Source organism: Erythrolamprus reginae, chromosome Z (assembly GCF_031021105.1).
Source record: "Erythrolamprus reginae isolate rEryReg1 chromosome Z, rEryReg1.hap1, whole genome shotgun sequence".
Classification (NCBI taxonomy): Eukaryota; Metazoa; Chordata; class Lepidosauria; order Squamata; family Dipsadidae; genus Erythrolamprus; species Erythrolamprus reginae.
Window position 1 is genome coordinate 111733525 of NC_091963.1, and position 144179 is coordinate 111877703.

The 144179-nt window shown below is 39.8% G+C and overlaps 1 protein-coding gene across 5 annotated transcripts; it reads left to right on the forward strand.

Annotated features, from left to right (window-relative positions):
- The first annotated feature begins 2647 nt into the window (after nucleotides 1-2647).
- Nucleotides 2648-105489, forward strand: TBKBP1 (TBK1 binding protein 1). Of its 5 annotated transcripts, XM_070766998.1 has the most exons (12): nucleotides 2715-3172; nucleotides 26693-26754; nucleotides 28725-29005; nucleotides 30449-30571; nucleotides 37400-37504; nucleotides 49891-50032; nucleotides 55744-55940; nucleotides 60008-60069; nucleotides 93824-93966; nucleotides 94799-95520; nucleotides 98229-98358; nucleotides 105182-105489. In XM_070766998.1, the coding sequence occupies exons 2-11, from the start codon at nucleotides 26733-26735 to the stop codon at nucleotides 98355-98357; spliced, it is 1926 nt and encodes a 641-aa protein (XP_070623099.1). In that variant the 5' UTR covers nucleotides 2715-3172; nucleotides 26693-26732; the 3' UTR covers nucleotide 98358; nucleotides 105182-105489. The 5 variants fall into 5 exon arrangements, with proteins under 5 accessions (XP_070623100.1, XP_070623099.1, XP_070623098.1 ...); XM_070766999.1 differs by lacking the exon at nucleotides 105182-105489 and having other exon boundaries at nucleotides 2648-3172; nucleotides 93851-93966; nucleotides 98229-104596; XM_070766997.1 differs by lacking the exon at nucleotides 105182-105489 and having other exon boundaries at nucleotides 98229-104596.
- Nucleotides 105490-144179: the final 38690 nt, after the last annotated feature.

Here is a 144179-nt window from a genome sequence, read left to right on the forward strand (position 1 = left end):
AATGTGAAAAGTGTCTACGTAACTTGCCTTCTTGGGTAAGAAAACAGTGCAAGGATGCATCTCTACTCCAGAAGATTTGGACCTGTGGCTGGGGTACATTCTTACTGTTTTTCTTTGAACATTTGGAGGATTATACTCAATTCAGGATTTCAATCTCAGGCCTCTACTGGCAGTACTACTGACACTGCAATCTCCCCTAATTCGTAGCCAGCATCCCTGCCCACATTATCTATAGATTATGGAATTTGAATCCACATCAGCATCAGATTAGGAAAGGAAAGAAATCTCAATCTCTCTTGTAGAAATATTGAAACGTGATATATCAATTTTACAAAAACTGGCCTGGCATGGCAGACCCTTCTGTGATGTTCTAGGACATTATACTTTTGGGGAAATTATGATAGTCATTTAAGAGACCAAAACTATGTAAAAGATGGGGATTCATGCTTAATTTCCAGCATATGAGAACTGCTTCAAGATTGGACGGATGGCCACTGCAGTGACTGAGTTAGAGAAATTAAATTCAAAACTATTATTTCCTTCCTACGCTGATTTCTTGAAACTGCATTATACTCTGTTAAAACACAATCTATTACTACATAACAGACAGCAACCTCCAAGAAATCGTTGAGATTATCCCAATCTGACTAAATAGGACTGAGTTTGATACCCTGTTTGTTTTACTATGTTGTGAGAAACCAGATGGTTTTGAACTATTCATTGTACTATATTTGTAAAAATCATGTGTAGTTATGTAACGCCAGACCTTTTTAAAATTTGTTTTGTTACGCTTTACCAAATAGTCAAAGTTCTTCCCACTATAACGTTCCATCTAAATTGGCAATTTTAAAATGGGTGAACTTCAACTCCTAGAAATGGCTGCAAGCCTGCAACTGGCTAAGGAATTTTGGGAATTGAAGTCCGCCCATATTAAAACTTTGAGAAACACTGAGGTAGGTGAAGAGTTTTGAAATCTGGCTTATTTAAATAAAATACAATGACCAGTTGTTGTCTTGGCTTTATTCTTGGTTTGTAAGGAACAGCATCAAAGATCCAAAGTGGCAATATGGCATTTTCCAGAATTTGTTTGATTGTTTCACCTTCCCAATTTAAGCATCTGTATAGTATACAGCATTAGGAAGAAAGATTATGAGTTGAAAAGAAAGGTTATGAGGATAGCTCTACAAGGAGGGGTAGGCTGCTGCCCAAAGAGGGTGAAAAGCAGTAGAGTAGCGAAAATGGAGCTCCACCCCAGAGCACCCAACTTGCACTGAAAGATGTTGAAAGAAAATGCAGGCCGTCCTGCATAAGCCACGCCCACAGTGTGGTAGTAAAGAATTTGGTAGCCCTTCACTGTATATTCATTCTGCCCTCTACAGTTTGGACAAAATTGTAATGGTGAAAGCAGAAAAAAATAATTGTGAATATGTGGCATTTCCACTATCACTACGTTAGCAGAAAAAGGTCCTGTTTTACACTGTGAAATTACTATAGTAATTAAGTCCAGAATGCCTCAAATACTGTATTCTCATGTGAATAAATGGGGAAAAAAAACACATTGCATCATTACTAGAATTTGATGTGAATGTTTCAGAAACCAATCTTTTTGCTTAAGGGAATTTAAATTTAAGTTAAGTGATTTTGCTTATCAGGAGGTCATAAAAGCTGATCACCCAGAAGGTCAAAAGCTGCAATTGTCATAAATATGAATTAGTTGCCAAGTGTGTGTGAATTTTGATCATATGACCAAAAGGAATGCTGCAACTGTTTAAGTGTGAAAAATGGTTGTAAGTAATTTTTTCCAGTGCCATTGTAACTTCAAACAGTCATTAAATGAATGATTGTAAGTCGGGGACTACCTGTACACAGTTTTAATTATTGTTGCCATGTAGATAATTTTATAACACATACCAGTAGATGGTTTTTGTATGGTTTCAGAAGCTTAAAAATGCATTTATGGTTTGCAAAATAGCTACGCTTTTGAAGTTATATATGATGCCTGATAACATGATTATGCATTGAGTTATAAGGATCCTCATGTTACGTTATCCAATAAAGTGCACAATGTTTTTATGACATAATTTGTAGACATCCTCTATTAATATTTTCTCTTAATTGAAGGGTAGTATGTGTCAGTTTTAAACATGGTAATAAAATTAAGACTTTCCTCTGTTGCATGTATTTAAATGAGCCAATTGGCCTTTGGGATATAAGTAGTTTTCATTTAAAAAAGCCTTTTTGATGTCAGGTATAAGTCCCAAGAGAAGATTTCAAGTCAAAACACACTACTTTGAGTATGGTGGCATCAGAAAGTGGACTATCATCCACAAAAATCTTGAGATAATTAGTCCCAGTGCTAGTAGATCCTGCCAAAGCAATTTGCTTAACAAAAGAATAATCCCGGAAGCTAGATCAGCATGCTTAATGTGTATGGTTTCTAAGAACTATCTGAAGAAAAGAAAACGTATTTGGATTTTTACCCTAACCAAAACTCGAGGCAAGCTTTTTTGAAAAATTCCTTAATGTTATTTGGGTTTTGCCACGGCCAGTTATATTTTAAGGGCGGGGAAGGAAAAGTGCAATTTTTGAAGGTTCTCTTTAAAAAAAATGTAGATACTGTACCTCTTGTTCTGTGACTGTTTCCTGCGTGTGTGTGTGTGTGCGCGTGTTTCTGTGTACGCGCGCGCGTGTGTATGTTATCAGGAGCAGGAAACGAGCTGGAAGAGCGAGCGAGCAAGCATAGAGGCTATTCCAGGCTACCAAAGGAAGGCGGAGGCGGAAGGGGACCATTTTAAATCATCCCCCCCCCCCGCGGCAATAGTGAGATCGCCCTTTCCCCTTTATTTTTGGCCACGGGGAGGTGTGGCAAAGCTGCCTTAGGCCACAAAAGGTGAAGCCACCACGTGGGGTGCGTTATGTTGTAGCCAGTCTGACGGCGGCACATTTTGTGGTGTGAGACGGGGGGGGGAGGGGAATAGGAGAGGGCCGCTGGAAATCGAGGAGGAATAAGAGCCCGAGGAAGCAACAGCCAAAAGAGGAAGAAAAGCACCGGAGAAGCTTCTCCCCCTCTCCCGCGCACCCATCTCCTGCAAGCACCTCCCCAAAACAGCCACTTCCATGGTCTACAGCTGCTAACGATGGATTTTCTTTGTCAAGCAAACTGGGAAGTGATGTAAGTCCAGCCCCCATCTCCTAATCGGGATCAGCCGGACGAACGGGGAGGGGGTTTCATAACGGAGCAGGGGAGCTTTTGAGGGGTCAGGGTGGTGCTGCCTCCCCGAGAATGCGCTCGCTAGGCTTCTGCCGAGGATGATGCCGTTGCCCTCCCGGGAAAGGAACGATCCACTCACATGACATGACCCCCCTCGGGGGGTTGGGGGGACATCGCCGGGTAGCAAACTGTGCGCCCCGTAGTCTTGGCCCAGCGCCTCGAGTCTCCGGGGAAAGGTGGCGGGGGGAGGGGGGATGATGCGCGATTGTTTAGGAGAGAAGCAAGCGCTTCCTCATAGTTATTTGTACCATTTCTCTTCCCGACCCCATCTATAATATTGAACCCTATTATTCTCTTCCTTGGATTTCTTTCTTTTGGGATCAGCTCTCTTCCCCTCTGCCGTCCCCCCCCCCCCAAAAAAAGGTTGAAGCCCTCCTCATCTAATATTTATGCTGACTATCCCTTGCAATGCCCCCCTAGCTAAATCAATTATTACCCCTTCCTCAATTTCATGTTACCCCTTCAACTTTGCTTATCATTTTATATCAAGTTGTTGCACCTGCCTTCCAACCCCATTTCCCCCAGAAGGGCCTGTGATGTTCCACCCCCCCACCCCCCATCTTGTCCCTACCTAATCAAAATTAATGTTGTATTTTTCTCTCTCTCTCTCTACCCAATATGTAATTGTAATTCTCCCCTTTAGACTGTGGGTTGTTCCCTGTTAATTGCTTTCCTGATCCATCACCTCTCTTTCCCTTTCCATTTACCTTTCTAATCCTTGGACCTGCCTACCTCTCTCTTAATCCAATTTTCTATATTAAATTATGTCCTACTCTAAAAAAAAAAAATCTCAATAATTTGACAGCATCCAGGGTTGTAAAGGTTGGAAATAAAGTAGGAAGAAGATAATCAGTATGGGATGGAGCACCCAACAAAGGGGACAATGTCATTAAAGATATACTAGTTGTTTTTTAATAGAAAACATAACTAAAACATCAGTGAGCTGTATAATCTATTTTCTGGCCACTTTGCCTATTACTTGCCATACTGATGGTAGGAACTGTGCTTCTACATTCCCTACTGTATTTACTGCCCTTTCCATCTGCTGTTCCTGTACTTTCCCTGTATGCCATCTGGGCTTGGTGTTTTCTCCCCCCCTCCGCCACCGTCACTTTCCATTGCCTCCTTCCCCTTTTCCTAGCATGCCTGGCTTTGTGAGCCTCCCATATATTTCTTAATGCAGACTGCACCTTCCTTCGATCTCATACAGAATTTTGGTCTGTATCTTGACACTTAATCTTGGATTTGTTCCCTGCCTACCCTTCTAATTACTCAAAGTCAGGATGGCAAACTAAGTGAGAACTCCAGTTGAGTTGCTTGAGTTCCATAATGGAAAAAAGGCAGAGGAGGAACATACTAAATAAGGATCAATTCGACCTATATTGATCTTCTTGTTGGAAGCTACGCTGCAATCCCACTAAATTCCAGGGGTGCCCTTCCCTCTATTCCACATCATGCAGCTATAGGATGGATTGTTTGTTTGATTCTTCCCATTGCTGCCATAATACTTCCACCAAGTTCCTTCTGGGTTTTTTCCCTATTTGTTACGTAACTTTTAAACCTATTCCTCATTCTACCTAATCAAATTCTACCTTATTAGGGTTCAGACTCTGATTCTGACAAAAATGCTGAGAATTTGCTGAGAGTTCTTGCTTGTCCTGAGGTATAAATGTCTGGCTTCCTTTCTATTTCGTAACCCCAGAGGCATTTGATAGCACTTGGATAAGGAGGAACCAAGTTGATTGTGGATGTTTGTTTTGAGTTCTTGCTCATTTTTTCCCTCTGAGCTATCCACATGGTTGACTTTCCTATAAGGCAATGGTGAAATAGTTGGTTCTGGAGGCCAACTTTAGATTTCGTGAATAGCAGAAGGCAAGCAAAAAATGTACTCCCTGAGACATAATAATCTTTCTGTTGATATGAATGGGACACCTATTTAAGGGCATCTGTTTTCCTTGTTCTCAGTGTTGATTATTTCACACAATATGCTTCCCTAGGTATGCCCATGTCACACCAACACTCCGCAGACTGCATTGGTTGCCTATCAGTTTCCGATCACAATTCAAAGTGTTGGTTATGACCTATAAAGCCCTTCATGACATCGGACCAGAATATCTCCGAGACCGCCTTCTGCTGCACGAATCCCAGCGACCAGTTAGGTCCCACAGAGTTGGCTTTCTCCGGGTCCCGTCGATGAAACAATGTCGTCTGGCGGGACCCAGGGGAAGAGCCTTCTCTGTGGCGGCCCCGACCCTCTGGAATCAACTCCCCCCCAGAGATTAGGACTGCCCCCACCCTCCTTGCCTTTCGCAAATTCCTCAAAACCCACTTCTGTCGTCAGGCATGGGGAAATTGATTCCCCTGGGCCATTTTCATTTTATGTATGGTCTGTATGAGATGTATGATTGTTCTTTATATTAAGGGTTTTAAATTTGTTTTAATCATTGGATTTGTATTGTGTCCTGTTATGAGCCAGTCCGAGTCTTCGGAGAGGAGCGGTATACAAATCTAATTAATAAATAATATTGTGAGGACATCTTGAAATTTTGAATGCCAAGTAGGCACCATAGTTAGAGAAGTGATAGAACTGCTCCATAGAGCTGAAATTAGGAGCATTATGAATGGATTTCCCTTTTTAAACTTTTCCTTTATAGATTTTTTTTTTGGACAACAGCTTTGTTGACCTACGAGGCAGTAATTGGTCTAAAGGCACCTGTATACTTCCATTGCTGAAGATGGACTTGTAGCTGAGACTTTTCCATTCTAGTCTATATAATCAGTAACATTTTCTGAGTTTTTGACATGATGTCTGAGGTCATCAAGGATAACTGGAACATATTAGGCAGCACTATACAAGCAAGAGAATAATTAAAAAGAACACAAGATTCTTTTATTGCACTTAATCCATTTATTAGTTACAATATATTTTGTTATATTGAAAATCAGCTTGCCTCTTCAGTGCATGTTGTTGGCAGCATGGGACACGTTATAGAGTAGTAACATCAGTTATGTACATGGTTCTTTCATGTAAACATGCTGTATAACTTTATGAACATAAGAGCAATGGGTACTTGCAGTTTAATATGGAACTCCTCAACTTAGTGCTTGGAGATGGAATGTACAACAAAGTCCTCTGGGACATTTTATCTTAAAAGAGTGCTCCTATTAAGATTACTTGCATATGCCTTTCTCCAGTACACCATCAATAGGATGAGCTTATGCAGAGTAGTTCCTTCTCTCATATTCTTTGTTTTTGGTTTTTTCCTTTCAGTAATCCTTGGTCTTCTGTAGTTATCTGTGGCCACTAAATCTCTTTATTGTAAGTTTTTAAAATAGTAAACTTGTTAAACATTATTATTAAAAAGATAAAACCTAATACAAGAAAAGAAGAACGAAGAAAATGACACTGTAAACAAGAAAAAACATAAACAAATAACTTTTCCTTCATCACAACAAATATAAACAATTTTGGTAACATCAACTTTATCAATTGTATTATTATGTTCTCTATATATGTTATGAGCTGCCCCGACTCCTCGGAGAGGGGCGGTATACAAATCCAATTAAACTAAGTAAACTTTTAAAATATGACAAATGATCTTTTCTTCCCATATCTCTTCTATTAACTATAAAACCTTATTCAGTCCTAGTTGTGAAAGTCTATTAAAGCAGATAAGAGGGATAACATCTATTTTAACTTTGATCAGGTAAATCAACTTTATATTCCTTCCTTTTACTTTTAGCAACTTTAATCCCTTAAATAATGCCCCAGAACTTGATTTCTTTCCATTTTTTTTCTTTGACCCTTCTCATAAAATCCTTCAAGAGTTTAATGAATCCCTTTTGTATACCCAGTGTAAAGCTTATCCAGGTTGCTCTTTTGATTTGTTGTTTATTTATCCCTTTTAATTATGAAAACATCAGCCAGTTTCATTTGTATATCCAGTTTAGCATCTTTTTCTATATAATTTTTGTAATCTATCATTTTTAAATCCAGTTTTAGATCTGTCTCTGTCTGGTTCAGGAAAATTTGTTCCTCTCCAATAACATCTTTTAAACACAATCTATCTTTATAAAGGCAGACACTGTTAAAATTAACTCCTGGGTCAATTCTTCCCAAATACCCTGATGCTTCCCTCTAGTATCCAATCTTCAGAGTTCAAACCTATCATTTTTAAACAAATCAAAGCAACTTTCCCATGGGAAAAGTCTTTTTAATTCAAAGTCTTATTTCAAATCCGTCTGGACCCTTAATCTGTTTATGATGTTCAAAAATCAGTGTTCTCACAATTTCTTGTTTATTCAAAAAAAGAGTGAATATTTTTTAATTAAACATTTACTTATTTATTTTTGCAAAGTGATGAAGGAAATTTACCCAGTCCTGTCATTTGCAAGGTTTCTAATGGCTAAAAAAGTAGTTAGTGAACAATTTCCAAAAGTAACTAGAAAAGGGAAGTGTGTTAACCCTGGCCTGACTATGGTTTGAATGAAGATGGCATTCCCTCGTCTCCCAGAACTCTAAAACTGCCAGATACAAGTGTTTTGTGATCTCCTTGTTGGGAGCAACTCTCTGGAACATATGTGGGAGATCTCAAGTCTTCTCTTTTTCTGGAGAGGAATCCTCATGAGCCTATCTATTCACAAATTTTTGATTCCACTGGGTTATTGGCTCCAATCTCCTCAGTGGAGCTGTTTTCAGTTCAACATTTCTTCTCCAGAAGTGATCTTTATTATACCTTTCATTGACTTCTGGAGCAAAGTTTTCCCTTTGGTTTTATTTTATGTGTACTTCTCCAATATAAGAGATTTCTACCTTTATTTTGATAGTCTTCTAATTTTCATTGCTGTTGGTGTAGGAGATTAGGATGAAGGAAGGAAGCAAAAATAGAAACGTAGCAGATTGATGGCAGAAAAAGACCTCATGGTCCATTTCGTCTGCCCTTATACTATTTCTTTTATTTTATCTTAGGATGGATATATGTTTATCCCAGGCATGCTTAAATTCAGTTACTGTGGATTTACCAACCACCTCTGCTAGAAGTTTGTGCCAAGCATCTACTATCTTTCAGTAAAATAATATTTTCTCATGATACTTCTAATATTTCCCCCAACTAAACTCAGATTGTGCCCCTTTGTTCTTGTGTTCACTTTCCTATTAAAAACACTACTCTCCTGAACCTTATTTAATCCTTTAACATATTTAAATGTTTCGATCATGTCTCCCCTTTCCCTTCTGTCCTCCAGACTATACGGATTGAGTTCGTTAAGTCTTTCCTGATACATTTTATGCTAAGACCTTCCACCATTTTTGTAGCCCGTCTTTGGACCCATTCAATTTTATCAATATATTTTTGTAGGTGGGGTCTCCAGAACTGAACACAGTATTCCAAATGTGTTCTCGCCAGCACTCTATACAGTGGGATCACAATCTCCCTCTTCTTGCTTGTTGTACCTCTTAGCTATGCAGCCAAGCATTCTACTTGCTTTCCCTACCGCCTGACTGCACTGTTCACCCATTTTGAGACTGTCAGAAATCACTACCCCTAAATACTTCTCTTCTGAAGTTTTTGCTAACACAGAACTGCCAATACAATATTCAGATTGAGGATTCCTTTTGCCCAAGTGCATTATTTTACATTTGGAAACATTAAACTGCAGTTTCCATTGCTTTGACCACTTATCTAGTAAAGCTAAAAAATTTGCCATATTACAGATGCCTCCAGGAATATCAACACTATTGGCACATTTTAGAGTCATCGGCAAATAGGCAAACCTGCCCTACCAAACCTTCTCCTATGTCACTCACAAAGATATTAAAAAGAATAGGGCCCAGAACAGACCCTTGTGGCACACCATTTGTAATCAGGCTCTGCTCAGAATACTTGCCATTAACAACAACCTTCTGATGTCTATGCTTCAGCCAGCTACAAATCCACTGAACTATCCAGGGATTAAGTCCAATCTTCACCAATTTATCTATCAGCTCTTCAGGCTTTGCTGAAGTCCAGATAGGCAATATCCACGGCACCACCTTTGTGACATAGTCAAAGAAATCAAGAGATTAGTCTGACATGATTTGCCCTCAGTAAAGCCATGCTGGTTTGGGTCCAATAAATATGCCCATGTCACACCAACTCTCTGCAGTCTGCATTGGTTGCCGATCAGTTTCCAGTCACAATTGAAAGTGTTGGTTATGACCTATAAAGCCCTTCATGGCACCGAGCCAGATTATCTCAGGGACTGCCTTCTGGTGCATGAATCCCAGTGACCAGTTAGGACCCACAGAGTGGGCCTTCTCTGGGTCCATCAACTAAACCAGTGGTCCCCAACGTTTTTTCCACCAGGGACCAGTTTCAGCAAGACAATTTTTCTATGGCCCAGTGGGGGCGGAAAGGGGCGTGGTTGGGGGTGGGATTAAGCATGGGGGTGCTGGTCCTCCCCGCCCCTCTTTCCCGCCATCGTCCTGTGGCCGGCAGAACCTGCCTCCCAAGCCCTCTTGCCCAGCGGGAGCTAAGCGCTGGAGAGAGGGGGTCAGGCTGGCCCTCCTGCCTCCCCCCAGCCAAAAACGCAAAAGCGCCCCGCGGCAGAAGCCAAAAGAGGCTTGAGCCTCTCGGTCCTTCCCGCCCCTCTGTCCCATCCATCGTCCTGTGGCCGGCAGAACCTGCCTCCCGAGGCCTCTTGCCCCGGCGGGAGGCGAAGCGCTGGAGGGAGGGGGTGGCGGCATGAGGGCCGGCAGCTGCTGACTCCACGAACCGGTGCAACATGCCCCGCGGCCCGGTACTGGTCCGCGGTCCGGTGGTTGGGGACCCCTGAACTAAACAATGGCGGGGCCCAGGGGAAGAGCCTTCTCTGTGGCGGCCCCGGCCCTCTGGAACCAACTCCCCCCAGAGATTAGAATAGCCCCCACCCTCCTTCCCTTTTGTAAGCTCCTCAAAACCCACCTCTGCCGTCAGGCACGGGGGAACTAAGATAATCTTTCCCCCTAGGCTTCTACAATTTATGCATGGTATGTTTGTATGTATGATTGGTTTTATAACAAGGGTTTTTAGCTGTTTTTAGTATTGGATTTTTACATTCTGTTTTTGTCACTCCCGAGTCCATGGAGAAGGGCGGCATACAAATCCAATAAATACATAAATAAAATAAAATAAATAAGTTATTATCTTAAATGGTTTTAAGATAATGAAGTTTAAAGAGAGCTGAAAGAAGTTCATGAAAGGAACCAACTATGACTTAGGATTTTATGTCCCATCTGTCCCAGGGCAATCTCAAACCTTTTGATTGTGTCATTATGTCCTGGATATGGAGAAAAGAAATCATTTGCAGATTACCTTTTGCAGTTGGGTAAATGGCTCATTTCAGAATATCCATATGTGGATTTAATGGGAAAACTTGAGCAGTCTAGGCTTTCTAATCTATATGGTTTGGATTGTCAAATGTGTACTTCTTATATGCCTATTTTCCATATTTAATACATAAGTGGAAGGAATGGTCTGTGAACACAATCTTTGGAAGAGTTCCTGGATTTTATCTGGATTTTTCCATCACATCATGTGGATCTTTGTGTTGGCTGCAAATCTTGGCTTTCCTTTCCTTTCATTCACTTATGCAAAATTTCTTGTACTTAGAATATCAAAAATAAACTTGAATGTACCATGTAGTAAATTATTTGACTTGTACAAAGGAGACAGGTGGCTAATTACTGGAGATTTATAGTACTTTGAGAAAGTGCTTCTTTATAAGAAAATCCCCTCTCTTGGTCAAAAGTGCTCTCTGTATATACCATGATGTATATATTATACTATAGATGCGTCTAGCAAGGCATTTATGTATTCTAACAGATGATATTCTGTCATCATTTGCTTGTCTGCAGACTCCTACATTCTACCTAAGTGTGTAACCTGGTGTTGTCATGTCTTAAACACCAGCTGTTTCCCTTTCCTCTTCCATTTTTTTTTCATCTTGTCTGGTGAAGCGTTTTTAGCTCGCATGTTATTTTAGAAACCTGAGTTGGCCTAATAAGACATGTTACCTTAAGATGGAGTAGGTGTTTTTATTTTTACTTCATTACTTTTATTGTGCTTTGCTTTGCTTTATATATTTATAAATGCAGTTTTCCTGATACATTTTTATACGTGGCTGCCATTTTCCCTGTTTCAATGTTGGAGATAAGAAATCGAAGGAGTAAGGTTTACTCTGATCCAAAGATTAATCTGAGGAAGGGGTTCAAAGCTATTCATATTGAAAGATGCAATGCACACATGCATACCAATGCATTATAGTATGTCATTTCTTTCTTCTAGGTTTAAAATAAACCATTGTTTTGCTTATATTTGTATTTTTTCCATTAATGTTTTTTTAAAACACTCCAGACATTGGTGGAAGGATTCCCCCCCCCCCCCAATCTCTCTGATTCTCAATTATATGTTCCTTACAGGTATGGGTAGGCTTTCCTTTAACTGAATGTATTTAAATACAGGTCCCTATAGTAACTGCAACACTCCTTTACAAAGCACAATTTTAAAAATAAATGATTGAATGAAAAAGGAAAATGTCATTTACCTGTAGCAGAAAGTAGCGCATGCCCATGTGCATGCATTTATGCCAATACTAGAAAATACAGTATAAGTTTTAGCTGGTGTTTTGTTTATTGAAGCTACAGCTTTTCTTCTCACCTGGAATGACCTTGAAACTGTAGCATATTGGATTAGCTGGTTGGGTGTGCAAATCTAGATAGCTTTTGACTGCCAGTTGATTTAATTTGGACAGCTTCAGTTTTTTACAATTTCCGTAATTCTTTTCCATTACTACTTCACTTCTATTGCCATCTGCAGATGCAACCAAAATAGCTCTGTGCAATGTAGCTTTAGACAAGTTACCTGAGCTGAAACCTGGAGGCAGACACAGATGCACACACAGACACACACACACACACACACAGGTTTGATGGCAGTGCTTGGTCAGGTTGCTTGGTTTTAGTTCCTGCCCAGCCAAAAGAATCAAGAATGAAACTTAGAGTTCTGAGTACTGAGTTTCTCTCTCTCCTACAAACAGAATCTTGCCAGAATAAAGCAATTATCTGCAATAATGGCAATGTATATTCTGTGACTTATAAGGGAAAGTTCAATCTTGCTGTCTTCCTGCCTGCCAGAGATATTCCAGGCTCTGCTGGACCCACCCTTCTTGAGGATTCCTGATTACATCCCACTACATCCTCTAATTTTTTAAGAAGTTGTGATAATAAGCTTCAATAAATAGGCATGGGGTATTCAACTATCTGATCTTGAATTAATAAGAATGAATTGTAGAATGGTTTAAAAAAGAAAAAGAAAACCTGTTGGTAAATATACATGGAGAGGAAAACGCTCCTAGAATCAAATTCAACATTTTGCAAGAATCAAAAAATAGAGGTAAATCTTGATCTCCAAACTTTAAACTATATTACAGGACAAACTGTTTGTCATTGCTTACAGAAATGATAAAATCCCCCTCAAATAGCAGAACAACACTCATAGTTCCCTCTAAGCTGAGCAGTGAGCAATCGCTCACTTAAAAATCATCATCAACTCAGAGTTTTCCAAACCTGCCCAGAAGCCGAGAGGGAAAGAGTGAGAGGGAAGGAGAGAGAGAGGAAGAGAGGAAGAGAGAGAAACAGATAGAAAAAAGAGAGGAAGGAAAAAAGAAAGAAAAAGAATGGGAGTAAGGAAGAGAGAAAGAAAATCAAAATCTAGTTTGAAACTAGCTCAACTATTTAAGTGGCATTTGGATATTGATAGAGTTGCCCTATTATGAGGTCACTGTTATAGACACACAGTACAGTATTTTATTTTGAAATTATGTGAGGCAAAACAGGGTGGGTTTTTTATTTGTTTGTTTGTTTGTTTGTTTGTTTATTTATTATTTCTGTGCCGCCCAGTCACAAAGGGACTGCCGCTCAGACACTATACTTTTCCGCCCACCCCCCCAAAAAATTAGAGGGAACACTGACAACACTGTGAGGAGCTGGTGTAGTTCATGGGTTTTATAGATACTTATGGTACAAGGACAATAAAGAGTACAAAAATGTTTAAAAAACATAATGCAAAGTTTGATAAAAAGTGTGAAATCTTATGAGCAAAATAATAATTCAAACAACCTCACTGGTTGCCTCGCTTCAGGAGGCTTTCCTGAAGCCTGGGAAGAGCAAAAAGACCTGAAAATCAGCTGGCCAGCACACACATACATGCTTGAGCTGACATAGGGCAACGCCTTGCATGCCCTCAGATATGGCTCCACATGCCATACGTTCACCATCGCTGTATTAGAGCATATACAGGTTAGTCCTCAACGTATGACCACACCTGGAACCAGAATTTCCATTGCTGAGCCAGGTGGTTTTAAGATTTTACCATCTTTTCTGCTTCAGTTATTAAACAGATTACTAAAGTTAAGAGAATCGTGTGGTTGTTAAGCAAATTGAACTCTTCCTCTTGACTCTGCTTGTCAAAACTAACTTGAAAGGTGACGAACCATGATCATATGACTTTGGGATTGTTTTGTCGGGCTCTCTGGTAGACTCCTCCCGAAAATTCATAGGTACAAATTTCAGACACACACACACCTTTGAAAATTCAAAAAAATGTTCTTTATAATGCAAATTCACTTAAACTAAGCCCTCTTTTTGTAGAGCAAAGAGCACTTGTCTCCAAACAAACTGCTAATTTGTACAAGTCCCTTATCAGTTCTGTGATACTTAGCTTGCAGCTGTGAGGCAATTCACAGTCCTTCTTCTTTCACAAAGTGAAACACACTTTGCTCTGGTTTAGTTTCAAAGTGGGGGAAAAATCAGCACACAAAAGGTCAAAGTCAGCAAAGCAGGCACGAAACACAATGATCAGATAATCCTCCACAATGGCCAAACCCACAGGCTGCTATTTATAGCAGACTCACTAATTACCACAGCCCCACCCAACCACAGGTGGCCTCATTTTCTTTGATAATAATCTCTCAGTTGTTGTTGCCTATGCATCTCTCCACATGCCTGGCTGTATCATTAACTGTTGTTCTGAATCCAAGGAGGAGCTAGATAATTGATCTCCTTCTGAGCTGTCTGCCACACTCTCCTCCTCCCTGTCACTCATGTCTTCTTGGTCAGAGGAGCCTTCATCAGCAGATTCCACGGGGGGGGGACGGACAGGCCTGCAGCATGTGGATATCTCCCCCACATCCATAGTCCTTGGGGCAGGAGCTGGGGCAGAGCTAACCGCAACAGGGATGCTGTAGCACTTTTAAATACATATAGATTGCTAAGTGCTCAAAGTTTTATCACGTGTCCATTGGGATGCTGCAACGGTTGTAAATGCAAGAACAGGATCTAAGTCTTTATTTTCACAGCTGTTGCCAAACAAATAGCTTTAAGCTGACAACTACCTGTATAAAAGCTATTGCTCAGTTATGTCACAGAGACAAAACAAATTTAAAAAACCCTACATAATGGTTGCAAAACTTAAAAAAAAAAACAATCACCAAAAATAATGGGAAAAAATATGAAATATATAATTTTTTTCCCAAGTTATAACTTGGAAAAAAATTGCATAAAATATATTATAGGTGATATACAACTCTGTCAGCAATTGACAAAGTAGATAAATTGTAGAGCAATTAAAATTGAAAATGCTATAAAATAGAACGAATAAACTTGTGTCGCAGACATGTAATCGTCATGACCACCCTGAAAAGTATGACAGAAATATACAGCACTATTCAGAGAAATCAAATATAAAATGAAACTGCAATTCTCAGGCATAATTCCAAAGCATAAAACAAAATATAATTTACTAAGAGGCATGTTTAAAGTGGAAGGATAAAGAGATGTGTTACCAAAGATATCAGACTGGGACATTAAACTTGGAGAATATGCACTAAGGGTAAAATTAACAACATATATTCACAACAGAAGTTTAATTAAATTTAAACAAAAATGGCTTCTACCATACTATATATTATGCAACAAGGCAAATGTAAGTATTGATAAATGTACTTTTCAATTTGTCTAAAGATTTGCAATCAAACACTCAGAGAAAATGTAAATGTCTACAAATATTGTACATTATTTATTTATATAGCAAACAAATAATCCCAGGTATTAAAAAGAGGGCTACTTTCAACTAATTTCTTAGCATTCCTATTCTTATAATAGGGCCGGTTATACAGGCCAGACTGGACTTTTATTTTAGCATAAATTGGAAAGTCATTGAAAGGAATGTTTCTTGTTCTTTTTATTCCCTGCAAACGACACCCCTGCCACTGCTGTCCTTTGTCTAAAGCTGTTATTAGCGATAAACCCAATGTGTGCCATTAGTTCACAGCCATTGTAGGAGTGAGACTAAAATAACATGCATTTACCTTTAACCGCAGGGCTATGAAAAATAGCAACATATTCTTTCTCTGGCCTCTTTTGTCTTTTTCTCATGTTGCTTTAGAGCAGTGTTTCCCAACCTTGGCAACTTGAAGATATCTGGCCTTCAACTCCCAGAATTCCCCAGCCAGCGTTTGCTGGCTGGGGAATTCTGGGACTTGAAGTCCAAATATCTTCAAGTTGCCAAGGTTGGGAAACACTGCTTTAGAGCAGTGGTCCCTAACGTTTTTTCCACCAGGGACCAGTTTCAGCAAGGCAATTTTTCTATGGCCCGGTGGGGGCGGAAAGGGGTGTGGTTGGGGGCGGGATTAAGCATGGGGGTGCTGATCCTTCCCGCCCCTCTTTCCCGCCATCGCCCTGTGGCCGGCAGAACCTGCCTCCCAAACCCTCTTGCCCGGCGGCAGGTGAAGCGCTGGAAGGAGGGGGTCAGGCCGGCCCTCCTGCCTCCCCCCCCCAGCCAAAAACGCAAAGGCGTGCCACGGCAGAAGCCAAAAGAGGCTTGAGCCTCCCGGTCCTTCCCGCCCCTCTGTCCTGTCTATCGCCCTGTGGCCGGCAGAACCTGCCTCCCGAGGCCTCTTTCCCAGCGGGAGATGAAGCACTGGAGGGAGGGGGCGGCGGCAGGAGGACTGGCAGCTGCTGACTCCACGGACCGGTGCAACATGCCCCGCGGCCCGGTACTGGTCCGCGGCCCGGTGGTTGGGGACCCCTGCTTTAGAGGACAGATATTGGATGATGTCCACAAGGTATTGAAACAAAAGGCCTTCTGTGCCCTTCAGTTGGGCAGCCATCTACAAGTGTGATGGGAATGCCACCTTACCAGCAAGCTTGAAGGGACATTCAGTCAGTGCTCCAGTTAGTTTTTATTGATGGGGCAAGAATGGGATGGGACTCCATCTTGTTTTCAATGTTTCCAAGAAAATATTGTTGGACCAGCTACATGAATTGGATTGTGCTTCTTCCTAAAATTAGCACTGTAATCCAAATGATTTGGAAAGGAACATACCAGAACAAACACAAATTAATTCTTCAGATTATAATATAGGAAGTCCATATGCATCTTTACATACATATAATGGTATGGAGAGTGACTATCTTTGTTTGGGTATAATGTTCTGGTATAAGTGATTAAAATGCTCAATGTTTTGTGTCATCTCTGATAGCATATGCATAATTTCTCAGGACAAAAGAGAAATAGTTTTGGTTTAAAGGCTGTCTCAGAATAGCCGTTTTTACATAGTTTTTTTTTTTTTAAAGAATAGATTGTCCGGTCCTCTCTTGTAATTGTGACTACTGAAACTAGAAAAGCTAGATAAAAGACCACATAGGACATTTGTCAAAACAGTGCTCTCCACTTTCAAGGTCAAGAAATGAATGACAAGATATTTATTATCACGTAAATGCAAGAAAAAGAGATGTAGGTATTACTTAAAGCCAGTGTGATATTTAAAAATATAAAAGATTAAGTGATGTGGATGTAGAGACATTAATTATCTAAGAGTTCTTCTCATTCTTTCTATTTGAGTCATATATTCTTCTGCAAGCTTGCATAAACAATGTATTATAAACTCTATCTGACCAGATTATGTGGGCTGAAGAGATATACCTAGATTTGCTCCTCATTGTACTAGGAGATTTCAACAGTGTTAACTTAAGCCAAGAGCTACCAAGATATTTTCAGCATGTCTGCTGTCTTACTAGAGGCAAGAATACTTTAGACCACTGCTACACAACATTAAAAGATGTTTATCGGTCTTTACCATGATCACCTGTGGGACACTCTGAAAGTGAACACAAAAAGTGTTTGGAAACTTCAGATGGTGCAGAATGCAGCTGCGAGAGCAATCATGGGCTTCCCAAGGCATGCCCATGTTACACCAACACTCTGCAGTCGGCATTGGTTGCCAATCAATTTCCGGTCACAGTTCAAAGTGTTGGTTATGACCTAAAAAGCCCTTCATGGCATCGGACCAGAATATCTCCGGGACCGCCTTCTGCCGCACGAATCCCAGCGACCGGTTAGGTCCCAGAGAGTTGACCTTCTCCGGGTCCCGTCGACTAAACAATGTCATTTGGCTGGACCCAGGAGAAGAGCCTTCTCTGTGGCGGCCCCGACCCTCTGGAACCAGCTCCCCCCAGATATCAGAGTTGCCCCCACCCTCCTTGCCTTTTGCAAGCTCCTTAAAACCCACCTCTGTCGTCAGGCATGGGGGAATTGAAATTTTTCCCTTCACCCTAGGCTTATAGAATTTATACATGGTATGCTTGTTTGTATGATTGGTTTCTTAAATTGGGGGTTTTTAGATTATTTTTAATATTAGATTTGTTTACATTGTCTTCTTTATTGTTGTTAGCTGCCCCGAGTCTTTGGAGAGGGGCGGCATACAAATCTAATAAATAAATAAATAAATTATATGGTTCACCTTGTACATGTTTATAGAAAGAAGCTTAAAACTATAAAACCAACAATTAAATCAATAAAGTCTTGGATTGAGGAGGCAAATTAAAGCCACAGGCATGCTTTGATTGCACAGATTGCAATGTTTTTGAACATACATCTGCAGACTTGGAAGAAATCACAGATACTGTAAGATCGTATTAGTTTTTGTGAAGACCTATGTGTGCCAACCATGAACCTGCAAATATATAGAACCAACAGATCTAAACTCAAGCAGCTACATTGTGCCATAGAATGCTGTACAATCAGACCAGAAATGTATTAATAAGGGAGATTAGCAAAAAAAAAAAGCAACTCTGAAAAGCAGAGGAATCAGCTGTTAACAAATGAACCAACAAATGTGTGGAAAATGCTTTAGAATATCACTGGTTACAGCAAACCTTTCCATGCTGAAGGGAATCAACAACTGACAGATGATTTGAATGTGCTTTACTGTAGGTTTGAGAGGAAACCATTGTCACCTATCAGCTCCATCTCCGATGGACCGACATCAGCCAAGCCTCCTACAACTGACCCCATACCTTTGGCTCCCCTACCTCTGGTGATCCCCGAAAATGATGTGCAAGGCACATTTCACAGACAAAAGCCTGAAAAAGCACCAGGCCCAAGAAAGTAACTGCTTCTTGCTTGAAAGCTTATGCTGACCAACTGGCCCCCATCTTCATCTAGTGTTGTGATATGTTCCTTCTTGTTTCAAATGTTCTACTGTCATCCAGTGCTGAAGAAACCTTCCATCAAGAAGCTGAATGACTACTGACAGGTTGTTCTAACATCTACAGTTTTGAAAAAGCCCACTGAAAACCATCACGGATCTGCTGTTAGACCCCTTGCAATTTGCATACTGAGCGAATAGATCAGCAGATGATGTTGTTAGTATATTTATTATTTATTTATTTATTATTTAGATTTGTATGCCGCCATGCCGCCCCTCTCCGCTCTGAAATACATCCTACAACATCTTGAATCTCTAAAGATCTTTGCAAGGGTCCTTTTTATAGACTTTGGGCATTCAATACCATCATTCCAGATATTGCAGATATTCTTCTAACTGAACTGATCAGCTTGTATGTGGATCATAGATTAGATTAGATTTATTGGATTTATATGCCGCCCCTCTCCGTAGACTCGGGGCAGCTCACAACAATGGTAAAGAACAATACATAGTAACAAATCTAATATTTAGCAATCTAAATTACAGTTTTAGGTTAAAAAATCCAAAAGAAACCCCAATACTGTATATAAAAAACAAGCACACAGTTGAATCATACACAGAAACTACATGGGCAAGGGCGAGATGTTTCAATTCCCCCATGCCTGACGGCAGAGGTGGGTTTTAAGGAGTTTCCGAAAGGCAAGGAGGGTGGGGGCAATCCTAATCTCTGGGGGGAGCTGGTTCCAGACTTTCTAACAGACAGGAAGCAACAAGCTAGGCAAACTTGAATCAGATACCTGTACGATTAGCACAGGGGCCTCCCAGGGCTTTACGTTCTCTCACTTGTCTTATCTCTCTATGTTGACTGCATCTCAAAGGATCCCTTTGTTAAAGTACTGAAGTTTGCAGATGATACAGCAGTGATTTAACTTGAGACAATGATATAGATGGGAAGTTGAACAAATAACCTTGTGTAGCCTGAAAAGTCTTATACAGAACACACTCAAAATTGTAGAAATGATAGTAGATTTAAGGAGAAGTCCTCACCATACTATACAACATAGTATCAACAGTAGAGACCTCCAAATTTCCAGATTCTACACTGCACTGGAAGGAGAGTCCAACATGGGTAATTCCTCTAGTCTTATTGGTAGGGACTGAGTTTAGATTAACATATTAATGAGGTACCGCCCCCTAGCTGCCCCAGGAGCTCAGTTTTTAAAAATTCAGTGTAGTGTAGGGACGTAATGAGTTGTTTCTCCTGGTTTAATCCAGATTAAAGGTTTGAATTGTTTGTCTGTGTTATGTGTTATTAACCTAACTTTGTTTTGCAGGTACAGACTTCAGGATGTGGTATCTGCCCTCCGTGGACACCACCCCCACTCTTCGTTACTCCTCATAGGGCCTCTTCTCCCAGCGACACAACCCTGAGAGAGGAGTTGCAGCCATAGGTCACTGGCCTCTGTGGTCAAACCTGGCTGGAAGCCTAGGGTGGGTGGGGTACGCTCCCCCACCCACTGTGAGACTGAAAATGACCCAGGATGGTGAGAGCGGCGAAATCCTTATCGCACCAGCACCGGGATCCAGGGGAAGCCGAAAGCCACTTCCCAGCTGATCAGCGCTCACCCGAAGCGTGGGCGGGTGGAGAGGAGCAGAACAGTGGGGAACGAAGGACCACACTCCCAAGCCGAGGCAGCATGGCGCCCACCATTTTTGGGGCGGCGCAACTTCGGCGAAGGGCACAGCATCGGCACTGAGGCACAGGGGAGGCCAGGACCGCCTCCCAGCTGATCTGCGCCCGCCCGAAACATGGGTGTACGGGAAGAAGCCCAGCAGTGGGGAGCGAAATACTGTGCTCCCCAAACAGGCAGCAGAGTGCCCACCATCTTGGGGGTGGGCTAAGTGGATCCAGGTATGCCTGCCATTTTTGGAGGCCTAGGAGGCGAGGCCAACACGCCCTCTCAGCTGTTTGGCGTGAAAACCACCATCATGGCGCCTGCGCAGTTGCCTCTCAGGGCCGATCGGCCATTTCTGTGCAAACTCACCCTGCTGCCCCAACCCCGATGGGCCTAGTTCCAGCAGTGCCTCCCTTCCAGCAAATGGCACAGCCCCTGGGCCTGGCATTCCCCCAGACCCTTGTTGGGCTGGCTGGTTCTGCTACAGAGAGGGACTGGTCACCTGACCCCCAATTACACCTCTTGCTACCTTCAATGGTTCTCTCTCCTGGCCTCAGGCCTGAAAGATCTGGACCGCTAAGCCAGCCCATGCACGTGCCCCCATTTCTCCAAGGGGCACCCATCCCCCTTCAGCCGCATTCACGCCTACTGCTGCAGGGCTCTGGGCTCAACCTGACACCTGGCAGGGCCTACCCCACTCACTCCAGGACATGATAGCGAGTACCTATTCCCAAGGCATGGTGGCGGGGGTGCACCAGTATACTTTCCAACAACCCTGCCAGCCTCAGCCCAGGGACCTTTGGACAGTTCCACTTCCCCCTTCGGGTTTTGGATCCTTATCTGAGGAGCCAGCCTCATTGGATGAGGGCAGAGACAGGGACAACGACTTATCGGAAGATGAGACAGCTCCCAAGCAACCGCCCATTACCGGCCTGTTCAAGCCATCGCTCTTTAGAATATTGCTACATAAGGCAAAACAAATTGTAGACCTGCCAGGTTCCGCTAAAACCTCAGACACGGCAGAGGCACCTAGGCCATCAGCAACCCTGTTCAAGGAGCCTGTCAAGGAATCAGATCATATTCCTTCTTTTGAGATTTTCTTGGAAAACATAAAACGTCCGTGGCAGCACCCAGCGGCAGCTCAAGGGCCTTCTGTGATGGAAAGGAAGTTCTACATGTTCAATGAGGAGATTAAAACTCTGTTACAGTTTCCAATCATCGACAAACCCATGGCAACCCTGGTTTCCAATGTGCTGGTGCCATCCAAAACAGCCGATGGACTTAATCCTGATGACAGGAAAGTGGAAACATTGCTGTGGAAAACCCATCAAATGTCTAGTTGGAGCCTATGCACAGCTTCAGCGGCGTCCTTCAACAGGAATCCAAGAGATGCAGGCAAGGCTGAGACCTGAGGATGCCCGCTTGAGACAGGGCCTGAATAAGCTGATGGCTGCAGCAGAATTTTCCGCCGACGCCACCTTACATTCGGCAAAGTTCTCCTCCAGGAGTATGGCAGCCACACTGGCTTCGCGACACCTTCTGTGGCTTCGGAACTGGCAGGCGGACATGAAGTCAAAATGGAACCTGGCCTCAGCCCCCTTTCAAGGCTCCAACCTTTTCGGGGAGGCATTGGAATCCGTCCTTATAGAAGACAAAGAAAAATGGAAGATTCTTCCTAGGGCTTATAAACATCAAGAGCGCCGTGCTGCCCCTTACTTCCGGAGACAGCCCCTTCATTGGGAGTCTTCCTTGGGCGCGACCCAGCCACCAAGGTCATATCTCCAGGGTTAATATAGCCAGCCCTCCTTCCAAGGCAATAGATCTAGCTGGATCTAGCTTCCAGGACAAACCTAGGAACTATCAGCAGTCACCACGTCCCTTCAGAAGCTCCAACCAGAGAGGTTTCAGACGTAACAAGTGACTCCTCCAAGGCAGTGTTCTCTCTAAATTTTTTTTGGGGTGGGCGGAAAAGTATAGTGTCTGAGCGGCAGTCCCTTTGGGACTGGGCGACACAGAAATAATAATAAAATTTCCCTCTCGGCTTCTGGGCAGGTTTGGAAAACTCTGAATTGATGATGATTTTTAAGTGAGCGATTGCTCACCTGCTCAGCTTAGAGGGAACTATGCTCCAAGTTACTCCCCATAGGAGGCAAACTTCAGTTTTTCAGTGCCTCCTGGGAGATTACATCCTCAGACGAATGGGCTTTGGCCACGGTGTTGCAAGGACTGTGATTGGAGTTTATTCAAACCCCACCCAACTGTTTTCTGTGATGCCCAGTACCCATGGATTCCCAGAAACAGGAAACTTTGAGTTAGGAAATTGCCAATCTCTTAGAAATTCACGCTATCGGGAAGGTACCACAACAACTAGAGGGCATGGGGTTTTACTCGATAGTCTTCGTCATCCCCAAGGCATCAGGAGGCTTCAGACTAATCCTGAACCTGAAGAAACTAAATATCTTCATAAGATACAGAAGGTTCAAGATGCACTCCCCCCACTCCATCCTAGCCTCAGTTCGAGCCCAGGACCTTCTTACATCAATAAACCTAAAGGAGGCATACCTCCATGTCCCGGTCCACCCGGCACACTGGAAGTTTCTTCGCTTCTATCTGGAGGGAGCGCATTACCAATACAGGACAATGCCCTTTGGTCTGTCGTCCGCCCCACAGACTTTCACAGTGAGTCTCTGTTCCCAGTCCATAAGTTGATGTCCTACCTGGACGACATAATTATATTGTCCAGGTCCTCGACAAGGGCCCAAGAGGACCTCCAGCACACCATGCAATCATTACAGGAACATGGCTTCACCATCAATCTACCAAAGAGTCAGTTGTTCCCCACTACCAGCCTCTTACACCTGGGCTCAATCATATACACAATCTGAGGTACCATCTCCCTCTCACCAGAGAGGCAATCCAACATCCTCCAGATGATATCCAGTTTATGGCAACAATGCCAGGTACCGCTCTCTCTCCTGTCTAAGCTGCTCGGGACCTTAGTCTCATGTATAGGCATTATGCCATGAGCTTGCCACCACATTCGAACCCTCCAGTGGCTCTCACTGCCCTTCCAGAAGGCAAGGATCAGCCACTCACACAAACTGGTTTCCTTGAGCCAGGAGGTCCAAAACTCCCTGCGATGGTGGACTTCCCCAGCACTATATCAGGGGTCCTCATTCCAAGACCAGGACCATGTCGTACTTACAACAGACGCCAGTCTGATGGGCTGGGGGAGCGCATGTAGGTCCCCAGATGGCTCAGGGATTCTGGTCACCTGTGGACTTAAATCCAGTCAACAACAACTTCTTGGAGCTTAGTGCAGTCATGTCCTGGTACTCATGGACAATGTCGCAACCAAGGCCCAAGGAGTCCTGAATCACCAAGGAGGAACGAAGTCACGCAGACTCATGCAAGAGATGTCTTCCTTGTTCCAGTGGGCTGAGACACATCTGACATTCTTATCAGCAGAACACATTGCCGGGACTTCCAATGTCCAGGCGGACTGGTTGAGCAGGGCAACCTTGGATCCGGCGGAATGGCGACTGGACCAAGAACTCTTTCAGGGGCTGGTCCACTGATATGGCAATCCCAGGGTGGATTTATTTGCGACCCACCTCAACGCCCAGCTTCTGAGGTTTTATTCCTGCTTCCCATCACTGGGAGCGGAAAGAATCAATGCTCTGAGCTCACCATGGCCCCGAGGACTGCTGTACGCCTTTCCTCCGATGTGTCTTATCCCGAAGGTTGTGGACAAGATCCTCATGGAACAGGCGGAAGTACTGCTAATAGTGTCTCACTGGCCACGCGGCCAATGTTTCTCTGACCTAGTGGAGTTGTCAATCTCCCCTCCATGGAGGATCCCAGATCACTTAGTCTCCCTCAGCCAAGGGTTCATTCTCCATCCAGAACCCCAGTGGTTCCAGTTAACCACCTGGCACTTGAAGGGGATAAACTGAGAAGCCATCAACTTCCAGACAAAGTCATCTCCACCATGCAGGCCGCACAACGCCTGTCTACAACAAGGATTTACCAGACGACATGGTCTACCTTTTGCAAGTTCTGCACAGAACGCCAGATTGTTCCCCAGGACTCCTCCTTGATTCCAGTCCTGGAATTTCTCCAAGCCAGTCTTGAGAAAGGCCTGGATCCGAATACCTTAAAGAGACAAGTGGCGGCCCTGTCAACAATCCTGGAGGTGGAGGACGGCCATTCTCTGGCTCATCACCCGTGGATCAGAGACTTGCTTTGAGGAACTTCCAATAAGCACCCTCCTCCAGTTCACCATTTCCCCACTTGGTACCTCTCACTTGCCCGGCAAGCACTCATGGGGCCACCCTTTGAACCACTTCGTACGATTTCTCTCCGTTTCCTAATGATTAAAACAGCCTTCCTTGTGGCTATAACTTCAGCAAGCCGGGTGTCAGAGCTGTCAGCCCTTTCAATCCGCTCAGACCTTTGCATTTCCACCCAGACAGAGTCATCCTATGTCTGGATCCGGCCTTTGTTCCAAAGGTCAATACATTATTTCACAGAAGGCAAGACCTCGTGATACCGGACTTTTGTACACATGGAAGCCACCCATCAGAACTAAGGTGGTACAAAATGGACACCCGGAGGGCATTAAAGATTTATATTAAACAGACTAAAACCTTCAGAAAATCCGAGGCCCTATTTGTCTCCTTTTCTCAGACTAAGATGGGTCTCAACACAGACACTTAGCTGCTGGCTTTGGAGCTGTATAGTGGAAGCTTAAAAAGCGAGTTCTCATCCTCCGCCAATGGGGATTACAGCTCACTCTACCCGAAGCGCAGCCACCTCTGCTGCATGGACTACTCAGGCATCAATTGAGGACATTTGCCAGGCAGCCACTTGGTCAGCACCGTCAACATTCATACGACATTACAAACTTGACTTGTTCGCCTCGGCTGAGGCATCGTTCGGGAAGCGAGTTCTTCAGAGGGTGTGTACTTCTCCTGCGCCCCTGGTCCAACCTTCTCCCTCCCATGGAACTTAAATTTGGGTATATCCCATGTTGGACTCTTCTTCCAGTGCGGTGGAGAAGAACCGTTGTACCTACCTGAACGGTCTTCTCGATGCACTGGAAGAAGAGTCCAAACCCTCCCAGCCAGTTGGCCCAGGGGCGACTATTCGTGATAGTTCTATTTGCCAGTTATCTGTTACTGTTGTTGAATAAATGTTATTTAGTTTACTACTTCTATTGCCTTCATTTTTTAAAACTGAGCTCCTGGGGCAGCTAGGGGGCGGTACCTCATTAATATGTTAATCTAAACTCAGTCCCAACCAATAAGACTAGAGGAATTACCCATGTTGGACTCTCCTTCCAGTGCATCGAGAAGACCGTTCAGGTAGGTACAACAGTTCTTCTGTACCTAACATCAAAAATGTTATCAGAAAAGCACAAAAAAGAACATTCTCCCTGCGCCAACGCAGAAAGTTCAGACTGCCTAAAGAGCTGCTGACACAGTTCTATTAAAAAATTGTTGAGTCTGTAACTTACAATCTATAACTGTCTGGTTTGGCACCACAACTAAACAAGACAGACACAGACTTCAATGTATGGTTACAATTGCTGAAAAAAATAATTGCTACCAGCTTGCCTTACATTGAGGACCTGTATAGTGCACGAGACACAAAAAGAACTGTGACAATATCTGCAGATCCCTCACATCCTGGACATAAACTGTTTCAACTCCTTCCATCAAGATTACACAATAGGACATTATGCGCCAAAACAATTGGACACAAGGACACCCCGCCCCCATGCCAAACAACTAATTCCCACAATACTTTCAAGCTTTGTTGCTATTTTACTCATTTTTCCTATTACCTATTTCCTTATAATTTTAACTTTGTTGCTTGTATCTTATGATTTATATTAATTGTTTTATTTAGTATCCCAGTATGATTTATGTTGATTGCTTATTCAGTATCCTATGACTTTCGCTAAATATATTTTAGAATTTATGATGGGATGCATTTTTATGATGATTATGATCATGATGTATCACTTGTTGCTTGTATGTACACTGAGAGCTTATTCATTGGAGACGAATTTCTTCTGTGTCCAATCACATTTGGCCAATAAAGAATTCTATTCTATGCTATAACTATAGATTCATTTCTAGTGCCTGTATATAATAGCTGATTTCCCCCTATTATTAAAGCCACTTCAATAGCTATTAAAAGGGTAAATTATTATATTTTGACTCCTTGTTGCTAGGTCCTGAGATGACTACCTCGAAAGAGAAATACTGATTTTCATGCCTTGGATGAAGTCCAGAGGTGGGTTCCTACCAGTTTGGATCAGTTCTATAGAACCGTTAATAATTTGGCAGTCTATATAAATAGTTTCCTCTGCTTTTTATTTCCTAAAGAGCCAGTAGTTATTTGTTATCTATTTTTGTTCCTTTATATGTGAGAATAAGAGCCATTCGGAACTGTAAAAAAAATATTATTCTGTTTTTTTAAAAAAAATAATGAATGATTTTAATAGTCTCATTTCTTTCTCAATACGCCCACATTAGCCATTAGAAAAAGCCCGCTATGGCATGCAGGTTGCTGCAGCAGTTTGGACACCCACTTTTCCTTGGTACCTGATTTTATCTTGCTATTGTTCTTCTTCTCGCTCACCTCCTTCCTCTTTTCCTTTCCTTCTCTGTGAGGTTGTCACGTTCTGTGCCCGTGTCTGAAGCTATTAAGTTCTTTCAATAGACCATCTTTGTGTTGGGCTTGACTAACACATTTCTTCGTTCCAATACTCATACTGAGAAATCCAATGCAGCATTTGAGTTGCAGAGTTTGAAGGGTGACTTAAAAGAATCTGCTAATAGGGATGAAGTGGCTGGCTAGAGAACTAGATCTCAGATGTTATTCAGAACAGCATATAATGGCACACAATCAGATCTGGATCCCGGGGAATAAAGATCCAGACATTCTCTGACACAAGACCTATGGGGGTGAATGAGAGCTTTAGTAAAAATGTTTGTGACAAAGTTCGTGCTCTCTGAAAACAGATGGGGAAGAACATACGGTCATGTCAACCAAGTCTTGTCTGGTCAATTTGTGCTTAACTTCCTTCCAAGCACACATCAATAAGCATAATAGGCCCTTCTAAACTGCTGCAATATGTGATGGGTGAGACAGCATAATTTGTAGATGCAGCTGGGGGAGAGCAATCCACCACAATTTTTGAGCATGCTTAGAAATGAAGGGTTAGAAACACAAATATGTACTGGAGTATGTAGCACTAGTATAGCGTAAATCTTTAAAGCAGAAATGATATGCTATCAATAGGAAGCACATAGTTTACAATCAGAAGATATAAACAAAGTAAATAAAATGTTGATATAATTTCTGAAGTGTCCATTAAAATATATTATCTTGTGGGAGATAAAAATCTGTAACATGTATTTTGCTATTTTAAAGTGCCACTAAACCAGTGTTTTTCAACCAGTGTGCCGTGGCACACTAGTGTGCCGCGAGACATGGTCAGGTGTGCCACGAAGCTCAGAGAAAGAAAACAAGAGAGAGAGAAAGAAAGAAAGAAAGAAAGAAAGAAAGAGAAAGCAAGCAAGAGAGAAAAAGAACAAGAGAGAAAGCAAGCAAGAGAGAGAAAGCAAGAGAGAGAGAGAGAAAGAGAACAAGAGAGAAAGAAAGCAAGAGAGAGCAAGAGAGAGAAAGAAAGAAAGCAAGAGAGAGAGAAAGAAAGAGGGAGGGAAGGTGGGAGAGAGAAAGACATAGAGGGAGGTAGGGAGGGAGAGAGAAAGAACAAAAAAGAGGAAAGAAGGGAGAGAGAAAGAAAGGGATGGAGAGAGAGAAAAAAAGAGGAAGGGAGAGAAAGAGGGAGAAAGAAATAGAAAGGGAGGAAGAGAGAGAATTTTTTTGTCCAATATTTTTTTAGGGCCCCCCCCCCTCAATGTGCCCCATGGTTTTGTAAATGTAAAAAATGTGCCACGGCTCAAAAAAGGTTGAAAATCACTGCACTAAACTATGAAGATATTATGAGGCATCCTCTCCTCTGGTATTACATTATCAGTATTAAACTGCATATTTGCATCATTTCTTTATTAGACCTTATTCTGGATTCCAAATAAATATTGTCCCACATACTAGCATTCAACAATTAAAATCCATTTACAAATATAACTAACTTATAACAAAAAATATGTAATGCTTAAAAGAAGTGTAATGGTAGGGAAAAAAAGTATTTTACTATTTCCCTTATTGTTCTTGTTTCTTGTCACCTCCTACAGCTAGGTTTGGCCGTGCATTGATATTTCCTGCTAAATGCTCAGTCCTTCCAGTCTGTGTCATGGACTCCATGTTTGAGGATGACATCAGCATCCTTACCCAAGATGCCTTGGTGCAGGATGATGAATGGTTGGACAGTCCAAACACCGACCTCTCCAGTGAGATGTGTTCTGCCTCTCACTTTGCTTTCATCACAGCATACGATGACATCAAGAATCGCTTGACAGGGCTAGAGCGGGAGAACACTAACCTCAAACGGAAGCTAAAGATGTATGAGATCAAGGTGAGTGGTAGCTGTCTAAAGTAAGGCCAGACAGAAAAATAGCATATATTAATTCAAGGGGAAAAATGTTTCTGCTAACATGGGCAGGGATGTATTTAATTAACTGTTGCTAAAGAACGTTGACCCCACACGGAGTGCATCCCTCCTACTTTTTAATGTGTTGATTCCTGTTATGCTAGGACAGTGATGGCAATAATCTGTTTTTGCTTGGGTGCTTGGGTGATAGCGCATACATGTATGCGCACACCCATAATGCAATGCCTTCCCCTCCGTGCATGTACCCACGAATGACACACACACACACACACCATGCATGCACCCAGACTTCACTGAAGCCTTCAGACATGCAGTCTGGGTTTTTTTCTACTTTCTCAGGCTTCGGAAAAACTACTTGAGTCTGGATGGCGAAAAATGGGCCCAATGGACCTACCAGACTTTATAAAGTCTGGGGAGGGCAAAAAAACAGCTCAAAGGGCCTAATGGGCTTGTTGGGCCCATTTTTTTGCCCTCCACAGGCAAAAGCTTTCCTGAACCCTGGGGAGGGCAAAAATGGTCTCCCCCTGTCCTCCAGAAGGCCAGAAATCAGCTAGCCAGTGAACATGTGTGCTGCCCCATGACATAGGGCAATGACTTGCGTGCCCTCATATATGGCTCTGCATGCCACCTGTGGCACACATGCCATAGGTTTGCCATCATGGGTGCTAGACAACCTTCTTTAACTGCCTGTGTCAAGGCTGCAGTTTCAGAAATTTCCAACCAGAATAATTTTGAGCAGTTATATTCTAATACCTCTGGACGATGCAAAGATAAAGAAGGCTAGAGTTCATTTACTCGCTTTTTAAAAACACCTCTGAGAACCACTTGGTCATGCCAAGGGTGGTTAGTTGCTAGACAGACCAATATGCTGACTAGGCATTAGCCAGTCTACTTTATTTTTTTTTCCTAGGAAAAATGTCATATTACTTTTGATGGCTATATGTTGTAAATCTGTTTAGATGTTTTTCTTCGTTATATAAAACCTCCGTACTTTTGTTTGGTTTTTTATTTTAAATAAAATGAAAGTAACTAACTAACTAGGGAACCTCCTCCTTAAACTTCATATTGTGGCCCACAGATTACTATCAATTCCAATTAGAAATTTCATAGAAAGACAATTGAAGCATATAATATATTTATATCCTTACCCAGTGTTTGATTTTTTAAAAATCTACTTTGTTCAGGCCAGATAACTCTTAGAATCATTTTCTGTGCTTATTTTAGCAGCTAACATTGTAACTCTGATATTAAAATCTTACATGCAGGTTTACATATTATTGCTTCCAATTTTGTGCAAATATTAGTGAAATGTGTATGTATGTGTGTACATATAGATACCTAAACACATAATATTCTCATATATATATACATATAGAGAGATACATTTTTAAAATATCTGGTTTGCAGTTTCCACTGATTAGTGACTTTGGAGAAGAACGTATGTTCCCAGTTTATGAATCCAAGGAGACTTCTCTCCTGAAGAGCGAGAAAGCCAACCTCCAGCAGCAGTTGAATCAGTTTCAGCGTGAGGTGAGGAGATTGTCTCAGCAACTTTTGAAAAAAAATGTATGCGCTTAACTAACTCATCTTTTCATGGATGGTTTTCCTTTACCACTTTTACCACTGCCTCATTAATTGAAATGTGGTTCAAGGCTGAGGGTTTGTCTTGTTTGGTTGACTTTAGTAGTATGTGACTATGATAGCATAAAAATTAATAAAAAATGACATTTCCACTAGCTGCAGTTGCCTGAAAAAGGACTCTTTTTCCATTTTCATTAAGGATAATTTAATGGGGTGTGATTATTTTGATGTACAACTTTCTGTTGTGTTCTGCAATTTTAATCTTTTCACATTTTTTATTATTATTATTATTATTATTATTATTATTATTATTATTATTATTTATGGGATTTGTATGCCGCCCCTCTCCGTAGACTCAGGGCGGCTAACAACAGTAATAAAAAACATCATGCAAATCCAATACTAAAACCAACTAAAATACCCTTATTATAAAACTAAACATCCATATAACAAACATACCATGCATAAATTATAAAGGCTTAGGGGGAAAGAATGTCTCAATTCCCTCATGCCTGACGACAGAGTTGGATTTTAAGGAGCTTACGAAAGGCAAGGAGGGTGGGGGCAATTCTAATCTCTGGGGGGAGTTGATTCCAGAGGGTCGGGGCCGCCACAGAGAAGGCTTTTCCCCTGGGCCCCGCCAAGCGACATTGTTTTGTTGACGGGACCCAGAGAAGGCCCACTCGTGGGACCTAACCGGTCTCTGGGATTCGTGCGGCAGAAGGTGGTCTCGTAGATACCCTGGTCCGGTGCCATGACGGGCTTTATAGGTAATGACCAACACTATTTGTTCAGTTTCAATTTCAGAAAGCGCAGTGAGTAAGTACTGTAACTAATAGTAGCACAGACATAGAAAGTGATAACACTCTCAACTAGGTGAGACCAATGGACATCTGTATCAGCAGTGGGTTGCTCCTGGTTCGGCCTGGTTCTTAGAACAGGTAGCGCCAGCGGCAGGAGGCTCTACCCACCTGCCCAAAACACTTATGTGCAGAAGTGTTGTGTGTGTGCACGAACCAGTAAAGAATTTTAGAACCCACTACTGGTCTGGATTTCAGATTCCAGGGTTCTGTTTGCACAGGAAGCTGTCAAATGACAATAATCCAAAATAATGTACATACAGTGTGTACAAATATACAGATACACACATTCATGGCGAGAGGACTATGAATGAAATTCCTTAAGAGAAATTATCTTTGTTGTGTCTTTTCCTAGAAATAGATTATTGAGTATACCTGTGTTCTGGGTTAGCGTAGGGAGCGCATAGGCTGCAATGGATGATGTATCAGGTTTAAATTAGTTATGCATTAATTATATTTTCTGTAAAGACATTTTTTCTTGAACAGATATGCATCTAGCAGAATTTTATGAATTTTAGCATATTTGTCTTTATATTAAAGTGAAACTATTTAGTATTCTATGGAAAATTGTTATTTTAACTCATCATAGCAATACAATGACAATAGCGATAAGACGACTTAAAATTTCAAATCAATCTTGAGCCTGGAAGATTCATGAGATTATTTTGGGTCAATTGTTGTTTCTCTTAGCATTGTATACTTCATGAGGCTATATAGGTAAAATGGATGGAAATTTCTCCCTCCCCCCCTTCACGCAATCACCAATAATCACAATAAAGAGATTTTTCTTTTAGACAAAGAGTTTTTATACAGAGACCCTTTTAGTTTTATAAATTACAGTATTTGTTTTGTTTTTATTGTAATGTTATACATCTTGATACAGTGCATTATTTCAATTAATATTTAAGTGCGGTTATATATATGTAATATGTGCTATGAACAATATTTAATATATTGAAAATAAGGAAATCTATTTTTATTTAGTTGGAACAACTTTACTTCATCTGTTTGTAAACAAGTGCTTAATCAAAATTCTATCATTATTAGCAGAATTTTGTTAGAATAAAATAATGTAAGTTTTCATCCAAACTCAAGTGTAACATTAAAAAAGACGTATTTATAACATAAGAAAATAATATTTATGTAACAATATGTTTTCTAAAGGTAATACCGTATTTTATATTAAGATCACCTTGAGTTTTTTATTGTGTGGGGTATGGGGTTGGTTGGGGGGGGTGGGGTAGGGGGGTGGATGGATGGATGGATGGATGGATGGATAGATAGATAGATAGATAGATAGATAAATAGATAGATACGGAAAGATAGAACACATACTGTATATATTGATTGGACACTGTAAGAAAGATGTTTTATAACTACATTTAAATTTGACATTAATATGAACTCGCATGCAAAGTACAGAATTTGATTTACAAATTAAGGTCTAAATTCTGTAAAAATACTGTATCTGCTATTTCCAGTTCCACTCCTTAAACCAGGCTTTTAGCCATTTATGGTTGTGATGAAGAACAGAATGCCTAGCTCTAAACAGACCCAGTAATTTGGCTAGCTGGAGTCAGCTCCCCTGCTCCAAATGCTTGGCCATTCAAAATCAACCATGTTGTAAATCGTGTTCCTTGCATAAGAAGGAAAGATTATCGCAAGTACAGAAACAAGAATTGGACTTCAGTATCTTACTTGGTTTGTATGCAGACTTTTCCCATGGAAGGGAAAAGTTCCATGGAAGGACTGGGAGCATTGAACTAAAGATTAAATGTTGTTGGGGTGGGGAGGAGAAAAAGAGAGGGAAGAATTGGAGTGGGAGCGAAGGTACCATCCCCTTCTGTTGTTCTTCACTAATTTGGAGTGGTGTATTTTTTATAGTTGAAATCTTATTCCAATGCCATTCTTAATTTAGTAATGGACCATCTGCATTCCTTCTTTTAAAACATTTTCAGTTCTCTTGTCACTAGAAGAGAAGGATTAAAGATTCCAGCAGTTAATTTTCAGTGCTTGGGTCAAACTTCACACCCAAGCTAGGCAATAAACCCAGACACTTCGCCCTAAATTCAGCTTTTGGCCAGACTTGGCAGGAGATTTCCAGGCATTCCTTGGCTCACAATTTTTATTGCGGACAAAAAGAAGGCCTGAGATGTAATGATTCATTGTTCATGACAGTGCAGTAAGTAAGGAAGGAAGGAAGGAAAGAAAGAAAGAGAGAGAGAGAAAAAGAAAGAGGGAAAGAAAGAGAGAGAGAGAGAGAAAAAGAAAGAAAGAAAGAAAGAAAGAAAGAGAAAAAAAGAAAGAGAGAAAGAAAGAAAGAGAGAGAGAAAAAAGAGAAAGAGAGAGAGAGAAAAAGAAAGAGAAAGAAAGAAAGAGAGAAAAAAGAAAGAGAGAAAGAAAGAAAGAGAGAGAGAAAGAGAAAGAAAGAAAGAAAGAATAGACATGTTTTATGATTTATGATTTAAATTCTGGCTTTTTCCTTTCACTCTTCTGAATAAACAGGTATTTAGCATCCTTTTTTTTTGGTGTGTGTGTGGCCTTAAAAGGCAGTTAAGATATTTTTACGTGGTGGTCCTTTCTAGTCTTCTACTTCATAAGTTTCAGCTCTCAGACTGTGGGCCACTTTCAGGGACTCCTTGACATTAATGGAAATTAAAAATAAAATTACATCCAAAATGCAAAATGTATGCAGACAATATTTAATTAATACGTCTTATTCAGGATGCAGATTTCACTTGTTTTTGACAAAGTGGTTGGCCTCCTCCAGGTCTCGTCAGCCAGGCAATGTCATCTGGCAGGGCCTAAGAGAAGAGTCTTCTCTGTGGGGGTCCCGACCCTATGGAACGAGGTTCCCCCAGAGATTTGTACTGCCCCCACTCTCCTTGCTTTCTGTAAAGCTTTAAATACCCATCCCTGCCGGCAGGCCATTGAAACTTTAACATCTTACCCCGCCCAATGAATGAATGTAGGATGTATGGGGTGTGAATCTGGTTGTCCAATTTTTAACTCTGGGATTTTTAAAATGTAATTTTATTAGGTTTCTAACATGTTGCAAGCCGCCCTGAGGAGAAGGGTGGCACAGAAATCGAATTAATTAAGTAGATAGATAGATAGATAGATAGATAGATAGATAGATAGATAGATAGATAGATAGATGATAGATAGATAATAGATAGATGATAGATAGATAGAAAGATAGATAGATAGATAGATAGATAGAAAGAAAGATAGATAGATAGATAGATAGATAGATAGATAGATAGATGATAGATAGATAGATAGATAGATAGATAGATGATAGCTAGATAGATAGATAGATAGATAGATGATAGATAGATAGATGATAGATAGATAGATAGAAAGAAAGATAGATAGATAGATAATAGATAGATGATAGATAGATAGAAAGATAGATAGATAGATAGAAAGAAAGAAAGAAAGATAGATAGATAGATGATAGCTAGATAGATAGATAGATAGATAGATAGATGATAGATAGATAGATAGATGATAGATAGCTAGATAGCTAGATAGATGATAGCTAGCTAGCTAGCTAGCTAGATAGATAGATAGATAGATAGATAGATAGATAGATAGATAGATAGATGATAGATAGATAGATAGATGATAGATAGATGATAGATAGATAGAAAGATAGATAGATAGATAGATAGATAGATAGATAGATAGATGATAGATAGATGATAGATAGATAGGAAGATAGATAGATAGATGATAGATAGATGATAGATAGGTAGATAGATGATAGATAGATAGATAGATGATAGATAGAAAGAAAGAAAGAAAGAAAGATAGATAGATAGATAGATAGATAGATAGTAAGATAGATAGATAGATAGATAGAATAGTAATTGTATTGGTATTTCTTAATATGGTTTTTTAAAAAATCCTAATCTATGGCTTAGGAGTTAATTGATGATCTCTACCAAACAAATTTTCCTGAATATTCCACTTTCTTGGTATTGCATTTTTTAAAAAAATTGAATTACTATTGAAATAGCACCAGATTAACAGAATAACAGAGTTGGAAGGGACTTTGCAAGTCATCTAGTCCAACCCCCTGCCCAAGCAGGAGATCATGCATCTTGCCTCTACCTACCTCCTGATTGTGAGATAAAAGCTTCCACCTCTAGGCTACAGCAGTGGCCTCTTACACGGATTATATTTCTCACACAATGGCTTAAAATAATGAAATCCCATCCTTCCCATATTAAATTAGGATGCCAGAGGGAGAGTTTCTGCTGTATTTGAATACAGTTAAAAACTTCAGGGCATTCATAAAGAATCCTTACTTGAAGGAGACAAAATCAAGACAATTAGTGACAGCAATGATGCTGCAACTATTTCCCTATCTATCTCAATTACGTCTCCAGTATGAGTTGCTGTGGCAATGAGTTGAATTAATAAATGCACAAAGTAATCTAGAAATATTAATTGTAGATTTTTTTTTTCTACGGAATTAATATTTCTACAGTGACATGGGGACAATCTTGGAGTAGAGGATGCTAACTTCTTCACTTTGGGGCATTTAAAAATATTTGGGTGGGGGATAAGTAGAATAGATATTTTGGATGAGAGACCTAACACCTCTTCCGGTAGGAAAAAACTAACTGGGGTAAAGATGTAGTTTTTAAAATGCACTTGAACTTTTGCAAAGACCTAAAAGGCCTACTTTTGCCTCATAACGCCCCTCCCTCCAAAAAAAAGATGATGCAAATTGCTGACTCCAAATGTACCTAAAAAGGCTGCCAGGTGAACAGTGTGTGTCCGTGAAAAAGTATTAGTTGAAAATAGATTACCGGTACATGATATATATTTTTTTGGAACAATGGAGATAATTAACTATTAATTACTATGGGGTAATTAATATTCACCCCATTTTCACCTCTAGGAGATAGATTTTGCAGGTACATGCAATTGTGTAAATGGAAACTTTCTCGAGATACCTTCACCAGTTTTCTATGTAAAAATAGCTGCAACAGTCTGTAACTGTAAAATGAACTACAGTGATACCTTGTCTTACAAACTTAATTGGTTCCGGGATGAGGTTCTTAAGGTGAAAAGTTTGTAAGACGAAACAATGCTTCCCATAGGAATCAATGGAAAAGCGATTAATGCGTGCAAGCCCAAAATTCACCCCTTTTGCCAGCTGAAGCGCCCGTTTTTGCGCTGCTGGGATTCCCCTGAGGTTCCCCTCTATAGGAAACCCCACCTCTGGACTTCTGTGTTTTTGCGATGCTGCAGGGGAATCCCAGCATCGCAAAAACAAGCGCTTCATTGGCAACGGAAGTCCGGAGGTGGGGTTTCCCATGGAGGGGAGCCTCAGGGAAATCCCAGCAGCACAAAAAACGGTGCTTTGCTGGCAACGGAAGTCTGGAGGCGGGGCATCCCAGTGGTGGCGGTGGGTTTGTAAGGTGAAAATAGTTTGTAAGAAGAGGCAAAAAAATCTTTAACCCCTGGTTTGTATCTTAAAAGTTTGTATGATGAGGCGTTTGTAAGGTGAGGTATCACTGTATTCCGCATTTCTTTTCTGAAAAGGTACCTGTACCTGCCTCCAAATTCAGCATGAATTGCTGCCATGTTTTGCTGAAATGATCTTCCTAATTCAGGAGGACCATCCAGGTTTGCTTTGTTTTACTACAGCAACCCACACAATTACCTGCTGATTAGCAAGCTGGCTGAACACATCTGACTCAGGAGCCAAACAGAAAGAACAGATTTTCCTGAGTTTAATATGGGGCAGAAGATGGTGTAAGGGTCTAAAATGCAGGGGATATGCAATTGCCTGTCTCCTCCAGCCTTTGAAACTGGCAGTCACAGATTGATATAATTAGTGGCTGCTGAATGTGATTTTACCTCATTTGTTTCCTATTTTTTCTCCTCTCTAAACCAGCTGCAGAAAAGCAAGGAAAGGGAAGAACAGATGGAGGAGATGATCCAAGCCTATGAGAAGCTGTGTATGGAGAAAACGGACCTTGAGTCAGAGCTGGGCCAAATGGTGGGTGTCGAGTACTTTCTTGGTCATGCATTCCCCCCCCCCCACCCCAATACTTGATGGTGTGATTTGTTAGACTGAGAAAATAGTCACATTTGCTTCTGTCTTGATTGAAATACTATTTCATTGGGTAAAGACATGTATTTCTGCCAGCCAAGATATTCTGCAAGAGATGACATTGTATCAGACTATTAAAGAATACAGGAATATCACACCCAAGGCTGTATTCGGCCCGCAGGGTGCTTAGATCTGACCTGCGTGGCTGCCCTGGGAACAGTGAAGAATGGGCCCGTGGTGCCTCTGCCAGCAAAAACAGGGTTGCAGGAGGCTGTCACAGCTGGCAACAGAACTCGGGAGCCCATTTTTGCTGGCAGAATACTCAGGCCACCACAGGTGCCGACACAAGTGAAGTCGAGCTGGCCACACACACCTTAGCCCCTTCCCCCCGGAAATCAAATACAAACCTGGTGTGACCCTCAGTGAAATTGAGTTTGACACACGTACACTTATTGCACACCTGCAATATGTCTTCATATGATTGAAGACTTCTTTTTATGAATACAGTGTTCCCTCAATTTTCGCGGGTTCGAACTTCGCGAAAAATCTATACCACGGTTTTTCAAAAATATTAATTAAAAAATACTTCGCGGGTTTTCTTCCTATACCACGGTTTTTCCCACCCAATGACGTCATATGTCATCGCCAAACCTTCGTCTGCTTTTAATAAATATTTTTTTAAATAAACTTTAATAAATAAACATGGTGAGTAATAATCTAAATGGTTGCTAAGTGAATGGAAAATTGCAATTTAGGGGTTTAAAGTGTTAAGGGAAGGTTTGTGATACTGTTCATAGCCAAAAATAGTGTATTTACTTTCGCATCTCTACTTCGTGGAAATTCGACTTTCGTGGGCAGTATCGGAACGCATCCCCCGCGAAAAGCGAGGGAACACTGTATCCCACTTTTTAAAAAGGGACGCACTTCCAATCGCACAGTCATGACTATCCCTTGACCTTTCCTATGCCCTCACTCAAACTCCACTCACCAGTATACTAGTTATAAAATCCTTTTTGGTATGGGGATACAGCAAAAATTATAATCAGGAATATGGAGGCAGGCAGGACTGGAACAATATTTAATTTAACTTGTTTGTAGATTTAAGTAAAGCTCCTTGACATTTAAAAAAAATAAAATTAACATGATAAATTTTATTTTATTTTTTATTTTATTCATATTAGTTTACAAATAACTCAGGGCAGGGAACCTATCCACACACCATCCTCTTCCTATGTTCCCCACAACAACAACCCTGTGAAGTGAGTTGGCCTGACGCAGAGTAATTGGGCCAACGTTATCCAGTTGACTTTCATGGATAAGGTGGGACTAAAACTCACAGTGATGGCGAACCTATGGCACGGGTGCCACAGGTGGCCCGCGGAGCCATATCTGCTGGCCTGTGAGCTGTTGCGCTAGCTCAGGCATGTGTTTGCTGGCCAGCTGATTCTTGGCTTGCACAGAGGCTCTGGAAGGGTGTTTTTAGCTTCCAGAGAGCCTCCGTGGGGGATGTGGGAGGGTGTTTTTATCTTCCCCCAGTTCCAGGGAAGCCTTTGGAGCTTGGGGAGGGTGAAACACGAGCCTACTGGGCCCACCAGAAGTTGGGAAACAGGCCGTTTCCGGCCTCCAGAAGGCCTATGAGGGCCGGGGGAAGCTGTTTTCGCCCTTCCCAGGCATTGAATTATGGGTGTGGGCACTCGCGCATGTGTGATAGTACATGCCCACGCTCTTTCAGCACCCGAGGAAAAAAAGGTTCGCCATCAGTGCACTAGTCTAAAGTGGCATCGTACTATAGTGGCATCGTACTATATTTAATTGGATCACTAATATTTTTATATGTATTGTTTCAGTTTTCAAATTTCTATCCTGTTGAAATCCAGAGACTTGATGATTTACTAATATTACATTAGAGCCAAACTCTTCCAACTCTTTTATAGCACAATTGTTCCTGCTCCAAGATCTGTCTCTAAATATTTATATCACATTTTATATCCTTCAAGTAGGAGACTGGTCAGAAGTGTTAGGCAACACCCACTATATATCTATATGCTGCTCGTATGAAATCCAAATTTGTTTCCATTAAGACATGGTTAGAATCCATTTCACGTGTGTTTCTGAAATGCCCATTGTACACTTAGGAGCAATGAAGAATAGTACTTTCAATTGTTAATAACTCTAATGGCTATTGTGACCAGGAAGTTATTACCCTTCTTCTTGGTGACCGTTCTTCTAAGAAGAATGTAAAGTTCTTATTTATAGCTGTAGCTGTTAGAAGCCATCTGGTTCCACCCTCATGCTATTAATTGTTAGCTGCTAATTTTGTTAGGATTTTTTCACATTTTTCTGTAGTTATTGATTACTGGTCTTTTACTGTGTTTGGTCTTGGACCTTAAATAAATTTCGATTCATTCATTACAGATTATAAAAGCCATGTCAGACATAAACAACATAACATCAATAAAAACAATAAAACAATATGAGCCAAACTTCAAACTGATGACAGTTTTATTGTTTTAACTTCTATCTATTGTTTAAATGTTACATAGCTAGTCCTTGTTTAACAATTACTCAATCAGGGATTTTGAAAATTACAATGGTACTAAATGAATGGTATTTATGACCGATCCTAGACGTTCCAACCATTTAAGCACCCCAACACAGTCACATGAGATCAATTTTGGCTTGGTTTATGATGGCTGCAGTGTCATATGGTTATGTGATTGCCATTTGCAACCTGCCCTGCTGGCTTTCCAAAGCAAAATCAATAGCTAAAGCTATAAACCAACAAGGAAGGTTGCAAGTTGCTTTGGGTAGGTCGTTTACATTCTTCCCCCACCCTGCAGCAGCCACATTGGTCTCGCTGTGATAGTGCTTTATCTCATCAGCTGCCCATGTACCTTTTCTTGCCCAATAGCAACTACCCCCAGGTCCATCCATGCTCATAATTCATCTTACTGTGGACATCCACTGGACAGAAGATACTTATTTGCCTCGTGGCCTTCTTGCAAGCCACCAGGGACTTGTTTAACAATTTTGCAATTCTCGTGAAGCAACAGCTGTTGCTAATTGTCAGGTGACGTTAGTGGAGGAAATCCCAATCAAAATTATTGGGTTAATCAATATCTACCAGTAATTTTCTGACAACCATAGAAGGGCTCTGGAGTGGCCACTAAAGATTTCAGATGTCCCATGAGGTTTTGCTGCCACAAACTGCATTTGGATTAGGTATTTCAAAGATTTTTTGTTTCATCTTCCAAAATAGCTTGGATGGCCATAAGCATCATGAATCCATATTTAGGTGAATAGGGAATGCCATTTGCTTCCCTGACTTTCGCCATAAAGCCCCCCCCATAGAGCCTTTCTGAATCACACAGAGGCAATTTGACTTATTCAGTGGGGTTGGTTTTGAATGGCAGAATTAGAACTCATAAATTCAGTGACTAATGGATTTAATGGTATAGCTTTTCTTTTATTCCCCACCTACGATAATCTGCCATACTAATTATAAAAAGCTAAAAGATTATTATTTAGCCAGTCAGAACTCTGTTGGCAAGCCTTGATCCCTTTTGCCCCCCACCCAAGTGTGCATCAGGACATAACTTAATATAGAACTTGCAATTCTTGTTATCCAGTCTTATAAGCATCATAATAATTGGTCTTAAGTGTGCTTTGAAGAAAAGCATAATTTTGCTTGGTGAGTCAAACTAAGGAGCCCTGTTATTCAACATTTCATACTCAACAGCAGAAGTAATTTTAAGGCAGAAATCCAGAGTGTTATATTGCGGAACAAATTCAGCAGGGCCGCATTTTGAATAAAGGGAACTTTTAGTGCTAGCAAGGAGGTGGGTTCTTCAGTATTCCTGAGATTACTCGGTAGTTTAAGGATTTCCAGGATGAAAGCGGGATAACATAATGCAGTTTTTCAGGTATGGGGGAATGCTATCATTTCTATCCCGGCATCTGTTGGCTTAATAGCACTTAGATTTATATACTGCTTTGCAGTGCTTTACAGCCCTCTCTATGCAGTTTACAGAGTCAGCATATTGTCCCCAACAATCTGTGTCCTCATTTTACCCATCGTGGATGGATGGAAGGCTGAGTCAACCTTGAGCCTGGTGAAATTTGAACTGCCAAAGTTGCAGTCAGTCGGCAGTCAACAGAAGTAGACTGCAGTACAGTGTTCCCTCGATTTTTGCGGGTTCGAATTTAGCGAAAAGTCTATACCACGGTTTTTCAAAAATATTAATTAAAAAATACTTCGTGGTTTTTTCCCCTATACCACAGCCAAACATTCGTCCACCTTTAATAAATATTTTTTTAATAAACTTTAATAAATAAACATGGTGAGTAATAATCTAAATGGTTGCTAAGGGAATGGGAAATTGTAATTTAGGGGTTTAAAGTGTTAAGGGAAGGCTTGTGATACTGTTCATAGCCAAAAATAGTGTATTTACTTCCGCATCTCTACTTCGCGGAAATTCGACTTTCGCGGGCGGTCTCGAAATGCATCCCCCCGCGAAAAGTGAGGGAACACTGTACAGTACTGCATTCTTTTTTTAATATATAAATGTATTTATTAAATTTTTCCGTTTTTAAAAACAATACATAGTCATATTTACAGATGAATCTACATCATATATACATTCCTATCAACATTATCTTTTGATTGCTTTTGGATTTCTTGATGTTTTATTTGAATGTTTAGTTTGACTTTCTTTTTTTTTGTCCATTGGTACCATTTTGTCCAGATTTCATAATAGTCCGAATCTTTTTGATTATTAAGTTCCATTGTCAATCTGTCCATCTGTGCGCAGTCGTATATTTTCTTGATGATCTCGTTGTCTTCAGATATTTGCGGGTTTTTCCAGTTCTGTGCAAATACAATCCTTGCTGCTGTTGTTATATGCAAGCTTAGATATTTAACATTTTTAGGATAAGACCCTCTCATAATGCCCAGTAGAAAAAACTCTGGTGTATATTCCATTTTTGTGTTTGTTATTTGACACAACCTATTATTTTTCCCCAGTATTTTCTTCTCTGGACATAATCACCATAGATGAACTACTGCACCACCACAGCTCTTGTTTCTGTTATTTCTCAAATAATCTTTTCAGATTCTTAAAACTGTATTAATTTTTAGAAACTAAGAATAAACACGAGAGTGTGATACAATTTGTTTCTTGAAAAAACGGGTCAGTACAGGTGGTCTTCAACAGTTCGTTTAGTGACTGTTCGAAACTACAATCGCGCTGAAAAAAAATGACTTATGACATTTTTCACACTTATGGTCATTGCAGCATCCCCATGATCACATAATTTACATTCATATGCTGACTCACATTTATCACCATTGCAATGTCCCATGGTCATGTGATTCCCTTTGGCAACCTTCTGACAAGCAAAGTCAACAGGGAAGCCCAGGCGGGGGTTGCTGCTCCCATCACTACCGATGCACTGTGCACGCGGCTCTGCATCTCCGGCGTGTGTGCATTCCCTCTGCGCATACATGTGTGCGCATAAGATTTCAGCAGACTTTTTGCTTCTGCGCATGTGCAGAAGCAAAAAAATCACCAAAATCATGAGATTTTGCTTTCGGCGCATGCTCAGAAGCAAAATCTCACTCAGATGCACACGTGCGCGCATCAGAGATGTGCAGCTACGCGTACAGCTCCATTCTCACTTCCGGGTACAGTGGCATCGACCGTACTGGTAGGTACCCGCTCCTGCAGAAGCCATATTCACTTAACAACCGAGTTACTAACTTTAATCACTGTAGGGTGATTGACTTAACAAATGTGGCCAAAAAAGGTCGTAAAATGGTACAGAACTCACTTAACAAATAAATGTTGGATTCCATTGTGGTTGTAAGTTGAGGACTACCTATAAAAGAAAACGAAGCACTGAAATTTGAGAATTAAAGAAAAATAAAGTACAGTAGTACCTCTAGATAGGAGCTGTTCCACATGCGAGTATTCCAAGTTACGAGCCACGAGGGGAGAGAAATTTCTGTTCCAGACCCGAGCTCAAATTCGGGATACGAGCCGAGCATCCACTAGGTGGCGCAAGAATCCTTGCTTCTGGTTATCTCGGAGGGGAAAAACAAAGTCTAAAGCCATTTGTTCTAGATACGAGTTGTTCGACATACAAGCTCCCTTCTGGAATGAATTAAACTCGTATCTAGAGGTACTACTGTATAGGAAAGAGTAAAAAGTCAAAGAAAAAAAAAAGAGAAGGATATGAAACAGTGATGGATCTTCTAACAAAATGGCCATGGTCTAGTACTGATGTTTCTTTAGCAGCTATGGCTGGCATCCTCACCGACCGAGTGAGCTGCTTTGAGGTGTTCCTCTTTGCAGTTCACAGGCACCTGAAATGAGCTGTGGTTTCTGAGCACCAGTCAAAACATCTTTTACCATGTTTAATGGACACTGGTGGCTTTTCTATTCTAGCCAGAGAATAAGGCTCAGTGCTGCTTTATTGATGCCAGCTGTGAAAACCTACAGTATATTAGGTGCTCATGTGCACCCACACAGAAAATTTAAAGAAAGATAAACATAAGTAAACATCCACATTCATTATTTCTAAAACATATTTTATAGATGGATGTAATGACTTAGGAATTACTTTGTTTATACAACTAAATAAAAGAACACTCAATGTGAATATTTAATTAAAAGGTTCTCCAAGATTATTGGTTGCTGTATAAATTTACATCCTTTTCTAATTCGCATATTTTAAACTCCATTGATGTAGTTAAGCTTTGCAGTGTTTCCTTATAGTAAAATTGGCAGCTCGTAACAACATTTAATTAACTTTTTGTGTTATGCCATTTTATTTCTACTTCCTAGGAAATATGAAAAATTAATCAAATCAAATCAAATGAATTATTAAATATATACTGTTTCCATTTTATTTGAAAATCTCCCAACCCAAATACAGTAATTGTACAACTACGTGGGCATTGCCTCCAGAAATGGCCGTACACAATGATTTGATTACACTCCTGCAACATGATGACAATAGGTAGTATAATACAGTTTTATGGAAGAATAGTACTATAAGGAATAGTACTTTTAATATCAGGGAGAAATTATATTGCTTTACAGGCTGAATATCTAGCACAAGCTCTGTAAACCTCCTTTGAAATCTGATTAATATGTCTTACTCACCTTAACCTGAAGTAACAATAAAATTAGTATAATTTTTTATTAGTATGTTTAAGGTTTAGTGTAGTAGTAAAGGTGCTGACTAGAAACAGGACACTGAGTCCTAGCCCACCTTCAGGCATAAAAGCTGGCTTGGACCCATCATTCTTTCAGCCCAATTTGGACAGGGAGTCATTGCTCACAGTCACTCATGCCCTCATCACCTCGAGGTTCGATTACTGCAATGCTCTCTACATAGGGCTACCTCTGAAAAGTGTTCGGAAACTTCAGATCGTGCATAACGCAGCCGCGAGAGCCATCATGGGGCTTCCAAGGTTCGCCCACGTTTCTTCAACTCTCCGTGGCCTGCATTAGCTGCCAATCAGTTTCCGGTCACAATTCAAAGTGTTGGTCATGACCTTTAAAGCCCTACATGGCAATGGACCAGATTACCTCCGGAACCGCCTGCTACCGCACGAATCCCAGCGACCGATAAGGTCCCACAGAGTTGGCCTTCTCTGGCTCCTGTCGACTAAACAATGTCGTTTGGCGGGCCCCAGGGGAAGAGCCTTCTCTGTGGCGGCCCCGGCCCTCTGGAACCAACTTCCCCCGGAGATTAGAACTGCCCCCACCCTCCCTGTCTTTCATAAACTACTCAAGACTCATTTATACCGCCAGGCATGGGGGAGTTGAGATAGCTCTTCCCCCTAGGCCATTACAAGTTATGCATGGTATGTTTTGTGTGTATGTTTGGTTTTATAATAGGGGTTTTTAGTTGTTTTTTATTATTGGATTGTACATGCTGTGTTTATTATTGTTGTTAGCCGCCCCGAGTCTGCGGAGAGGGGCGGCATACAAATCCAATAAATAATAATAATAATAATAATAATAATAATTATTATTATTATTATTATTATTAATTATTACCTCACAGGGTGATTGTTGTGGAGAAAATAGGCAAGAGTATTAAATATGTTTAGTTCCTTGAGTTACATATAAAAAGGCATAAAATAATAATAATTCTAATATTTTAGGTTGGTCTGTCTAAATCACTCTTCTATGCTTTGTCTAAGCCTTTAAAAACTATTTTATATAAATAAACGTTTCCTTGCCACGTACACTTCAATTAATTAACGTGAACTGGAAACATTGAAACAGGAATACAAATTAAGGAAGAATAGCAATTGCAATCACAGTTTTTCTATTCAGCAATGACCAAAAAAAATGTTGCCCTGACTTAAGTCAGGAAAATGAGTTTGTTGCTTTTCTTGGGATGATGAAAGGAGCAGTGTGACACAAGCTCTAACTCTTTTAAATGCGCATGCAATGTCACAGTACTTGTACAAAATAAGATCGGTTTGTATCATTTGTTTTATTATTCTATCCCCCTATTTGACCCTGCAGATGCCACTGATCGAGAATACAAAGTGTTCAGCCAAAATGTTCAGTGCTCCATGTGACTGTGGAGGAAAGAAAGAATGATGTAATGCTTTATAACTGCATTGCTTAGTAATGGAAATCCCAGTCCCAATTGCCATTGTAGCCTGCAGATAATCTGTATTTTATTTCTAATAGAGTTTGGAGAAATACAGTGATACCTCATCTTACAAACCCCTCATCATACAAACTTTTCGAGATACAAACCCAGGGTTTAAGATTTTTTTGCCTCTTCTTCCAAACTATTTTCACCTTACAAACCCAAGCTGCCGCCACTGGGATGCCCCGCCTCCGGACTTCTGTTGCCAGCGAAGTGGCCGTTTTTGCACTGCTGGGATTTCCCTGTGGCTCCCCTCCATGGGAAACACCACCTCCAGACTACCGTGTTTTTGCGATGCTGCAGGGGAATCCCAGCAGCGCAAAAACAGGCACTTCGCTGACAACGGAAGTCCGGAGGTGAGGTTTCCTAGCGAGGGGAGCCTCAGCGAAATCGCAGCATCACAAAAACACGCCTCTTGCAAAGGCTGTGGAACTGGGAGAGAGCAAAAAAATGGACCTTCCAGTTCAACTGGAACTTGACAAATGTCTGTCTCCATAGAGCCTCGGGGGGGGGGGGGTTGGGAAGGGCGTTTTCATGTTCCTCAGGCTTCTAAAAAGGCTCTGTAGCCTAGGTAGAGCGAAAAATGGGCATAAGGACATAAGAAGAGCCATGCTGAATCAGGCCAAAACCCATCGAGTCCAGCATTCTGCGTCACACAGTGGCCCACATGGGGATCTTGAGCAGAAAGAGAAGGCAAGACCCTCCCTTTCCCCTGACCCCCAACAAATGGTACTCAAGGGAATCTTGCCTGCCTCAAGCAACATAGAGGCGGCACTTGGACATCCGTTTCAAAAACCACCTATATGCTTGGCATCCATGTATCTGTCTAATCCTGCCTTGAAGCTATCAAGGCTGACAGCTGTCACGGCCTCTTCTGGAAGTGAATTCCATAAACCAACGACCCTCTGGGTGAAGAAATATTTCCCTTGATTTGTCCTCGCTTTCTTACCTATGAGCTTTAGGGAGTGCCCCCTCGTCCTAGTATTGTGTGATAGAGAAAATAATTTTTCTCTATCCACCTTTTCTATCCCATGCATGATTTTATACACTTCGATCAAGTCACCCCTTAAACGCTGTTTTTCAAGGCTGAAGAGACCAAGACGTTGCAGCCTGGTTTCATAAGGGAGGTGCTCCGTTCCTTTATCATTCTTGTTGCATGTCATTGCATACTTGGGGGTGGTGATTACATGTGCATGCATGGGATTATGGCTGTGGGCATGCATGTGCACCCTCCCCTTCCTGCCCCCCCCCCCCCCATTTTGGCACACAAACCAAAAAAGATTTGCCATCACTGTGCTATACTATTTCAGACAAATGGTTGCCCAATCTCTTCTTAAAAACCCTGATGTTGGAGCCCCCACAACTTCTGGCGGCAAGTTCCACTGATTAATTGTTCTGTCAAGAAATTCCTCCTTAATTCTAGATTGTTTCTCTCCTTGCCTTGCCTTTAGGTGCTTTGGAGAATAGGTTGACCCCCTCTTCTTTGTGACAGCCCCTTAGATATTGAACACTGCTATCATGTCACCTCTAATCCTTCTTTTCATTCAGCTGGTCATACCCTATTCCTGCAACCTTTCTTTAAATGTTCTTCATTCAATTGTATTATGTCTTTGGAGGAATTTTACAATCCTTTAGCAATGCTGTCTTTGAGCCAAACATTATGTAATAATTAGATATTTAATCTCCATTTAAAAGGAACTAAAGTTGAGATTGTGGATTGAGAAGACTAATACAATTGGAGCATTATCAGAAATTGCTATTGTTTTAGCTATACTCTTGCTTAGTATATGAGCCCTGACAGTGGTAGATTGCTATTCATTTGCCCCAGTTCAGGAGAACTAGTAGCGGTGGCAGCAGGCGGCTCTGCCCACCCGCTCAGGCATCATCATGGACAATCTGCACATGTGCAGAAGTTTATTCACATGCGCAGAAGTGCCGCATGTGAACCGTACCAAAAGTAAGTGAGCCTTGATCGAAATTAAGATGCTATTGTCGAGTAAATTTGTTTTTTAGCTGATTACAACATAAATCTTTACTGAAGAGTTGTTAATTACTCTATGCCCAAGAATGAAAGGATATTTTGATTCCCACAGTGAACAAATGGCTGCAAATTTGATAGCGCTAGCTCAGGGGTCCCCAAACTTTTTACACGGGGCCAATTCACTGTCCCCCGGACTGTTGGAGGGCCGGACTATAAAGAAAAACTATGAACAAATTCCTATGCACACTGCACATACCTTGTTTTACAGTAAAAAACAAAATGGGGACGTCCTATTTAGAGGGGGGAGAAGGTCTGAAATTCATGTATGTTTATGTTTTGTTTTTAATTTTCTTTTGTTGACATCTGATTGGCTATACAAGGTTTTCTTGGCTTATGAAAAATGTATAAAGAAAGAAGGAAGCACTTTGGCATAATGGTTAAGAAGTTAGAAATATAATTGGTGTTGCACTTTTTGAAGGAACATTAAGGAGGAAATTTAATTAAAAGAAAATGAATGTAACTGGATGACAAAATTAGAAAAAAAAACTTTTGCAACTTTTTTTATGATTGATATTAGTTATTAGATATTACTAACAAAAAGTGCATTTTATTCATGGAAAATTAGATAGTACACTGTGTTGTTTGAATGTATGTTGAGAGAAAAATTAAAAAAAATTACACCACCCCCAAAACAGTCCTTCCTTCCTCTGTCCCTCCATTCATTTCATTCTTCCTTCCTTCCTTTCTTCCTTGTTCCCTCCATTTCTCCTTCCTTCCTTCCCTCCTTCATTCCTCTCCACTTCTCCTTCCCCCCCTCTCTTTCCCTTTTCTTTCTTTCTCTCTCTCTTTTCCCTGTGCTCTTGTCACTCACCGGCGGGCCGGATAAATGGCCTCAGTGGGCCGCATGTGGCCCGCGGGCCGTAGTTTGGGGAGTGCTGCGCTAGCTGAAAGGGCTAAATTGACTGAGTAAAGAAAACAAGTATTTCTACTTGGAAACCACTATTAGATTTTGTGCTTGAGATGGAAAAAAAATGCTTGAGATGGAAAAAAAGTGAAATGAATTTTTGATTTGGGGTTTTGCTGACTAGATAGTTTGTTGTGATAAGAAATGATATTATTATGCATAAGTAAAAAGTTGAAGTTTTATGTTTAAGGATAAGTTAATCTATTGTGCCAAAAAGAGTTGGAAGCCAGTATTTTACTCTTTATTTTCCCTCTTCTATGCCTTTTCCTCTTTCCCTTTCTTTCCCCTATTTTCCATTATTTTTTATTTGTATTCCTTTTATTAGAATATAATCTGATAAATTAATAAATTATTGAAACAAAAAAAAAAGAAAACTAAAATGAAGGAAAAGTTTATCAGGATCAGAATGAACTCAGAATGAAGACTTCAGAGCAGAAGAGTGGAGGTTTGGTCTTAGATTGGAGGCAAGACAAAGTTGAGGATAGTTTCTTTGGATTTGAAAACTTTTCTGTTTATTAGATTAATTATCTTTCTTTTTTCCCCCTTTTTAAAAAATATACTTTATTAATTTATTAAGAATGGGGAAAGGGAATGGGAATACAAAAAGAATAAGAGGGGTGCAAAACAAGACATCTTTTTACATAGTAACATATATAGATTAATTATCTTTCTATCACAACATCTATTTCTATTTTGGTCTTTTTGCAGAGAGCACTGGTTGATACGCATTTAAATCGCATTCGGAGCCTGGAACAGCAGTTAAGGCAGAGAGATGGCAACACTTTCCAAAATCTCAACTCTCAACTTCAAAATCAAGAAGTTCAGTTCCGATCACTTCATGGCACTCATGGTAATTTTTTTTAAAAAAATCTAGTCCAGAAAAAAAGATATTGACTATTAAATTTGAAACCAGCTATACTCAATTGATCCTCTTCAAATTTTGGGACTACAAATCCCAGAATTACATATCCTGGGTAGAAATATTGGAAATTGTAGCTGCAGCACATCTGAAGGTACTTGGTTGGAGAATGTGGCATTAACTATTAACCAAAATGTGGCACAAAATTTTGGAAAATCTATTTTGGAACAAACAATACCGGGTTAAAATATGGGGTAGATGATTGACTTGCGTCAAATGTAGGCAGTAAACATAGTTCATGAAAAATAGCTGAATGTTTAAAGGGTCAGTGAAAGGAGATGTGATCAGAAATAAGTCAATGGTCAAATTTCAGAGAGGCACACGATAACTTAAGGGATTTATGTGGTCAAATATATCTTTTGAAGTAAGATAGTCATTGAGGGATGTGGTGGCTCAATGGCTAAAACGTTGAGCTTGTTGATTAGAAAGGTTCGCTGTTCGAATCCCTAGTGCCATGTAACAATAAGCTCCCATTACTCATCTCAGCTTCTGCTAACCTAGCAGTTTGAAAGCATGTAAAAATGCAAGTAGAAAAATAGGGACCACCTCTATATAGGGACCTGGAGATTTGAGGGAAATCTTAACTTTGCATAATCTTTCCTTCCATTAATACATCAACTCATCAACATTTATTTGTTCATTTATCCATAAACAGAAGAAAAATGTATACTAAATTATAATATTAGTATCTTTTATTTTTATTTGCAATAATCTTAACATTTAAAATTAAAAAGAATTAAACATACTGAACTAAAAACTACTGATAGTTAAAAGGAAGTACAGTGATCCCTCGATTATCGCGAGGGTTCCGTTCCAAGACCCCTCGCGATAATCGATTTTTCGCGATGTAGGGTTGCGGAAGTAAAAACACCATCTGCGCATGCGCACCCTTTTTTCCATGGCCACGCATGCGCAGATGGTGGAGTTTGCGTGGGCGGCGGGGAAACCCCGATCTTCGTCTGCTCGCTGCTGCTGCGGCCGCCCAGCAGCTGATCTGCTCGGCGGCAACAGCGAGGAGCCGAATCGGGCTTTCCCCTTTGCGTGGGTGGCGGGGAAACCACGATCTTCGTCTGCTCGCTGCTGCTGCGGCCGCCCAGCAGCTGATCTGCTCGGCGGCAGCAGCAGCGAGCAGACGAAGATCGGGGTTTCCCCGCCGCCCACGCAAAGGGGAAACCCCGGCTCCTCGCTGATGTCCCCGCCTGCCCGCCGCCCGCCAGCAAGAGGGGGAGAGATAGAGAAAGAGAGAGAAGGAAAGAAAGAGATGAGAGAGGGAGGAAGAGAGTGTGAGAGAGGAAGAAGCAAGATAGAGAAAGAGAGAGAGAGAGAAAGATGAGAAAGGAAGGAAGAGAGTGACGTCATCGGGTGGGAAAAATCGCGATATAGCATTTCGCGAAGATCGAGATCGCGAAAATCGAGGGATCACTGTATTATCCAGCAAAAATTTGTAAAAGACAGACATAGAACACAGGTAATAACATACAATATAATTTTTTTGAAATCTGCCAATATAGTATACCATTAATATCCAGTTGAAAATGTACAGCAATGCCAATTATTCAAATAATCCTGTGAATAAATACACTGAATTGTATATATAATGAATGTATGAAAATTCACCTAAACATGATTATGTATCATGTGATCTACATTTCCAAAAGATTATTTTAAATTCTATGCCAAATTTATCCAATTCAATTCAATTTCAATTCAATTTATTAGGGCTGCATTGAAGTTAAACTATATCTCAAAACTATCCTATGAGACTAAAACAAAACTGATAATATTTTTGAAATACAGTGTTACCTCTACTTAAGAACTTAATTCGTTCCGTGACCAGGTTCTTAAGTAGAAACGTTCTTAAGTAGAAGCATTTTTTTCCATAGGAATCAATGTAAAAGCAAATAATGTGTGCAAACCCATTAGGAAAGAAATAAAAGCTCAGAATTTGGGTGGGAGGAGGAGGAGGAAGAAGAGAAGGAGGACAGTCGCTGCCGAAGGAAGAAGATGAGATGAGGGGAATCAAAAATATCCAAAACTTTAAGGCTTTTTTAAAAAAAGAGAGACACCCAGCGGGAGGCTTCCTCCCATACAGTGCCTCTCATACACTGGCTGCTGCTCCTGCTACCTGCTGCCTCTTCCTTTCCATGCTGAAGGGCTCCCCTCTCGTCTTGCTCGCTCGCTTTGTAACCGGCGCCTTTCCTTCGCTGTGGTGACTCCTCGGCTTCCCAGAGCAACGGGAGTGTTTCTTTTCTCTGGGCATTGGCAGAGGTTTATTCCCTCTCCAAGCACCCAGAGAAAGGAAAATGCTTCGTTTGCTCTGGACTGCCAAAGCCTCCTTAAGCGCCACCAAAAGGCTCCTCTGGCAGCCCAGAAAACCCCGGGATTAAAGGGAGAATGGCAGGAAACCGGATGGGCTTTCGTGGGGCTCTCAAATTTCCTGGGAAATTTTTCCAGGCTTGGGTTCTTAAGTAGAAAATGCTTCTTAAGAAGAGGCAAAAAAATCTTGAACACCCGGTTCTTATCTAGAAAAGTTCTTAAATAGAGGCATTCTTAAGTAGAGCTACTACTGTATTTGAAGTCTATGAAACATGCTATATCAGAAATTTGTGGGCATTCCAGAAGATGCAGAACTACAACTCCCATCATGCCTCATAGTCCACCATATTGTGTGGAACTCATGGGGATGGAAATCTTATTTCACTAGCTCAGGCTGTATAAATGCTAAAAATCATTATTAATACTTGTATTTTGCAGATATAGTTGAACTTTACATTAAAACACAGAAAAAAATATCCATTCATCCATCTTAGGTATTTGATGAAGGTGAGATATGCAAATAGAAAAAAATGTTGTAGACTGAAGATGAATTGTGAACCCACAATTAGGAGGTCCAAATATTCTATATGAATATTTCCTCAACTGTATTCAGTAATTATAGTCGGGGCCATGTCAATCCAGTCCCTGATACCAGATTTCTATCTTATTTATCAATGTAAAACATTCTTCATTCCAGAATCCTGTGAGGATGAATCATGGCCTGTTCCAGCAAGAGATTCATAAATACGTTTTTAAAGGCTTGGAAAAATGGAGCAAGCAGATTGATAATTCAGAAATTAATATGTCAGGCTGGCATAGGCCAATCTATTTCCCATGTCTAAATGGAATTATTCACGTTATGGCAATAACATTTGTCAGCCAGTAGGTGGTGCTATGGTGCCTTGAATCTTGGATGTGTGTAGACTAGCCCATTTCCAAAATATTGCTTTCCCTTTGACCTTTACTTGCTTTGAATTCCTAGAAGAAATATAAGAAATACAGAAAAAGAATAAAATGGTTGATTGGTGAATCTTTTTCCCCAGTCCAGTTTTCTGGATAGTTTTACCTATTATCTACTCACTTTTTGGAGCAGTGTTCCTGCATTTTCATAGAGAGCAGCTGTCCATCTTGAGATGCTTGTTTATCAGGACAATATCAGGCTATGTTATTAGAGGTATATTGGAACGGAGGCTTAACTTCTCAATTTTTAGGTGCTGGATTACAAAAGGAATTTAGCAATTGCATAGTCATGGAGTACAATGGAATTAGCTGATCTTTTTCAGACCAAGGACCATAACTGGTCTTTGAGATGTATGCGCCAGGCATGCCCACCACCATATGTATAGCCAGGCTAAAAATTAAAAATCTTTCGATTCAATTCAAATCAAAATAAACTGTGCAATGAATTTATTGCTCTGGAAGCTCTATATTTTGGGGGCTGAGATCTGTTTTAGAGACAATACAGTCATAAGCATAGCTGAAGCACCTTTTAAAGACTTGGGAAAGAAAACTTGAAAGATCATTTGGACATGATATTCTCCCTTTAGGATTTGCCATCTCTTTCTTTCTTTCTTTCTTTCTTTCTTTCTTTCTTTCTTTCTTTCTTTCTTTCTTTCTTTCTTTCTTTCTTTCTTTCTTTCTTTCTTTCTTCCTTCCTTCCTTCCTTCCTTCCTTTCTTCCTTCCTTCCTTCCTTCCTTTCCTCCCTCCCTCCCCCCTCCCTCCTAGCAGTGCCACATATACGTTTCTTTTTCTTTTTTTAATTTCCCAAAATCGATCTGTTTTGGCCTTGTCTTAGACAATTCAGAACTTAACTAGGTGCACCATTCTTGTGATATTTTGAAGGCTCCCAGCATAGCCAGATGGACTAACTGATGGAGAAAAGATTCTAACAGAAGAAAAACAAACACTGTTGCTGGGCCCATCTCAATCCAGGAGACAGTATTGTCCAGAACTCTCAAAACCTGTTGCAACAGATCATGCTTCCGTATCAATAATTTTTTATACTGGCCTTTTCTTCCTAATTTCAACATTATGAATTTTTAAAATCAATAACTGAAGTCAGTAAGCTTAGTGCTCTATAATTAATTCTGGCCTAAGACTTAGAGATTAACCACAAGTTTGCTTTCTGTTCGGAAACTTCAGATCGTGCAGAATGCGGCCGCGAGAGCTATTGTGGGGCTTCCCAGATTCACCCACGTTTCTCCAACACTCCGTGGCTTGCACTAGCTGCCGATCAGTTTCCGGTCACAATTCAAAGTGTTGGTAATGACCTTTAAAGCCCTACATGGCATCAGACCAGAATACCTCCGGAATCGCCTTCTACCGCACAAATCCCAGCGGCCGATAAGGTCCCACAGAGTTGGCCTTCTCCGGGTCCTGTCGACCAAACAATGTTGTTTGGCGGGCCCCAGGGGAAGAGCCTTCTCTGTGGCGGCCCCAGCCCTCTGGAAGCAACTCCAGAGATTAGAACTGCCCCCACCCTCCTTGTCTTTCGCAAATTACTTAAGACCCACCTGTGTCGCCAGGTATGGGGGAACTGAGACACCTCCCCCAGGGTTTTACATTTTATGTATGGTATGCGTGTGTTGCATGGTTTTAAATGATGGGTTTTTTAGCTGTTTTTAATATTAGATTTGTTTCCATTGTAACATTGTTATTATTGTTGTTGTGAGCCGCCCTGAGTCTTCGGAGAGGGGCGGCATACAAATCTAATAAATTATTATTATTAAGTTATTATTTCATATTTTGAAGTCTGGCCAGGAGGTATCCTTTTGCTGGTTTATAATGGTTACCAAAGATTGTTGTCACATAGGGATTTATTGTTGCCCAGTATTGTCGTTACAAATTATTTGTACATTTAAAATAAAGTACAAAGAGTCTTATTTCTTTCAATTCCAATTCTGAGGAACTCAGTACAGTAGTACCCCTAGATATGAGTATAATTAGTTCCAGAAGGGAGCTTATATGTCGAGCAACTCGTATCTGGAACAAATTGCTTTAGACTTTGTTTTCCCCCTCCGAGATAACCAAAAGCAAGGATTCTTGCGCCACCTAGTGGACACTCGGCTCGTATCCCGAATTTGAGCTCGGGTCTGGAACAGAAATTTCTCTCCCCTCGTGGCTCGTATCTTGAAATACTCGCATGTGGAGCAGCTCGTATCTAGAGGTACTACTGTATAATGGTCCTTTATTTTTTGAGAAACATTTAGCCCTGTTAAATGTTAAGCTCTTTAATAATAACTTTTTAAACTCTTTGATAATGACTTTCTCTATGCCTCCTCCCACCTTTTTTCCTCCTTTATAACCCCTCCCCTCCCATCCCTAGTACTGGATCGCTCAATGAACTGGCCAAGCTCACGGAGCCTGGAACAGGCAGAAGCCTTGGAGGTCCAAAGGCTGGAAGTAGAGCTTGAGAAGTCAAGGCAGGAAATCCAGAACTGTCAGCACCGGGAAGAACAGTTGAAGACTGAATGTGAAAGGCTGCAGGCAGAGGTGAAGCAGCTGCAGGAGACCAGGGCTCAGGTATTTCTAACACAATTTCCCCGTATTGTTAGTTAGTGCCTTGGAGATCTTGTTTGAGAGGTTTAATCACTTTTATAAAAAGACCAAGGCAGTTTGTAATGTTATTTGTAATAAAGACTCCGTAGTTGAGGTCTCAAAACATGAAACTGGTGGAAGTTAGGAAATGGCAAATACAGTGTTCCCTCGTTTTTCGCGGGGATGCGTTCCGAGACAACCCGCGAAAGTCGAATTTCCACAAAGTAGATATGCGGAAGTAAATACACTATTTTTGGCTATGAACAGTATTACAAGCCTTCCCTTAACACTTTAAACCCCTAAATTGCAATTTTCCATTCCCTTAGCAACCATTTAGATTATTACTCACCATGTTTATTTAGAATAGAATAGAATAGAATTTTTATTGGCCAAGTGTGATTGGACACACAAGGAATTTGTCTTGGTGCATATGCTCTCAACGTACATAAAATAAAATATACATTTGTCAAGAATCATGTGATACAACACTTAATGATTGTCATAGGGGTCAAATAAGCAATGAAGAAGCAATATTAATAAAAATTTATTAACGTTTATTTAAAAAGTATTTATTAAAGGCAGATGAAAGCTTGGCGATGACATATGACGTCATCAGGCGGGAAAACCCGTGGTATTGGGGGGGGGGAAACCACGAAGTATTTTTTAATTAATATTTTTGAAAAAACGTGGTATAGACATTTCGCAAAGTTCAAACCAGCGAAAATCGAGGGAACACTGTACAACTATTTGTTTAGAGACCGGCCAAAGTTACAATGACACTGAAAAAAGTGACTTACAATCAGCTGTCCCTTGACCATCTTTGTATCCCCACAGCCATGTGATTAAAATTTGGGCGCTTTGCAACCAGCATGTATTTACAGTGATTGTGGTATCCCAGGGTCATGTGGTCATCAACTCTAAACTTTCAGCTGGCTTTCAACAAGCAAAGGCTTCTTGAATTTGGATTTGCTTAGTGACTATGTGATTCATTTAACAACTGCAGCGATTTGTTGTAAAATTTGGTGTACCTTACCTAACGACAGTCTTGCTTAGCAATGAAACTCTGGTCCCAGTTGTGGTCGTAAGTTAAGAACTAACTGTAATTTAGAAATAATTTTCTGTCTGCAGTTTTTAACATTTGTGGGGGATGTCCATGATGCAGAGTGTTTGGTATTGAAAGTTATTTAAAATACCCTTGGAAAATCCTGCGGGTTGTATTTCTCTGGGGTTTCTGTGACTTCCTGGGTAAGAAAATATCTGAGTCTACCTCCCACCTTCAGAATTAGCTGATAATTTCAGCTAACTATGTTATATACTTGCTGTATGAGACTATTGATTGATTCTCATCTCTCTAATTAAAAAAAACAAATGTAACTGAGATAAGAGTTTCCTATTATCTGCTATAATCCTAGAAGTTTCAGTGAGGAATATACATCCCCTAGATGTTTGTATTCAAGCCAATGAAACTAGACCACATTATACAACAAGCAAAAAATTCTGTCCTGTTATATGGACATATCCTGGATCAGTCTTTCTCAATCTTGGCAACTTTAAGATATGTGGCCTTCCCAGAATTCCACAGCCAGCTGTGCCTGTTGACTTTTGTATCCAAACTTTTGAACCTCACATCCGCATTCTCTCATTTTCTAAAAAAATCTGCCACCTATTTTTCCACCTATTTACTTAATCCTATTTACTTAATGAATTAGTTAAACACATTGGCTATATAAAATAAAGGTGCATTATTTCTAAATAATAATAATAATAGCAGAGCTCCCAGTTACAAATTAAAGAAATATAACCTTCCTGTTCTGTATTTGTAATATCTTACTTCACAGCTTTAATTTTTCTAGTGTCCTGGTTGGAATGAATTTGTACAGCTAAAGCAGAAAGAAGTAGAGAAGATGCTGTAGCCTTTTCAAGCAGTGACATCAGACAGGGCATGAAGAATCAGTCTAATACCAGCAATACCACAATACAACCCCCATCATTTGTCTACTTTCCCCCAGAAGAGTGCAACTTGTGATGTAACATTGTTTTTGTCATTCCATGGAAAACTGTATGCCCTTGTGGGATGTTGTTCACTTTTTCTAATAATGTTAAACTTACAACCACTAGCATTCTTCAATCCTGACTATGCTTGGTTGGGAAACATAATAGAATCAATACAGAGGACTACAGGGAAAAACATCAGACATGAAAGTCCAATTAAACTAATTTATTGCCAATCACGTTTATATCCCTGAATCATCTCACTAATAGTGAAGGTGTTAGATAAGGTCAACAGAATTCAAAGAGGTTTGAACTTAGTTCATTTGTGTCAACATAGGATTACAGTGATCCCTCGATTTTCGCGATCTCGATCTTTGCGAAACGCTATATTGCGTTTCGCGAAGATCGCACGCAAAGGGGAAACCCCGATTCGGCTCCTCGCTGCTGCTGCGCTACCGAGCAGATCAGCTGCTGGGCGGCTGAAGGAACCTTCCCTGGATCTTCCCGGCCGCCCATGCAAAGGGGAAACCCCGGCTCCTCGCTGATGTCCGCCGCTCGCCCGCCCGCCAGCAAGAGGGGGAAGACCCAGGGAAGGTTCCTTCGGCCGCCCAGCAGCTGATCTGCTTGGTAGCGCAGCAGCAGCGAGGAGCCGAATCGGGGTTTCCCCTTTGCGTGGGCGGCGGGGAACGCAAACTCCACCATCTATGCATGCGCGGCCATAGAAAAAAAGGGCGCGCATGCGCAGATGGTGTTTTTACTTCCGCAACCCTACATCGCGAAAAATCGATTATCGCGAGGGGTCTTGGAACGGAACCCTCGCGATAATAGAGGGATCACTGTATATGTTGATCTTTATTTTAACTCCACCCCAGGTTCTGCCATTGCTTCTCCTATGATAGCAGAACATTTATCTTAGTCAAATAAGTTAAGTCTCATTTTCAGATTGTTGCACTCATTTACTGAGTTACTGATTAAAACATCTGGAAATCACTTGTATTTATTATATTTGTTAAACAACTTTCCATTTTCTAATATGTAGATCTTTCTTATTTTAGAGTAAGATCATTGGGATTTAATTCTCATTACCATAAATAATTATATAACTTTTAAAATAATATATTGATCAATATATCAAATAATAATAATTGAGGGACAGCCACAAAGAGGAGGGGGTCAATCTATTTTTAAAGCATCAGAAGGCAAGACAAGAAACAATGGATGGAAACTAATCAAGGAAAGAAGCAACCTAGAACTAAGAAGAAATTTCTAACGGTGAGAACAATTAACCCATGGAATGCCTTACTTCAGAAGTTGTGGCGCCCCATCACGGGAGGCTTTTAAGAAGAGTTTGGACCACCACTTCTCTGAAATGGTACAGGTTCTCCTCAAGCAAGGGGTCAGTCTAGAAGACCTCCCAAGTCCCTTCCAGCACTGTTATTCTATGTTCTGTATATTATGATTCACCACTCTAGAAACAGATACTGTTAGTTCTACTTCTCCCTTTGATATAGACCCAACTTTGGGTTAATCAGCCTTTGAGTTCTGAGTTCAGGTGAATCATTTTTTAAAATGTTGCCCAGGAAACTGCATGGGGATGCCTAGGTGATAGCTAGGAATCAAGATAGATTCAAAAACTGTTAAGTATACTATTGAACAATACATAACATAGATTCCTTTTCAATGGAAATTTTGAAATGATCAAAGTTTCTCCCTAAGAAGGCATAATAAATATTTTCTTCTGATGAGCATTAGGTCGCTCTTGAAAAAATATTTGTCATTCTGAATTTCATTATTTTCTTTTAACTTTTGTTGCCAATATTAGCTTTAGTGGTGAGGACATGCTTTTTGCAGTGATTTCCAATTCAAATTAGAACTTTAATTAAAAATGTTAATAGAAGCCATGTGGATAAAAATCAAGTTGAAATAGTGCAAATAAAATCTTATTTGTTCCATTTACAAAATGGAGCTTCCCTCTAGCTGTGCTCCCCTGACTTATTGTACTGGAGGTTGTATAACCATGAGTATGTATTTATAACAAAGTTTGCTCTAATTTTTCTTAGGATCTTGCAGCTAGTCAGTCACAAAGGGATATGGCATGGGTGAAGAAGGTTGGAGATGACCAGTAAGTGCCATTCTTATTAGTAGATAATCGTGTTTAATGGGATGGAATTGACTGGATGTTCAAGTGCCAAACTTTCAACTTGTGAAATCAGATGTATTGACATTTGATTGACCGAGATAATCTTGTCCATTGTGATAAAGCTCTGATTCTAAGAGATTAATAGTGGTTGGTACTTATTAAAGGAGGTGGAAGTGCCAGAGAGAGTTCAAGAAGTTAGTTACGTGAGTATAGCTGGTGGATGCACATAATTATTCAGGGCATTTTATATTATATCTTTCTATCTGACAATATCTCTCCAGTATTGCCCATAATAAAAAAAATGATTAAACAAATTCCTTGTGCAAATCCACATTTGGCAATAAAGAATTCTGTTCTGTTCCGTTGTGTTCTGTTCTTCTCCCTGGCTATCTGTAAAGGCTTCAAGTATAATGATCGGTCTATAAAATGCCAATTCCTCAAATACTGCTCTTATGTTGTACGAGGGTCACCCAGAAAGCAATGCACCACATTTTTTTTCTCAGCCTATAGTAATGGTATGAATGCAAAACTTTAGATCTGCTTAAGAACCCCTTTACTTAAGAACTTTCCTAGATAAGAATTGGGTGGGGTTGAAGATTTTTTTGCCTCTTCTTAAGAACCCAAGCCCGGAAAAATTTCCCAGGAAATTTGAGACCGGCATGAAGGCCCGGTCAGTTTCCTACCATTCCCCCTTTAATCCCGGCCATCTCGGGCTTTTCTGGGCTGCCAGAGGAGCCTTTTGGTGGTGCTCCCCCTCTCGCCCACCTGGGTTTCTCTCTCTGGCAGAGTGTATGGGAGGCAGCCTCGCGCCGGGTGTATGGGAGGTGCGTGCTCCTCCTCGCCACCTCAGAGTCCCTCTTTTTTTCCCTAAGCCTTAAAATTTTGGATTTTTTTTTATTCCCCTCACCTCACCTCCTTCCTTCGGCAGCGACTGTCCTCCTTCTCTTCTTCCTCCTCTTCCCCCCACCCAAATTCTGAAATTTTATTTCTTTCCTAATGGGTTTGCATGCATTATTTGCTTTTACATTGATTCCTGCGGGAATAATTGCTTCTACTTACAAACTTTTCTACTTAAGAACCTGGTCACGGAACGAATTAAGTTCGTAAATAGAGGTACCACTGTACATTATTTGAATTGTCAGGAGTGCATGTATAAATTTTGCATTTCTTCAAACAGATAGTGTAGTTGCAGCAGTGTTTTGAAATGGTGTCTGTAAGTGATGTACGTTACAAGCAGCATGTCATCATTTAATTTTTCATTGTGGAGAAAGAAACTGTTGGGAACATTCACAAACGTTTGTGTACAGTTTATGGAGAATCTGCAGTTGACAGAATTATGGTTATTCACTGGGCACAGAGGGTGAGGCTATTAGAGGTGATTCGCACAGTTCAGAAATGGCCTTTTGACCAGAATAAGGAGTGGTACCGACAGGGCATACATACCTGTGTCTCGTTGGAGGTAGGCCATAGAAAAGGATGAAGATTACGTGGAAAAATAGGGAGTATAGAAGACACATTATTCTTTCTTGTGTGTAAGTTTCATCGTGTTCAATAAATAATTGTTGAAGAAAAAAAATGTGGTGCATTATTTTCTGGGTGACCCCCATATTTATTAATCAAAGCAAAACAGCCTTTAGCTTCTTTGTTCCTAAAGGGTGTAGCTCATCTTAATATCTGGATAAATTAAGATACTGCAGATCAGCAAAAATAAAAATATTTTTTTTATCTTTTAAAAACTAAACATCTTATTACAAGGGACACAAATATGCTTTTTCAAGAGGCAACTGGACATTTTGGTTTTTCTTCTTCGCTTCTCATCCAAGAAGCTTCTTCAACTGTAACTGGATCAGTGGTGGGTTGTAAATTTTTTTACCACCTGTTCGTACATGCACTTGCGCACACAATGCTTCTGCGCATGTGTGGAAGCATCCCAGGCGGTTGGGCAGAGCCTCCCGCTGCCAGTGCTACCAGTTCTATAAACCAGGAGTAACTCCCCACAGGACTGAATGATGGGGAACTGAAAGATGTATACTTCTTGCAGACAACTGGTCATTTGCATTCTGTTACAATTGTTAAAGCCACCTGGAGGTTTATCTATGTTATCAGAGTCACCTGAGTGTTGCTAATAGATGTGGAGCCTTGGAACTGTTGTAAAAGTTTTGTAGGCTGGAGATAGATGTTGCATCCCTCCCCCTTGGTTGAGAGAGGGCTATTCAATCTCAACATAAATGGCCTCTTTGACCCCTCTTTCAAACCACACAGGTGACCCAGATGACACAGATCAAAGCCTCCAAGTGGCCTTAACAGCTCACTACAAGAATGCAAATGACCAGCTGTCTGCAAGAAGTATAAATGCTTGCATTCTCTACAATCCAGTCCCAGCTGAAGAAGCTTCTTGGATGACAAGTGAAATATTTTCACCGGGAAAAAAATCCAGAAAGTCCAATTGCCTCTTGAAAAAGCATCTTTGGAAAAACCATGATCTGGATGACCACTAGACATATTATAGGGGAAGCTTAGAGATTCTTGTCATACTACATGAGATAATAAATTCTTACCACATGGGACGACCAGTTTAACCAAAAGTGCTGTAACGGTTTTGTAAACAAAAAAGCTGTGAGAATTTGATATATTGATTTCACTATAAATAGAATTGACAAATTCATTTCATAGCGGCTTCTTTATCTTTTCTGCAACAAATTAACTTATATGAACTTTCATGTCATCTATTATTTCAGTGGCTCACTCACTAGCTAGCTTACTGTTGTGCTATATACTAAGTCATGGGTTCCTCCCCCCCCCCATGCGGTTAGCAGAAATAGCCTGGCATAACTGAAAAATTTGTGATCAAAATTGCGCCCCCCCCCCCCCCGTGATAATAGTTGAGATTTTGTCAATTTTTGCTGGGTTTTGCTTGTGTGCATGCGCGGAAGCAAAAACCTCACCAAAATAGCTGAAATCTCACAGGATTTGGCTTGCTGTGCACGCACAGAAGTCAAATCTTGTGTGGGGTGCGAGCACATGTTGGGAGCGCACTTGTGCCGGCTACAGAGGACTGTCTGGGTAGCGGGGTAACTGGCTGACCACCACTGTATATACTAAATAAATTTTGTAATCCCTAGGCAGTACAATAATGGATACAAATCTGACTTTTAAAAAGCTGTATCTGAAAACCAGCAAGGAACATTGTCTAATGTTGTCAATCAATCAAGCTAGCAAGCAAGCAATATTGAGCTAAGAAATTCAAAGTACAGTTTTAAAGCAAAAGAATATTTCAAATTTTGGAAATTTTAGTATTTAGATAGATTTAATGGATACCAAAACTCTTATGCTCCATGTTATTAATCAACACATCAGCGAGAATATCAGTGTCGTAATCAGCAACTGTGTTGTAAAAAGATACAAGGCAGTAATTATTTCCTGTCACTTTTACTAAGATTTTAACAATTCTCCTCCCAATTTATTATATTCCTTTTATTATCATTTTGCACAAATTTATTCTGGGCTATTTACAAGATTAAAACAAATCTTAACAAATAATCCTCTATCATCCAAGAATAAACTGTTAAATCACCTCGCTGTCAATAGTAGTCAAATTTACCTAACCCCTGACCCAGTGCCTAGAAAATGGCCAAAGTGTTAGTGTCTTTTGTGGAAGGTTAACAGTTTTGGGATAATATACCAAAGAATTAATGAAATTGCAGCCTGTGAAAAATTTATAATAACCGTGTTACCTTTTAAATGGCCATTAAAGCCTATGGTTTTTATTGTAGCAACAGTAGAGCAGGTTTCTTGACTCTGGAGATTCATAAAGTTGAAACAGCATCCTGTATTTACCAAAACTAGATTTCTTTATGCCCTTAACTGATAAACTAACAAAGTGATTATTGCAAAAGGTTTTTATGGGGAAATGTTTTCTGGCAAAACAAACTCTTATTTCATTAAAACTTATGTTGTGATATGTTTCTTAGTCTTTAAGGGGCAAGAGGATGAATGCTTTTGCTATTGCAAACCAACAACAAACCATTTGAAAGTTTGGAGATATTCTGGGAGTGATTTCAGCTAGTTACACCATGTTTGTCATTTGATACTACTGCCTTACTGTAGTAATTTTCATGTAACATGGAAAAAGACATGTATGTCATCTCGTATTGTGGTGGTTTTTTTTAAACAAGGCACACATTTCTTAGGAATGGTATTTGAATGTACAAAAGAAAGGATAAAATACAACTGCAACAATGTAAAAGAAGAAATAAATAAGACCTTCCCCCCTAAAAATAGAAATTAAAAAGTATATACAGTAATACCTCATGATACGAACTTAATTGGTGCAAGGAGGAGGTTCGTATGACGAAAGGTTCGTAAGACGAAGCATTGTTTCCCATAGGAAACAATGTAAAGTCAATTAATCTGTGCAACCAAAAACCCCCGCAAAAAAACGGCTTTCGGCGACTGCTGGGAAGCCGCGCGGCTGTTTTAAAAGGTGACAGCCGGCCTGGGGGGCTTCCCAGCACCCCCCAAACCCCGAACCCGGGTTCGGGGGGGTGCTGGGAAGCCCCCCAGGCCGGCTGCGACCTTTTAAAACAGCCGCACCGCTTCCCAGCTGTCCTGAAGCCGAACGCCAAAGCCGAACTTCCGCGTTCGGCTTCAGGAGACAGCTGGGAAGCGGTGCTGCTGTTTTAAAAGGTCGCAGCCGGCCTGGGGGGCTTCCCAGCACCCCCCTGAACCCCGAACCCGGGTTTGGGGGGGTGCTGGGAAGCCCCCCAGGCCGGCTGCGACCTTTTAAAACAGCCGCGCCGCTTCCCAGCTGTCTCCTGAAGTCGAACACCAAAGCCGAACTTCCGCGTTCGGCTTCAGGAGACAGCTGGGAAGCGGCGCGGCTGTTTTAAAAGGTGACAGCCGGGCTGGGGGGCTTCCCAGCAACCTCCCGAACCAAACCCGGGGTTCAGAAAATTTTTGCCTCTTCTTACGAACTTTGTTCGAGTTACGAACCGGCATTCGGGAGGCTTCTGGGAAGCCCCGCCGCCCGGCTGTCACCTTTTAAAACAGCCGCGCGGCTTCCCAGCAGTCTCCGAACACCGGTTCGTAACTCGAAAAAAGTTCGTAAGAAGAGGCAAAATTTTTCTGAACCCCGGGTTCGTATCATGAGTTGTTCGTAAGACGAGGGGTTCGTATATTGAGGTATCACTGTTCTGTGTTTTCCCTACAATAAGACCCTGTCATATATTATTTGAACCCAAAAATAAACGCTCGGCATACAAATCTAAATAATAAATAAATAAATAAATGTTATTGTTTGGTGGGTCATGGAACAAAAATGGGGCTCCTCTTGCCATCTTACCTGATTTCCAGCTCTGTCTCCCTAACGCTAATCACAGAAATGGCAGGGACCGGTTGCGCATGCATTAAAGTATTTTCAGGGAGGACTTATTTTCAGGGAGGGTTTATTTTCGGAGGAGGGCTTATTTTGGGTTGTTATTTCAGGTTTCTAGCAATTTACTTAAATCTGTATACTATACGTTAGTATACAGGATGTGAGGGTAATACTCATTATTTGTTTATAAAAAAATAAATAATGAATCTGGAATTACCCAATGTTCTGTCTCATGATGATAAAAGATTATGAATTTTTAATACTGCTAAAATATACCATCCAAATGGTCTAGGCAATAAATATTTTAATTGAATGTATTACTGTTCAGCAATTTTGATTGCAACATTGTGAATTTATACAATTTTTTGCACATGAACTCGAAAAGAATTTTTTCCTGCTATTTACAGAGTTGTAGTTTGTGGCAATTTGCCACAGAAAGAGCAATCAAATCTAAATTATCTTCCCAATCTCATACAATTATGTTTTGCAACCACTAATTCTGAAAAAGTAGCTCACTGTTAGTCAAACCAGGAACCCGGCCAGGAAGCTGAGGGGTTCAAGCAACATTTAACTAGAGATCACTAGTTGGAACGCTGACAAAACCCTTTAATTTTCACTATAAAACAGAGGTCAAAATATTAGCCAATTGACAGTTCAGAATCAAGAAAAATCCCATAGAAGCTGTTTTAGTATCTTAACAATGCGTTTAAACTATGTGGCAAGTATTAAAATAGGATTCTCCCCAAGGATTTATGCTAATTTGAATTAACATTCATTAGAAAGTCCTGCTAGTTTATATGGAATTATGGCTTGTCACATAAACAGTCAGATGTTCAGGCTCGATTTGGCATATTTTGTCCACCTATCAAGTCCTTCCCAAACACGTGGGTTCCTCCTAATTCAGACCGGTTCACCTGAACCAGTAGCGACATGCTATTGACGTTACAATGATGTCACGGTACCAGTTCAGTCAGTGCTGGTCTGTGATCACCGCCATTTTTTTTTTTTAAAAAAAAACTTTTTTGGGGGGGCGGGACACTTTTTATTTTCTTTTTTTTCCCTGAGCATGCACAGAAGCCGAGTTTCCAGTACTGCGCGTATGTCAACATTTTGTTTTTGGCTTTTAAAAAATAATCTGATTTTTTGGCACTGCGCATGCATGCAAAATACAAGGCACAGCCACGCGGTGCAGAAGGAAGCAAACCGGCAGTGAGATAAGTTAGAACTCACCCCTGTTCCCAAGGACCTAGGATAGGCAGATATGGATTATTATGGAATTATTATTATCATTATTGATTGATTGATTGATTGATTGATTGATTGATTGATTGATTGGATTTGTATGCCGCCCCTCTCCGGAGACTCAGAGCGGCTAACAGCAACAATAAACAGTGTACAATAGTAATCTAATACTAAAAACGATTAAAAATCCATTAATATAAAAACCAGACATACATACATGCATACCATGCATAGAATTGTAAAGGCCTAGGGGGAAAGAGGATCTCAATTCCTCCTGACTGCAGAGGTGGGTTTTAAGTAGCTTATGAAAGGCAAGGAGGGTGGGGGCAATTCTAATCTCTGGGGGGAGTTGGTTCCAGAGGGCCGGGGCTGCCACAGAGAAGGCTCTTCCCCTGGGTCCCGCCAAGCGACATTGTTTAGTTGACGGGACCCGGAGAAGATCCACTCTGTGGGACCTAACTAGTCGCTGGGATTCGTGCAGCAGAAGGCGGTCCCTGAGATTACTACTCTGCCACGTAGACTCATAAGATAATAATAATAATAATAATAATAATAATAATAATAATAATAATAATTTATTAGATTTGTATGCTGCCCCTCTCCGAGGACTCGGAGCGGCTCACAACAATGTTTGGCTATCTACTGTTGTTAATATTATCTTTTGAGATTTGCTTTACCTGTTAGTACCTTGAACCTGGTAGAAGCTTTGGGAGAAGTGAGTTTTTGGCTTTTGCTTTTTTTTTTAAAAAAATTCTAGCATCTTGATTTGCATGTTCTTTTTAATTAATCAAGGTCTGACGAGGGAAAGATTACAGAAAAGGGGTGTGAAGTGTGAATTTAAAATGTGTCAAAGAGAGCTGCTGTAACACCTACCTTGCTCTTTATTTGTGCTGAGTGAGAAGAAAGGCCTCTGAGCCATAGATTTCTGAACTCTGCATGGAAGCATGAAGGGAGAACAGAGGTGCATGGTTTTGAATGAACTGTAAGTACATCGGCTCTGTTCTTCCACAGCTCGGTAAAATAGAACAGCTTAGTCATCTGCCTGACTCAGCTGCAATCTAGTTCAGAAAACAACTTAAGGTTTAAAAATATTCATGCTATACTTTCCTCTCCCTTAATTTTTTTCCCCCTTCTGTTGCATCTAGGTTTAGTTCAGTTCATGCGATTTACTTGCTACATTCATACATATAATCTCTGGCTTATTAAAAAGTGTGTTAATGCATAATTTTAATGGAGGTACTTTTCTACAGTGTCACAAGTTTGCTGTTTCAGTTCGATATCCAAAGTCAATTTACCAATTAAAGCCCAACCCCATTGCTGATAACCTTTGCCCACCAATTAGAAATAGCAAAATCTGTGCACTCTAACACCCACCCACCCCTGAGCATTTGTATCTGGTTCCTCATATGACTTGCTTCCTCCCCTCAAAACCAAGTCACAGCTAAAATGGCTGTTTTCTTTAAAGTGGTACATGTGGCCTTGAAAGTGAATGGAAAGGTGTACATAAATGATGAGAGTGGGTGAGGGTATAGAGGAATGTGTGCAAGAAAAACAGGAAGAAAATAAAACTTCATATGACAACCATCAAGAAAACCAAAGATAGGGAATTGTGAAAGAAAATGAGGTAAAAGGATGAACAGAGCAAACTGGTGCCTTTTGCTCATATTCATTATTTCTGAGAAAATATAAAATTCAAAGAAGTTGATTCAGTAATTTTAGTCTTTACATAGAAACATAGATAGAAACTTTATATAACTAGTTTTGTAAATATTCAAATAATTTTCTATTTTACCTTTGACATTCTCCCCAAAATAATTGAACTGGTACTACTTACGATTGAAGTGTGCCATAGGAAGAAAAAAATAAAGACATGGGAATAATATAACACCCAAAAAATTATTGGGGAAGATTTGAATTGGTGACTTCCAACTCAAAACACACATACATAATTATATATATTTGGGCCGCACATAAAGCATATGGACATATTCTTATCTTTCTGGCCTTCATCTGTTCTGTTCTCTCAAACTTTTTTTTTTACATAATATTAGCTGGAATTTTCTTTCACAAGGTGGAAAAAATATCAGTCATTTAGCAGTTTGTTATAACAATTTTCATTCCCATATTTAGCACAAAGAAAGAGTAACATTTTAGCTACCTTATAAATAGTTTATAGGTGCTTTGATGTCTGATGCTGTGGCAGACTAATTTTGAGCAGCTGTAGAACATTCTTCAGGGCACTTGCGTTTATAGAAATCTAATCGGTTATCTAAAGCAATATAAATTCAGAAAGGGCAAACTTCATTGTGTTTCAAATGGCTGGTCTATTTGTGCTTTTCACCTCTTTCTGCTATTTCTTGATAAAATATTTTTGCAAGGAGCTTGATTAAAAATGCAATTTTCTCCATTCTGTCGTATTCATTGGCACCTCACCAAAAAGCAAAGAGAAAGTGCTTTGTATTTTCCTATGTCACTGGGATCAGTGACAAGGTGCTGCTTTTTAACCGGGTGATTTGTCTGAAAAAGACTCTTTGCGCAGCTTTGCATATTTGCCTTCTGGGTTTCTGGATGAGTGTGCATGCATGTGCGACATCAGCAGTGCCAAAAACCAATCTGCGCATGCGCGCCGGCCAGTTGATTGTCTTGTGCACACGCGCAACAGAAACCAGATGTTTAGCTTTTCCGGAGCAAGGCCCCAATGAGCACCCATGTGACATTTCTGCGTGATCTTTTCAGCACTTGTTGCCAAAAAGGTTTTTCATCACTGGTATAGTTGCAATGGGAAAAAAAATCATTTTACAAACATTTTAAAAAAGGCACCAGGTTAGAAGCCGGGAGTCTATGCATTTTAATCCCACTTCAGACATGAAAACAAGCTGGATGACTTTGCAGCAGTCTCTCTCTCTCTCTCTCTCCTTCCCTCCCTCCCTCCCTCTCCCTCCCTCCTTCTCTCTCTCTCCCTCCCTCCCTTCCTCTTCCCCCCAACTTTGTAACAGGGCAAAATATTAGGAATGTTTGCACCCATGTGCTAAATATTTTGTTATGTAAGTAAGTACAATAAATAAATAAATAAGTGAGTAAGTATGTATGTACCATATTTTTCGGAGTATATATTAGTTTTTGGGGAGGAAAATAAGGAAAAGAAATCTGCTTACCAGATATTCACCTCACTAACATACTTAGTTTGGTCAGTTTCAGCACATTATTTTATCCTCTTGTTAGGGTTTTAAAAAAAAACTTTATTTGGAGACAGTAACAATGAAAGAACTTGCAAGCCAGTAAGAGCTGGGACTATTGTTAGAACCTGCTTAGGGCTGGAAATAAACTTACTTGGAGCAAGTTAGAACAATGAAAAAAAACCTGCAAAGGCTTAGAGCTTGGAAAACATTTTTCCCAGACGATAACAATGAAAGAACCTGCAAGATAAGAACTGGGAAGATTGTTAGCACCTAGTTAGGGCTGAGGAAAAAAGCTTAGAAAAAAGCTAAATTTTCAGCCTCATTTAGGGAGGAAAAAGTTGTGTCTTATACTCAGATAAATAGTGTTTGTAAGTAAGTAAACAAACAAACAAACAAATAGCAAACATATGTAAAACACTAACATTTTAAAAGGGGGACGGGAGATTTTTTAAAAGATGAAATGACCTGCAATAATTTTTAAAAAGCTGATGTAAGATATAAAAAACATTACATTACAATATGTTTTGTAGTTTTGAAGAACCTGGAAATAATCTTGAATAGTAAGAACCAGATAATTGAGACACCAGGCTAGAAAACAGGAGATTGTAAGTTCTTGTCCCACCTTAGACGTGAAAGCTGGCTTGGGTGACTTTGGGCCATTCTCTGTCAGCCCAAATTACCTTACACAGTTGTTGTAGAGAAAATAGGTTGTGGTACGTTGTAGATAAAATAGGGGGAGAAGAAAGAAATATTAGGTTTGCTGCCTTAAGTTATTCATAAGAATAATAAAGGGAAGATAAAAATAAATAAATTATGTGGAGTATTTGAAAAATTCTGAAAGAACTATTGCTTGATCTTGAAACAGATAACTCTCAGTTTGATAGTCTTTGCTTAGCAATTTCAGTTCTACTTAACAGAAACTTGTTAAATTTATTTCTGTTAAGAATTAGGAATACATGTATACCTTTCTTCTCCAGTTCTTCTCAATGAGTTAGTCTAAACTCAAACTAAACTGCATTTCATACTATTATGCCTAAGATTTCTACTGTTTGTTTACTAATGCCAACATGTAAAATGTACCTTTCTGACATCACATAAAGTGTGAAGGGGCATCCCTTGACATTAGGCAATGTTCAGATGGATCACCTGTGTACCAAAACAAAAATCAAGGAGACAATGTGTGGATTGATCATGACATTGTAGAGAGCAGTTAATGAAGAAGGTTTTTGCTGTTTTCCTTTACCTCCGTTTTTGAAATATGCAACCCAGTGATGTAATGTAAGATTATAAAGGGAAGGCATCTGTAGGACCTTGTAAATTCAGATTGATATAGATTAAGAAGTTTAAAGGAAATGGACTATTTTCTATTTGCAAGTTTACTTTTCCCATAGTGCATTCAAACTATCTATAATCCAAGTCAGTTTTCCCTGATGGCTGTAAATAATGGTTATTATAGCCTAACACAAAAAATACAAAAGGTTGAGAATTGCTGTGATGGGGATTAAATCTATCACTTGTAAAAGCCTTCCAGAATTGAATTTTATATTTCAATGGCTCTCAGCCAATGGTTATTTTTGAGATACAACTGAAAGAGAATGTAACTCTTTACTTTGGATGTCACACTGACTCAGGCATGTTCATAGTGTAATGCATGTTGTATGAAGTGGAAATCACAAAGTTCTTTTCATCACTAGCCACAACTAACTAATTCTATGGTGATTGGGCTTATTATTCTAAACTATGATTGCTAGCCATAGTTTAGTCAGGAAACAGTAAAAAGATTGTTTGGTTTTGCTCCAAACCAAGAATAAAAGGGGGGACTACTTCTGATGTTAAGAAACAAAATAATTAACAAGAGGGACAATATTTATATAGTCCTTGCCTGCAATTTTCACATATTTAATTTCACTTTATTGGACATTGGTATGATGATTAGTATGAGAAAGCAATAACAAAATAAAAATTACAGTGCCAGTTCAAAATTCTAGAGGTCTATTTAACCTAGCATTCTGGTTTGCAATAGCACTGTGACAAGTGGCTTACGAAGATACATCAATAGATAAACACTATTAGATCATAAAAGAGAGTTATACCCCTCATTTCTTAGTGATATGTCATACACAGAGACTGGATTCCCTGAAAAATGAAGGGTTTTATTTACTATGAGGGACATATTGTCCACAAATATAATTGTCTCAATTTTCTGGCATCTATCTGATCTATTTCACAGATGCAAAACGTACATAGAGTACCTGTTTGCAGTTCTTTAAAGCAGCCACTGACCTCCCACCTAAAGCTGCAGACAAAAGAAGGCTGTTGTTTGACCTGAAATACACACACCATTCCCTTTTTCCGTTTCTCTGAATTTATCTCTTTTAAATTTGCTGAGAGCATTATAGTACAGAATGCTGTCAAAATTGTATCTGTAAAAACGTTATGGTAGCTCATTCATACACGGCAGTGAAAAGTTGATGGTGTTGTCCAGAGATATTAGCATGTTCTGAATGAATTTGATGACCTAAAACAAACATACAAGTAGACCTTTATGAAATAAATATGTTTATTTAAGAACAAATTTTCTAAACTCAAGTGGGTAAAGAAAAGTGGGAAAGAACAAAAACACCCATTCTAAACCATGCCAGTCCTTGAAAAAGCCTTTTTGACTTTCTTGTAATCGGTGTTCTTGTAACTGCAGTTCCGTTTCTTGTCAATTATGCTTTTTCATTGCTTGGCAGTAGAAGGTATTATTTTTTTTTAGGTGCCAATTTCTTTCATTTTGATCTTTTGAACTTCTTGAACTAGTCACTTCGCTCCCAAACTTACCACAAAGAGGCAGAGAGAATTATTGGTTTTAATCATGTTCTCCTCATTCATTGTCTTTTTTCTTCCTTTCATTTCTCTTTTTGGACAATAAAAATGCAAAGTTGGAAGGGGAGGGAGGAACACTTACTGAGCATAGTAGAGATGAACTAGTGATTCTGCAGTTGCCAGCTTGAAACAAACACATCCGTTCTGGTTCTTTATATGTGAGTGGAAATAGTAAATTTCCATTTAGTTTTATTTAGATTATTTTTAATAAGATTACTATTCTAAAACGGTATAGAAATGTCAAAACTATCATTAAATTGCACAAATAAAGAATGCAGTCCTGTAAGTAAAAATAAATTCTATTGATCACATTCAACTTATTTTCAAGTAAGTGAGCATAATAAGAGTGCTCTTAAAATATTTTTAATCAGAGAAGATTGTGTTAAAAGGGGGGGGAAAAGAGGAACAAGTCGGTGAATGAAAACGTCACCAGTGATTTGAAATATTTTTCAAAACCTAAGTTCTTTTTGACAGCAGCATGAGTGCAGACTGGGCATATCCAAAATGTATTTCACCCCCTTATTGGGATGATAGCACATGGAAAGATATTCCTTTGTCATATGTAAAGGAGATATATGTATTTTTTATTTTGTCAAGCACATTGCTAATATATATAGATATAACATTGTTTATATCTATAAGATGGGTACTAATAAGAGGGAACATTAGGACAGGGACGGCAGGCACGCTGATGCACTTAGTAGCATTTAAATTTATTACTAATAGAAATCCAGATAAATCTCACTTTTTTGCTAATTGAAACACAAGAAATAGTAATTTATATATTGGATCACGTGCTGTATGTGATGAAGTCATTTTACCATGGTCAAATTGTTAGCTTTTAAATATAATTTAAATTTAAATCCTCAGATTTTTTTAGAACTATTCAAAAGGTTACTGCAGATTCATTATTATTCCCACTTGATATATCAAGGTGGCAAATGTAGCCAAGATCTTTCAGCAAAATTGAGAAAAGGGGATTATAACATTGAATTAGTTTTAAATCTGCATTTGTCAAAGTCTACAGCAACCCCCCCCCCCCCAAATATTTATTAGATTCCATAAATTAAACATGTAAAATGAAGCAGGATGGAAGAGAAGGTCAAATCTATGGTAAAAGTTCGGCTAATCTAGAAAAAAGTCTGAGCAAGTTCAAAACTTCAGTTGATCTAGAAAAAAGTCTGAGCAAGTTCAAGACTTCAGTTGATCTAGAAAAAAGTCTGAGCAAGTTCAAAACTTCAGCTGATCTAGAAAAAAGTCTGAGCAAGGTTACTATTTGAAGTAGCAGCATCAGAAAAGCTCAGGTTTCCAGGCTGAATTAGAAAATTGAAAATTCATCTCACAAGAAGGCAGCAGCAAATAATTTTTATGTTGTTGTTAGTTGCAAAGTCGTGTACGACCCATCATGACCCCATGGACAATATTCCTTCAGGCCTTCCTGTCCTCCCCAATCTTCTAGAGTCCATTTAAGCTCATGCCGACTGCTTCTGTGACTCCAGCCAGCCACCTTATTCTCTCCCCGTCCCCTTCTTATTTTGCCCTCAATCTTTTCTAGCATTAGGCTCTTTTCCACTAAGTCCTTCTTTCTTGTTAGGTGACCAAATATTTGATTTCATCTTCAGGATCTGGCCTTCTAAAGAGAAGTCAGGGTTGATCTCCTCTAGGACTGATCGGTTTGATCGCTTTGCAAACCAAGGGACTCGCAGTAGTCTTCTCCAGCATCATAGTTCAAAGGCCTCAATTCTATGTTGCTCAGCCTTTCTTATGGTCCAACTTTCACAGCCATACATTGCAACTTTAATGTCTTGCCACAAAAGTTCCATAGATGCATCCATAGTTCAGGACGCCTTCTGCCACACGAATCCCAGCGACCGGTTAGGTCCCACAGAGTTGGCCTTCTTCAGGTCCCGTCGTCTGGCGGGACCCAGGGGAAGAGCCTTCTCTGTGGTGGCTCCGACCCTCTGGAACCAGCTCCCCTCTGAGATTAGGATTGCCCCCACCCTCCTTGCCTTTCGTAAACTCCTTAAAACCCACCTCTGCCGTCAGGCATGGGCGAACTGAAACATCTCCCCCTTGCCCATGTTGTTCTGGTGTTTGATTGATTGTGTGCTTGTTTTTTATATATATTGGAGTTGTTTTTATGAATTTTTTAGCCTAAAATTGTAATTGGATTGGTGGGTATTGGATTTGTTCGCTATGTACTGCTTTGCCATTGTTGTAAGCCGCCCCGAGTCTGCGGAGAGGGGCGGCATATAAATCCAATAAATCTAATCTAAAGAATGAGGTTTGACTTCAGGTAGACTTTACAGTGAGAAGGGTACAATTCTAGGAATCTTAGATAGGTGATAACTTAAATGACCTTAATCTATACCTGTTCCTAATATGGTTCTTGGTACCATTTGGCACGTATCTGTCCTGTGGCAACAGGTTTCACTTTAACAGCTGAGTATGGCATAAAAATCTACATATTTAATTTATGTTGGACGTTGGACATTATACGTTCTATACACCGCCCTGAGTGATTAAATGAATAAATAAATACCAAAAGGGCAATAATTTAAGAAAAGCCATCATAGAAATACAAGTAAAATAGCTCATGTGTAGCTTTTTTAAATCTAGAAAATAGCAAACTCCAAAAGTATAAAGCTTAATAACTAAAAGCATAAGAAATATGCTTGTGGAGTACCAGAAATGTAAGACAGCATTTGATATTCCATTAGAACTGAGGCTATAATTTAATTGAAAACTTCCAATTCCAATCTAACTAAAAATTCACTGTAATGCCTGGCAACACTGCTGTAAGAGATTGATATGGTAAAGCAATAGGACTATATTTTATGAATAAAATCCAACCATATAAAAGCTCTCTTTTTAGAACTCTAGCAATGTTAAACTGCAATAGAGATTCAATTTTACATCTATATTTATTTATTATATAACCTTGGGATAAACAGGAACATTAAAAAAACATACAATTTAAAAAAATGAAACCTAGCTTTCTCTGTTGTTTAATTGAATAGTCTATTTAGTGTATTTAAAAGCAAAAGTACTGTAAGTTCATCTCTTGAAAGGTCCATGAATTTGGAAGATACACCAAACATTTAACCCATTATCAAGCAACACAGAAATTGCAATTTTCTTCTTCTGGAGGTGGAAGGGGCAGGCAGGGTATAAGTTTGATAAACAATTTTTAAAAATTTATGTTTAATATATTTTTAAATACTCCCGTAAAGGTGGCTGTGCTAAAACATGGAGTAAAAATAAATAAAAGTAATAATGCTTGCATTATACAATTGAACATATCTAAACTTCTGTAAATTATACTCAGTCATTATATAAATGGGTTGCAGATATCTAGGTGACCACTAAATGACTACTCTTTAGTGTAGCCCAAATGCAGAATGCCTACGCAGCCCCAATGAAAAGCATCAGATTTGGAAGTTTTGTTTGATACCTGAAAGCCCAAATGACATTTTTTCCCCACCACTACCTCCTCTTCCTCCCCCCTCTATTCACTAGGAGACATGATAGTCATGGGAAAAATCTGCAGAATTTTCTTTAAAATAAATGGAGACTTCACAAGAAGCCTTGTTCATTTTTATGGGGATTTTGACAAAAAATTTCTAGGGTAGCGGTGGTTGTAATCCACAGAAGTGGAATAAAAAGAGGCTTGACTCAAAAATACTTCCTCTTTCATTTTCTCTTGGGCTTTGGGCTCAAGTCCAAGGAAACTAAGAATCTATTGGTAAAAACATCTGGGGAAGTTTTCAACTTGCACTCAAGTTACAATTCTGTCTTGATGCAGAGATGGTAAATTCAAGGAGCTATAAGAAAAAAACCTTTTAATGACAAGTGTAGCTAACAACTTCTGGAAAACTGTAGATTGCTCACTTAAGTTCTACAAGATATGTCAAATCCAGAATTGTTTCCACAGTGTACAAAGAGAATTTTGCAAGGTACTTGTGAAATGAAATAAAATTCCGAGATAACTTCCTATTTGGGGGAAGAACTGGTCTTTTGGAAATGACACAGGAGATAGGATTTACACAGTGTTTCCAGCATTTGCCCTTTGAATTGTGTTCTGCAAATTATAGCATATCTACTTTGCAGAAATATTATTTCTATATTTCTTCAGTCTGTTGCTACAGATTGGTGAACTCAAGTTATTTTGTTACTTCATTAACTAACAAGAAAAAATAATTTTAATGATTAGCCAAACATTTTCTAAATGGATTGAATAAAGTGTTTTTCGTCATGATTTTTGACCTCATGGCATATAATATCACAGGTGTAGCAAAGAAATTTTGGTAAACTTTGGTTCTGATAGAGTATATACTTCATTTAAAAAATTGTGCTCCAATGTACCAAGGTTATGGTGCCAAGGAAAAGGGGGGACATGATCGAAACATTTAAATATGTTAAAGGGTTAAATAAGGTTCAGGAGGGAAGTGTTTTTAATAGGAAAGTGAACACAAGAACAAGGGGACACAATCTGAAGTTAGTTGGGGGAAAGATCAAAAGCAACGTGAGGAAATATTATTTCACTGAAAGAGTAGTAGATCCTTGGAACAAACTTCCAGCAGACATGGTTGGTAAATCCACAGTAACTGAATTTAAACATGCCTGGGATAAACATATATCCATCCTAAGATAAAACACAGGAAATAGTATAAGGGCAGACTAGATGGACCATGATAATAATAATAATAACAACAACAACAACAATAATAAATGTATGTTGATTGTTACACACGATTGTATCTCTCTGGGATTTTTTTTCACCAAAACTTGTTTTCATTTTGCAATTCTCTTTTTCTGTTATGAGTTCATCAACATAAACGTACCCCTTTGAAAATAAAACTGCAGTAACTATATTACTTGGATGGGTATTTCTTTCTGCCCTGTTTTCTATCCCGTTTCAATATAAAGTTTTGGTTTCATTCCAAAAGTACAGCAACTTATTACTCTGCTTGGACTTTTAAAACAAATTGTTGGGTTCAAAGTACTGAGCTATGTCTAGGGATAGCATCAGGAAAGCAGCTTGACTCAATCAAGGAAAGCCGAGCATATAATACTTGTATAAGCAAAGAACTTGTAGTAATCTTTCTAAAGCAACATCTGAGATCTGGGATTATAAAGAGAATCTTGATTCTGATCACATTTTATATTGTCTTTGCTAGTTTTGTCACAAAAAACCCAATGTGAACACTTAAAAAATTTGTCCAATGAAAGGTGTACAATTACTATAAATATAATGCATTTACATTGTGAGATATTATTAATTTGAAATGCATTATTTCAGTTGAATATTGAAACATTTCAATTTTAATCTAAATTTAAATGTAAGAATGTTTGGGCACTTTTAAAAAAACTGCCAATTGATATAGAAATATTATGAACCAAATTTGAGGTTGAAAATAACTGAACATCACACGAATATTTCCTTGATTATCGATTTAGGAGATGATAAGATACCCAAGGCTGCAAGTGAATTATGAGACAGCAGTACTTGCTCACAACACATTCTTTCCTTTTATGGATGGCTTTTGAAGGTGATTTGGACACCTGTTTCCTGGGTTAACTTAATATATTATATTTAATAATCTAAGCCTTCAAATCATAGAAATTTACATCCAGTTTTGAAACTGATACTCCAGATTTTCTTGTACTGCTGTTCATGGTTTTTCAGGAGCACACAATACCGTCCTTAGTAGGTCCTCATTTCTAAGATAAAATATATAGTGTAATCTCGGTGGTCATTGTGCCACTGACAAACTTAGCTGGTAAATATATCACACGTGTGAAAGCTTAAAAATAGCACTCCAAATATATATGACAAATAAAGGTTTTGTGGCTCCATTCATTCTCAGCCCTTTTTTAAAGGGTGGTACTTTAGTTCTGCCTTGCTGTTTCCTCTCCCACAATACTCTGCCCATCCATCCGCCCTGAGCTGGCAGATAACACTGTGGTTTCTGCTCTTTTGTTTGGTTGTGTATAGGTTGGTCTTGTTTATGAGGTATACTTCTTTCCTTCCGCAGTGGCTGAAGACTGAGAGTTTTTCTAGCCATCTACAAGCCACAAAGAGACCCCTGTGTTCCACTGCATAACTGGGGGAAATAGATTTAGGAAAGAGAGATATAAAATTGAGGGGAGAGGGCATCATAGATTGCTCAGTCTTTCCTCAGCCCCATAGGGACTCCAGTTGCATGCTTATAAAATAAAAATGATAATATGATCATGTCCAGAAAAGGGCAAACATCAGTTTGGGCTGGAAAAAATATGTCTCAGTGTTTCGGTTCACATCAGTGGAGGGTTACTCCCAATCCGGTCTGGTTCTGGCAACTGGTAGCGGTGGTAGGCGGCTTCGCCCACCCACCGAGGATGCTTCTGGGCATGTGCATAGGTGTCACACGCGTGTGTGAACTGGTAGCAGCAGGTTTTGGAACCCACAACTGGTGCACAGATTTTTATGCATATGTTCACATGAGTGGCACAGAGCAACCTTCTATTAAAGATGTTATTTACCGTGGCATATATAGTCTCTATGACAACCGTTTGAGAAGCAGCAATAATGCCAAAGATGCCTATTAGTCAGAAAATTTAGCCTGTTTCACCTCTAATGCATTGGACATCTACTAATTACTCCTATTCCCAAGCTGGTTATTTCAGCCAGTTATAAAACTCTGATCTTTTTCTCACCTCTAGACAAAATATATTGAACTTCCTGAAGTTCTAACGTATACCATGTAGGGGATTTTTCTGTGAGTGATAGAAATTATAGTTCTTGGGGCGGGGGCGATTATTTAATGGCATTTTCCTTTGCATTTTATTACTACTATTAAAGGTTGCCATTTATGTATTGATAATATTGCTGGTTATATTTTCTTGGACTTTAATAATAATAATAATAATAATAATAATAATAATAATAATAATATAAAAAAGCAAAACAACAACAACAACAACAACAATAATAATAATAATAATAATAATAATAATTTATTAGATTTGTGTGCCACCCCTCTCCGAAGACTCCAAAATACTGATTGGTTATATGTTAATATTCTTTTAAATATCTCTTCTGTAAGTTATCTGGAATTCTTCAATCCACAGTCAGAATTATATAAGTACCCCTAACTTGAATGGAGAATATCATTCATGGAGAAAGAGAATAAGTTTGAGTTGTATTATGTCATGAATGGCATAGAGAAAATAGAGATGTTTTCCTTCTTCTCTCAAAATGGCAGAACCTGAGTTTCAGAGAAACCACAGTGAGAGAAACAGACAGGTGCCTTATAGGGACCTCGGAGATATTGCTAAGAGAAACAAAACACTGGATTAAGATATCCCTGTAACCTGATTCAATAAGACAAGTTCCAGGTTCTTATTGATGCTACCTGGCTATTAGGAAAGTACTTTACATTCATGATCAGCAGTTAATTACCTACACAAAAAACAGTTAATTTAAGACAGTCTTTCCTGTTCTGGTGTCCTTCAGGTGTGCTTGAGTACAATTTCTTGACCATTCTAAGAAATATTGGAATTATAGTTTTAAGACATTGAGAGGATACTACATTGGAGGAAAGGTAATTGAGTAGTTGTTCCAAGGGGTTTTTTTTCCTCAGAAGAAAAACAGTTCTTGAAATCTGTTCCAGCTAGATCCCCACTTTCTTCATGCAGGACAGGGCATTCATCATCTGTGCAGGAGGATGAATGGATTCATGAACCAAAAGGGAGGAAGGTGTGGGAAAACCTATGGAGAAGTGTGCTTAGTGTGATTTCTCCTTCAATTGTTCCTAGTACCATTTTCACCAACAACTCTGAGGAAAATGCCCTGAAAAAGAGAATGGAAGGCAGGGCAACAACTTCCATGTCTCTTTCTCTGGCATCAGGTTCCAAAGGGATTAGGCTACTCTTTCTGATCTAGGAACATACTGGTTTTTTATGTTTTGGTGTATGAATATTGATTTGATAGCTAAGATGTTTTGGTAGTGGTTGATATTGAAAGCTGCAATAGGAGGAATGGCGGTGGATAATATATATTTTTAATATTCTGTTTAAAATCAGGACAGTTGATTTTAATTTGATGATCCTTTTATAAGACTATGCCGCATTTTATTAGAGTACAAGGGGACAGCTTTTCCCTATAAAAGTTACAAGCCTAGTGACATCAAATCATTTAGCAAACAGGGCATGAGTGAAATCTCCTTGTAACCATCTCTTGATTTAGTCTCAGGCTGGTTTTCCCACACTTTGAATACAGGTAGTCCTTGGTAGAAAGGATGGTATATAATGGAAAAGAAAGAGAGGCAACATTATTGTTGGCCCATAATGACTTCTCTTTGAAGGCTCTCATATTCAAGGTCAAGAGGCAGTGAAAGTTTTGCAATGAACAGTTAGGTCAGCAGGCTGAAAGGACTTCAGGTCAGCTAGTCCATGTCAGGTGTCTTCAAGGACAGGGAAGGTAGGCCAATGAAAAATGCCATGGCACAATGCCATATATAAATTCTGCCCCATTTGTGCTTGTGCTGTGTTGTAATATACAGTACTTCCAAGTATAAAAGGAAACGAGCTCGCATTTGCAACAGCTTGCTTCTTTCATTGTTTTGATGAAAATTTTGGCTTTTGTGGATGACTTAATAATGCATAATATTTTGCATAATTTTATTTAAGTTATTTGCAATACTGTTATCATTAAAGTAGAAATGGAATGTGGCATAAGTAAATTTTATGTGGATCAGACCCTGGTTTGTTCTGATTTGTTTATTTATTTCAGGCACGCTTTCTTAAGCAAAGGGAAAATGATCTCACATGTCTCTTGAAAATTGGATATAAACAAATGGGGGCAACAATGGAAGACAGGTTAAATAGTTTTTAATTCTTGTCTTGCAGTTCCTGGTTTAAGTATTTTATGTATTACTTTATATTGCTTTATCATATTTATTTTCCATTATGGACAACAGATAAGGCAACATAAATATTTTGATAAAGAGTACATTTTTCTGTTTCATATACATCATGCACATTGAACATTTTCCATGTTTACTAATTATAAATCCATGTAAAATGTTCATGCATTCATTCTATATTGCATAAGCTATACCAATGATGGCAAACCTATGGCACAGGTACCACAGGGTGGCACACAGAGCCATATCTGCTAGCACACAAGCTGTTGCCCTAGCTCATGCATGTGCATGTGTGTGCCAGCCAACTGATTTTTGGCTCGCACAGAGGTGTGTGTTTTTGGCTTCCAGGGAGCCTCCGGGGGAATGGGGGGAGGGTGTTTTTACCCTCCCCCGGCTTCAAGAGAAGCCTTTGGAGCCTGGGAGGGTGAAACACGAGTCTACTGGGCCCACCAGGAATTGGAAAACAGGCCATTTCCATCCTCCGGAGGGATGGGGGAAGCATTTTTCACCTCCTGAGGCATTGAATTATGGTGTGGGCACTCGAGCATGCACGATAGCATGCACGCATGCACACATGCTCTTTCGGCACCCGAAGGAAAAAAGGTTTGCCATCACTGAACTATACCAATCCTCAGTCTACAGTGAGTATAGACGTGAAGGAAGGAAGGGAGCATCTCTACTTCGCAGAAATTTGACTTTCGCGGTCAGTCTTAGAACGTATCCCCCGCGAAAGTCAAGGGACCACTGTATATGCAATTGAGAACCAAAAAACCAGCAAGTCCTTTTTAATGAATAAAACCTCTCATCTATATTATCCAGAACCTTGAGGAATAGAAACTTAGAAAAATATGAAATGTACATTTTTTTTCCTGATTACATTTATACACAGATAGAGTTGCTGTTCATCGCTTTTTTGAATTTTGAACTTTATGTGTATTTCATCTTGAGGTTGTTAATTCTTGAGATTAAGATAATGAAAATAATGATGATAATGTCAATCTTTGTGGGAAATGTTCAGAAAAAATAGATGAGCTAAGTACCGAAAAACCATTGCTGAAACATTGTTTAAAAAATAAAACAGGCTATTTAATTAATTAGTTTAATTATAGAAAGTTTCCTCCAAAGGTAAGGAAGATTGGAGATGATTCCCAAATAGTGGTTTTCATTTTATTTTATTCTGAAACTATTCATTCTGAATAAGCCCATTTTCTGGGTTTGCATACTATACTTAATCATAAACTAAGTAAACAACTGGATTCACACAATATATTAAACTACAAAATGCTAAGCATGGCTAACATCAAGCAAGCTTAGTATGCTTAGTATGCAAGCTTAGTATGCTGTGCAAGTATAACTGTTAAACATTTTATGTGAACAATTTTTTTTTTATTATGGAGTTAAATATATTAATCATTGGGCTTTCCTGTGTAAAGTTTTGATATGATTTAAAATTTCCCATATTTGATATGGATTTCATATTGTACTCTAGTGAGTTTGTTTTAAAAAAAAAAAAGAATTTAGAGAATATACTACAACATTTTTAAAAGAACGAGTGGATTTTGAGATATATCAGTAGCTGTGGTTTGATGAACTAAAAGAAAAGATCTGCCTTTTGAGCTATTTTGGATTAAACAGAATAATATGGTGAAGTATTACAAAAGGAAATTAATGTGACAATCTTAAATATGTCTTTATAGACAGGACAGTGACATGAAATGAAGTTTGTTTTGACATAAGCTCTCATCACAAGAATCTAATTTGTCTGCTTTCTTAACTGTATTTATTTAATAAAAGTCAAATAACATTAATAAAGACCATAAGCTAAGTTTTTAAAAAGTATTGATTATCACATTTTTAAAAATAAGGGCATGTTTTTTTAACAGTAGAAATGTATAAGTTTTTCTGATCGTAGGCTATCCGCTTGTTTGCTTCTTTATTTATTAATTAAAATTACAGTCCTCTGTTGTTGTTTGCATTAACACTCAACATGGCTTATGACAATGAAAAAAAATACAAAATATAAAATTTAGCAATAATATTTGTGAAATAAAGTGAAATAAAATAATAATAAATAAATAAATAATAAAAGTTAAAAACCAAATGAAAGGCAGCATTTGGTTTTTGAGTGGAATATGGGAGACCATATTGTAAATATTGCATTAGATTATTTAAAGCAGGAATCCCCAATCCCCAGTCTTCTGGACCGGCACTGGTCCACGGCATGCTTGAAAATGGGTCCGCACAAACAAGGCAAAGCCACATCTTCAGGAGGCAGACAGCACATAAAACCACTCCCTTTCAGGCCACAGAAATACCTTTCTCCATAGAATCGCTCCCCTGCTGCCCAAAAGGTTGGGAAGCTGCTTATTAAAAGGATTAGTTCAGGTAAAACATAAAAATAGCAGTTATTACAATTAACGTATTATTATCCAGGATAAATTATTCAGAATGTCAGAGAGAATGGCAATAAACGAGTAAATTATATGGAGTGGGGGGGAAATCTACAGGTAATCCAAAACATTTTATAATATTCTAAAAAGAACAAAATTAAAATTAATGTAATATAAACATTATACATTTCATATTAGTACATATGAAATTAAAATAAATTAAATTAAATATGTTAAAGGGTTAAATAAGGTTCAGGAGGGAAGTGTTTTTAATAGGGAAAGTGAACACAAGAACAAGGGGACACAATCTGAAGTTAGTTGGGGGGAAAGATCAAAAGCAACATGAGAAAATATTATTTCACTGAAAGAGTAGTAGATCCTTGGAACAAACTTCCAGCAGATGTGGTTAGTAAATCCACAGTAACTGAATTTAAAACATGCCTGGGATACACATATATCCATTGTAAGATAAAATACAGGAAATAGTATAAGGGCAGACTAGATGGACCATGTGGTCTTTTTCTGCCGTCAGTCTTCTATGTTTCTATGTTTCTAAATGCAACTATTTAACAACTTCTCCATATGTTAAAATTATTGTCCCTTTCTGCCCCTATAAAACTAACAATTACAATTTTTGTTGTAACTCTTAGAAACACACAAACCTTTTTGAAACCACATAAAGTCCCGTTCCCAGTTTATTTTATTTATCATATTTATTTGTTCTGAGTTTTACAGAATATTTATGATCAAGCTACAAAACAGGTATAGCAACACAAGTTCCTCAGTATCAAATCATATATACATAAATATGTACTATTTTAATATCCCTTTATTTTTTATTTTCTAATTATGGTTTTATCACATTCGTCATATGCTGATAGATCATAAGCATGTTTTTTCAGGGATTGAGATAGCCCTTTACACTTTCATTAAAAAAAAAGTAATCAAAGAAACCTTCACTGAGTAGAGATTGGCAGATATTGACATCCGGTAAATGACTGGATATTTGAATCTTAATCTTTTCCACAGACCATTTTTGGAGGGATTAGCTAAATATATTGCTTTTATAATTATGTTAATATATTTCTGCACAATTTGCTTTTAAAAATATCTTCAGAAATTATAATGAATACCTTAGGAGCGTCTTTGTAGCTCATCAAAGCACTAGAACGATGTTAGCTACCAAAGAGAGAATGCCACAGAATGAAAATGGCTGCAGATAAATTAATTAATTGAATTGATAGAGGACAACATGAGAAAATGTTCATCTGAGCACAGATTGTATGAGGAAAGAAGCAGCTATTTAATTAAATTTGATTCTTCTCCATAATGTTGGGCAAACCTAGCACGAGGAAAAAGTGCTATTCCTTCTTGCTCCCGAAGGAACAAGCAATCTGTCATTTTAGGTCAGCAATTAGTAATTTGAAATGGTTGTTCTTCAGATATTTAAGCCAGTGATTTTCAACGTTTTTTGAGTCGCGGCACATTTTTTTACATTTACGAAACCCCTGGGGCACATTGAGCGGGGGGGGGGGGCTAAAAAAAGTTTGGACTAAAAAAATCTCTCTCTCTCTCTCTTCCTCCCCCTTCGCTCTATTTCTTTCTCCCTCCCTCTTTCTCTCCTTCCTTCCTCTTTCTTTCTCTCTCTCACCATCCCTCTTTCTTTCTCTTCCTTTCTTCCTCTCTTTTTTGCTCTTTCTCTCTCCCTCCCTACCTCCCTCTATGTCTTTCTCTCTCTCTCCTTCCCTCCCTCTCTTTCTCTCTCTCTCTTGCTTTTCTTTCTCCCTCCCTCTTTCTCTCCCTTCCTTCCTCTTCCTTCCTCTCTCTCTCCATCCCTCTTTCTTTCTCTTCCTTCCTTCTCTCTCTCTTTTTGCTCTTTCTCTCTTCCCTCCATACCTCCCTCTATGTCTTTCTCTCTCTCTCCTTCGCTCCCTTTCTTTCTCTCTCTCTCTTGCTTTCTTTCTCTCTCTTGCTCTCTCTCTTGCTTTCTTTCTCTCTGAGCTTCGCGGCACACCTGACCATGTCTCGCGGCACACTAGTGTGCCCCGGCAACACTGGTTGAAAAACACTGATTTAAGCTATACCTATTGTGGGAATGCTAATTCTGATCCATCATATCTAAGACAGCCTTAGAACTGAAACCCCATAAAGTTCAGATACTTGAAATAAAATTTATGTTTGTTCATTTTTTAAAGGACTGACGTTTTCTTAATTGATGGGACTCATATCTGTCTAACATACAAACATCATATACAGTATCTATCTATCTATCTACCTACCTACCTACCTACCAACCATCCATCCATCCATCCGTCTATCTATCTATCTATCTAATCTATCTATCTATTGGATGTACTGTATATGCTGCCTGTCTGCGAGTATGTCACAGAAGTGAGTACACTCCCTCACATTTTATTTTATTATTTTATTTTTATTAATTTGATTTGTATGCTGCCCCTTCTCCAAGGACTCGGGATAGCTTTAAATATTTTGTAAATGACAACACTCAAGAAATGACACTTGATGACACTTGGCTACAATGTAAAGTAATGGCTATACAGCTTGTATAACAGTGTAAATGTGTCGTCCCTTCAAAATAACACAGCAATTAATGCCTAAACCTCTGGCAACTAAAGTGAATACTCCCCTATGTGATAATGTCCAAATGGGGCCCAAACTGTCAATATTTTGTGTAGCCATAAAATTATTTTCCAGCAGTGCCTTAACCCTCTTGTGCAGAATTCACCAGAGTTCATAGGTGGCCACTGGAGCCCTCTTCCACTCCTCCATGATGATGTCATGGAGCTGGTGGATGCTAGAGACCTTGTGCATCTCCAGCTTCAGGATGCTCTACAGATGCTCAATAGGGATTAGGTCTGGAGACATGCTTGGCCAGTCTATCACCTTTACCCTCAGCTTCTTTAGCAAGCCAGTGGTCATTTTGGAGGTGTATTTAGGTAGTTATCCTGTTGAAATATTGCCCTTAGCCCAGTCTCTGAAGGGAAGGCATCATGCTCAGCTTCAGTAGGTCACAGTATATGTTGACATTCAGGATTCCCTCAATGAACTGTAGCTACCCAGTGCTGGCAGTATTCATGCAGTCCCAGACCATGACATTCCCATCACCATGCTTGACTGTAGGCAAGACACACTTGTCTTTGTATGCCTCACCTGGTTGCCTCCACACACACTTGACACCATCTGAACCAAATAAGTTTATCTTGATCTCATTGGATAATGGTTCCAGAAATCCATGTCCTTAGTCGGCTGGCCTGCAGCAAACTGCGGGTTTTCTTGTGCATCATCTTTAGAAGAGGTCTCCTTCTGGGACAACAGCCCTTGCAGACCAATTTGAAACAGTGTGCGGCGTATGGTCTGAGTACTGACAAACTGACCCTCTCACACCCCTTCAATCTCTGCAGCAATGCTTGCAGTACTCCCAAAGCTAACCTCCGGATATGACGCTGGGGGGGGGGGGGGGGGGGAGCATGGGCACTCAACCATGTCGAGGCCTATTCTGAGTTGAACCTATCCTGTTAAACTGCTATATGACCTTGGCCACCATGCAGCTCAGTTTCAGGGTCTTGCCAATCATTGTATAGCCTAGGCCATCCTTATGTAGAGCAACAATTTGTTTTTTCAGATCCTCAGAGAGTTCATTTCCATGGGGTGCCCTGTTGAACTTCCAATGACCAGTAGGACAGAGAGAGAGTGATAACCTCAAATTTAGCATATCTGCTCCCCCTTCACACCTGAGACTTTGTATCCGTATGGCACCAGGGAGAGAAAATGGCTACTTGAGCCCCATTTGGACATTATCACTTAGGAGTTTACTCACTTTTGTTGCAGATGTTTAGACATTAATGGCTGTGCGTTGTGTTATTTTGAGACAGCACGCTTACACTGTTATACAAGCTGTGTGCTCACTACTTTACAATGTAGCCCACTGTCATTTCTTGAGTGTTGTCATATGAAAATATATACTTAAATATTTACAAAATGTGAGGGGGTATATTCACTTTTGTGACATTTATTTATTATTTATTTATTTATTTATTCAATTTTTATGCCCCCCTTCTCCTTAGACTCAGGGCGGCTTACAACATGTTAGCAATAGCACTTTTTTAACAGAGCCAGCCTATTGCCCCCACAATCCGGGTCCTCATTTTACCCACCTTGGAAGGATGGAAGGCTGAGTCAACCTTGAGCCGGTGATGAGATTTGAACTGCTGACCTTCAGATCTACAGTCAGCTTCAGTGGCCTGCAGTACAGCACTCTACCTGCTGCGCCACCCCGGCTCATCATACTATATATGTATCATTAATGGTAGTCCTTCACGTATGACCACAATTGAGCACAGCATTTCTGTTATCAGGCAGGACAATGAGCAAAAATATTGATTGATTGATTTAGGATTTCTAGACCACCCTTCTCCAGGGGACTCAGGTTGGCTTTTGGCATATGGATATAGATTCGCTCACATTTAAGCCTATCCAATCAAACAAATGTTCAGTCAGTTTGGTGTAGTGATTAAGAATCAGGTTAGAAACCAGGAGATTGTGAATTCCAGTGCTGCTTTAAGCATGAAACCAGGTAGGTGACTAATCAATCAGGAATTGTTTTTCTTAGCTGTAGGAAGGAAGCAATAGCAAACCACTTCTGAAAAATCTTGCCAAAAAAATTACAGAGACTTGTCCAAACAGTCTCTGAGAATTGGACACAACTAAACAGAAAAATCTCCAAAGACTTTGAACAGAAGAAAATAAAAATTCAAACAATCCAATTTGCCTTGGAAAGAACAATTCTGTACATAGATGCGACAGCAGAATGATTCAAATGTGCACAATCACAAAATGAATACACATTTTTCTCTAATTTTTCTATTCCTATGTGAACAATTTGTGAAAATGTATTACAGTAAGAGCTAGGGTACGTCAAATCACAATCCACACTTTGATAGCTTTAAACTGGGTCACCTCCACATACATACATACATACACACACACACACACACACACACACACACCCGTTACAACTTACAGAATTCTTTCCAAATGCATGCTGGTTGTGGAATTCTAGGACTATAAAATCATATCTATGACAGGTACCAAGATTATGGCAAACTGCCATGGGGGAATTGTTTTTTCAAAATATTTCTTCCATATCTATAGTGTGTGAAGAATCATACAGACCCAGTTTAAAGGGCTGTTGGTAAGGATTATAAGAGGCCTGGTATAACATATACATAGTCTATTTTATATCAATGATTTTCTGGATTGGGGCCTCGAAATGCAAACTTAGTGGTTTCATTTGTTTCTAGGTAAAATTTAACTTAACCAAGCATGTAGCTAAACCACATAGTTGTGCTGGTGGTTGCAGTTGAGGATACAAAACCACAATTGTTGCAGTTCTACTCTCTTCATTGGGCATAAGAACTTAAGGTTTATTTTTCATGTTCCAATCATGAGAATCAGGAACTTATTTTGTTCTTAGTTGTGTATTTTTTTAAAAAAATCTCATCTTTAAAAATATCAAGTGGATGAGGCAGAGAAATGAGCGAGAATAAAAGAGGAAGGAGAAAAAGGATCCAAATTCAACAGACTTACATGCAATACGTATATTCCATTATTATTGTGTTCTCAACTTTTCTCTTAACTAGGTTTCCTGGTTCTGAAGTGACTGTACAGCACAATCAGCTATAACATCTTGGTGAAGAAAGTTGTAACCTCCTGGGTTACGTCCTGTCATTCTCCTTATCAAACTATCAGTTGTTAATAAGCAGCATAAAAATTCCTGGAGTGTTTAATCTTCTTATTTCTCGGTACCTTCTGGCTTCAATAAAGAAATATAGATGCACAAAATAAGCAGAATAAATTGCAATTACTAAAGAAATTAAAACTCAAGGTGACATTAACTAGGCATCTTGCAACGGTCAACAGTCCAAACAGTCAGACTGTTAACTTTAACAGTTAAAGCTGAACCAAACAAACAAACAAAATCAATAAGCAAATAAACTAGACAAAAAGTTTGCCAGGGAGTGAGAGCACAATCACCAAACATTCTGTGAAACAGTTTGTGGTTGAAAGACTGGAAGGCAGTTAAGGAGGGAGTCAGTCTAATTTCAGCTGGGTTGCCGTTGCTATCACAGAAGAAATTCCTTCTAGCCTCAGCATCTCTTTATTTTCTAAATATGGGAGACCATGAGCTGATTTTCCTGGAAAAAATCAGGTAGGTTGGGTATCTTTGTTGGCGAAGAGCTTTGCAAACCATCTAAGAATATCGTAACAAGGGTAACCCTCCAGTACCCTTTCAGGATCCTTTACAATTTTTAAAAAATAACTTGATAGAAAAGTGTCCCAGTTGAAACTTGAACTCATTTTGATAACCAATGAAAATATATGATCATCAAGAACTGTTCTTGTCTTTATCTCAATGGTAGGCATTCGGTGTGATGAATACAATTGTAATTGACAAGAAAAGGGATTGGATTCACAACAATCAATTCAATTCCGTTTATTACAGTCATAGACCACAGACAAATACAGAATAGATTTCCTGGGAGAAACTTGCCCATTTTTCTTTGGAAGGTCTGGTTCTTGCACAAATTAAGTAGGATAAGGGTGTGAGGAATTGTTAAAGTTTTACCTTAATTATCCTTGCTATAGTTATACCTCTGAAGTAAAATTTCAGTCTTCTCCTCTCCAGCATTAAGTATGCAAGCCAGGTATGAGAATTATCTCTGCTGCTGAGATTCATTTTAAAAGTCCTAAAGTAATCTTGGGACCCCACTCATAATAGTTGTATTTCTAGAATTTCTACTCCCCCTAGCAACCCACAAATCTGGAAGTTGCACTTCTGTTATACCTGGATTTGGATTATCCCTGGCTTCATTAACTGTTGCATACACCTGCAAAATAAAGCCATACTTTTTATATTCTTTATTTGAGAATGATAAATGACAAACTTGGGTGCTGCTTTATTTCATTGATATTCCTAAGACAGTGATGGTAAACCTATGGCATGCATGCCGCAGGTGACACATAGAGACATATCTCAGGGGACATGAGACATCACCCTATGTTAGCTGCAGCATGCATGTGCGTGGCCAGCTGATTTTCAACCTTCTTTTAATAATAATAATAATAATAATAATAATAATAATAATAATAATTTATTAGATTTGTATGCCGCCCCTCTCTGAAGACTCGGGGCGGCTCACAACAACGATAAAAACAATATTATAATGGCACAAACCCTATCATAATTAAAAACCAAACAGCATATACATACCAAACATATATTATAATAAGCCTGGGGGAAAGATGTCTCAAATCCCCCATGCCTGGCGGTACAGGTGGGTCTTAAGTAGTTTACGGAAGACAAGGAGGGTGGGAGCAGTTCTAATCTCTGGGGGGAGTTGATTCCAGAGGGCCTTGACCGCCACAGAGAAGGCTCTTCCCCTGGGGCCCGCCAGATGACATTGTTTAGTCGACGGGACCCGGAGAAGGCCAACTCTGTGGGACCTTATCAGCCGCTGGGATTCATGCGGTAGCAGGCGGTTCCGGAGGTACTCTGGTCCAATGCCAAGTTCCTGAACCCTAGGAATGGCACAAAACCAACCCAATGGCTCCAAATTTCCAAACTTTCATTTGGCCCGTTTGGCGGTTTTTCACTCTCACCAGGCTTCAGGACACTTTCCTGATGGGCCTACCAGAAGTCTGGAGGCTTCACTGAACACCTGTGCACTTGCATCGGGTATGTGCATTCATGCCCTGCGGCAGCAGCAGTGAAGGGCTATCAAAACCAACTGTGGGTGTGGCTTATGCAGGACATCTTGCATTTTCTTTCAACATCTTAAAGTGCAATTGGGTGCTCTACTCTGCTGCGTTTCCCCCCCGTCCAGGCAGCAGTCCGCCACAGCAGGAGATTGTGCACATGCTCAGGGGGGCATTGCATTATGGGGGTGGACGCATGCACACTATTGTGCATGCACACTCTTGGAAACCAAGCTAAAAAAGGTTTGCCTAGGGCCTCTGAAGAAAGGAGAGATGTAATTAGACCAATTAAATCCACTGCTTCATGCTAACCTCCCCTCACCTATATGTCCTCCTTTATTTGATATTGGAGATGGCAACTGGGAGTAATCACTGCAGTCACTCTCTACTGTGAAGCCATCGTGATAAATTACAAAGAAAAATTATTTTCTTTCATCCCTTATCTCTTTCCTAAGAGTTGTTGTCAGGGAAGGGAGTTTTCCTTGCAGAGGGCATATGAAATTAGGTAGAGTGCCCCAGTATAACCATAAATTTGCCAATTGCTTAATTTTGCATTATTGAAATGATGTTACTGAGCTGGTTTTTATATCAGCACATAAGAGCAATTGATTTTGTGATACCAGGGTGGTCTCATAAAGCATCTTTGGAAAATCCCCTCCATTGATTGCCCCAGGACTCTCTCATTTATTTATTTATAATGTTTATTTATAATGTCCTGATAATGTTATTGACATATGTCACATGCAAGTGCTGAAATCGTCATCCATTACTGCTCAGATCACTACTGGTTCTGCTATTACTACATTCTACTATTAGAAATAAACCCCTGAAATTCAAGGTACCTTTGAACTTACAAATTAAAATTATTATGCATTTTATGTAGGATCTGGCAAAAATCTAACAAATTATGTGTCCATAATTTGGTGCAGAAATATTTTAGACATTCACTTGCACAGAATCCCTTGTGAAGAAATGAAGAAATTTCCACTTCCTAAAATATGAGGTATCCTGAAATCAGATAATGTTCTATCTGTATGGTTGATCAACTCTTTTTTTGAGCTAGTGCCTAGAGCAGCGGTCCCCAAACTACTGCTCGTGGGCCGCATGCGGCTCGCTGAGGCCATTTATCCGGCCCGCCGGTGATTGACAGGAGCATAGGGAAAAGAGAGCAAGAAAGAAAAGGGAAAGAGAGGGAGGGAACGAGAAGTGGAGAGGAATGAAGGAGGGAAAGAAGGAAGGAAGGAAGGAAGGAAGGAAGGAAGGAAGGAAGGAGAAATGGAGGGACAGAGGAAAGGACTGTTTTTTGGGGGTGTAATTTTTTTTATTTTTCTCTTAACATACATTCAAACCATCTAATTTTCCATGAATAAAATGCGGTATTTTGTTAGTAACTAATATCAATCATCAAAAAAGTTGCAAAAGTTTTTTTTCTAGTTTTGTCATCCAGTCACATTCATTTTTTAAATTAAATTCCCTCCTTAATCTTCCTTCAAAAGTACACCAATTATTTTTCTAACTTATTAACCATTATGCCAAAAGGCTTCCTTCTTTCTTTATACATTTTTCTATAAGCCAAGAAAACCTTGTATAGCCAATCAGATGTTAACAAAAGAAAATTAAAAACAAAACATAAACATATATGAATTTCAGACTTCTTCCCCCCCTCTAAATAGTACATTCCCATTTTGTTTTTTACTTTAAGATAAGGTATGTGCAGTGTGCATAGGGACAGTGAACTGGCGCCCTGTGTAAAAAGTTTGGGGACCCCTGGCCTAGTGTATTATCTGTGGCTCAGGTTTTACTGTACCAATCTACTGAAGAAAAAAGATAGTTTGCTCATGATAGTTGTAGGTGGAACTGTAGTCGTCAGAAGTCAGCTCCAAAGGAAGATATTATGGCTTTTTCTAACAATAAGGGCCCAGAAAAGGTGCAGTAAAAGGAGAGCTGGAAGAAATAGCTTTCTGTATTCAAAATATTTCATCATTTACATATTTTCAGGCTTTGCCTATTTTTGTCTTTTGTTAGAGTAAATTTAGCCCTGGCATACACTGAACTTACTGAAGAGCTATGCCGCCTAAGAAACCTGACTTCTCTTCAAAGTCAGATTCTCCGGACTCTTTTGCAGGAGCAGGTCATGAATGGTGAGTGGAATTTGGACACAAAGGAATGACTGTATAGATAGAGCTTGTTTCTTCTTCTTCTTCTTCTTCTTCTTCTTCTTCTTCTTCTTCTTCTTCTTCTTCTTCTTCCCCTTCCCCTTCTTCTTCCTCTTCCTCTTCCTCTCCTTCTCCTCATTCTTCTTCCCCTTCCTCCTCCTCCTCCTCCTCCTCCTCCTTTTCTTGCAACAATCAAGAATTACGTATCTCAAACAAACTAATGAAAACTTTTTCGTCTACAATCAACAAATAACACAGACACGTTTGTTAAAAAGGGAAAGCAACAATGTTTAGACTTGCATCAGTTGTTAATTCATTTTCATTAGTGTCACCAAATTTAGCTGCTATTTGTTCATAGTTTTTGATGGATAACATACAAGTATTCTGATTATTTTTATAATAACACATGATGAATTATTTCTATATGCCCAGATCCAAAGAGCATGGCTACTTAGTTTGTGGGATTTTAGAAGACCTACATTGTAAAAGTGCAAAAGAAAAGGCATTATATGTTGCAGAGATAGGTGGTACTTCATCCCTTCCCACTTGCTTTAATAAATGATGATTCTAATTTCAATCCAGAGCAAGAATGTCTGCAATTCCTTTAGCCTTTGCTATACATTTATTTTAAATAAAACATATTTTATATTAAGAATCAAGTAGAACCAACTATATGCAATAATAGCACCAAAGCTTTGACTCGTACTGATCAGGTGAGCTTTCGAAATTATCTAGGCATCTTTTGGAATTTGGCCAGTCATTGCTGTGGATACCTTATGTATCCTCAAGGCATCTATTCTTCTGTCCCTTGTTCCAGGTCAGCGCCATTCTCCTCATTCCCAGCGCCATTCTCCTGCCCAGCAACGTGGCTCTCCAGCTCCTCAGTGCTCATCTCCGGCTCAACAAGGGAGGCCTTCTGCTCCTCAAAGCCAATCTCCAGCCCTACAAAGGCGTTCCCCCGGCCCGCCTGGTCAGTCCCCTGCACATCAACGGCGTTCCCCAGCCCCCCTTCCTTGCCAATCTCCTGCCAGCCAGCGGCGTTCACCGGCTCCACCGCCCAGCCAGTCTCCTGCTCAGCAGCGCTGCTCACCGGTCCAAAATTGTTCGTCGCCTGCCATGACTTCACAACACAGATCTCCAGGGGCTGACAGAAACATTATGGATCTGGGGTATTCTAAGCCCTCCAGTCACCACATCAAAGCCAGCTTCCAAGGTCGCCGAAGCTACTCGGAGGTGAGCGACGCTGCTCTGTATCAACAGAACCGTTCTCTCTGGCTGCAGCCAGAAATATCCACCTTACCAAAGCATCGTCCCTACTGCGAGGTTTATGCCAGAGACAACTTCGAAGAGCACTTGCGCTTTGAGAAGCAGTCCTCGGATGAAGACGACTGGGCCCTCCCAAGCCCCCCCAGCCCTGAAGTAGGGGGCATCCGCTGCGCCTCCTTCTGTGCAGGGTTCCCCATCCCCGACACCTCCATGCACCGGATTGATGCATCGTACTCCAGGGCTGAGCATGCTCAGTCCTGGCCCTCAATCAATGTAAGCAACATCCAATGCCATTTGTATTCTATGCCTTTTCCCCACCCCAATTTGAACTCAGTTCAGAATCAGTTAACTAAATGATCTTCCATTGCCCAGTTTATTTTACTCATAAAGATTTTCTAAGGGTGCAAAGTGTTTATGCTGTATGTTTTAATATTACAGACCAAACACTTAATCTTTTGGGTAAGAAACAAAATTTGTGAGACCTAATGTTCCCAAGATAGGGTAACCATCGTTATACATTGACAAAGCCTCAGTAACACAATGAGTTTATATTTTCATTTCAATTTGTGCAGATCCTAATACAACAGGCTCCCCCTCTTATGAGCACAGCTCCAAGGACCCCTAAGCATCTTGGGTAGGAATTCACGTTGATGCCTCAATTTAAATTGATGCCCATTTTGGAAAAGACACAGTGGTCAATAGTATGAATCAAGTAGATTATTTAACTTTAGAATGTTAAAATCTGTTCAAATTGCATAGCTTAGCAATTAACATCCAACTCTAATAGTTCCTGATGATGTTCTAGAAGATGCTTGACTTTTCACAAGTTTTCAACCTTTTCCCCACATCTGATCCGAGTTTGCGTTCTAAAGTTGCCAGTTATTTCCAACAAGGATGGAAATAATATTTTGGTATCATGTTTGTAGGCATGCTCATAACAGTTCAATTATTTTCCCATGTTCAATATTTATCTTGATTAACATTATTTCATTATACTGCTTATTATGAATTGCATTCTCATGCTGGCTTGTACAATAAAGACCATACAAAAATATGTTTATAATCTTATATAATGTAGAATTAACTAGAACGGTGGCAGTAGAAGACAATTTAACTGTGCCCCCAAAATGCTAATGGTCACGTAAAGCTATAAAATGTATCTCAGTAAAAAGAAAGCTATCAGATAAGGGGCCTCATGTACCTTCTATAGAAGGCTTTTTCTAAGAATGAGGGTGATTTTTACAAGATCAATTTAAAAATAAATTAAAAGAAGTTACATATCAAGGCTATTAAGCAGCGGTCCCCAAACTATGGCCATTTATCCGGCCCGCGGGTGAGTGACGGGAGCACATCTAATTTTCCATGAATAAAATGCGGTATTTTGTTAGTAACTAATATCAATCATCAAAAAAGTTGCAAAAGTTTTTTTTTCGAATTTTGTCATCCAGTTACATTCATTTTTTTTAATTAAATTCTCTCCTCAAAAAAGTACAACACCAATTATATTTCTAACTTATTAGCCATTATGCCAAAGTGCTTCCTTCTTTCTTTATACATTTTTCTATAAGCCAAGAAAACCTTGTATAGCCAATCAGATGTTTACAAAAGAAAATTAAAAACAAAACATAAACATATATGAATTTCAGACTTCTTCCCCCCCCCCTCTAAATAGTACATTCCCATTTTGTTTTTTACTTTAAAATAAGGTATGTGCAGTGTGCATAGGGATTGTTCATAGGTTTGTTTTATAGGCTGGCCCTCCAACAGTCCGAGGGACAGTGAACTGGCTCCCTGTGTAAAAAGTTTGGGGACCCCTGCTATTAAGGGAGAGGGCCTGAAGTATCTTCTGCAGAAGCAGCCCAAAACTTTCCGGCTCTGCAGAGTGGCAGCTGTGCTGGTGGGGCAGGAGATGGTTAGTGCGGCCTGATTCCCAAAAGGCAGCAGCCCAATATCAGATTGTGGACCGAGGAAGTTGGGAACCCTATTATGCAGAATGCCTTTGGTAAGAAAGGAGAATCAAGATTCTGTACAATTAAAAATTGCCTGGGAGAAAATAGGAATCTTTGGCTTTGATCCCCCAACCTGAAGACTTCCAGTTCTTTTGGGAACACAGCACTCCTTGGAACGGCCCGTGGGGTTGGTTAGATTCAGGAAATTGAACCCATCTGGATGGCATCAGTTTTAGGAAGACTGTTTTAGGTACTTTTGGAAGTTGGTAAATAATACTTCCATCCTTGTTCTTAAATACATGTGATAGTTTGCGTGTATATTTTTCAAGATTTACCACCCCTCCCGAAAATAAAGAGAGGCTAGCTAAAGTAAGATACATTATAATTGGTAGATGAATATTGCATGAAGTTAAGAATAATATTGCAATGATGAATGAAATGCAAATAACTTTAGTGACACCAATAGTGTCAGATCTCAGCAAAACGCTATATGCTATAAAATGACAGGGAAGATCTAAAACTTCAAATAATTACTACATTTGGTGGTATATAAAAATGACTAGAATGACTGGTTTTATTCTAACAGTTAATGTCAAAGACAGGTTGATGCTATTTAATTGTATTCTTTCATGCTCAGGGATCCACATGAGGATCCTAAAAAGTATATTTCACAGAAAGTGAACTATATAACAGGAAGCTCTCGTTTTAACCACAAATTTATTTAAATATGATTATATTTTACATTTTAACATCAGTTGTTACCAGCTAAATCGTTACATTCAGATATTCTCAGTGTTGCTGAATTGTAATTCTTAGCAGCCTTCACCATTGGCTTTGAAATTTCTGGAAAGTTATAGTTAATATATATTCCATAGAGTCATAGGCTATACACCATTCTATGATGGGAGTATGTCTAAAAGATCCACCTTTCAGAATCTTGGTAATTAATGTAAATGACACAAAGTAAAGATTTAATAAGTTCACTTTTGTGATACCTTTCTCTACTTTGCATTCCTTCCCTGTATCCCTTAGTTGCTGATGGAAACAGTAGACTCTGACATCCGAAGCTGCCCTCTCTGCCAGGTGGCCTTTCCCATCGGTTATCCAGATGATGCTTTGATAAAACACATTGATTCACACCTGGAGAACAGTAAGATATGAGGTCTGTTCCACCGTCCTTCCTCTTCTGGCTTCCTTAAAGAGATTGCCCACCTCATACCCACCCCACCTTTCTTGGATGCTGCATGAAAAGTGGAGGCACCACAAGGGGCTGTTTTCTCTCTAAAATACCTCCAGGTTTCCATTAGACTGAAGCGTGAACATTTTTGCCTCTCCCCTTGTCTTCTTTGCCTTGGTTTTTAAAGTGGGTTGCCTCTCCTTACTGCTCTTTATGGGCAGGACCTGCAATATTTCTCCAGTGCTTCAACCAGGTGGGGTAAAGAATGAGAAATATGCTGGAATTGGGCTTAGCAGGGCACAGTCACCTTCACCACCTGATTGCTCAGTTACTTAGGTTGCTTGTTGGTGATGGTGAGACTCTATCTACATGGTTCAGTTTTGATGTCTCTGAAAGATCTCAGGGTAGGATGGGTGAAAACATAACCCAAGTTTGCGTGTTTTGGGGTGGGGTAGGAGAACAGGTTAATGAACTCCAACCCACTGAAGGCACAACAAATCACAAAGTTTTTGTTTGTGCCTGTTTTACACAGGGATATCCAAGTGGGTCAGATTTCTCTGCCTCTCATGCTACTACGAAGGGCATTTGGGGCTTGGTCGTTTAACAGATGTAAAAAAAACCTTGGCCTCCAATTGCTGGTACAAGTGTCTTTGTGTTGGTCTTTTACATTAAAAGTCCACTTTTAGCAATGCTGCTGAGAAATAGAGCCAACTTCCAAAAGTGTAGCATGGACCTTCTTATGTTATTGCACTGAATAATAAGCTTTTTTTTCCACAAAAGCAGCTCCTCTTCTTGTCTGTGTTGGCTTCTTGTGAGTTGTTCTGGAGGACTTGTAAACTGCACACTTAGGTAGAAACCCAGAAAGCATTCCTATATTTTGGCGACTGTTTTACACATTTTTTCACCACTTCACTTCTTGCTTTAAATAGCTCTTATATAATAACTATAGCTGCACATTTTGCCTCATTATTCTCTTGCAATGGCGGCATGTTAACATTATTGGGGTAACAGTGTAAATGTAAACATCTTCCCATATTTGTCACCACTGTATTTCTTTCATCCTCTCTCTTTCTCTGGCCTTAGTGAACCTATATTTTATTGTACTGCTCTAAGATAAGGATCATGTACATATGTACTGTACCTCTGTATTGTGAGGATGGTCTCCTTGGAGCAACCTATCTGTACATCAAGCTTTATTTTTTTTTCAAAAAAAAAGTGGAGAGGGAAAGAAGAGTTGCATGAATTTTATTCTTCTTGAGGCAACTGTCTTCCTATCTCCGGGTTCTATTAACAAATGTATGTGTTAAGATCTACAGCCTGCCTTATCCCAAGGTCTCGGACTGCCAGTGGGCAATAGGCATGAGTCCTTGGGGATTGTAATCTCCTCCCCACTCCAAACTAAGAGAAAATTTGAATTTTAGAAGAAAAATCACAGAACAGAAACCTTTTTCGAATGCCATTTCTCTAGCTCCATCTTTTTGGCCACATAAAGCCACTTGGAATCAGTGTTTCTAAGACTTAAGTCAACCTCCCCCAGCCAGATTACCTCCATTTGTGCTGAACTTCCTTCTGACCATCCTAATGTTCATGTTGCTGAGGAAGGACTAATCCAGGGTGCCTGGGTTAAGGGAGACCAACAATAATCTTAACATTTTTTCCTTCCCTTCTTTGTCTGATCAAGATTGCAAATTACCACATCCCCCCGTACCCTTGTCTTTAATCAGATTTTAACTCTCTGTTCTATGTGTGTCGATATTATGCCCATCTTTTATTTAAATTCTCCCCTTGCTGAGGGAGAAACTGAACAGCAGGAAAATCAGGTCTTCAAACCTTCCCTGCTGTTAAACCACTGTCATACAAGAGGATGTCAGGGATTACATTAAAAAAAAAAAGCCTGCAGCAGAAAAGGTGCTGAACTCCTATGAACTTCAGTTACCCTGCTGGTTTGGATATTTTTAACCTAACCCGTTGTTGATGATTTTTTTTTCAATTTCAGAGGCCATAGAAATATAATGTGAGGTGGAACAAACCTTTCTAGCAATGGAAATTGGCCACATATTATACAAACAATTAAGGGGATTCAGCATTTATATATACACGGAGAGAAGCTTCCAATACTTAGAACACTTTCAAACTAATTTGGTTCAAGTTACAAATTTTAGAAAAGTAATTTGGCAAGGACTTTGCATCTATTAAAAACAATCTATTTTTATGTTGGTTGCAGAAATCTAAAGGATTGAATATTGCTGTGGCTCTTTTCACATTGCCATATTGGTCCTCACGGAGCTGATTGTATCTAATTTGACAAAGATGCACACCAAGTGAAAGTTCTAATCCAGCATTAGACCAGTTGGGTGACTTAGGACCCATCATTCTCTCTCAGTTAACCTTACAAGGTTGATGTAAAAGATCAGGAGGAAAGAATATTAGGTATGTTTGATGCCTTAAGTTAGGGGTGTCAAACTCGCTGCCGGTGGACCAGATGCATCACTCGCAGGCCACACACACCCCAGCTCCACCACGGGAAAAAACATTGTGATACGTCACGTGAGAGCAGCGAGTTTGACATCCATGCCTTAAGTTATTTATAAAAATAATAAAGGTAGGATATGAGCGGTGCAGTGGCCTAGTGGTAAAGCTGCTTTCCTCCCACTAGGAAGTTAGAGAGTTCAATCCTAGGTGGTGGCAGATGTTTCTCTGCTAAGAAAAAAAAAATCTGCTGTGAATTTCATGTAGGCATCAGGAAGGGCATCCAACCAGTAAAAGTTCAGCTACAGGGCTGTAAAAAGAAAAGCATAAAATAGAGGTGGGATAAGAATTCTAAAATTAAAAAAGAACCAAATGATATGCCCTGAAAATGTGTTACAGACCATTATATTTACACAGGCATGCTTCTGTCCACATGGCCAGAAAAAATTGCAGAGAGAATCTCAAAATGCTGAATTCACATTGCCCTTTAATGCAAAGATAGATTAAGCGATAACAGTTTTTCATCAGCTGAGATTTGGAGGTAGAATACTGCAAACATCCAAAAATTCTAGTTACTGTGCAACTATGGGAAATGAGGGTTTTGTTTTTCTTTGCTTTTCCCTCCTCTTATGTTTGTGCCTGTGATCAGGAGAAATGCACAAGGAAGCATGTCTTTTGATCTTGGTTTTGGGATTGGGAAAGTCAGGTCCCATTATGCCTCCCTGCCTCCCAATGAACCCTGGAATCTTTTTACAAACTGCCTTTTATAGAGTTGGGAGAGACGCTAGAATACACCCAGTGTGACCTCCTTGCCAGTGGTGGTTCCACTGGAATATATCTGACAAATGATATCCAGGACATGTTTGATGAACTCAAAACTTCATTTGCTGGTCCACTCCAGTGGCTAGCAACTTATATGATCAGAAATTATTCTGGATGCATAGCCCGGACTTATATTCATTTGTAGTTTTAACCTTCTGGTCCTAACTCTTGGAACAATAAAAAATAATAATGCCATTCCTTTTAAGAAGCAACTCTTCAGATATCCGAAACTGCTATGATATCTCATCCACGGGATAAATTGACGAACTAATACAATATTTTAATGATTGCTCATAAAGCTTCCTGAGATGCCAAGGAGAAAATTCATCCTTCATTGAGAAACCTTTTAAATCCAGTATTGCATGGTGTGGTAGAACTCTTAAATGGAAGTGATAGATCTGTTTTCCTGGATAGTTTCCATAGAAGAACGTCCAATTGGGTCCACTTTGTCTCTGACCCTGCCTGTTAGTCATTAATCAGGACCCATATCAGCCTTGAAGCTTTAATTATCCTGTGTCTGCTGAAGCCTACCACAATATGTATGTGACACAAGGTATGGCTTTCATGCAGACATCATGATAATTAAAGCTTTCAATGCTGATAGTGTGTGCCTCAGTAAAGGGTGAAGATTCTAAATTGCAGGGTCAAGAGACAAAGTGGACCCCAATTGGACGTCTTCTAGTGGAAGGCTAACCAGGGCCTGCACCCATGTTCATATCATCAAATGAAGCAATTCAAAAAGAACTTGCATTGGCAGTAATATTCTCTATCACATAACTCCTGAAATTATCCATAGAAAAATTTCATCTGCATTAAGTCACATGATTTCTACAAGTATTTGGTTTTCTTTAAATTGGAAGAGAGCCACGTAAGTGGTACACATTTGGAAATGTATCTTGCAACTTTTCACCTCTCTTCCATTTTGTTACATGAAAACTACCTCAAAGTTTATGAGAAACAGGAATGATTACAAGCAAAAAAAATAAAATACTAATCAACCAAACAAACAAACAACCAAGAATGGGGGGAGGGTGGGCCTTGAATTAGGGGAATGCTTTTATAATTTCATTTTTTTAAATGTCTATAAACTACTAAGGGCTCAAATAGTACTCAGATTGTTCCCCTTGCTCTGAAGTTTCATAACCTTTTAAAAAGATCTCAGAGAGCAGTCAGCAATGTTAGGGATTAGTGAGAGCCCGAAATGGAGATGTAAATATGGTTCCCACCAAGATTCTTCACACTTGTTTCTGCTAGTATAAAATGGTTATTATGCAATTGAACTGTATTGCACAAGGCCCCTAGTTTAAATTTTATATTTGTCATAAAGACAGTCTACTGCTTAGACAAGCTAAATGAATAACAATTGTCAGGGTGACATTTTTCCTAAATCCCTTGGGGGGAAAATCTCATTCCAATAATCATGAGATTGAGAGAATATTCCTTCTATGTTAGGCACAATTAATACTTTTTCAGTGTATACATACAACATAACATCTATGAAATTTACTATAAGTCAAATTCTACATAGGTAGTCAGGAAGTGGTTTCCACATATCCATAGCAGTATATTCTGCAGTATTTTACTCTGATATATTAAATAAATTACCAATTATGTTCTGACATCAGCTGGAAGTTAAAACTATCTGTATGGTAATTGTTAGGTTGATTGATGACTGTTATCTGTAATACATAAGTGAAACAGTCTTAAAAGCAGAATGCCACTAATGCCATTTTTTGGTACAGGAAGCTATTGTCATGATGCCCTGCTAATTCCCTTCCCCCCAAAATAACCCCTCTTCAAATGATCTATTTAGTTAAGAGCGTGCTGGATACATACAATTTTTATTCTGAAGAAACAGGCCAGCCCTCATGTTCCTAAACTAATGTCATAAGACACTGACAAATTAATATAATGCTAAGTTTACATCTCATACTAAACTATAGTGTGGTTTGCTTTTGAGTAAGGGCAATATGAACCTTCCAATTGTGGCTTAGTACTATGTGTGAGCTAGGCTATATCTTATTCAACAAGTCGTCATAAAAATATCTTGGTTTGGCGTAATGGGCAAAATGCCATAATGTTAATCCTTAACTTTCTTATTGTCAGTCAGCATGGTAAGTATCAGATAACTTATTTCACTTTCTCAAAGTGCATGTTTAAAATATTTTTCTTTATGTTCCCTACTGATGTCTTTTTTAAAAACTATCAGAGGATTTCCACAAACATTAATGTAGAGTAAAGTCTCCATTCCAATGTATTTTCAAAAGTTCAGAATATTCATCATTTGCCATTTTTACTGCTGCGTATGCAACAAATAAAGATGGAAAGATATAATAAGAATTCGTGTTAAGTGCTTTGTAAGCAACTATAATTTTTCATTAGAACTTGTCTTCTGTCTAGTATTTTTTCTTAGTTATTTAATATTGGCGTCAATTGTTTGTAAGCCAAATTTCCTTACACTTGGGGAAAATGGTCCTAAAGTTAATACTCATACTGATGAATTGAAAGAGTTGTCAAATTTAACACATTGAATACATCCATTGGGAGCAGCTAGGTGTTGTTTAAATTAGTGCAAATGAAAACTCACTACTGTTGATCATGTAATTAAAAGATTAAGGTCTTCTGAAAATTCTTTAAATTCACTCAATTTCACGAATGTCTCTTTGCAGTTTCCCAAAAATGCAGGGAAAGATATACAGGACACTTTGAAAGTTTTTTAAAAATACTTATTTCTCAGAAACTCAGCTAACCCTCTTCTCTCTAGCTTGCTTAACCCAAGTATTAAAAAAAGTAAGAGGGGGTGGGGGCTTTTCTTAGCACTTTGAGTAAAATATTTGGGAGAGAGATGATCTGTCTGTGTTGTTCCTTTCTTTCTGTACTCTGTGAAACAGAATAACTCAAATAAAAGTTGCCAACTAATAGATTTTATCAATTATGGCTTGGGGTTCTTTTTTGGCCAGTGTCACCTGTTTTTCTTGGTAATGCTTGGGAAAAATCACATCACTAATAAACACTTTGTCCAAGTAGGAAATTTATCTACAGGGCTGAAACAAATGTTTTTGGCATTTATGTTTATCTGGGTCCTGATCTTTATAAATATTAAAAGTAAATACTCACAATAGCCCAATTCAGAGATGTTCACCTGTAGGTTGTCGGTACTATAAGGGGATGCCCTTTTACATGTAAAAACCTTAGAATTTGCTGCCATTGTGGCTGTCAAATTGTCTAAAAAAATAGGAAAAAAAAGCTGGAACATGATATGATATTCAGTGCATCAAATAGAGTATTACCAGCCTCTGAGAAGGCTCCAGATTTCAATGTGTTCCTCCTGTTCAGAGCCCTAGAATAGTGAACACAAAGTAAAAAATTAAGCTTCACAAAAATATGGTAGGATCTGAAATAAATAGTTCATTCTGGAAAACTAAGCTGAATGTTAAAGTAGAAGGTACCAAAATTCGTGAAATAATTCAGAATTGATTCACAATAAATTGTGATTTGTTTCTTACATCACTTACAGACGCCATTTTGAAACACTGCTGCAGCTACGCTGTCTGTCTGAAGAAACACAAAATTTACACATGCACTCCTGACAATTCAAATAATGTATATATAAAGTTTTGCATTCGTACCATTACTATAGGCTGAGGGAAAAAAAGTGGTGCATTATTATTATTATTATTTATTAGAGTTGCATGCCGCCCCTCTCCATAGACTCGGGGCGGCATTGCTTTCTGGGTGATCCTCGTACTTTGCAGGAAGTGTTCAGTTGCAGATATTAAAGCCAAAAGTGGGCCCAAGCAATTGCTGAATCTGAGCAAGCTATTATTTTTTTCATACTGGATGGTAAATGTTCATAAAATAAATGAAACCAGCACTGAACTTTGATGTCGTTTATATGGGTGGGTCTTGCATCCGCATTATGCATCAGCAAGACCCCTACAAAAACCTGATACAATTTACAGTAGTGATTCTTAAAATTTGGTCATGGGTCTGCAAAATCAAAATTATTTGCCAGCTATGTTGTAAAACATATTTAACCCCTGTGAAACAACCATGAGGAGTGACAGCGGCATTTTCAGAGGAACAGACAAACAGCTTTACATGGATCTATTCCTGTGGCTGCTGGCATGGATTAGCAAGCTGTCTGCAGACAGTGGCATGTCAGCATCAGGAACATGGGATAGTGTGAAGTAGTGGGGTGCTGATAATGCCTGGTAGCTGTGGAGGGGCGGTCAATAACTACTTCAGCTTCAACCGCAACAACACAAGAGCACGCAACAGATTCAAATTTAATATTAACCGCTCCAAACTTGACTGTAAAAAATATGACTTTAACAATCGAGTTGTCGAAGCGTGGAACTCATTACCGGACTCAATAGTGTCAACCCCTAACCCCCAACATTTCTCCCTTAGACTATCCACGATTGACCTCTCCAGGTTCCTAAGAGGTCAGTAAGGGGCGTACATAAGTGCACTAGTGTGCCTTTCGTCCCCTGTCCAATTGTCTTTCCTTTATCTCATATATCATATATATTTTCTTCCTTTCATATATCTTCTCTATTTTTACATATTATCTTTATATATATTACTTCATGTCTATTCTCTTCCATATGTATTGTGTATTGTGTATTGGACAAATGAATGAATGAATGAATGAATGAATGAATGAATGAATGAATGAATGAATGAATGAATGAGGTTTAGCCAGCCCCTGGAAGGTGCAACAATGAGACAAGGCAGAAGTGAATTCTGAGTGAATTGCAGCATGCTTTCTATCCTCCATAGGATCCTCCATATCTGCACAGATCTGCATATCTGAACATATCATCCATATCTGCACAAAGCTGGATTTTCTTCACATAATTCATCTAAAACAGCATAACTCAATAGATTAAATGCAGAATCATTCATGATTGCCGAACCGCCCTTTATTAATCCAGATATTGAAACTACTTACAAAAGTTTTAAACAATTTCATTCTTATTTCATAAAAATACGGATTGGGGCTTTTTTTCCATGAAAAATTGTATGTTGTTTTTATGTGACTCAGCAAATACTCTATAAATGCATACTTTTAATTTTTAATGCAGTAAACTTAGATCATGGAAACAAAAGCCCTGGGGACCGTCAATTTTTTTTTAGATATACGCTGATATAGAGGCAAAAATTCAGAAAATCCCAAAGGCGGAAAGTTTACTTTTTCGCAGATATATCAAAAAAGCAATTATTAGAAAGGGCTTCATGCTCTGGTTACCATATGCCTAACTTAGCAGAACAAGCAGGTGAGCGGGTCATTGTATGAAGAAAAAATGACTCATTTAGAAAAAAGTGATATTTAAAGGACCATTTTCCTGTTAGGTGGTAACTGATCAGCAAGAGGGGACTCAAGTCTAAGTCTAAATGAATATTTGTTCAAAGTGAATAATGGAAATGATGCCTTTCCATTAAATAGAGTTCCTTGCAAACATCCCTTTGTACACTAAGGAGGGTAATGGGTTAATGTATGTGGATCCATTTTGTTTATCTCACCTGGCATCTTTCAGATATATCAGAATAGCAAGTTGTAGCCAACTAGGCTTTTTGCAGCAAGTCGAGCAAGATGGACTGGGGTCCACAATGAATTTAATTCATTCGTAGCCAACTCTGCTGCCCTTAATAGCCTAGTAAAATCACTTCTTAAAATATCTAATTCATTCTAAGATGCAGTATTATTTAAAGCAATAAGATCAATACTGTCAGGAAACAGGATTGACTTTTGATTTCTGAGGTAATAGTGTTTAAAAACTAAAACAGCATTATTAAAAACAGGTGGTCTGAGGTTTAGCAAATTAATAAGTATACCCACAAACTTCCTTCTTAGTTTCAAACTTTGTAAAATAGATAAATAAATAAAAAGTTGATGGAAATGAGATGAATGAGGTAGAGACTGGAAAGTTAGAATTCTCAGCAAGAATAGATACCATCATGGAAATTGCCTGCTTTAGGTTCAAGACCAACTTAAAAAGAATTCACATGGGGAGAATTAAGTTGAAATTTCATAAAATTATAGCCCTTGCAAAAATATTCTTTTTCTTATTGATCTGTAAGCATGGAAAGATCATGCAAAGAAAGTTCACAGTCTAGAGTGTCAGCTATTTATATGTTAGGGAAGATGGATTTATTAACAAAGAGAATTATTTTAAAAAACCAAGGTTCCTTACAACCCTCTCCATATTATTCAGAAGCTGAGTTTAAAAGGACTGTCATCTTAGAAATATTGAAAGCAGAGAGCTGTACCAAAACCAAGGGATACAACCTTATTGAAGCCTCCATGTTTGAATCTTAATAGTAAAACCTGGGAGCAGGGGAAAACTGCTTTACAATATCTGGAGATATCTGAGGAATATATTGGAACAAAATCCCAGATATGAGCAAGATTTATCATCAATGAAATTCTTTTCATTCTTTGAAAAGAAAGGCAATGAAATAGGGACACCACTGAATATCCACCATTCCATAATTGGGAGTGACTTCTCACAGCTACTTCTTAACTATAAAATATATCAAGGACTACATTTTACTCAAGGTATATTGGAAGGAGGAATGATAGAATCATGTGGCATTTCATATTTTCTGTTTCTGTGTACCATTTTGCCAGTTAATAAAACCTGTTATATAAGCAATAGGGGGGGGGGGGGGATCCAATCTATATTATAATTTCAAATCTATAATGAATCGACTTTATAATATGTAATATATAATATTGTGTGTATGTGACAATGAGAGAAAGAATGAGAGTGATGGGTTAAGTCAGGAATTTGTGAGGGAGATGCTGTTGCTTGCAAATAAAATGCATTTCAAAATGGATCATGTTAATCCAGTGAGATCAATGAGGTATTATTCTGGGCACTCAACTACTGTAATTGATAGTGGAGATATATAGCTAGCTAGAGCAACCTTGGCCACTTTCAGATGTGTGGACTTCAACTCCCAGAATTCCCCAGCCCAGAAACACTGGGCTAGATAAAGCAAGACTTCTTTCCTACCTACTGAATTTCCGAGCTTCTTCTTTAAGTTTTGCTTCCTCTTTTTTGCTGTCCTGTATTTTTATCCTCATTTCCTTCCCCACACAACATCTGAACGTCAAGTTCTAAGATTAATTTTCACATGAAAATTAGTAAATCTGAAACAATGCTAATCTTGAGCTGATTCCGGTATTACACACACCAGGTTACAAGGATTCCTCAGCAGTTTTGACCTGATGGTCTGACCAAAACCCTAAATAGTATAGCATCCTGTTTCTCACATGGTTAACCAGATGTGCCAACAGAACTTCAGTGCACTTACATAGGAGGAAATGCCCAACCATTATAGCAATAGCATTTAGACTTATATGCCGCTTCGTAGTGCTTTTACAGCCCTCTCTAAGCGGTTTACAGAATCAGCATATTGCCCCCAGCAATTTAGATTCTCATTTTACCCACCTCGGAAGGATGGAAGGCTTTCAACATTCTTCCATGATTGTATGTAATCTAACTTATGTGCTCAAAAATCACTTAAGCTACTACTATCATCTTCATATTTCATGGCATAAACTCCCGATAATTATGCACTTTAATTAATTATGCATTGTTTAAAGACCTATTTCCTTGTGCCATTGGCAAAATGTCTGACAATGCATAATAAATGGATGATCCTGAATTCTAGTGTTTTAGGGAAAAAAACACTTTGGTCTTCTACATTTTTCTACATTTTGCACCAGTTAATAAATTTGAAACCAATGTATACTGAACAACTATATCTGTCAGTCTTGGAGAAAGCAAGGGTTGTCTTGTGGGAGTGGTAGCCAACACGAGAGAAAGCACCAATACTGCTACCACTGATCTGAACTCTGCAATGAAAGTATCCAACAATGCCACATGTGACTGGTTTATGAAGCTCTGGCTTTCAACATCAATCATAATTCCTTGTAATAACCCTACAATATTGGGCTATTGAAATAATTTATACTGTTTTAACAACTATAATACAAACTATCCAAAGCAAGTAGTATAGGGTTTTCTGTCTAAGCAGGGGGTTGGACTAGAAGACCTCCAAGGTTCCTTCCAACTCTGTTGTTGTTGTTGTTGTTGTTGTTGTTATCTTATAAAGTTGTTTTTTGAGTTATTTCAAATGTTTTCAGAATGAAACAAAATAAACAATAGACTAGTTCAATACTATTGAAAAAGAAAAATAATAGGTCACAAAAGAAACCAGCATGGTTGTATAAAGAACTCTGACAATTTGAAAGACAAAAAGGACATATAAAATGTGGAAAGGGGGGAAATAACTAAGGCAGAATATCAGCAAATAGCCCGAGCCTGTAAAGATGAAGTGAGGAAAGCTAAAGTTCACAATGAACAAAGGCTTGCAACAAGAGTAAAAAGTAACCAAAAAAGCTTCTTCCAACATATTAAAAACAAGAAAAAGGTCAAGGAAACAATTGGTCCATTGCAGGGAGAAAACAGCAAGAAGGTGACAAGCAGCAGGGAGAAAGCAGAGCTACTCAACACATTTTTTTGCATCTGTCTTTATACAAAAGGAAAAAACAGCCCAACCTATCAAAAACATGTTTGTTTGTTTGTTTGTTTGTTTGTTTGATTGATTGATTGATTGATTGATTGATTGATTTTTATGCCGCCCTTATCCTTAGACTCAGGGTGGCTTACAATATGTTAGCAATAGCACTATTTAACAGAGCCAGCATATTGCCCCCACAATCCAAGTCATATTAGGAACACAAGTTAAAACAGGAAAGAAAATGGTAAGGGAACACCTGTCCACCTTAGATAAATTCAAATCACCAGGACCAAATGGATTATACCCCAAGATTCTGAAGGTACTGGCAGACGAGATCTCAGAACCACTGAACTATATCTTTTAATGATCCTGGAGCACCGGGGAATTGCCATAGGACTGGCAAAGAGCTGATGTACTTCTCATCTTCAAGAAAGGGAAAAAAAACAGATCCAGAAAACTAGACCAATCGCCTGACTTCAATACTAGGGAAGATTTTGGAAAGGATAATCAAGCAATGACTCAACGAACCTAGAAGCAAACAAAATAACAACCAAAAGCCAAGGTGGGTTTGTCAAAAACAGACCATGCCAAACTAACCTTATAGCATTCTTTGACAAAGTGACAAAATTAGTGGACTAGGAGAATGCTGTCAATGTGGTTTACTTGGACTTCAGTAAGGCTTTTGACAAAGTAGACCATAACCTACTACTAAATAAACCAGAAAAATGTGTGATGAACAGCAACACCTCCAGATGGATTCAAAATTGGCTAACTAACTGCACTCAACATGTAGTGCTCAATGGAACTATATCTACATGGAGGGATGCATGCAGTGAAGTACCCCAAGGCTCTATTTTAGGCCCAGTACTCTTCAACATCTTAATCAATGACTTGGATGAGGAGATAGATGGGGAAATTTGCAGATGACACCAAACTGGCAGGAATAGCCAACACTCCAGAAGATAGGTGCAAAATACAGAATGATTTTGACAAATTTGGAATAACAAAATGAAATTCAATGGTGAAAAAGGTAAGGTTCTACATTTAGGCAAGAAAAACAAAATGCACAGGTACAGTGTATGTGTACATTGCTCAACAGTAGTAATTGTGAGAGGGATCCTAGTCCTAGTCAACCATTTAAATATGACAAAGCAATGTGCAGCAGCTGCCAAAAAAGTCAACACAGTTCTAGGCTGAATTAACAGAGGGATATAATCAAGATCACATGAAGTCTTAATACAACTTTATAAGGCCTTGGTAAGGCCACACTTGGAATACTGCATTCAGTTTTGTCACGTGTCTACATGCTCCATTTCGGTCAACGGAATGGGCGTTCCCCCCATTCCATCTAGTAGCCCACCCATGGTAGAAACTAAACAAGGAGAGAAGTAACTTAGAACTAAGGAGAAATTTCCTGACAGTCAGAACAGTTGATCAGTGGAACAGCTTGCCTCTAGAAGTTGTGAATGCTCCAAAACTGGAAGTTTTTAAGCAGATGTTGGATAACCATCTGTCTGAAGTAGTGTAGGGTTTCCTGCTTAAGCATGGGGTTGGATTAGAACACCTCCAAGGTCCCTTCAAACTCTGTTGTTGTTGTTGTTTTATTATTATTGTTGTTGTTGTTTGTTTGTTATTAGCTTGTTTCATTTTTTAAAATAAAAATAAATAGGTCCAAAAAACCTCTAAGTTTTTTTTAATTCAACCATTAAAGATGCCACAGTTGCTATCTAAGAAAAAGGTGTCTTGATGAAGACCCATTATCTTTATGAGGACTGAAATCAACAGAAAAGAATCAATAGAATTTATGCAAGAAGAGCATTTGTGCTTTTGCCTGTCACACAGCTGCTAAGAAAATACAGGGTTTTTTTCCCCCAGTGTGGCTTTGTAAAAATTTGTGTTTCTATTTTTATAATTATTGATGGAAGAACATTTAAGAATAAATTGGTATATTTTGCAAATATGTCAGAGGATATGTAAAATTATACCCTAAAACAAATCCGTGTAACGATAGGAATGTTACCACTTCAAAGACTGAAATAGGTATTTAAAAGACTACAGTATATTCCAACTATATAATCATGGTTTTTACACAATTTAAAAATATCAAATACTTTGTGCAAATTAGCCCAATATAGCCTTTCTATAATATATACTATAAACTCTCATTTTCTTTTATATTCCATTCAGAAAAATACTAGATAATAAACTAATGCAATAACCATACACATTATTCCAAACTAGATCCAATGGAATTAAAATAGCTTCATCTCACATAAAATGGTTAGCAGAGTGTGACAAAAGGGGGAGGGTTTGCATGTGTGTGTGCCCACACCCGTAATCCATGGAACCCAACATGCATGCGTGCATGAACCACCACCACCCATGGCACTCGATGGCACGCCTGTTTTTCACTCTCTCCAGGTTTCAGAGCCTTTGTAGGAGACTGGTAGACCTTCCCCAACCCCTGGAGGCCCTCTGGAGGCTGAAAATAGGCTGCTTCCTGACCTTGTCTGCATGCCACCTATAGCAGTGTTTCTCAACCTTGGCAGCATGAAGATATCTGGACTTCAACTCCCAGAATTCCCCAGTCAGCATTTTCTGGCTGTGGAATTCTGGGAGTTGAAGTCCAAATATCTTCAAGTTGCCAAGGTTGGGAAACACTGACCTATAGCATGCATGCCATAGGTTCACCATCTCTGCCATTTCAGACAGGCGGCTTTAAAGAAAAATCTCCAGTGATGAAGCACCTACAATTTCTGAAAGCAAGATGTTCCACTGAAACAGTTGACCCTCCCCTTCTTTGGGGCAACCCCTCAAATACTAGTTACAACTCAATATATCATTAATAAGGGTTCAAAAGCAAAACATAATTTTTTGAATTTACTACCATACCAACATGACCATTTTTGTTTAGAAATGCTAAAAAGAGGTCCTATAGGGTTCTTAAGACATATTTCCAGATATATGCACAAAGAAACAATAGTTATTTAAAACATGTATGTTTGAAAAATGCTGATACTTTACACATATTACTAATCCTATGATCATAGATCATAAGAACCCTAACATTCATATGACAATTTTCAAATTTGAAGTGTTCCATTATATACATGAAACAGTTATTTTATTTTGAAACAGAAAATTTGTATTTAAAACAGGCTCTTTTGATACGTTTTAAAGTAATACTGCCAAAAAACACTTATAAAGCAGTAAAAGTACCGTAATTGTTTCAAATGCAAAATAATAATTTCAAATGGAGAAGAAACATTTCAAATTCAACACTTCACAGTTATGCTTTTTCAAGACCTACTCCATAACCACCTCCACTGGCATCTATAAAGATCCTTTAACCCAGAAAAATTTAATTAAAATAATTGAAAAGTTACCTTGCATCAGTGTAAAGCACTAGCTTCTGGTATGTGTTTATTTTATTTTATTTAAAATAAGTTTTTATTCACAAATAGAAAAACAATACAATTCAAAAATAATAGTAAACAACTATTGCAAACATGTAAAGATGGACAGAGAGGAAAAAAGAGAGAAAAGAAGATAGAATAAAAAGAAAATAGAAAAAGAAAGAAAAATGGTTACATTGTACATCATTTCCTTTTTGTTTGCATTCCTGATGAATCAAAAAGCAAACTCTATATATCTCCTTGTTGCTTTATCTAATCCATATATCAATTGTTTACATTTTATTGTATTATTTATAGTTATCAATTATATCCATATATTATTTACTTGTTTATTAGTTATTTCTTCTGGTTTCAAGCCATTCATACAGATTTTTCCAAATTGTGTAAAAGTCTTTCTCTTGTTTATTTTGTAGTTCAAAAGTGAGCCTGGACATTTCAGCACAATCCATAAGTTTCTTTATAATCATATTATCTGTTGGGAGGTTATTATCTTTCCACATTTATGCATAGGCTAATCTCGCTGCAGTTATATGGATGATCAGGTAGTATTTTGATTTTACGTATTGCCCTCTAACAAGCCCTAGAAGATAGGTCTCTGGTTTTAATTCTATATCGAATTGCAGTATATCTTTTATCCATCCTTTAATTTTCAACCAATAATTACATGGCTGGGGGCATAGCCACCACAGGTGATAGTAAATTCCAAAATTGTTTTTACATTTCCAGCATATGAGATCTATATTAGGATAGATCTTAGCCAACCTGGCGGGAGCATAATGCCATCGGTAAAACATCTTATAGAGGTTTTCCTTATACGGTACAGATAATGTTAATTTATAGTTTTCTTTCCACAGTTTTGTCCATTTGGATACCCAAAATTCTTCATCCATGCCAACATGCTGTCTTTTACTATTTCTTCTAAGTTATCAAATTTTATTAAATAATTATACATTTCCGTTACGAATTTTTTGGGTGGGCCTAATAAAATTTTGTCTATTATATTTAATTTGGGGCTTATTCCATATTATTCAGAATCAATTTCCCTTCAGCTTCTAAAGTTTGTCTAGATTTAAGCTTACCATCTTCACCTAACATATGTTCTCACTTTTGTATTTTCTAGGACATTTGGGTATATCAAGGCTTCCATAGTGGATAACCACCTTGGTATTTCTATAAAGTGTTTATTTTTGATTTTCCTCCAATTGAATAGTAAGGTACCTGATATTGCATGTTGTTGGAATTGTGTGTGTTTGATATTCTTTTTTCCCCAAAGGTGGGCATGCCATCCTTCTTGTAGGTTATAACCTTCTAATTTGAGAATTCTTTGATTATTTAGTGTGATCCAATCCTTAATCCATAAGAGGCTGGCTGAATAGTAGCAAGTTTCAAGATCAGGTAGGCCGAAGCCCCCCGCCTCTCATTTGTCAACCAGATTTTTATATTTAATTCTTGACTTTCTCCCTGCCCATATGAACTTTGATATTACTCTATTAATTTCTTTGAAGAATTTTTTTTCTAATTTAATTGGAGCCGTTTGGAATAGGTAAAGCCATTAGGGAAGAATATTTGATTTTATAATTGTGATTCTGCCAAGAAGCGATAATTGTATTTTACCCCATTTTTCTAGGTCTTCTTTTGTGTTGCGATGTAGTTTTATATAATTATCTTCTTTTAATGATGAGTATCTAGCTGTGAGCCATATGCCTAAGTATTTAATTCTCTTTGTTGCTTGCAATCCCGAAATTTTTTCTAGTTCCTTTATCTGTGTTTGAGTGCAATTTTTGCCTAAGAATTTGGTTTTATCTTTGTTAATTTTTAAACCTGTGGCCTTCCCAAATAGTTTTAATTCCTTTAACAGATTGGTTATTGATGATTTTGGTTCTTCAAGAAAGAATACCAAGTCATCCGCAAAAGCTTGGGTTTTATAAATTTCTTTATTAATTTTGGTGTCTTTAATATTCGGGTTATTTTTAATTTGGTTAAGTAATACTTCAAGTGATAATATAAATAATAGGGGTGATAAAGGGCAGCCTTGTCTTATGCCTTTACAAATTTTAAGTTCATCAGTCAAGTCACCATTTACCTTCACCCTCGCCCTTTGATTATTATACATGGCATCGATCATTTTTTCAAATTTAGGACCAAATTTCATAATTTTAATGTGCTGTTTTAAAAAGTCCCAATTTAAGTTGTCGAAGGCTTTTTGTGCATCTAGAAAAAGCATAGCCAATTGTTTATCACTGTTACCTTCGTAAAATTCGAATATGTTTAGAACTATTCTAGTATTGTTTCTGATTTGTCGTGTGGGTAGAAATCCATTTTGATTGGAATGAATAGTTTTGTTTAAGATTTTAAAAAATCCTTTCTGCAATAATTGTCGTAAAATTTTTGTAATCCACATTTAATAGTGAAATTGGTCTATAATTTTAAATTTGATTTGGGTCTGTATCGTTTTTATGAATTAATGTGATTTAGGTTTCTTCCCAGGATGTTGGGCAGATTGTTGTTTGTAGGATTTCATTATAAACTTCCAACATCAAATATCCTATAATATCAATTGTGGCCTTATAAAATTCACCGGGAAAACCATCCGGTCCAGATGTATGTGTTTATTTTAATATGATCCAATGCATTTCTTAGAAAATATAAATAGTGAATGGCTATACAGTAGTATCTCTACCTAAGAAAACCTCTACTTAAGAACTTTTCTAGATTAGAACCGGGTGTTCAAGATTTTTTTGTCTCTTCTAAAGAACCATTTTCCACTTAAGAACCCAAGCCCTGGAAAATTTCCCAGGAAATTTCAGAGCGGCATGAAGGCCCAGCCAGTTTCCTGCCATTTTCCCTTTGATCCTGGCCATCTCGGGCTTTTCTGAGCTGCCAGAGTAGCCTTTCGGTGGTGCTTAAGGAGTCTTTGGCAGTCCCAAGCAAACGAAGCATTTTCCTTTCTCTGGGCACTTGGAGAAGAAATTAAACCTCTGCCAGAGCCCAGAGAAAAGAAATGCTCCATTGGCTCTGGGCAGCCCAGAGCGAATGGAGTGTTTTCCTTTCCCTGGGTGCTTGGAGAGGGAATAAACCACTTTGCTGTGATGACTCCCTCATGCTGCTTCCCATACACCCAGCACAAGGTTGCTTTCCAGAGCGTCTGGGCATAGAAAGACAAAAGGGGGTGCTTTGCCTCGGTTGGATCAACTTGGCTTCAGCGAAACCGAGGAGTCACCACAGTGAAGGAAACGCATCGGCTACAAAGCGAGCAAGCAAGAGGAGAGGGGAGCCCTTCAGCATGGGAAGGAAGAGTAAGCAGGCAGGAGCAGCAGCAGCAACTGCCTTTCGGTCAAAGGAGCGGGAGGTTCCCCTCTCTCACCTGCCTGGGTTTCTCTCTTTGGTGAAGTGTATGGGAGGCGTGTGCTCTTCCTCGCCGCCTCAGAGAGTTCCTCTTTTTTTTAAGCCTTAAAGTTTTGGATTCCTCACCTTCTTCCTTCGGCAGTGACTGTCCTCCTCCTCCTCTTCCTCCTCCTCCTCCCACCCAAATTCCGAACTTTTATTTCTTTCCTAATGGGTTTGCACGCATTATTTGCTTTTACATTGATTCCTATGGGAAAATTGCTTCTACTTACAAACATTTCTGCTTAAGAACCTGGTCACGGAATGAATTAAGTTCTTAAGTAGAGGTACCACTTTACTTTATTATTGTATCATATTTTTATATTGTTGTAAGCTGCCCTGAGTCCCACTGGGATTGGGCAGCATAGAAGTCAAATTAAATAAATAAATAAATACTTTATGAGATGTGTTCCTACCTTCAGTCTTGAAAGACTATGGTATCGTGCTCTGGAAAGACTTCCTAGAATAGCATTTAGTGTGGCTAAAAAGGCCAATCCATGAGTGACAATCCCTTCCACACTGAGCACAGATCCATTCTGTCCCCTGCCTGGCTCCTGGATTTAGCTGGTTCCAGGAATGCCTCTTTGCCTCAGCTTGCTGAGCAAGTGTCTCCTTGAAATGGAGAAGGCCATGCTGCATCTTTAGCCTCCAAAATAAATGATCAAAGGTCAAGTTTTTCCAGCAGTTAATATCCATTCCCAAGGCCTTTAAACCCCTCTTACAGATATCCTTATATTGTAGCCGTGGTCTCCTTCTGGGGCTCTTTCCCTTCACTAGTTCACCATACAGGAGATCTTTCGGAATCTGCCCATCATCCATTCTCACAACATGCCCAAGCCAGCGAAGACATCGCTGTTTCAATAGTGTAAACATGCTAGAAATTCCAGCGCATTTCAAGACTGTGCTATTGGAACTTTAGCATGCCAGGTGATGCCAAGGATACAGCGCATATTAAAGATATTCAACTTTCTCTCTTGCCATACATAAAGGATCCAAGATTCGCTGCAATACAAGAGTGTGCTCAGGACACAGGCTCTATAAACCTGGATCTTTGTATGATCTGTCAGCTTCTTATGGTGCTATACTCTCTTTTTGAGTCTAGAGAATGTGGTGGCCACTTTACCAATACGTTTATTCAGCTCAGTATCTACAGAGAGAGTGTTGGCAATGGTTGAGCCAAGATACACAAAGTTATGGATGACCTCCAATTCTTGTGCAATGATTGTAATACGGGGAGGTGAATCTACCTCCTGATTCACGATTTGTGTTTTTTTCCAGACTGATTGTTAATCTAAAATCTTGGCAAGTTTTGCTAAAACAGTCAATGAGTCGCTGAAGGTCTTTGGCAGAATGAATAGTAATGGCATCATCATCAGTGAAGAGGAGATCTCATAAGCATTTCAGCTGGACTTTAGACTTTGCTCTCAATCTAGAGAGGCTAAAGAGTTTTCTTTCTGATGTGGTCCGGAGATAGACTCCCTCTGTTACATTCCAAAAGCATGCTCAGCATGACAGCAAAAAAGATCCCAAATAGAGTTGCCGCAAGGATACAGACCTGTTTCACTCCACTTTGAATGTCAAAGGAATCGGATATTAAGTCATCAAAAACTACCGTGCTCTTCCTTTCCTCATGAAAGGACTTGATGTTGAGGAGCTGGGGTGGACAGCCAATCTTGGGGAGGATTTTATAAAAGACCGTCCCTACTAGCCAGGTGAAAAGCTTTCATAAGATCTATAAACGCTACAAAATGTGATCATCTTTACTCTCTGCATTTCTCCTGCAGCTGTCTAAGAGAAAATACCATATCAGTAGTGGACCTGTTGGCTCGGAATCCACACTGTGATTCTGGATAGATTCTCTCTGCAAGGACATGGAGCCTCTTCAATAAGACATGGCAAGAAGCTTCCCTACCACACTATGAAGAAAGATGCCATGGTAGTTGGTTACGGTCGCCTCTGTCACCTTTGTTCTTATACAATGATGGTATTTGCATCTTTCATGTACTCCATGAAAGGTACTCCACCTTCCCTCCAACAGACAAGGCTCTCAGACTCAGGATCTGTTAAGGAGAGAAACTTTTCATTTCTGGCAAGGAAAACCATCAAATGAGTCTAGGGAATACAAGGTGGGCTTGCGGTCAATATAAAACCTTACTAGGATTCAGCACTCTACCTGCCGTAGGGAGTGAAAAGTTTCTGTTCGCAGGACCAGTCACTCTTATTAACGCATATGCACCAACTTCATCATCATGTAGAATCTAAAACCAATTTTACACTGATCTGGTCACCACTACCAAGAGCCTCTTCACTGTTTAGCCTTGGAGATTTTGATGCCAGTGTTAGAGCTGATTATAGTTCTTGGCCTATATATGATTTCAACAATCGAGTTATCGAAGTTTGGAACTCACTACCGGACTCAATTGTGTCAACCCCTAACCCCCAACACTTCTCCCTTAGACTCTCCACGATTGACCTCTCCAGGTTCCTAAGATCAGTTTGGCATTGAGAAGATGAATAAAAATGGCCAACACCTGCTGGAGTTTTGCTGCTACTAGGGTTTATGTGTTAGCAATATATTCTTCAAAATAAAGCCTCAACACAGAGTCTTTGAAGGCATTCAAGATCAAGGCACTGGCACCAGCTCAACTTGATACTGACCAGGCGTTCTATTCTTCTTAGTATTACAATCACACGTAGCTACTGCGATGCAGACCACTCCTTGGTGTGCAACAGAATGAAACTGTAAACAAAGAGATTGCATAACTCAAAGAAGGAATGATGACCACGAATCGATATCAGCAAGACCTGCAACCAGGACAAAGTGGAGGAATTTGTACATGAATTAGAGGAAACGCTTCCAGGACCAGCTGAAGCGAACACATCTGAAAGATGGGAATATTTCAAGAATGCTGTCTATAACACCATCCTGTTGGTATTTGGTAAGAAGATCAGAAATACAGCACATTGGTTTGAAGCCCACTCAAAGGAGCTGACACCAGTCATCAAGGAAAAAAGGAGCGTGCTGAAGTGTTCCTATCTGCCCATAAAGAGAATAAAAGTTATTCAGTCAATGACTACTTCAGCTTCAACCGCAATAACACAAGAGCACGCAACAGATTCAAACTTAATACGAACCACGCCAAACTTGACTGTAAAAAATATGATTTCAACAATCGAGTTATCGAAGTTTGGAACTCACTACCGGACTCAATTGTGTCAACCCCAACCCCCAACACTTCTCCCTTAGACTCTCCACGATTGACCTCTCCAGGTTCCTAAGAGGCCAGTAAGGGGCGTACATAAGTGCACTGGTGTGCCTTTTGTCCCTTGTCCAATTGTCTTTCCTTTTTTTTCACCTATCTTATATATTCTCTTCCTTTCATATATCCTCTCCTCTAAGTTCACATTCACTCTCTTTTTATATTATCACATGTCTATTTTCTTCCTATGTATTTATGTATTGGACAAATGAATAAATAAATAAAAAATAAATTAAAATAAAACAAAACATGGAAAACCAGACTGTTTGTTTAATCCAAGAATGGCAAACTCAAGGTCCAGGGGCCGGATCCAGCCCACAGGGTAAAGATCTGGCCCGCGAGGTCACCCTTGAAATAGCAAAAGATTGGGCCACAATGCTTCTGCTCGTGAAAAAGGCTGCCATGGCCTCCTGCAATCCTCTGCCATGAAAACAGAGCTGGGGAGGGCTGAGGTTTGGCTGAAAGGTAAGCTGGACTAGGGGTACACAGGAGCAACCAATTAACTAGGATCATCTGGCATGGAGCCAAGGCGATTTAGCCATTGGGCTTCCCCATCTACGTGATCTTGGGGAATGGCTGCAAAGAGGGCCTCAGCCATTCCCGGAGCCTGGCACCTCTTGGTAGTCTCTTCTCACCATTTCTCACCCTGCGAAGACTTCCTCTGAGCACTGCTCAGTAGTTCCACCATAGTTTCTTCTCACCTCCCTATCATTTGCGCACACAACCTTACCTTAAGGCAGCAGTAACTCAGCGAGGCAAACTTCCCTGATCAGGATTGCGTGGACTCAGACTGCGTAGTCTCAGAGACAGTGTGAGTTAGTAAGCGGCAGGCAGGTCTGCAGGCGGGGCAAGCATGGTGCGGATGGGCAGGATGATTAGATTAGATTAGATTTATTGGATTTATATGCCGCCCCTCTCCGCAAACTCAGGGCGGCTCACAACAAAGTAAAAACAATACATAATAACAAATCCAATATCCACCAATCCAATTACAACGTTAAGCTAAAAAATTCATAAAAAACAACCCCAGAATATTAAAAAACAAGCACACAATCAATCTAACACCAAAACAACATGGGCAAGGGGGAGATGTTTCAGTTCCCCCACGCCTGACGGCAGAGGTGGGTTTTAAGGAGTTTGCGAAAGGCAAGGAGGGTGGGGGCAATGCTAATCTCAGGGGGGAGTTGCCACAGAGGAGGCTCTTCCCCTGGGTCCCGCCAGACGACATTGTTTAGTCGACTGGACCCGGAGAAGGCCAACTCTGTGGGACCGAACCGGTCGCTGGGATTCGTGCGGCAGAAGGCGGTCCCAGAGATATTCTGGTCCGGTGCCATGAAGGGTTTTATAGGTCATAACCAACACTTTGAATTGTGACCGGAAACTGATCGGCAACCAAGGATGAGTGAGCAGCCGGCTAAAAATTTAAAAAAATAATATTTTTTTTAAAAGATACTAGCGTCCACAGACCAGCACTGACCGACCTGGTTCAGTGATGTCATCATGATGTCACCAGGGGGTTGTTAACGGTTTGGGCGAACCAGTCCAAACTGGAAGGAACCCACCCCTGGTATTAACACTTCACATGATCTTGATTCTATCCCTCTGTTTGTTGTGGTTAGCTCTGGCCCTGCTCCTGCCCCAAGGACTGTGGATGTGGGAGAGACATCCACATGCTGCAGGCCTATTTTGCCCCAGGTGGAATCTTCTGATGAAGGCTCCTCTGACCAAGAAGACATGAGTGACAGGGAGGAGGAGAGTGTGGCAGACAGCTCAGAAGGAGATCAATTATCTAGCTCCTCCTTGAATTCAGAACAAGAGTTAATGATACAGCCACGCATGAGGAGAACGATGCATAGGCAACAACAACTGAGAGATTATTATCAAAGAAAATGAAGCCACCTGTGGTTGGGTGGGGCTGTAGTAATTAGTGAGGCTGCTATAAATAGCAGCCTGTGGGTTTGGCCATTGTGGAGGATTATGTGATCGTTGTGTTTCGTGACTGCTTTACTGACTTTGACCTTTTGTGTGCTGATTTTTCCCCGCTTTGAAACTAAACCAGAGCAAAGTGTGTTTCACTTTGTGAAAGAAAAAGGACTGTGAATTGCCTCACAGCTGCAAGATAAGTATCACAGAACTGATAAGGGACTTGTACAAATTACCAGTTTGTTTGGAGACCAGTGCTCTTTGCTATACCAAAAGAGGGCTTGGTTTAAGTGAATTTTCATTATAAAGAACACTGTTTTGAATTTTCAAACGTGTGTGTCTGAAATTTGTACCTGTGAATTTTTGGGAGGATTCTACCAGAGAGCCCAACAGAACACTGTTTATGCAGCTTAGAACTGTGTTGGCCTTTTTGGCAGCTGCTATACACTGCTGGCTCTTATTTACATGGTTGTCCACTAGGATTTCAAGATACCTCTCATGGTTACTACTGTTGAGCAAGGTACCTCATAGATCTTACATGTGCATTTTGTTTTTCTTGCCTAAATGTGGAACCTTATTTATTTCACCATTGAATTTCATTTTTTAGATAGCGCCCAATATTCAAGTCTGTCAAGATCCTTCTGTATCTTAAGCCTATCTTCTGGAGTGTTGCTATTCCTATCAGCTTGGTGTCATCTGCAAATTTGATAAGTTCCCCATCTATCCCCTTGTCCAAGTCATTGATGAAGATATTGAAGAGAACTGGTCTGAAAACAGAATTTTGGGGTAGTCCAGCATATACTTCCCTCCATGTAGATGCAGTTCAATTGAGGACTACATGTTGAGTGGGTTTGGTCAGCCAACCCACACTCAAACTGTAAATAACTGATTGTAAATAACATTTTTATTTATTTATTTTATTTATTTATTTATTGGATTTGTATGCCGCCCCTCTCCGTGGACTCGGGGCGGCTGACAACAGTGACAAAAACAGAATGTAAAAATCCAATACTAAGACAGCTAAAAAACCTTGTTATAAAACCAATCATATATACAAACATACCATGCATAAATTGTAGAAGCCTAGGGGGAAAGATTATCTTAGTTCCCCCATGCCTGATGGCAGAGGTGGGTTTTGAGGAGCTTACAAAAGGCAAGGAGGGTGGGGGCTATTCTAATCTCTGGGGGGAGTTGGTTCCAGAGGGCCGGGGCCGCTACAGAGAAGGCTCTTCCCCTGGGCCCCGCCAACTGACATTGTTTAGTTGACGGTACCCGGAGAAGGCCCACTCTGTGGGACCTAACTGGTCGCTGAGATTCGTGTGGCAGAAGGCGGTCCCTGAGATAATCTGGCCTGGTGCCATGAAGGGCTTTATAGGTCATAACCAACACTTCACATTTTTAGTGCAGCTGCAGCTTCAAATAGTCACCAAATGAATGGTCATAAGCCAAGGACCACCTCTAAGTCCTTTTAACCCACCCACCTGCTATAAAAATTTAAAGGCCTTCCTCCCTTTCTTACAAACATCTGCAATAAATCATCCCTTCATTAAATTACCCTTTTAGTGGAGTGGGGGGCTTAGTATAAAAACACTTGGCTGGTTAGACTTCCATCTGTGACGGTTAGTAAGATGACTTCCACTAACTTCCCCTAGCCTCCAAAAACAGATGTGGAGTAGTGTTAATGAAGTCTGCTTTAAGGCTAAGGCATCATACACTTGCTTGTGAATCAGACGTGTTAATGGAAATCAACTTGCCTCAGATAATTAGATCTTAATTGGAGGCTGATGCTTCATATGCATTGTGAGGGAGAAACACACCACTCTAACCCACACAATACAGAGGCCTGTTTCATTATTAGGAATGTGGGGAAGGTGTTAATAAGCTTTTCCTTCTTTGAGGTAGAGAAGGTAACACCTCTTCTTTGCTTTCCCTTCACAAAAGCTCTGCTGTTCAACTTTGCTTATTACTGCTAAGTGTAACTGACCCAATTTGAGTTAAACAAGAGTGCTTCTCAAGGTGATTTAAGCAAAGTATTCATTTGTTATTTAAGAACTGATTTTACACATACAATGGGTTTACAAAATGGCAGGGTAGGATTGCCATTAGAGATGGAATTTGCCCCCTAAAGTTATTTTTAAAGCTGGGGAATATCTGGATCAGCATACCTGTATGATGTCTCTTCGGGGTCCAAGGTCTTGTGATTACTTGCCTGGATTCCACTGGAGAATCCTGAGAAGTTCAGTTGGTTGAGGTGCTGAGAATCCCTGTTATTGCCTCATGGACCTTTACTTCCCCAAGCAAGGAATTCCCCAAAAGAGGATTTTGCCGCTTAACATCATACCTTTCCACTCTGTTTTCCCCGAAAATAAGACATAGCATAATTTTTCAGGATGCTTGTAATATAAGCCCTACTTCAAAAATAAGCCCTAATTAAGATCATCTGCCAGACAGACACATTTAGTACCTAATCAGAAAATAGGACCTAATGCGTCTTTTGTAGCAAAAATTAATATAAGTCCGGGTCCTATTTGGTGGGGGGGGGGGCAAATAGAAAAGATAAGATAAACGAGGCATCCATGTATGTTACTTTCTTTTTCAGTGTTGCATATTTAGCTTTTTCATTTTTGTTTTCCTTAGTAAACAAGGAATTGAATGTAAACAATGAATCTATTAATATATTTCTTTCACAAAAGTGCATACATCTCCTTTTATTTTGCAATGTTTTACTTTTCATTTGTCTCTCCCCTTGCCATTTCTTGAGCCAAATTGAATCAGTGAACACTGTTTTATTCCCAGACAGTGTGACTATTGAGACAGAACAAGAATTTGTCTTTGTTTAAATACCCTTCAAGCTTGGATTCCATCAAACACTTCAAGTATTTACAACGGCCAACAACAAAATACATACCATCAAAACATCCACAGGAAGAAAAAAATAACAAAATTTCCATGGCATGGTATATAAGAAACAATAATATTGACACCAGCAATTTTAAACAACAAAGTTTAATATCTAGCATCCAGTTCTAGATGCATCCACTTGATCAAGATATGTTGTTAAAAAGATCTTTGCCTTTCATATCTTCTGAGTAAATATCAAAAGGGTAGTCTTAATTTTAGACTAAAGTGACCAGATTTCAGCATTGCTAAAGCAAGACACCATTGGGGGGGAGGCTAAAAAGTTTTATTTTCTCTCTCTCTCTCATGCCCTCACTTCTCGGTGATGCACAGACTGGGAGCCCGGCAAGTATGGCCTCAGTAACGGGCTGCCGCAGCCGGAACCCCTAACTCAGTTCCGAATAATTCTTCAGGAAGCTCATTCTTCAGGAAGCTCATCGTGAGTGCAAGGCCTACCCTGAGTTGGGAAACACAGGAAGTACAACCCGCCCAGGATGACTCCAAGAAACTTTGCTGTTTCCTTCCACCGTCACCATAGAGGAGAGAGAGGGGGGGGGGAAGGAATAAAGAAAATTGGGAAATTTTGGAAATGGTGCAGGACGCGGAACAGATTATGAAAAAGTGTGACTGTCCCACGGAAAGTGGGACGCCTGGTCATCTTACTTTAGACAGAATGTGATTCCACATAGCAGGTGGTTGCCATTAAAAAGAAGTACAGTGGTACCTCATCTTACGAACGCCTCTTCTAACAAACTTTTTGAAATACGACCCTGGTGTTTAAGATTTTTTTGCCTCTTCTTCCGAACTATTTTCACCTTACGAACCCAAGCCGCTGCTGCTGGGATGAAGGGGTTTCTTTTTTTCCCCTTTTTTGAAGAAAGAAAAAGTAGGGGTGGCTTGGAGGGGGAAAGAGTTTGCATTTTAAAAAGTAGGAGAACAGCGTGCTTGCACAACCACTGAAAGGGTGTCTTTTGAAGAAAGAAAAGGGAGGGGCGCCCCCTTGCCTTTCTTCCTTCCCACTCACCCTTTAGCCTAGCCTTGCTTCTTCCACCAACCCCCTTTAGCTGCTCCTCCCTGCCCTCTGTTCGCCTCCCTTCTAAAGTTTGGGATTTTCCTGAAGGATTTGCACGCATTATTTGCTTTTACATTGATTCCTATGGGAAACATTGTTTCATCTTATGAACTTTTCACCTTACCAACCTCCTCCTGGAACCAATTAAGTTTGTATCATGAGGTACCACTGTACCTTCAAATCTTAGGCCTTCTTGCTTCATATGAGGTTCTTGTTTGGTTTCAACTTCAGACTGCTTTGCTTCCATTCAGATAAGAGGCAAATTCCTCTTACCTTCCTACTGGTGTGCTGCATGCGCATTGCGATGTTTTGCACACATGTGTGTCCCCTCACACAAATTTGCTTCTCCGCATGTGCAGAGGGACGATATTCCTTCAGCACATGCTTAGAGAGCAAGAAAATCACCAAAAATTAGGGGGGGAAATATGGCGCCATGCACAGACCAGCAAAGACAGCACTGGAGCTCTCGCACGCAAATTGCACAATTGGCGGGCCACTACTGGAGTGGTGCATTGGAGGAACCCACCTCTGATTCAGATCCATGCCGCCTCCATATACCAGGGTCTGTTAACAAAGCTATGTTGAGAAAGACTAGGTGTGGCAATCTGAAGTTTTGAGCATCAAAACAGAGATGGGTACCTGATCTCAATCTGAAGAATGACTTTCACGCAATTGTGAAATAGTAGGAGGCAGCAGCTCTGACGAACCTCGCAAGGGAATAATTACTTACATGAATTCTCCCCTAAATCCTGAAGAACAGAAGGACAATTAATGCTTGTAATCTCCAATCCAAAGATTTGAGTTGGAAAATGATTAATTGCAGGCATTAAAAGCCACGGTAGTACACACTTTCCTTACAGTGTTCTTTGACTATCAAAATAAAGCTGGCTTTGACTAATTTGGGTATTTTCATAAGGAGTTGAATTATAACTCAGAGGAGTTGAGTCTATAATGAAAGATAATTTACTAAGGTGTGTTGTGGTTAGCTGTGGCCCAGCTCCTGCCCCAAGGAAATGCTGCAGGCCTGTTTTGCCCCCGGTGGAATCTGCTGATGAAGGCTCCTCTGACCAAGAAGACATGAGTGACAGGGAGGAGGAGAGTGTGGCAGACAGCTCAGAAGGAGATCAATTATCTAGCTCCTCCTTGGATTCAGAACAAGAGTTAATGATACAGCCACACATGCGGAGAGCGATGCATAGGCAACAACAACTGAGAGATTATTATCAAAGAAAATGAGGCCACCTGTGGTTGGGTGGAGCTGTGGTAATTAGTGAGGCTGCTATAAATAGCAGCCTGTGGGTTTGGCCATTGTGGAGGATTATCTGATCGTTGTGTTTCATGTCTGCTTTGCTGACTTTGACCTTTTGTGTGCTGATTTTTCCCCACTTTGAAACTAAACCAGAGCAAAGTGTGTTTCACTTTGTGAAAGAAGAAGGACTGTGAATTGCCTCACAGCTGCAAGCTAAGTATCACAGAACAGATAAGGGACTTGTACAAATTACCAGTTTGTTTGGAGACGAGTGCTCTTTGCTATACCAAAAGAGGGCTTAGTTTAAGTGAATTTTCATTATAAAGAACATTGTTTTGAATTTTCAAACGTGTGTGTGTCTGAAATTTGTACCTGTGAATTTTTGGGAGGAGTCTACCAGAGAGCCCGACAAAACAAAGTGTAACATTATCTTCCCAACCCCTGGGCCACAGACAGGTACCAGGCCACAGTTGATTGGAAACTGGACTATACAAGTGGCAGATGAACACACATGCCTTCATTTGTGCATCTGGAGTTGCACATTAGAAGACATTCAATTCTCCCCCCCTCCCCCAACATCGCTGCTGCTGCTGCTGTTATTCATTAAAAGTTTATTAGCTGCATCTAAATATAATATGTAGTTTGTTTCCTTATGTGTCTTCTAGGTGACTCAGTGGCTAAGACACTAAGTTTGTCAATCAGAAACGTTGGCAGTTCGGCGGTTTGAATCCCTAGTACAGGTCTCCTGCATGAGCAGGGGGTTGGACTAGATGACCTCCAAGGTCCCTTCCAACTCTGTTACTGTTACCTTCTATAGTAGCCTTTCTCAGGTCATTTGGAAGAAATTTGATAAAGACTCATAAAGAACATAGAGAATGCTAAACAACTTTTAATTTATTCTGGTTTATATGCTATTACAGTCTGAAAACTTTCCAACAGCTTATTTATTTATTTAAAAGCTTATGTTGTCCTAAAACAGTTCCTTTACAAAACCTGATTCTGAAGAACCTTTGTGGTATGTTAGAGCAAAAACAAAACAAAACAATTGCTCCACAAAGCTTTGGCCAGATGGTGTGAAAGAGATAACCCAGCTTTTGAAGAGGTTGTGGCAAAGAGGCCTTGACAGAAACCGATTCTAAATTTTGAAAAGAGAATAGAACCCACAGCAAGACTTGTTTATGAATCAGTCACATTTATGATAAAATTTCTAAATTGAAATGCATGTGAGATTACAATTAGCATGAAATAAAAGTTCTGCTCTTCAATAGTGTGATGTGTTAGGTAGCATAGACATATCCATATGCACAATTACATACATACATGTCTTCTCTTATGTTCGCTCTGTAGGTGAATATTCAGAGCTCAGTTGAACTCAATAGTATTTTATGTTTCTCTGAGCATGTTTGTATGATTCATATGTCCAGTATGAATGCAATTAGACCTCATAGTTTAACTTTCATGTTACCTGTATTTATATATTTATTTTATATTATTAAAACTCTACTTTCTCAAAACAAAATAACTTAAAATGGCAAAGAAAATTGAGGTTACAATCTCATACATGCGGGAAATAAAAGGAGTTCCTGCTAGTTCTTGCAACGACTGTGGGTTATGCTCATCTCCACAGTCATATGGCCAGCATGATGTCATAGAGTACTGTTAGCTTCCCACGGAAGTGGTACCTATTTATCTACTCACACTTGCATGTTTTCAAACTGCTAGGTTGGGGAAGGACCTGGGGCTAGGACAGGAGCTCACCCTGTCAAGCGGCGCTCAGGTTTTGAACCTGACAAGCCCAGCATTTGCTGACAAGCCCAGCATTTTAATCACCAAGCCACTGCATTGCCATGCTGGAAATAAATAGGACAGAATTCAACAAGACTTATTTATGGATATAATTTTTTTCAATAAAAATTCAATAAAAATAATGTCCAATGTTTGATAAAAGGCAGGACTGTGTGAAGAATATGGGGTAATGGGTATAATGAGTATAAAGTGTTGGAAGAAAGACCCTGGTGAAATGCTAGAGACATTCTCTAATAGGAAGAATAGTTAGAGAGTAGCACCGAAGAGATGTAGGTTACTCTTCATTGAAGGGGCATGGCTTAAAAGCCTGTTCCCATTCTAACAGTAGGGAATAATGTAGTTCAGAATTGAACGGTTGAATTCTTTGAGCTTGATCATCATCCTACGTAAGTTTCATTACCACTCTGGATAACATCATCAGTGCATGGGAGAGTAGAGTTTGTTGGAAGTGTATATGGAGTGGTTTATTTTACTCAAAATTCAAATCCTTAATTTTAAAAAATATTATCCATCTGACCAGCCCTTATTTATTTTATTTATTCATTTATTTAATTTATGCTGCCCAATCCTGAAGGACTCGGGGCGGCTTATAGCAGTATAAAACTGCTTTGGTCGCGTTGATGGATGATCTCTGGCGGGACAGGGGTTTATCCTCTGTCCTGGTGCTTCTTGACCTCTCAGTGGCTTTCAATACCATCAACCATAGTATCCTTCTGCGCCGGCTGGAGGGGTTGGGGGTGGGAGGCACTGTCCTTCAGTGGTTCTCCTCCTACCTCTCCGGTCACTCCCAGTCAGTGTTAGTGAGGGTCAGAGGTTGACCTCTAGATTTCTCCCCTCTGGGGGGATTCAGGGGTCAGTCCTCTCCCCCCTGCTACTCAATATCTACATGAAATCGCTGGGTGAGATCATCCAGGGGCATGGGGTGAGGTATCGTTAGTACTCTGACGATACCCAGCTTTACATCTCCACCCCATGTCCAGTCAACAAAGCAGTGGAAGTGATGTGCCAGTGCCTGTAGGCTGTTAGGGTTTGGATGGGTGTCAACAGACTCAAACTCAACCCTGATAAGATGGAGTGGCTGTGGGTTCTGCCTCCCAAGAATTATTCCATCTGTCTGTCCATAAACCTGGGGGTGGGACTATTGACCCCCTCAGAGAGGGTCCACAACTTGGGCGTCCTCCTCGATCCACAGCTTACATTAGAGAACCATCTTTCAGCTGTGGTGAGGGGGATGTTTGCCCAGGTTTGCCTGGTGCACCAGTTGCGGCTCTACCTGGACCGGGACTCACTGCTCACAGTCACTCATGCTCTCCTCACCTCGAGGCTTGACTACTGTAATGCTCTCTACATGGGGCTACCTTTGAAGAATGTTCGGAAACTTCAGATCGTGCAGAATGCAGCTACGAGAGCAATCATGGGCTTCCCCAGGTATGCCCATGTTACACCAACACTCTGCAGTCTGCATTGGTTGCCGAACAGTTTCCGGTTACAATTCAAAGTGTTGGTTATGACCTATAAATCTCTTTATGGCATTGGACCAGAATATCTCTGGGACTGCCTTCTGCCGTACGAATCCCAGTGACCGGTTAGGTCCCACAGAGTTGGCGTTCTCTTGGTCCCATCGTCGAAACAATGTCATCTGGTGGGACCCAGGGGAAGAGCCTTCTCTGTGGTGGCCCCAACCCTCTGGAATCAATTCCCCCCGTAGATTAGGACTGCCCCCACCTTCCTTGCCTTTCGCAAACTCCTCAAAACCCACCTCTGTCGTCAGGCATGGGGAAATTGACTCCCCTGGGCCATTTCCGCTTTATGTATGGTCTGTATGAGATGAATGATTGCTTTTATATTAGGGGTTTTAAATTGTTTTTAACTATTGGATTTGTACTATGTTCTGTTGTTGTGAGCCGCTCCGAGTCTCCAGAGAGGGTCGGCATACAAATTTAATAATAAAATTACAATTAACAACAATAATAAAAAGAAGTCAAGGGGAAAAAACCCCCTAATTTCTAAAATCATCATTAAAACTAAGATAATTTAATGGCATACATAATAATCATTCAAACCAATTCAAATTCCCCAATATTTGGCTTATTTGGTTACAGGGATGAGTCATAATAGCAGATTGCTATGTTGCTGTGGTCTCTGAAAAATGCAGAGGAACATGGCTTCAGTTGTTCCCCATACCAGTGATGGGTAACCTTTTCCAGACCCAGTACCCAAAGCGCAAATATGTGGGGGGCAGAACCCCCCCAAAAACCAATGCATGCACGGCCCTGCATGTGTGTCCTGCCCCCATGCATGTGTTCAGCCTCTGCACATGCACGCACAGTCCCCCACGCACGTGCCCTATCCATCCAGTGCATGCATGCGCAACCCCATGCAGGCTCCCCACGCATGCGTGGCAGAGACCCAAAGATCAGCTGGCCGGCAAGGGGCATTTCAGGCATGCGTGCTGGAGCTAAACTGGGATGATGGCTCACATGCCCACAGAGAGGGTGCAGTGTGCCACCTCTCGCACACATGACATAGGTTTGCCATCATGGCCCTAGACTCTGCCATAATGCCTTGGAAGTTCAGAGACCCTGGTATACTGACGATGAAGGACATCCAAAGGAAGAAAAAAGGTAATGAAGGTGGTGGCTACTTCTGTGCAATGATATCTGCTGCCCTATGTCTGCTGCAGATGCGGCACATGTAAAAAAAATGTGGTCACCATTTAGACTTTTTTCACCCCACCTGGGAGCAACAGTCATCTTAGTCAATACATCCCTTCCTCTCTATTTAGCAGCAGGTTATTAGGAAACAAGCACCAGAATTAAGGGCTATGTGAAAGTCTGTACAGTGGTACCTCTAGTTACGAACTTAATTCGTTCCGTGACCAGGTTCTTAAGTAGAAAAGTTTGTAAGAAGAAGCAATTATTCCCATAGGAATCAATGTAAAAGCAAATAATGCGTGCGATTGGGGAAACCACAGGCAGGGTGGAGGCCCTGTTTGCTCCCAGGAGATTCCTAGAGAGGCCCCACGTAGGCTTTCTCCCTGCCTTTTCCGGCCCTGTTTCCTCTCAGGAGATTCCTAGAGAGGCCCCACAGAGACTTCTCCCTGCCTTTTCCGGCCCTGTTTCCTCCCAGGAGATTCCTAGAGAGGCCCCACGGAGGCTTCTCCCTGCCTTTTCTGGTTACAGTTTTGGAGGGTCGGGTTTGTAAGTGGAAAATGGTTTTTGAGAAGAGGCAAAAAAATCTTGAACACCTGGTTCTTATCTAGAAAATTTCGTAAGTAGAGGCGTTTGTAGGTAGAGGTACCACTGTATTCTGTTCCAAAGCAACTAACTTTGATTCAATATTTATCTATCTATCTATCTATCTATCTATCTATCTATCTATCTATCTATCTATCTATCTGTTGTGGTTCCGTCTGAGGCCCCTCAGGGAACGGCTGATCTTCTGTCGGTTTCCAGCTCAGAGGGAGAGGATGAGGAACAGGAGGTGCAGGCAGACGAGGAGGAGGAATCCCAGGCTGAAGAAGAGGGAGGACAGCCAGAGTCCCCCCAGAGGGAGCTCTCCCCAGCAAGCAGCCTGGATTCCTTAGAGGAAAATGCACAAGCCATAATTGATCTGCGACAGAGAAGAGCTACACAGCGAAGGGACCAATTGGCTAGGTACTTTCAGCATTAAAGAGGCAACAGCTGGGTTTGGGTTTGGTGCTCTTTGGAAAGGCTAAAAGGCAGACCCACCCTTCCTGGCTTGTGGAGTTTTATCTTTGAGAGTCTTGGGACCTAGCTGTGAACTTTGGCGTCTTGGAATCCTGGTTTGTGCCTTTGACTACTGAAACCTTGGGGTGGGTGTGCCAGCAAGAAGCTTGCTGTATTGTCTGGACATCAGGACTCTGCTGTAAAGTATTATAGTCTGTCTGTTGGGAAGAACAGGTTTTCCTCTGTGTTTATTTTTTCCAGCTATAAAGTACTTTTGCTTTTACCAGAGTGTCTGGCGGTTTTTTCCAGTTGGTGTTGAGGTCTGGGGGAACCCAGACAGAACACTATCTATCTATCTATCTATCTATCTATCTATCTATCTATCTATCTATCTATCTATCTATCTATCTATCTATTATTTAGATTTGTATGCCGCCCTTCTCCGCAGACTCGTATTTCACATATGCAAAGAAAGAATGAGAGTAAAAGTGTGGTGGAGAATAAATTACAGTTCTCATTCTGTATAATGGCTACTGTTCTTCGGTGATTTTTGATGGCTAGAATGCTTTGTTGGAATCTGCACGGCAATTTTGATACTCTACACACTGTGGGATGCTTCTCCACCAAGGAAGACACACTTTAGAGAATTTTTTTTGCAAATTTTCACTGCCAGTTACAAATTGACATACTGCTGCCTCACAGTTGGCAATGATTTCCAAAATGCGTGCCATGTGATAATTGTGCCACCAGTTTAAAAAGTGTCAATATATATCAGTGCATGTTCATCACAAAAGTGCCAGATAACTTGAAATGATGAAAGACCAGAGGCTTGTGGAGAATTAAACTTGTCAGGGGTATTAACGCAAAGCAAAGCAACAAAGCCCTGCTGCTATGTCACCCCTATAGAGCTCACTAGGGGTTCATCAGAGGAGAAAAAAGTATATCAGAATCCTTTCCCTCGTGTCCTCTCCATCTCAAACAAAACCCAACCTTGAAACATGAAATTAACCAAGATGCGGAAGTCAGTACAGTTTCATTTGACCAATTTGGTGCGCAAGAACATAACCTAGCTGAGCAAAGAGGATACATTTTTCTAAATCATGTGACAACAAATCAAACACCACCACAGTTGTTGCAAGATGACTTACAATTACTCACTCCTCACTTTCCAGGGCAAGCTTTCCAGTGAGGGCAAAATGCATGAGTCAGGAAAGTTCATAAAAGAAGAGGAGGAGGAACAGAGAGATGGAAAAAAAAAAAGAAGAAGAAGCAACCTACCGTCTCAGCTCAGAACATTGGAAATCTTTTTTAAAAGAATCTTAAGCAAACCTGGATGCAAAATGAAAATTGTTGTCTTCCTTTTGCTCTTTACTTTCCATGCTTGGTAGAAGGTCTTTCTCCACCAGTGGTGGGTTGCTACCAATTCAAATCAGTTCACGTGAGCTGGTGGTGGAAATTTGGCCCCATTTGCCAAACCGGTAGTGGTGGCCAGCTTGCCACTCCCCTCAAATGGGTTCCCTGGTTGCTACTGCTTGAAAGTGGCTGGCCATGAACCAGTGATGGGTTACCAACATTTTTACTACCACACTGTGGGTGTGGCTTATGCATTTTGTTTCAACATCTTTCAGTGCAAATTGGGTGAGCTGGGGTGGAGGTCCATTTTCGCTACCCCACTGCGTTCCCCCACACTCCAGGCAGTAGCCCACCCCTGATTATCTATCAAACCTTTGCTACCGGTACTGTGTATCTGACTAAACGTTTGCTACCGGTACTGCGTACCTTACCGTACCTGTAGGAGCCCACCACTGTCATGAACCCTCTCTCCATGCACAATGGCTTCTGCGCATGTGCAGAAAATCAATACCCGATGTAATGTGCACGTGTGCAAGTGTAGCCAGTGCTCACCAGTAATGGGTTGCAGCCAGCAAGGTATAAATCCCAGCCAGTTACTGCAGCCAGTACACATAAATCCCAGCGGCCGGTTAGATCCCACAGAGTCAGCCTTCTTCAAGTCCCATCAACCAGACAATGGCAATGGCAGGCCGTAGGGGAAGAGCCTTCTCTGTGGGGGCCCTGGCCCTCTGGAATCAGCTCCCCCCCAGAGATACATACTTCCCTCACCCTCCTCGCCTTCTGCAAGAGTCTTAAGACTCATCTATGTCGCCAGGCCTGGGGCAATTAGACCTTGCCCCCCTGATCAATAAATGTGATGCATGGTGTGATTGGATTGTCTGATTGAGTAATATATAGGGTTTTTAACTGTAGTTTTTTAATGTATTAAGTTTGTTTTGTTTCTTTGTTTCATTCTGTACACTGCACTGAGTTTTTGGAGAAAGGCGTCATACAATTCTAAATAATAATAATAATAATAATAATAATAATAATAATAATAATAATAATAACAACAACAACAATAATAATAATTGCTGGGATCAGGACTCCGGTAGCAGAAATTGGGATGCACACGAATCTCTGCACTACTAATGTACACACAGTAGATTTGGCTTCTGCACATGTGCAGCAAATGAAATCTCATGCGATGATGCTATCGAGCATTAGATTTCACCAATTTTCAGCATTTTTTGCTTCTGCGCATTCCTGGAAGCAAGGAAATTGCCAAAAATCAGCAAAACCCCATGCGCAAGAGCATCCTTGTGCAAGATTTCACTTGCTGTGTATGCACAGAAGCCAAATCTCACACCAATGAGTGTGTGCATGCCTGCCAGATTCACGCATGCCCGCAACAATCCTGGAAAGTGTACCGGTAGCGGCTGGTAAGTGGAACCCCTGTCTGGTGCACACATCCAACCCGACGCGCCCACTTCCGAACTGGTAGGGAAGGAAGGAGAAACTCATCCCTGTTCTCCACCCAGACTATACCAACCTAAAATATGCAACCGCTCATTGCCAACTTCTATTTTGCCTTGCAGGTCTCTTTTCCAAGCCGATTCTGTTTGGTGTTGTGTTGTTATATATGTGATAAGACAAACAGGCTGTTGCTTCCTTCAGCTTTGTAGTCCTCTTTCTGGCACAAACACCAATTGATAGAAAATTATTGCCCAATTCTAGAGCAAAATGTCTGTTTCAGTCCTGTACAGCACTATATCTGTACCATTATAATAATGTGATAATTTTTATTGCAACTTTTAAAAAGGAGATAAAAACTAACACACATAAAGGATGGAAAAAAAATATCCAGAAAAGAGCAAAAGGTGCAAAAAAAAAGAGAGGAAAAAATAGAAAGAAAAAAACTTACAAAGAAGTGGCTTCTGAAATTCTTCATAGACGTTATATTTTAACCTCTCTCTCTCTCTAAAATTATACAGTGATACCTTGTCTTATAAACCCCTCGTCATACAAACTTTTCAAGATACAAACCTGGAGTTTAAGATTTTTTTGCCTCTTCTTCCAAACTATTTTCACCTTACAAATCCAAGCTGCCGCCACTGGAATGCCCCGCCTCCAGACTTCTGTTGCCAGTGAAGCGCCCGTTTTTGCACTGCATGGGATTCTCCATGGGAAACCCTACCCCCGGACCTCTGTGTTTTTGCGATGCTGCAGGGGAATCCCAGCAGCACAAAAATAGGTGCTTCGCTGGCAACGGAAGTCCGGAGGTGGGGTTTCCCAGCGAGGGGAGCCTCAGTGAAATTGCAGCATCACAAAAACACAGAAGTCCGGAGGTGGGGTTTCAAGGACTTCCGTGTTTTTGCGATGCTGCAATTTCGCTGAGGCTCCCCTTGCTGGGAAACCCCACCTCCGGACTTCCATTGCCAGCGAAGCACCTGTTTTTGCACTGCTGGGATTCCCCTGCAGCATCACAAAAACACAGAAGTCCAGAGGTGGGGTTTCCCATGGAGGGGAGCCTCATGGGAATCCCAGCAGTGCAAAAACGGGCACTTCGGCTGGCAAAAGGGGTGAGTTTTAGGCTTGCACACATTAAATGCTTTTCCATTGATTCCTATGGGAAACATTGTTTTGTCTCTACAAACTTTTCACCTTACAAACCTCATCCCGGAAACAATTAAGTTTGTAAGACGAGGTATCACTGTATCATATTTGTGTAACACGATTGTGTATCTATTAGGAGAAAATGCCACTGATAGCCATAAATATGCATAGGCTTTACGTAGTTGAGAGATAGGGTATTGATGAATATCAGGTGTATTATAGAGAGAAATGAAAACTTCTGTAACAATAGATACTTTGTGCCCATATCAAGTAGGAGTGTATGTGTGTGGGGGGGGGGGGGGGGAAGAGAAAGAAAGAAAGGAGAAAGAAAGAGAAAGGAATAAGAAAGGAAGGGAGGGAGAGGAGAGAGAGAGAGAGAAAGAAAGCACCGCAAACCCTGGCACTAGATGCTTTAAAACTTGATAATAATGACAATAATGTCAATAATATGTTCTCCTTAATTTCATTCCATGCCTTAACTAAATTATTTTTAAATCATATACTTCATATTTAACTTTTTTCTCAATCTTCAAACCAGTTTTCTCCATCAATTCTACTTGCCCTTCTAATTTCATATTTTTCTTAATATATTTTTCTTCTGATTATTAATCTAAAACCTACTAACATATCAAAGCCCTTTAATTTTCCCATTATTTTTTCTATTTTCTCTAATGGATCTTCAGAATTAACACCAAATCACCAAATGATTTTAACTTGTGAATCTCTTTTTAAATCTCTTCTCCCATAATTCTCTCATCCTTTCTATGTTCATTATCCTCAAGCCCTTAAAAAAAAGAAAGAAAAAAGTAAAAACCGTGGAAATCCTTGACTTGCCCCTTTTTTGAATCTCACATGTTTTTGCTAATTCTTTATTAACAATTATTTGTGTTTTGAGATTTTCATCTTACCCAAGACAGCATACTGAAGAGAATTTCAGACTGGCAACAAAGATACCAACTTTTTCCAAATTTTGATTCAACTACTAATTATAAATGCTTAATATAGAAAATAAATGGGGCAAATGCTCCTTAGAAAAAAAACATTTCATTATTTGAATAATTTAAAACAAAATTATTTCTTTACAAGGAACATATATTTAGAAAAAATGTAAAATATATAACCACAAAAATTTATTCCATTAATATTTTTTTAAAGAGCTGTTTTGTATATAAATTTCGAATGACATCCAAAAGTTATATCAACTGAAGATTATGGGAGGTATTCATGGTGGAAATTAATCTACAGGGAACTAAAAATTTGATATTGGGAATTTATGGCTCCAAATGAAGATAAAACATTTTTTTAATAAAAGAGTTATGACTACATTATTTATATATGAAAATGGGGGTCTCCTTGATGATTGGAATGGAAAGGTTTCTTTTCTAAAAGATAGAACATTTGAGAAAAATAATTAAAAATATCTGGGTAAATTAACCAATGGATAGTTTGGAATTTGTTGATGCATGGATATATAATAAAGAGTCAAAAGAATATGCTTATTTTTCTGAAATACATAGATCTTTTTTAAAAATAATGATGATATGAATTTCTAAGACTTTGGCTAAAATGTTATATAGTGGAGATTTTACCTTTTTTTTTTGAGATCTCAATCCAATGACTTTAACTTTTAAATTGCAATAAACAATCATTTAAATGGAGATTGATTGGGATGTTGTCATAAAAAGAAATGATATGGAGGATTGTAAACAAAAAGTTAAAGGAATTTTTTAAAAGAATATAATAAAGGTACAAAAATAAGGGTGATTTGATATGCAAGTAAAGCTTTTTCGAGGGAGTAGCTTGTACCCATAGTGAATTTAAAAGAAAAGACAAGAAAAAATGTAAATGATTTTGGATGAGATTAAAAAAGGGAAGAAGAATTTTAAAAATCCCCAGGGATGACAAATATGACTCACCAAATTAACTTTTTACAGAGATAACTACTATCTATATTAAACAGCGAGAGAGATGAAAATAAAGATGAACTATAGAAAACAATTTTAAATTTGCAAATAGACAAATTGAAAAAAGAAAAAGAAAGTGATGTTGACGTTACCAGAAGGAAATATCTATTACAATAACATATAATGCAAATATGTAAAAACTGTTTCGTTTTGTTATACCACTTACACAAAGGCCAAGAAATTTCCTCAAAAAAAGTGGATGAATATCTGCAGGAAGAATGTACCCAGTGGTGGGCTCCTACATGTATGGTCAGGTACGCACAGAGCCCCCTTCTGGGCTCTGGATATATTTTTCCTATCACAGTAAATGAGGTTGAATGTATATAATTTTAGAAGAGCTGTGTGTGTGTATACATACACTTTTTATAGTATATAATCAGGGTTGGGCTAGTGCCCGGATGGCGAGGAACGCAGTGGGGTAGCAAAAATGGAGCTCCACCCCAGAACACCCAATTTGCACTGAAAGATGTTGAAACAAAATGCATAAGCCCACAGTGTGGTAGCAAAAATTTTGGTAGCCCATCACTGAATATACCATAGTTTACAAAGAATCAGAAATGAACTTTGAATGGATCTGTAGCAGAGCTGGGTTCTTATCAGTGCGACCCAGTGCGGTAGTCTAGTAGTGGCCCACCAATTGCACAATTTCTGTGCAACAGTTCCAATGCTTTCTTTCCCTGTCAGTGTGTGGTGCCATTTTGTTTTTTTTACTAAATTTTGGTGCTTTTTTGTTTTGGCACATGCTCGGAAGCAAAATCACATGAGGGGGCTGTTGTAGTTGGCTCACGGCCAGCTCCTCTGGTAACAGATTTTGAACCGGGTCCATTGAAGCACCAGAGATGTGTGTGGCTCTCAGAGGGTTCAGACAGTGAGGGAGGAGAGATGGAAGCTGAAGGTGCTGGAGAGGTAGAGGTAGAGGCCCCTGCAGTGCCTGTGGAACCTCCAGTTAGAGCCTCATCTGGGTCGGAGGAGGAGGGGGTGATTAATGACCCCATTCTCAATGTCGGGGTGCATAGAATGATGGGACGGTAGTAGCAGCTGCACAGACACAGAAGAAGATCTTAAATCACAACTGGGAGTATTTAGGGAATCCTGCAGCAGGTTTAAAAGGGGATGTTTTGTGGGAGTGGTCTTTGTAGTAGTTATCGTTTGTGGTTTAACAGAGACAACGAAACAGATACAGAGTTCCATCTCTAAACCAACATATTGCATCTTTGGAAAACAATCCAGTTTTTGGACACTTGTGTTTTTTAGATTGTAGCTCTTGAACAATAGAATGAGTACCTACTGCTGCAACCCAATTTGGAGGCATTCTTTACAAACCTTGGGGTGGGGTGGGGTTGAGACATTTGTTATTGGCCTGGAAGATAACCCCAACCTTTTGGTCCTGAACAGACATTCCTCTGCTGTCATTGGGGCTCTCAGCCAATCTGTAAAGCAATATAATTTGTGTTTCGGAAGCCTCCAGTCTCTGTGTGTGTTTTGTCATTCCTTGCTGCTCCAACGGCCCATCAGGCAGAACACGGGCATTCGCCTGCATGTGATTTCCATTGATTTTTTGCTTCTGTGCATGCGCAGAAGCAAAATCTCACGAGGGGACATAGCAAGCACCCAAACATGTGAAATATTGTGAGCACGCACAGAGAAAGGAGAAACCCTCTGCTGACCTGTAACACTAAGGGAACTGTGTGAAGCTATGAAAAAGACTAAAACAAGAAGAGCTCTTGGCCAGATGGACTGCCAACCTCTTACTAAAAATGTTTTGAGGGTTAGGGTGAGGATAAGTTATTACAACTTGTACAAAAAGAGGCGAGGGGAATTGTGGTTCTTGCTCAATGTCTTTGGGCCAAATGCTTTATAGCTGGATTCAGGTACAGCCCAAACATACAGCAGCCTCTTGCCTGCCTTGCTCCCTCGCACCCAGGGCCAGCAGGGACAAACTGCAGGGGAGCAGCTCCATATGAGCCTGGATCTCCCAAAGCTACCATGGGTGGAGCCACGACAGTTGAGAAGCGGGTACGGCGGCTGTATGTGCAGGCAGGGTGAAGGAGAGGGAATGACTCTGGCTCCATTGCTGTTCCATTGCGCCAACAAAGAAGCCTGGAAGTTCCAGCCCATCTGCCCCAAAAGTGAAGCGGTCAGCGTGAAGGTGACTGCTCAGCAGCAGCAGGTTGTGCAGAAGAGGGGTGGCACCGCCTGCACTGAACTCCTCACCCCTACCACATTAATGCCCCGACCCTGCTCAACCAGTCTTGGAGCCGAAACCAAGAAGGTGAGAATGGCAGTTGTAGTGGTAACAGTGCTCCAGGACAGCACAGCCCTCCCATTCCCAGAGAGCATTTTCTTTCTTCTCCTGCCACTAAGAAGAGAGAAAGAGAAAGAAAGAAAGAAAGGAAGGAAGGAAGGTGAAGAGAAAGAAAGGAAGGAAGGTGAAGAGAAAGAAAGGAAGGAAGGAAGGAAGGAAGGAAGGTGAAGAGAAAGAAAGAAAGAAAGAAAGAAAGGGGAAAAGAGAGACAAGAAAGAAAGACAGAGGAGACAGGACAGGAAAGGAAAGGAAAAAGAAAAAAGGAAAGGAAAAAAGGAAAGGAGGAGGGGAGAGGGAAGAGAAGGGGGAGGGAGGATAGGAAAGGAAAAGGGGTGGGAGGAAAAAAGAAAGGGAAAGAAGGAAAGGGGGAAGGGAAGGGAGGAGAATAGAGGGGAGGAAATGGAAGAAAAGGAAAGGAGGAAAGGAAAGGTAGGAGGGGAGGGGAATGGGAAGAGAAGGAAAGAAGGAAAGGAAAGAAGGGAAGGGAGGAGAGGGGAGGGGGAAATGGAAGGGAAGGAGGAAAGGAAAGGAACGGAATGGGAAAAGAAAGGAAAGGAAAGAAGAAAGAAAGGGGGAGGGGAGGGACTACAGCTACAGCGCTGAAATATGGGACTTCCCATCTTCATTTTCCTTCACTCAGATTGACCAAGCTTTTTGAGAGAAGGAACACAAAAGTGGTTTCCCACCCAGAGACCTTGCAGAAGCAGACAGGTAGGCCTGAAAGTAGACTGAGCTTGTCCCCAGCAGTGGTCCACAGGATTTAAAATTATGAACTTGATGGTCCCTGCAGTGCAAAAGGTTGTAGACCCCTGATCTATCACACTCTTGGGCAAAGCATGTGAACCATTTCCTCCTTTCAGTGGTCCATGAAAGTACATCTATAGTATGTAGATAATAAAGTTGAAAAAAGTTGAACATCATTTTTTCATATCTATAGATACCTGGAGGCTGAGAGGGGAGGAGACATTAATGTGAGTGACATTGAGTTGCCCCCCCTAGTCACATGACTCTCAAGTCACTCCCACCCAGTCACATGAGCAGCAAGTCACTCCCACAAAATTAAGTCATGCCCATAAAATTTAGCCACCCTCAGCGAGTGATATTTTTTTAAAAAGGTGTTTCCTCTCCATTGGATTTACACTAGGCAACCTTCCACATATATATTTCCTATATTTGTTTTCAAATATAGTACAGTGATACCTCATCTTACGAACTTAATTGGTTTGTAAGGTGAAAAGTTTGTAAGACGAAACAATGTTTTCCATAGGAATCAATGGAAAAGCGATTAATGCGTGCAAGCCCAAAACTCACCCTTTTTGCCAGCTGAAGCACCCGTTTTTGCGCCCTGAGGCTCCCCTCCATGGCAAACCCCACCTCTGGATTTCCGTGTTTTTGTGATGCTGCAGGGGAATCCTAGCAGGGGAATCCCAGCAGCACAAAAACGGGCGCTTCGCTGGCAACAGAAGTCCAGAGGCGGGGCATCCCAGTGGCGGTGGCTTGGGTTTGTAAGGTGAAAATAGTTTGGAAGAAGAGGCAAAAAAATCTTAAACCCTGGGTTTGTATCTCGAAAAGTTTGTATGACGAGGGGTTTGTAAGACGAGGTATCACTGTACTAGCCTCTGTACAATATAATGAATGACTTCTGTAATAGAGATAAAAAGGTTTTGAAAAACAGATATGAGGCCATTATATTATACAGACAGTAGAGTCTTGATTATCGAACATAAACGAGTGGGCTGATGGTCGGACAGCTGAAATGTCGGATAATCCAGACACTACTGTATGTGGCCTTGACCTGACTCAAAGTCAAGGCAGGAGAAGAATAAATAAAAATAAATAGGCCCTGGCTGCTGCAAACTACGAAAAGCCAACGGGTATTCTGTCCATCCCTCGCATGCTCTTTCCTTCCCTCCTCCGCTTGCCCAAGCTACTCCTGCTGCCAGCACGGATATTTCCTGCCGGCAGAGTCCCTGCTGCCCTCCGCTTTGTTCCTTCCAGCTTACCCGCCCACCCGCCTGGGCATTGCAGCAACTTTTGCCTCCCCCACTCCTCTCAGTGTAACCTTCCTGCCTGGAAGATGAGATGAGATGAACACATTTCCAAGCTTTCCTTTCCTCTCTCCACACACCCTCACTTTGTTCCCAAAGCTCCTCCTCTTCTTACCAGCTGGATTTTTTTTTCCAGAAAGGGGGAATATTTTAGCGAGCTTTCTAGGAAAACTATCAGAGTAATGGGAGTAAGTGAGAAGAAGAGGGGTTTTTTCTCCAAACAGAAGAGAGCCCAGAGATTTGTTTGTTGATTTTTTTTGGTATGTCATGGCAAGTCCAATATGCCCCGCCCCGAAGAAGGAAATAAAATTATTGCCCGTTTCTGATTAGCTGAAGAGGAAAATTGCATTTCTTCCCTGTCATGACTGCCATGTTTGTGGGTGTGTCTGAGGTGGTGGTGCAGAATTGCCTACAACCACGCCTCCACAATGTTGGATGATCCAGAGTGTCAGATATCCAAAGGACAGAGAACCGAGACTCTACTGTATATGTAATGACTTTCCTGTTTAGCAATTGTTTATATTTATGATAATGCTAAAGAAATAGCTTTATTATCAGTTATTGAATGTACAGTACATCCATTACAAGCTCCACACCATTTTGGTGTTCACCATTTTCAAACCTCATAGCCCACTTTCAACAAACATGTTACTTAATTGCAGTTATTAAGTGACTCTTAATCATAGTCATAATACATTAATACATAATACATAATAATCTTAATACATAATCATATGTACACTGAGAGCATATGCACCAAGACAAATTCCTTGGCCAATAAAGAATTCTATTCTATTCTATTCTATTCTATTCTAGTCATTTAATGAAAACTATCTGTATTCACCAATCCATGTGAGAATACTAATCCTTGAATACAGCTTATCTGTCTGGAACCCACATCGCATTTCAGACTTAAATACATCAGAAAGCGTCCAGAGATACTTTACAAGAAGAGTCCTCCACTCCTCTACTTGCATCAGAATACCCCACGCAACCAGACTTGAAATCCTAGGCT

Coding starts and splice junctions, on each gene's coding strand:
- TBKBP1 (XM_070766998.1), top strand. CDS start 26,733: ATGCCTTGGATGAAGTCCAGAG. Junction 29,006..30,448: donor TAAAGATGTATGAGATCAAG/GTGAGTGGTAGC, acceptor TCTGGTTTGCAG/TTTCCACTGATTAGTGACTT. Junction 55,941..60,007: donor TGCAGGAGACCAGGGCTCAG/GTATTTCTAACA, acceptor AATTTTTCTTAG/GATCTTGCAGCTAGTCAGTC.